At 39.8% G+C, this 144179-nt stretch overlaps 3 protein-coding genes and 1 long non-coding RNA gene across 14 annotated transcripts in view; 2 read left to right on the top strand and 2 right to left on the bottom strand.

The window, feature by feature from the left end:
* The window catches only part of LOC100697845 (protocadherin-15), a 217328-nt gene extending 208366 nt beyond the window's left edge, over positions 1 to 8962 (top strand). For 7 of the 8 annotated variants that reach the window (XM_025897607.1, XM_025897603.1, XM_025897604.1 and 4 more), the window contains 6 exons: positions 1889 to 1910; positions 2570 to 2608; positions 2759 to 2832; positions 4690 to 4804; positions 4991 to 6981; positions 7514 to 7602. In XM_025897607.1, the coding sequence (XP_025753392.1) occupies positions 1889 to 1910; positions 2570 to 2608; positions 2759 to 2832; positions 4690 to 4804; positions 4991 to 6958 (2218 nt within the window). In that variant the 3' untranslated portion in view covers positions 6959 to 6981; positions 7514 to 7602. Of the gene's footprint in view, positions 1 to 1888; positions 1911 to 2569; positions 2609 to 2758; positions 2833 to 4689; positions 4805 to 4990; positions 6982 to 7513 lie in introns of all 8 variants that reach the window. The other variant, XM_005474209.4, reaches the window with a different exon arrangement.
* Positions 8963 to 44381: 35419 nt separating this feature from the next.
* On the bottom strand, positions 44382 to 46540 carry LOC100698110 (dickkopf-related protein 1). Its single transcript, XM_003438365.5, has 4 exons — positions 45952 to 46540; positions 45679 to 45823; positions 45367 to 45501; positions 44382 to 45239 (listed from the first exon to the last, which is right to left on the bottom strand). The coding sequence occupies exons 1-4, from the start codon at positions 46165 to 46167 to the stop codon at positions 44974 to 44976; spliced, it is 762 nt and encodes a 253-aa protein (XP_003438413.1). The 5' UTR covers positions 46168 to 46540; the 3' UTR covers positions 44382 to 44973.
* A 1898-nt stretch (positions 46541 to 48438) lies between these two features.
* On the bottom strand, positions 48439 to 141389 carry LOC100694992 (cGMP-dependent protein kinase 1). Of its 4 annotated transcripts, none has more exons than XM_003438265.5 (18): positions 140743 to 141389; positions 130158 to 130324; positions 104566 to 104679; positions 80414 to 80519; positions 75213 to 75276; positions 71671 to 71748; positions 69883 to 69977; positions 61473 to 61538; positions 58683 to 58757; positions 54107 to 54203; positions 53866 to 54005; positions 52702 to 52791; positions 52350 to 52491; positions 51718 to 51881; positions 51368 to 51490; positions 51217 to 51279; positions 51065 to 51131; positions 48439 to 50972 (listed from the first exon to the last, which is right to left on the bottom strand). In XM_003438265.5, the coding sequence occupies exons 1-18, from the start codon at positions 140997 to 140999 to the stop codon at positions 50874 to 50876; spliced, it is 2007 nt and encodes a 668-aa protein (XP_003438313.1). In that variant the 5' UTR covers positions 141000 to 141389; the 3' UTR covers positions 48439 to 50873. The 4 variants fall into 4 exon arrangements, with proteins under 4 accessions (XP_003438313.1, XP_019222514.1, XP_013127289.1 ...); XM_003438266.5 differs by lacking the exon at positions 140743 to 141389 and adding an exon at positions 136793 to 137336 and having other exon boundaries at positions 48991 to 50972; XM_019366969.2 differs by lacking the exons at positions 104566 to 104679; positions 130158 to 130324; positions 140743 to 141389 and adding an exon at positions 96261 to 96462.
* On the top strand, positions 54213 to 58753 carry LOC112841979 (uncharacterized). The gene is made up of 2 exons (XR_003213494.1): positions 54213 to 57545; positions 57950 to 58753. It is a non-coding gene; the product is annotated as an uncharacterized LOC112841979 (long non-coding RNA).
* Positions 141390 to 144179: the final 2790 nt, after the last annotated feature.

The following is a 144179-nucleotide window of genomic DNA, read 5'->3' as shown; positions in this document are numbered from 1 at the left end:
TATACCTAGTAGACTTTCTATTATGTTTAGAAATTTACCAGCTAAGAGGAGATTGACTCTTTTATCTTATTGTCTCCATGATTTTCCTCATAACTTCTTCGATCCTTCACTAATACCGAGGCTCTTACCGAGGCCGCTGGCTTGTGGCTGGCTTTGAGCCCTGAATAGCTTTAGCTGTAGCCACTTTGTCTTTGTTAGCTTCTTTAAAATGTTCATGCTCAGCTGTGTGAGGCTATTTAGGTGTCTGATTAGGTTTGTTGTTACAAATGTTTTAGTGGTCATCCTTCGACGGTTTACTTTGGCAAACCTGGTGTCTTCACTCTGAAGAAGTTTGTGCACACTCACAGCACAAATAGTTGCATTTGTCTGCATGTTATGATGCATGAAAGAGAGTGGCTTATAACTGGACATATGTGAGGCTGACCAGCCAGTCACCAGTTGTGCCTGTGAATGATGAAAATCAGCCATTTCCTGTCCTGGCTAGTCAGTTAGTGGATTTCTAGTAATATAGCATCCTACTAATTTGTGAGCTTTGATAGGTAGCTTTGTTACCTCTGCACAAAGATGGTGGTAATGTGATTATATTTCTCCGTTTCTTTTTGTTTTTCTGCTTGTTTGCCAAGATAACAGGGTGCTCACTCCAGCTACATATCTAATTTTAAAAAATGTGGTAAAACAACCTCCTCATCTTTATATTTTTCGACCTTTTCATGTTTATCTTTGCTTTACTAAATGTTGTTGTACCAGCAGGGTGATAAAGATCCTATTTTTAGTCTCCATGTAAATATCTGCACCGCCAGATAGTAAAGCTACTTATTAACAGAGCCAACATCACCCTCCTGTTATAGATATGATACAGGGCTGTTCAGTATTCCAGTCTTGCTGTAATTCTGAGTTCACCACTCTTACCTCTTTTTCTACGACATTTCTTCATCACACATCTTCTGCCAACTCCTCTCTTGTGCAAACTTCCTATGGCTATTGTCCACTGGGCCATTTTTCTTCATGTTGCATGAAACAGCAGTAGCCGGCAGCCAAGCCAACAGGTCATCCATCAGATCCCAGTCCCATCGTCCACTCTGCCTGGGAGGTGTGGCATATGGCTCTGCCCTGTCCCCTGGTCCTTGCCCATAATAACAGATTACAACTCTCCAGAGGAATCTCACATCATTGCTTGGCCATATATCTGAGTGTGTGAGAGTCATCATCATTTATGGGCCCAGACAGGTTACAGTTGTACGCCTGTGAAGCTGGAGCTTTCAGCCGAGCTGCTCCATTACTTGCCGTTTCCTTCACTCGTACTGAAGGCAATGCAGACGCACTTTTATCCTCAGGAGGAGTTCTGAGTTGTTTTTCATGTGGTTAATATAGTGACATTTCTAAGATTTCCCCAATTCATTAGAAAATAAATTCATTACTTTCTGTAGGCATATTATGACGTGATAACCAAAGACATTTTTATTAAAATTCTTTGAGTCAGAAATTCTGCCCTTTATCACAATGTCCTTTTCATATCTGCTGGTAGATTCATTAGATATGACTTTATAAACACTGACTTTCCCATTTTCCCAGCCTGTTCCATATTTGCATTTATTGTATTTTTTTATTGTTCCTGTTTGGATGCGATAACAGAGGGAGAAAAAAAACAGCCCACACCAGCGTGATAACATTGCAGCCTTAAGGCACCCTTTTTTAAAAACAGAACAATATCTGCAATGCTGTAATTTAACACTTGAAAATGCAGAGTAAGTAAAGCTGTTATTTCCTCTCTGGTCAGCAGAATGTAGGCACACTAGACTTAACATTTAATTTATCTATAAGCACTTGAAATGTTGTTGTCAGTCTATATTCATTATCTGTCTTATTTTCTCCTTTCTGTGACACGCAGGAGGCGAGGGTACGGCCGACAGGTAAGGATTCCCGTCGTGATGTGTTTACACCTTATTGTTGTGCTCAGACATTTTGACACTAGAGGAAGCATGAGGAAGCTTATATCCCATTATTCTTATCTGCGATTCACTTGATGGAAAACAGTGAATGAGATTAAGATGAGATCCCGGCGATAGAAGTTCTAACACTGACATTACAGTTTAGGTTTGATTTTTGAGAGTCTTTTGTATTCTCCAATGTTCCTGTCAAATAGCAGATAAGCAGTTGGATGAGTTTTTCTCCTCTGGTGGAAAAATAACTAATCAGGAACCAAACAGTGTGACTCTTTTTGTCAGTTTGACATTAAAGTCTTTTTTTTCTTTCAAATAATCTTTTAAATCATCTGAACTGTCAGTGTCAGATAAGCACAGGATGTTTTCTTTCTTTCTTCCTTCCTTTTTTTGGATGCTGTTTCTTTCATCTCCATTGCTTGGCTGGGATCTTCACTCTCCTTCCTTGCTTTGTTTCCATCAATAATTTATCAGTCTTTTCACCTTCCTTCTCCATAGATGTTTCAGCGAGACTAGCTTTGACTGGCTTTAAATCTGAAGTAGATTGAGCTCTGTCTCATATTTGTTTCTCTGCTACCTGTCCCTTCCTTCCTTCACCCTTATCCTTCTTCTCTACTAACTTCTGGCAGCAACAGCAACTGCTGAGGCCATCTCTTCTGAGACCTGAGGTAGAAACACACCTGCTTTTCTAAATTTAAAGCAATTGTGGTCATTCTGCTGTGCACGCCCCCCACCCTTTGTGCTGCTGCTGCTCATCTTCTGATGTCTTATTCTGAGGAGTGCTGAGTAATTTCTCTCTCTGCCCCTCTGAAATGCAGGAACTCTCCATGGAGTCCGGTATCGACCCAGGCCAGGACTACTACACACAGGACTACTATAATTATGACCAGGGGTGAGCATGCAGCCGACTGACTGTTTTATCTCTAATCAGTCGTACTCTAATCCATGGACCTGATCTCCATTGGTTCGTTTAAAGTTTTTTTTTTCTTAAGTTACATCATTAGGACCTCTTCATCCTGACCTTGCCTTCTAGCTCTCTTTGAGAGCCGAGATCCTTGGAGAATTATGAGATTTTTCAAAGAAGCTCAGAATAAAATGATGCACATAACTTAAGCTGCCCCTTCAGTATTACATACGATCCAAGCATTTGCCCTCTTTACTCCTGCCAAAATGCGATCAGTTATGCTCCCTTAAGTCAGGCACCTGAGAGTCTGAATGTTCTTCCCATAGCTTAATGGATAAAGGCTGTTTTGGCTGCCCGGTTACTGTGCCCATATGGTCTAAAAAGGAAAAACATGGAACTCAAAGTTGTAACAGCTGCTGAGAAATTGTTATTCATTAAACGCTCCTGCTCTGTTGCAGGTGACTTGCGCTGCTGTGGGGAATTATGCTGCAACTTTTATCAAAACGGGAAGAAGCTTTTATACCTTCCAGCCTTAAATCGCTGAACGAAAATCTAACAAACTAGGAAAAAAAACTGTGCGTAGTGAAATCAAGTGTTGTAATTGCCTCTGTAGTTTCTCACCAGCCAGCTTAATTACTGTGTCTGAATCACACCTTCATTTCTAACAAGCTGAACTTATATTTTAATGACATGTCACTTTTTTTTTTGTAAAAGCTGCCATTGCCAGTGAGTGTACCATCACTATGTAAAGACTTTGATCTGCTTCTGTTTGAGATGAGGGGCAAACTTTACTAGCAGTTAAGCTTTTAATCCTGCAGTCACTAGACTGCGCGGGCCTTACAGCAGACATGAAGGGTAGCCACCTCTCTAATTTAGTATTGTAAAGTAAATATTAACTCACATCCTAGGTGAGGCATTAATCAACCGCATTAATGCCTACAGCCTCATATTATATAGTAAATCAAAATTTGATTTATATATTTAATAGTTTGCGGCTGCCAAACGATGTTATGTAATTTGACCATTAACACTTTTTTTCTTCTCTCTTGTGTTTCTTTGTTGGCATTCTGCATACATAGCGTGTGGTCTTTAATTGAATTCACGTGCTTTTAATGGGCTTTGAGTTATTGCTTGTTACAGTTTCCATTTCTACATGTGGTTGCATTCTTGTAATTCAGTAGAGGATTTTGACAAACACAGGCAAATATACTGAAATATTTGTTTTGACTTCTTTTTCTTTTGGAGGAACACTCTTTTAGCCTTTTAGCCTGCATGCTTTCCCTGTCTTGTTTGCTTTCTCACTAAATTGAAAAGTAATTTCAAAAAGTGCTGTAAATCACCACAGCAATTACTGTCTGTCTGACCAAAGACGTTCTCAGTTATATTAACAACAACCAAAAGCAGTAATTAATGGGATCAGCCTGATATAATTGAGGGCAATTTAGAGAAAGGACTTGAAAAATAATAATGGAAAGAATTCCAAACAGCAAAACTAAGCCCCTTTATTAGCTACTGAGAAAATCACACTGTACTGTAAATACGATGCAGGTTTTAAAACACTGATATGGGGTAAATAACCTTCTAGCTTGCTTGATTCTTTGTGAGTATATTGATATTGCTATAATTCCTGTTCCCATAGGAGATTGATAATCTTCCTTTTCAATGCAGAATATTTACTATCACTAATAATAACAGGTCCCTTACATGATACAGTGGGTCTTTGATATTAAAGTAATAAATCTGGTAGAGATTTATTTTTTTAATATTGCAGTGTGTCAACTTCGGTGTTTTCAACTAATCATCAGCCTAAACTAATTCTAATCCCTTTTCTGTGAACAACTATAGGTACGACTTTCCTCAGTACGGCAGTCGGCGGAGGCTGATATCACCCATGTATGATGAATATGGAGAGGTTATTGTGGAGGATGATGGGTATTACTACAGTCCACATGGCCCTGAGGTATTACCCTTGCTTGAATGTGAATTTCAGACTTTCACTGATTATCTTGAGTATTATCTCAAATATTTGTTTTAATAGGTTGTGTGTTCAAGGTATTACTGAACAGTAATGTGTGTGAAACCTATGCAGCACGATGGCTTTATATTCACAAATTCATGGTTGCTAAATGAAATGTGATTATCTTAGGGCCGGGGCAGAGGCAGGGGCCGTGGTGGCATGCGAGGTAGAGGTCCGCAGAAGAGAGTTGCATTTAGGGATTTGCCACCAGAGGATGAAATTGAACAAGCTGAGCCAGCAGAGGAGGGTGAGCCTTCTAAGGCTGCCAAGAAACTGAAGTCTGTCATGAAACTCAGCAAACTTCTGGCTGCCAGCAAGGGAGGAGAACAGCCATCTGATGCCAGTGCTTCTGGCACGTCTCCATGGAAAAAAGCCAGGATGTTCAAGATGTTTGGCGCCGGGAAGACGGACAAGGATTATGCCAAACTGATGTCTGCTCGCCGTATTGACAGCCAGGAAAGTCTAGCTGATGGACCAGCAGTTATGGGACCAATAGACAGCAAGTCTGATGCCCGTAGCAAGCTTGGGAAAGTCTTGAGGAAAATCAACTTGGGCACAAAGTTGCAGGTCCGAAGAAAGTCACAGAGTAGTGTGAGTCGTGGCTCAGCCACTGGCAGTGAACTAGATGAGGAAGCCTCACAAGCAGCTAGTGAGGATGAAAGAAAGTCTAAAGTGTCCATTAGTGTGACAGAAAGTGAGCCAGAAGCAGGTGCTAGTGGAAGCAGTAAAGAGAAGGGCTCTGACGATGAAACCTCAGAGAAAAGCAGTGTTGACAGAGATTATCTCAAAGTTGATTTAGACCGGGATGATGCCAATGAAAGCACCGTGGACTCAGAGGAAGAGCCTGATGAAGAGCCAGGAGATTCTGATGAGGAAAGCAAGTCCAAGTCTGAAGGAGAAGAGACGGATAAGGAATCTGCCAGTGAGAAAGAATCAGAGTCAGAGAAGGAGTCAGAATCAGAGAAGTCATCAGCTACAGAGAAAGAGTCAGAAACCGAGAAAGAGTCAGAAACCGAGAAAGAGTCCGAAACCGAGAAAGAGTCCGAAACCGAGAAAGAGTCCGAAACCGAGAAAGAGTCCGAAACCGAGAAAGAGTCAGAAACCGAGAAAGAGTCAGAAACCGAGAAAGAGTCAGAAACCGAGAAAGAGTCAGAGTCTGAGGAAGAAACAGAATCACGAACAGGCTCAGCAACAGAGGGGGGAACAAGCACAGAAAAGGATTCAGAAACAGAGAAAGACTCTGAAGACGAGTCTGAGGAAGCTTCAGGCAGCACTAGAGAAAGTGGCTCTTCTGTTCGTTCTTCCACAAGATCCTCTGCGACTGAAGCCAGCAAGGGGAGTAGTGCTTCTGGAAAGAGTGTCAGTGGGAGTGCCAGTGTCAGTGGTAGCAGAAGTGAAAGTACAAGTGAGAGTGGCAGTGGTAGCAGTAGTAGTGCTGCATCTTTATCTGGCTCAAGTGTTAGATCATCACAGAGAACCAAATCATCAGCAGTAACCTCAGAGAAGTCCAGCGGGGACCTCAGTGAAGCCGAGTCAGGGACAGGGACAGCCAGTGAGCCAGAGTCAGGTTCAGGAAGTGAAGGGTCATTATCTCGATCCAGCCAGAGAAAAATGTCTGGTTCAGACGTGAGTTCTTTGGGCAGCGTGAGCTCAGCTGGTTCCAAGTCAACTAGTGGCAGCCGAAGTTCCCGAAAGTCTATAGTGAGCCGTGGATCTGAGGACACAATCACAGAGGAAAGTGAAGAGGAGAATGAGGAAGACTCTGAGGCTGATGACGAGAGCAAAGAGTCCACCAGCGAACTCAGTGATGCAGGATCATCTAGGAGATCCAGTGTGGCATCCGGAGACCCTGGGCCCTCTACGCCTTACACTGGTCCTCCTGCCCGCTCTGAGATCAGAAGCATTGGTGACACCTCAGAAGAGACATATGGAGGACTATCCCCTATCACAGAGGTGGACGAGGATGCCATTTCCTCTGACAGATCTTCAGTCAGGGACTCTGGATCAGGGACCCGCAGTGCATCAAAGAGCTCAGAAGAAACTGAAGAAACATCCAATGCTGATTCAGATTCTGAGGGAAAGTCAACTGCCTTCTAGAGAGATATATTGTCCACTGTGAAGTAAGAGTGAATAAAATCAATTACCCTTGCATGGGAGTGAAGAAATATTGCTTGCCTCTAGAGAGTGTTTCAAACATTCACTTTTTCCTCATTTCCCCTTAGCAAGAAAGGACCTGATTTTCCTGCTGCAATATTGGAATCTCTCTTTCTCACATCTTTGGCTTTCTGTTCTCTTTGATGTTTTCATGCCGTGTTTCTAGAGTGGAAATTTGCATGTCAAAACACTAACTTATTGTTTTTTGGGAGGTTGTGTTTTTTGTGATGTTCAAATTATTACTGTGTGGTTGTGCTTTTCTATGGAAACACAAGATTTCTCACTAAAGTCTAGCACAGAACAGGGACTTAAAAAAATGATAAAACAGGTTCGGATTTAAACAGTTACTGCAAATTCTATTCAAAACAGCTTTTTTCAGTTTTTTATTAAACAGTATTTGTTTCCGTGTGTAGTGTTTTTTTAACAATTATTTTTCACTTACTGCACCCTCTTAAAAAAGTAAATATAATGACATTTACCTCTCCACTTTCTCCTCAGCCTGGGAGAAAGAAGCGGATTAAGTTGATTGTAGATCGGGAAAATGAGACCAGCTCCACTGCAGAGGACAGCAGCACAGAGACGCAACGGAACAGACTCCCAAACAGCCACAGCAACATAAACGGGAATATCTACCTCGCACAGAATGGCACTATTGTGCGAACTAGGCGACCGCCTCATCTAAACAACCTAAAGATGGGTTCTCCATGTCGGCTGGGTAAGCATTTTAAAAAACTAGACAAGCTGGGCGTAACTCATGAAGAACCGCCTCCGGTTATTAGTGTTGAGGACATGGGAAACGAAGCAGAAAATGAAAGCGGTACGGGTGTTCCCTCCAACATGGACATCAACCTCAACACTCGGTCCTCTTGTAGTTCCCTGGGGTCCACCATTAAAGAGCTTAAAAGTTTTGGGTCCAAAACCAATATTGCCAAGGCCACAATTGACAGCAGTGGCCCGTGTGTCAGTGAGCAGCAAGAGACTTCAGTTGACAACCACAAGAACAGTAGGGAGACACTGGAGTCCCACAGTGACCACACATTATCAGATGAGGAGGAATTGTGGATGGGACCCTGGAACAACCTGCACATACCAATGACAAAACTCTGACTGGCCATGCTGAAAAATTGATCCCCCTTTTTTGGTTATTTTCCAATGTTTATCAAGTGTTTTTTTTTTTCTTGGTCATAAAATGTGTGCCTAAGCTGGATAAGCTCCAATCACAGATGGGTGATTACCCTTATAGTCACATTTTATTTAGTCCTAATATGTTAAAGCTTATTGTAACAAGCTTTTATCACCAACAGGGCCGTTACAGGTGGGGACATTGAGCTGAAAGGCAATGAGTGCCTCAAAGAAATATGAAATTATATGTGAAGAGTGCTTGAGTGTACTTTTAATTTTATTCAGCACAGAAGATGGACTTATTTTATTGAGTGAATCCTTTTTTTGCATCCGTTTATCTTTTTTTCTGAAACAGATCAGAGATTGTCCATTACACCATGCTGTTAAAGGTACTTAAAAGAAATATGAAGAAATTGTGGTATGTAGTCTGAGATGTGGGAAAAGAAAGTTATTTTGCTAATGGGGTTGTACTTGCGAATAATTCAAATTGTTACTGATTATTTTATGTTGTGATCACTCGGTAAAGTTTTTGAGAATTTATGAAAAATATACGAAATTATTTTTGTCTATTTTGTATCTAACAGATATGAAGAGTCTAACATATGACATTAAAGACATAATATCCACATGACTGTCATTGCTGTATTTCAACAGTGAAATATGACGGCGTGATGATCATAGTGTTTTTATATGGACATTTGTACCTACAGAATGTGATATTTTTAGTCCCTTTACATGATGCAGGTTCAGTCTGATCATGTCATGACAGTGGAAGGAAAACCAAAAACATGTATCACATTCAACAATAAAGCTCTGCCTATTTTATTGTGTTGTGAAGCATAATTTCAGGCATTCACCGTTTCTGCCACTTTGCCCTTTGCTCAACATGGTTTTTGTAGCAACAGGGATTATGTTAATAGCAGCTCAGTCTTATTCAAACATGAAACTACATCACTGCATGCCTTTATGATACTGTTTGAGGTTATAAAGACAGTCCTTCAATTGTATAATGAGGAAGAAAGTAGCAGAACTCTGCAGTAATCTCAAAACAATATAGCATCTGCAGAAAGAGGGCTTTCAGAATGATGCTTTCTCTGTCAAGTGGGCTTTCACTTTAAAGTAGAGCAATGACAGGTCACCAAACATGGGGTTGTGGATAGCTACTGTATTTCTGAAAGGCTGTGGGAAGTATGCCAGGAACTGCAAGATACTGACAGCACTGAGCCTACTTTCTCAACTATCAGCACAACCTGCTTAGAGAAAAAAAAAAAGGGCAAAATAAAAATTGTAAATGGAAATCTTAATAACATCCTTGGTTTGATTCTTGGTTTATCATAGTGTTGCACATCTACCACATCCAGAATAGCATTAACAATAAGTGTTTTGCACTCATTCACACCACGAGAATGTCAGTCAAATTCTTTACATCAGCTCATGTTCAGAAAGAGCAGCAGCTGAATGCAAGTGAAACTGCTTGAAAAGATTCTCCATAAATAGGTCAGGAGGGAACCTTGTTCCTACAACAACAAGCCTGGTGTATTTAAGGATCCAACATGATCTCTGCACTGGAAAAAGAGAAAAAAAAATATACATAGAAGCAAGACCAACCCAAAAGCATAAAGATGAGGTTGTTTAATTTTCACGTGTATGTTGTGTTCGCTGTGTCTCAACAGCCACCTGGTTTCTTTGCTAGTCCACTCTGCATGCACATTCACAGGAACCTTCACAGCTGACAGGGGAACAGCACTCCTGTCAGCTCAGTGCACAGTGCTGCTCTTGGGTACAATATTATGCACAGTTTTTTGCCAATTCTTGTATAAAAGTTTATTCTATGTGTATACCGTACTAATATGAAGCAGGAGCATTCCTAACAAGAATGCAAATTAATTTTCTTTGGATATGAAATGCATCTGTGGCCTCCTCATCTTAACAAGAAAAGGAAAAAAAACAAGGACATAAGAGGACTTCACCGATCTCCTTTTCTAAAATTCTTCTAATGAATTGAATTAAAGCTGGCCCAATGAATAATGGAAGCATTTCTACTAAGCGTTTCCGTTTGTCACAGGATTATGTCCAAAGCCTTTTTTTCTTCACTCCTCACCCTGATCATTTCACTTAGTAGATTAAATTACAGTATTAAGAATAGACAATTCTCTTTAAAAGAATGTTAAGCTTGAGCAAACCCGCAATTCAGTGTCTCCTCGAATGGGGTTTACTTGCCATTTAAATTTATTATTTAGAGTACAAAAATGTGTAAAGGTTTGAAAAAATGGCAGACAGTGGTAGCATTTGCACACACAAAAAAAGAAGCAATGATTCATGCTAGTCTGCCACCATAATTATTACTGAAGTTTCTCATCAGTGAGCTGATAGATTAATCAATTGGAAGGTTTTGTAAATTAACAGCAAAAAGAGGATGAATCCTTGTGACTCTGGTAATCATGCCGCCACAGCAGACAAATACTGAAAGGTTTGCCATGAAATTTAGTTTATTTCTTTTGACCTCATACTAAAAACCTGCAAAAATAATAACATGAGCATGCTGCAATGGTGAACTAGATATACAGTTACTGGCTACTTTGTTAGGTACACTTAGTCAGCTGCTCTTTAACACAAATACCTCATCAGCCAGCCACTTGGCAGTAACTTATTGCATTCAGGCATATTGACATTGTCAAGACAACCTCCAGAGGTTCAAAGCAAGCATCAGAACGGCGATGAAAGGTAATTTAAGTGACTTTGAACATGGCATGATTGTTGGTGCCAGATGGGCTGGTCTGAGTATTTCAGAAACTGCTGCTGATTTCTTGCACAACCGTATCTAGGGACTGTTTAAAAGAATGGTCTGAAAATGAAAAATATTCAGTAAGTAGCAGTTTAGTGTCTCTTGAGCAGCTCAAAAAAGCCACTTGTTACAACCAAGGTATGCAAAAGATTGTCTCTGAATGCAAAACACATCAAATCTCGGAGGACTACACTGGGTGCCACTTCTGTCAGCCAAGAACAGGAAACTGAGGCTACAATTCACACCAGCTCACAACAGAATATTGGAAAAATGTTGCCTGATCATGGATCCACCTTTCCTTGTATCAAAAGATCAGGACACACCATATAACAAACCATATACCCAAACTTTGAGTTGCTGGGAGAGTCACATCACAGATGTGCATCTAGTGTTTTTATGTGTAATGTCTTTGTTGATATTGGTAAATAGACTGTAGTCAGCAGGATTTACAAAGGGGTTATATATAAAACTACAAATAAATTACATGTTTTGCTAGTATCTTCATGATACTGTGATACTGTACCAACATTATAACCAGCCAGACTTTAAAAACCTCTATAGAACTAATTTGTTATATTTATTCCAATTTCTCCTACTCTCTTGGCAAAATCCCTCTTAAAGAAGACATGTTTAATGTCACTGATACTCTTTAACTGGATAAATATTGGAGATATAAAACAGCTTCTAGCTTGTGACAGGAATATCGTTTGTTGCTATAGATGGCTTGATATCATCCATGATGGATACATTTGACATATGTTTCACATATTACAGGCCAATAAATCATTAATCTTAATGTTATTTAATCACTTTTTGGCAGACAATTAGTTTCTGGCACAACAGGTGTTAATAAACCATCTGGTGAGTGTACCTGCACAAGGTTTAACTTAAAGCATCATGCCTGTAGGCTTTCAGTCTTGTTTTAATTCATGTTCTCGTGACCTTTCGTGAACACTTAAGGTTGCAATACAACAATGAACAATTTTACTATAATTTACAATTTCCTAAATGTTTATATCTGTAAATGTTACCGCCTTCACAGTAAGCCAGATATGTAGAAATTCAGTTATAGAACTGATCACAGAAGTTGCAAGCAGTATTTCTATAGCCCTGCGTCGTAAAATCTTAACCTCGGGGTTCATTTAAATGTATTTATATATCCTCCAAAACAGGTTCTGCCAAAGTCTGTGTTTATGTGAAGTCATTTTCTGCAGCAGTAATTCTGTAATAGACCTGCGGATGTGAATCATGATACAGAAATACTGCTGTGCTTCACAGAGATTCATAAATCTTTAAAGGTTTTATGCATGGTAATTATTCATACACCAGGGAGTCTGCAAAGCTAGTAGTGCTATGTATGCGCCAAACAAATGTACAGGGTCATGCTCTGTCTGAATGCTAGCTTGTGGCAGCATGCTTATTCTAATTGCCCTTTTGAGGCCTTGTTTCTGGCCTTTAGTTTAATCAGTGCAAAGAGCTTCAGACACTCCTGACGCCTCTTAAGCAAGTGTAGTAAATTCATTGGCTTGCTGAGAATGTAGTGTCACTGCAGAGTAGGTAGTACCACATAGCTGCAGATTTGTTAGCATTCAGTCTTACTGAAAGAGGCTGAGGAAACTTCATAGAAAAGATTCTATTTGAAATTACCCTGTAATCAAATATTCATAGTAAACGGAAAAATAGGAGTAGAAACTCTATATTTATAATTAATAAATTGGATTCTGATTTTTTTCCCCCAGTGCATGTTTCAGTAGTCAATCTTGTTTACAAATGATTCAGATATATAAGCGTAATAAAAAAACAAACCCTTACACAATCACGACAAGGACTATAGCATATATTATTATGACTAATGTGTAATAACCTAATCCACATGAGGAACTAAGACGCTCTCGGGGTTGTGGATCATTTTATCTGCTGCACAGACTATCTGCTCTGGAAAAATAGAATCAGCACACCAGTTATAACGAGGCTTCAATTTCAAAAACACCGATGATCAAAAAGGCTTCCAAACATAGCTAACGCTATCTATATATAGTGAAACACGCACTGATAATTGTACAATATGAAACAATGGTGCCCATAAAGAATTCATGGTCTGTGCACAGAGAAGACATGGTATTCAAATTTCTGTTTAAATCTCTGTGGGTATTTTTGCTGATCTTTGCTCCCGAGTGTGTGTGAAAAAGATCATCCTGGAGCCACACTTATATCACAGTAAATACTGCTTGTCATAAATGCATAAAGAGATTTTCTTTCCTTTTTTTTTAACTGCAGCCATATCATAAGCATGCAGGTATGACTTTCTGTGTGCACAGCAGGAGTGTCTAATACATTAATAGTGCAGAGGAAAGTGCTTCCCAGGCACAGGTTAGCACTGTAGCTATTCCAAGTCCACCAGTGAACCTCCTGTTTCACCTATTAGCATAGCCTATATAGGATATCCTGGCCTACAGCAGGCAATATGGTAATCTACCAGTGACTCATTCTAAAGGAGATTATTGCAAATCCCTAACGGAGGCAGGAGGAAACTCCCCATAATACCTATCCGTCACCATTGCTTATTGCATGCTCAGACCTGGAGGGTGGGACTCTGCATTTCCTCCAGATCCTGACGCCAAAATATAATGATTTATTTCATGACTAATGTTACAACAAAAGGATCACGTTACCACATATTCTGTAATCCCGAAACAAAATGCAGAGGCGGTGACCACATATCAGAGGTACTGGTGCAATTATATCTTATGCCAAGAATCCGGTGTCATTATTTTTGTTATTCTGTGAACTCTGGCTTTTTTACTCATTAAACTAGATCATGTCTGCCCTGCAGCACTAAACTATTCCCATCTGTCCCTGTTGCCTGCTGCAGGGCAGATTGGGGCTGGTTGAATGTTGGTTCAGTGAAGTCACATTAGATGGTGCTGTGCAGTGGTGTTTATACCAAGCATACACCATCTGGTGTAAGGGTCATTTCTTTGATAAACACTGAAACTGTGAGAGGAAGCTCTCTTTTTTGTCATTGCTGCTGTTTTTGTTTGTTTTGGTTTATAGCGTGAATTTTTTTTTACTTGGGTAAACAAGTTTGATGGTGTGATGTTCCTGGAGATTCTAGCTCACCCAGTGCTGCCATCAATTATAATTTGCAAATGCTTGGCTATTCATAGTGCCCTAAATTATTTTTATATAGTACAATAATGACTGAATTGATTACATTTAAAATATCGATAGCCCAACAACCATCATTGGATTATATAAAAACTACCCAGGCTCTTTGCACAAGAGCTTAAAAAGTCATTTTAAAGTGTTATCTAAGGGTTTGAGAGGATAAGGCATGAAAATATCACACAAAATAATATTTTAGACTTTTTTCCAGTCTTCACATTTTATATATGGTATTGTACAAAAGTCTTGAACTAACACTCATTTCTGTATATTTTGCTGGTAAAAATGGAAATTAGCAATTAATGTACAAACATACATAAAAATACGATATATATGGCAAAATCTGAGTTTATAAGCTTAAAATGTAATATTCTGTATGACCACCTTTATTTTTCAACACAGACTTAACTCTCTTAGGCAAGCTTTTAGTAATTTAGTCAGTAATAATTCTTCAGGCATTTTGAACGACCTTCAGAGCTCTTTCTTTCAATGGCAGTTGCCTTTTGTTTTAAGATGATCCTACACTGCTTTAATAACACTGAGGTCTGGGCTCTGTGGAGGAAAGTATGTGTGTGTTTTTGGCATCACTGCCATGCTGGAAAATTAAATCCATTTCCAATCAGATGCTGTCCAGATGGTGTTACATCTGGAAAACATAATTCCGTCAATTTTGACCAGATCCCAACACCAGTGGCTGAAATTCAGCACCAAAACATGACAGAGCTTCCACCGTGTTTTATAGGTGGCTCTGAACACTCACTGTCATGCCTCTCTGCTGACCTCGTCCTTAAGTATAGTGTGCGTGAATGATTTGAACCAGATTTTTTCAAATCTAGACTCATCACTCACATCACACCACACTCTTGCTACTGATTTTCAGTCCAGTTCCAGTACTTTGGCGTACCTCAGCCTTTTCTCTCTGTTTTCCTTCTTTAGGAATGGCTTTTTGACAGCCATCTCTCCCCTAAGATCATTTTTGATGAGGCTTTAGTTAACAGTAGATTCATCATCTGAAGGTCCAGATGCGTCTCTCAGATCCTGTGTTGGGTCTTGCTGGATTTTTTTCTATTTTTTAAGGAAATTACTTTCAGATACTCTTAATCTGCTGTAGATAGTTTTCTAGGTCTATCACTTCTTCTTTTGTCAATAGCTCTGTATAAAGCCTTGGTACATAACCTTGGTACCAAACTACCAAACGTCTGTCACACTGTGTTATTGTTGGCATTTTTCAAACATTCAACTAAAGAAATTGGTGCTTTGCTAAGTTATCAGTTATGTCTATAAATAACACTGGTTTATCCCTTGAGTTTGGTGTTTTTCTATGCTTGGATGAGTCATAGGTTAGAATTACGCAGCCTAAAAAACAGCAAACATCCCTCTAAAAATGGTCAGGTCCTGAAAATGAGTGAAAAAGTAGCCAATGTCCAAAGCGAAACATTGAAACACCTTGAAAATCCTTGGAGCACTGTTGCTCAAAACCACTTTAAAATATTACAAGTCTGGTTCCTTGGAAGCAAAATATGAAGAAATAAAGAATGGCTCAAGACTTTTGCAAAGTAATGTACATCACTCTTGGTGCTAGCGATGAATACATATACAGCATGCAGCAGGTGTTGAGTGCTAACAAGTTTACTTTGGTGTATTCAAAATGGCTTATTAATAACCTAAAATCCAGATTTCCTATGTCAACAAGAATTCTGAGGCAGCTGCTCCTGTTGGTGTACCTTTTTATTTGAAAAGAAACATTAAACTAGTTGCACACAGCAGGAATGAAAATGTATCTCACTATATTTCCACTTGCTTCTTTTGTAGCAGTTGAAGTTATTCCGCTGTATTTTTCTCGTGCCCTTTTCTATATTGCTTACACAGCCGAGACACTTATCGAGTTCTGATGTTGGTGCAGCTCTCATTGCTTTCATTACTCCAGCTGACAAATGATGGTATTGTAGAAGCTCTGGCCTTTCCTGATCAATGCTAAATTCATCAAAGCTTCCCCACTGGCTATAACTTGATTAACAGCACTTAAGCGCAATTCATAAACATCCTGTGAAGTCCCTGCAGGGCAACACAGAAGCCGGTCATTTTCCTGCTGATCAAATTGGCTCTCACCTTTTCAGTTTTGCCCTGCAGCTCATCTGCCTGTTAAGATTACACTGACCTCTTCACATTTCAGCACATTACTGCTTACTGTTTATATTTCCTGTGGAGTGGAGTAAAGTCAAAACTGATTGGAGAGATTTTAAAAAACTCAGCTGATAATAACTTTTTGAATCCGTCTGTGACCCATCAAAGTTTACAAAACTACTGAACATTAATAATTAACTACTAGACCTTTCAAGTTTTCTATGTCTGAGACTTGGGAACTACCAGTGAGGCAGTTTTGAGTAGTTTGGCAGGTGTTTATTTGTCTCTCTGCCTACCTATGAATAGATTTTGCCAGTCATAGTGGTACAACTGCACAAAATATATCATGTTTGTAAACTCACGGAATACCGAGGCGGGTTATACAAGCAGACAAGTAGCAGTCATAGAAGTAGTTAGAGCTGCAAGTGTCTCTGAAAAGGGATCAAAATAAATAAATAATTTTATTAGCAGTCTGACGGATAAAAAGTATGGAAAGCTTGTAAGTGTCTGATAATTTTTCTGAATGTACTCGATGTTTTTAATCTGCCAGAGTTCAGCGCTGCAAAATTTCCAAGGATTCACTAGTATGTTTTTTCTTTCATGCTTTTTCTTCTTTTGGATTGTGCAAGTTATTAAATTTTAATACATGCCAACATTATTAAATCTTAATTCCCGTTGACACTCATACACTCACATAATATTTGATTTTCCCAATAAATCAAATATTGTGATAAATTATATTAAAAATGGAACCAAGACAAAGACATGATATTGTAATGACTTATAAATATGATGCCTTTTACTTCCTCACACCTTAGTCATTATCACATGAACTAGAATTCATTTTGGATAAAAGCTATGCATTTAGAAGTCATGTGAAGATTCATACATGCATATAAATATTAAGCCTTTGTTGAACCTCATATTATATAAAACCATTACATTGTTGTAACGTTAAATAACTCTAAGTGTTCTGAAAATGTTTAATTCATTGTGCATTTTTGGCCTCAAGTGATCACAGATGTTGCACACAAATAGCCACAAGATGGCGCCTGAAACTCACAGCTGGGGCTTGACATCTGCCTTTGAAATGACAAGGCAAATGAAGTGATAAAAAATGTTTTCAATGTGGCTGTACTGATGGGGTGGAAATTATACATAATACAGTTCACTGTTATGGTCTCTGGACATTAGAGGCCCTGCAGCATGACTGGTTATTTATCTTGTGTGGGGTAGTATTTCACTAAGTGAACAAGTGCTGCAAATTTGACCAAAATAGAAATGAAAGTTGTTGTTTAACTTGACAAAGTCACATCTTTTCTCATCTTTGATGGTTTTTTAATGTCTTTGCATTTTGGTGTCCCATTAAATATATTAAATTAAGTTTTTTTTTTTTGCTTTGCTCTGTATAAATATGGTATATTATTATTGTGTGGATCAGTGACTTTTTGCTTCCAGCGCCTACCTAATTGGTAAACATTTCTTTTATACTGATCATTTTCGGCTCCCTTCTTTCTGACATGTAGAAAACAACACATCACTCCTATTTTCAGCGAGCAGCGCTTAGGCAGAGAGTAGAAGTCCATCATCATCTCCTCATTTCCTGCAGCTATTTAAGACTGTGCCTCTCCAAAATAGGTGCCCAATGACCGCAGTCAGAGCTATCTGGGGACGTGCTTTCAAAATAATTCAAGGATATTAGGATGTCTCCGTTTTGTTTTGACATTTCTATACCTTGGTCGACCGTTGTGTGCGCAAAGCGTGTGCCATCTGACTTAATGCCATTTCAGAAGTCATCTCGAATGCTTTTCGGTTTCCGTAACTATATATTGTACATCTTGAGTACTTTATAATTTCTGTGTTGCACATTGTTATTTTGGAAATGTACTCAAAACCCAAAGTAAGGTTTAACTGACAGACAGGTCACACACTCATACACACAGTGCAGCTCAGTGAGTCCGGTCCTATGACATCCCGCCCAAAGGTTATATTCTCTCTGAAATGTTGGGTGTGTAGTAAAATACATGCTCCACACTGTCTGGCTCTACTAATGAAGGGGTTTATGAGTGGCAGTCCTGTGTTTGTACCATGTATCATGCTCTGCTCTATCACTGGGTACAAGGTCAGATCACATCCTATCTTATATACGCCAGCTACCTCTGATCAATGTCTATGCCACACTTGGACATCATTCGTAGACACAAAGTAACGATTTGAGTGTGTTTTTGATAGATCTTGAGACACAGGAGTGGATTTTAATGCAGTTTGGAGGCTTTTTCTGCTTTTATTGTTGGTATTTCTGGAAAAAGATACATAATGGAGTTTTCACAAAAAAGTCTCCCTTTTGTTATTGTGAATCAGACGTATTTGAACGTGGCTAAACTTGTCAGACTGCGAGCTTTCAGCACCCACAGTGTTAATGTATAATGTCAACGCAGGAGGGAGCCTTGTTAAAAAGCAATTAAGCCAAAATGATTTAAACATTGTGTGGTTTGGCCACTGGCGAGCCTCGAGGTACACACTGTGTTGTTGTCTTAAAATGAGAATTTCACTGTCTGCTCACACAGAAAACCGCTATTTGTGTGAGTGTAGCTCTAACCACACTTTCCCACACCCGCCAAACCATACCAAACCACAGACTTCAGATCAGCACACACACAGACACACACACACACACACACACACACCGAGTATTCACATGAAGAGTAATTGAGGGGTTTGAATAGTTTTTGGTGCATTAAAACAGTAGCTGTCTTAAATGACAGGGGCTGAGACATACTTGCATTGATGTCTGCAAGGCTGGTAAAGATGGCTGATTACTCAAAGAGGACGTGGCATTCAGTAACTCTTGTTATATTCCTTTTTATTCAGTGGAGTTTGACTGAATCGCATCATTTAAGCTGTTCCTGACAGTAATACATTCTTAATCCATGGCTTTCTTGCTCAGTACACTCATTTCTTGAGTGATTTCAGCCACAAGCCTTTCTGCAAACATTGTTATACTTGGTCTTATTTCTGATGATCAAAACATTACTGCTGAGAGTCTTCAGCAGGCATCCATGAGGTATTAAGTTGTTCTCCCTGTTTCCAAAGCAACAGCTCATCCCGTATTCCATGTGATAATTTGCCATTATATGTGTGTGTGTCTCCCAGTAAGTCTACCAGAGTTACGTAAGCAGCTTCAATTTTAGTTCCAGTGGCCGTTGTCTTAGACAAAGATTAGTGCTAGGACATATTCAGACACATTTTAGCTGTTGGCAGATTGTTAGCTTACACTATGTGTGCAAATGTGCTCATCACAGCCAGACTGCTTGGATGTGGTTTGGAACATCTGTGTGGTCCTCACTCCAGAAGAAGACAGACAGGGGAGAGACAGAGGGAGAGGAAGAGGAGATGGGGAGGGGTTGTGGGACCCCAGGGCTGTTCAGAAAGAAGCCCTCAGTTTTTCCATCACTGCTGTCGCCACCACCATGGTGGTGGTGTTGTCTCTGAGCAGAGCCCGGGGACAGTGTGAGGCAGATGCAAAATGTGTGCGTGGGAGAAGAGGAGAAAGAAAGATGGAGAGGAGAAAGCAAGATGGGGACAAAGCGACTGTGTGGGGAGCTGTCAGTCTAGTCGATGACTTATGAAGTTGAAGGTTACGTCTGGCAATCATGGAGCTGCTGGCGGGGGTGGGGGAGAGGGGCGTTGAAAAGAGTTCTGGTCCAAACCTGCGGTCAACTCCCCCACTACTAGCAGCAGCAGCACCACAGCTCAGCTCCCTGCCTGTATGCCTGTGGTGTTTATTTACGAGCCCGTTTAACCACGGCGCGGTCCCTGTGGTGGACTGACACAAGATGACAGCAGCCTAAATGTCTTGCCCTTTAAATCCAGCCTAATGGTCGCTTAGTGCTGTGGAGACAGGCACTGGGATAGGCGCCTGGGGTCTTTTCATAGGGGCCCTCTGAGTAACACATCAGCTAACACATCTATGGGCCACCATCCAGAGCCTTATTACTACCTGCTTCTGTGGCTGTGGCGCCACTGATTTAGCTATGGTTGTGTGTGGAGGGACAATGCGAATATGGCACTATCCCCCTATTTCATGCTGCTCTAACAATGATTTTGGATGTTGATGTCTTTTTAATATCTGCATATGTCGCCACTGCGCGGCTGGTTATATATAGAGTTAACGAAAACAACTATTTAATATGATGTTTTGGATGTCTGCGTTCCACGGGAGCTGAATTTTATAATTCTAAACCTACAATTGAAATTTTCGGGCACAAAAACTGCAGCGTTGTGTTGCTGTTGTTGTTGTTGTTTTTGCTGTCCAGACTAGAACACAAAGCATCAAGCCCTTGTGTTTTTGCCTGAAGTAACTCTGTGGTAAGTTAATAGCAGATGTGAGTGTTATTGGGCAAATTATATGCAATATGAGAGCAAACATACACTTCACATAAAAACGACCTGCGTAAACACACCATTCATAACTGCATACCATTCTGTGTGGGCTTACCAGCCAATGCAATTAGATGCTTTCTGAGAGGAAGAAAAGATTATCATCCAAAACCTTGTGCCTTGCTCAATTCATGTGAAAAAGGGAGAGATGTTTATTGTGAGTCAGATTTTGCCTGTCAATAATCCACAACAGATCTTAGCTAAAGTCATTCTGATCACACCTCTGGGATCTGGGAGAGGAAACAGGCAGAGTGGAAAAAAGTTGGCCACAAATCCCATGGGAATCCACTCCTGCAGAAGTGTCTACTGAATCACCTGTTGCCCTGGCTCTCTGTTAGTACACCAACCTCAGCATGTTGCTCAATACATAAACACACATAGGGAAAGAGAAAGAGAGGGGGGAGAGAGGGGCTTTGAGCTTCAATCTGCATGTTTCGGTCCTGTGCAAACATAGACCAGACCATACTCATTGGGCCGTGTCTCTGGCACTCATCAGGCTGTTTGTACTGCAATTTCCTCCCTGCTCTTATCCGTGTTTTGTCCACTGCCATTCCAGCGGGATTATGGGATGCTTTCATCATGCAGGAACATCAACTGAGGCAGTGAGAGAAATGCAAAGAAGGCATGTTGTTTTGCGCCTCTCATCAAGCATAGTGTTATCATCACATGCTGCAGTCTGGAGTTATCCTCGGAGCTAATTATTATTTTGTAGGTGCTCTCCTGTCCATCTAAACAAGTGCAGTATTTAAAGGAAAGCGGTTTTCATTCCACTTCTTCAATATTGCAAATATTGCACACAAAATATGACTCAAGGGCCAGTATGTGTACATCTAATAGATGGTATTATAGCAGCAGAATGTGAAAAAATGGAATAATATTATGATCCCAATAATCGGGCCTCACTGAAGTTTGTACATAACTTCTAATATTTTGTGGGATTCCAGCGTGCAGGGGTGGAGAAATGCTGAGTAGTTTTTTTGTTTGTTTTTTTATTACAGTTTTTATCACCCTTATCATATAGTCTATAAACAATTTACTTTTGCCTAGATTAATTATTTAAGTGACAAATTGAAGACAATGGGTTAATAATAATATCTTATATTATTAATAATATATTTTAATAACAATAATTAATTATATCTTCTATAATTTTTGTGACTTATTAAATTTAACAACTTTGATGCAGGCCCTTGCTGATTTTGAGGTACTATTTTTTTAATAAAAGAAGAAAAAAAGAATTAATTATCCAGCATGACCTAGAAATTTGTAATTGTTTGAAAGCAGCTGTCATTTATGGAAAATCACTGCACGGTCGGCTCAGTTGAGAATTTGAGAATCAGCTTTGAGGTTTGTGTAGTTCTGACACATGCCATATCAAAAAGCTTGAGGGTCCTGAGGCACACCTTTAATAGCCGCTAGATTTAAAACAACACATAATCTCTGCTGCACGTCTTTTAAATTAACTGCTTGCAGAGCTCAAAGCTGAACAAGTGTAAAAAAAACCTGTTTTCTTCCGAAAACTGTTCATTTTTATTGTCAACATTTGTTTTTATTGTCAGATAGTGTTTTTTTCCATACTTGTCTAATATTTTTAACTTTGTGATCCAAGTAAACAGTTTTTTTCCCCCATTCAAACATATGTGTGCCTCTCGGCGTAATATACTTATGAAACTACACCCAGTGATGTCAATACACTCGTTTGCAAGTCCTTAGAATAAGTCATCAGAGTTGATTAAGGCTCTGTCTAGACACAATCTGTGGTTAGTTTAGTGTTTTCTCTTCTTATTAGTTGAGGTTCAGATTATCCTATTGCTTTGAGGCTTCAGCCGCTCGTGGTTCTAATCTGTGGGGGGACACTTTAGTTGATTTAGTCTTTGATGAGGTGGCCTCCGTCTCCAATACTGATGAGCTGTTAGTCGTCACCACTGCCCAGCCTTGCTGATGTGGTCTAGGGCTGCCGCCTCCCTTCCATCCAAGAGCTTCGTTCATCCCAAGACAAACACAGTCATTACAATTAAGCAGTGCTATTAATGGGACAGGCTACTGGCAGATTAAGACAGGAGAAATGAAGTGGCTTTTTGTGTTATTATAAGCAGCTGACTCATTAATGACTGGGAGTTAGGGAAGTTTTGTTTGTTGTCTGTGCGTCTTAACATACTTAATAGCTTGCATGTGTAAATGTATGCACAAAGCCACACTACTGAAAAAAATAGTTTTTTTTCGAAGTTAAAATTTTGACACTTTTGCAGCTTAGTGTCTGAAGAGCAAATGAAAACAAACCAGACACCGAGGGCTCAGACTCAGTCCCTAAGGGGCCTTGAGACTTGAAGGATTAAGATTATGGGGGAGGTACTTTAAATGACTGATAGCACAGAGAGAGCGAGCAAGGCAGGGCAGGACAGGAGTCTGTGTGGCGGACCAGCAGCAGCTTTACTCTTCAATCAGTGAGATGAAAATTGCCACTCGTCTCAAAGTAGAGGTGTTTACTGAAAGGAGGACAGGGGAGAAAAAGAAATGGAGAGAGACCTCTCAAGAGGGAGAGTTATGCAACCTGTATGGTCCATTTTCCCATGGAGCACAGCAGCTAAATTTGACCAATCACCCTCTCCAAGTGTGCAGGCAGGAACAGCAGAGGCGTGGAGGAGTAGGATTTATATTATAAATATTATCTTGAAATTATGGTTAATGATAGGAAACCAAACTGTACATCTCTGAGCTGTAGTTTTCCTGGAAATAAAAGTGAGATTTCTAAGTGTTGGGCAGGTAAAAATTTATTCTGGGCGTCTTTGAGAAAGTAATTTTACAAGAAATCAGTGACAGTGGGGTAGAAACAAGTATAATGTCACTCATGACCTCAGCTCTTTATCAGTTAAAGGAGTTTGAACATAAGTTTGATCCCTTTAGGAGTTGCTTATGGTTTGGTAGCATGGTGGTCTCACAAGTAATTTATGATACAGTAGGACCTTGCAGAGATGTTGCCCACAGTGCATTTTGTACAGTGTCTGTTCAGAATTCATTGATTGCTCCTGAGACGGAGACGCTGTAGTCAGGCCTGTTTGTCAGAGCTGGGATGTCATTGTTAGGGAACTCCAGCGGCGATGACGGTTCGCAAAGTTTTACGACCTCAGTGGCCTTTGTGATTTGTTGTTTGTAAAATGTATATTTAAATATGAGTTCCTCTCAAATTTAAGCTTTCCTACTTATTAAAGAATGTTGTGGCGGCCATAATTCAGAGCAATTTGCAATTTGATGTCACCAAGAAAGGCCGCTACATTAAATGCTCATCCATTCTGCTTTTTAGGGAAAGTGGATCAAATTTTTGCGGAGTGCATTTTGACATCTTCATAAATCAGCTTAATCATAGGGCTGTGGTACACCCCTGCCTTGTTTATGTCTTTGTTAATGCCATGCACATGTGACCAATGACATGCTTGCATAGATAAGTAAGGACAAGCGCACTGTCTGAGCCAGTAATGTGCGAGGCTCGTGCCAGACATTGTTTGGATGTGTGGGCTTGGGAATAAAGCATGACATATGGAAGCTTGGAGGAGCAATTTTTCTATAAAATATGAAATGTGTTTACAAAATGTTTTAGTTTATCTTGCATTTGACTCTCTGACAAAATTCTTTCTTTTCTTTAAATGTTACATATCATGCAGTAGCTATATTCATCTTAAGCATCTGTTGTGTAGATTTTGCTAAATTTATACAGCAGAATGTGAGTTCATCCTGATAGAAGAGCTCGAGGAAAACCTTTATTGCAATAATATATATTTCTAGGAAAGTTTGGACTTGCTTCAGGCTAAACACAGCTGTGCACCACATGCCTCATATCCGCGTTCTCTGAGCCATTCAGAGACAAGATATTGCTTCCCACTTAATTTCACTTCACTGAGCAGTCCAGTCCAGACTGCAAGTTTTTGGATATTTGCACTTTTTTATTTATTTATTTACTTAACTTTTTGTTGTTTTGGGCATGTGCTTCAGTAAATTCAGTTTGAAATGCTTTAATAGGAGTAAGTTAATATCAGTACTGATAGAATTGCTTGAAACATATTAGCATTTTTACACACAGTGGTCAAATTGCAAATTATAATATGCCAGGTTAGTGATTTTGTTCAAAAAGAGCTCACATGTGGCTCGCTGTGCAGTGAGAGTTTCTGTTTAGATTTAACTGTGCCTGGCTGTCATTATGATGAGGTAAAAGGTGACCATGTAAGAGAACAAGATGATAATGAGATGATAACTTGGAAAGGGCAAACCACTTTATAGATTGAAGAAAATGAGTCATATAGATGACCGAATCAAAATGAATTAACTGGAACTGTTAAGAAGAAGATGAAGAGAAACAGCCTTACCAGAACCTGAGATTATTCAGAACAAGCTGCAAACCAGTGATAAGCCCAAAAACCAGAAAGGCCACACAGCAGTTTGCAAAAACTCCCCCCCCCAAAACAAACATAAAAGAAACAGGTGGGGTTCTGCAACCAACTTGTGTGAACTTATGAAAATAGAAATGATGGAAAGAACAAAATGTGTGGAAAGGACTGCAGCTCGAGACCCTGAGCGCCACCTCATCTGTCAAATATAGTGGTGATGCTTTTATGTGTGTGGAACGCTGGCATTTAATGAATTGCGGACAGAAGCAACAAAATGAATGGAGAAATGTGAGCGTGTGCTGAGATTCAGTCAATTTTGTCAAAAAGACACAGGACACTTCAATGACCAGCGGGGCAATGATTGTGAAAAAACAGGAAAGTAACTAGATGAAATATCTTTGACAGGTTAAGTCAGTCACCATACCCTAGGACTCGCTGAAAACCAGATGAAGAGAGAGCGACTCCACGTGTGGCTGCGGTCAAAGCTTGGTGCTGCATGCCGTATCTTTCTGTCATGAAAGACACAAAGCTTCTGCTGGTGAAAATACGATGACACTTTAATGTGCCATTCTTTTTTTTTTATTGGAATGTGCTTTTTCATAAAATGTCGAACAAGTGAAGTGCTTTTATCTAGACAGTATTAGTGCTGCTAACTCTTATCCAGAGACTGACATTAGTATCTGTATCTCCAGGCTGCACCCATCATCAGAAGCTGCATTTAAGTTCTACGTCTCTTTAAAGAGATGCATGCTGTCTAAAGTAGAGACAGGCCTTGTTCAGATAGCAGCTGATGAACGCTGGAATGCTTTTGGTCTTATCATGTTGTCATCAAGATCCAACCACAGCAGACCAAGTTCAGGATGTAGGAGCGAGACACAATGTCTTCTTCAATAGTTTACTGTATGTGAAGTCATGCTGCATATATAAACACTTTATCACATGCAAGAAGCCCTTGTGAGAACAACTAAGTCTTTTTTCTTTCATAATTGGATGTAGACTCCTGTTGGTTTCCTGGTTCCTGATCCAGTTTGTGAGTTATGTATGCATTTAAAATATTGTGCATTTTATGGATATAAACAAGGCATTTTTCCTATGACATGCATTCAACATTCAGTCGAATGTTCTAGAATACTGCTTGTATATCTCCGTTTTTTTCTTCAGCAGAATTTATTTTTGTATCTGCATTTTATAGGGGATAGTATTATAATTGCTAACCACATAGTATACTAAATAAAACAACAACAAAAGAAAATCCAGTGGGTGGATGCACTCGAACACTGCAGTCCACCATCAGCCCAGTCACTGAAGTATGTCTAGTGTTCCTTGCATGCTCAGAGCACTGGCGGCTCAGGCGACAACAGTATGACTGGCTGGCTGTCAACGTTTCCAGCAGTTTGCAGAAGTCTACGGTGAGCGCAGATCTGGTTGTGATTACTATAACGGAGACAGTAAATCATGACGCAGCATGAAACTAATTTGTGGTGGGAAAAAAAAAAAGAGAGAACTGGCCGTCCTTTATGGAGTCGCAGTCAACTACAAAAGACACATTAACATGTGCAAAAGAAGGGTTTAGTAGGCACCAAGGCAAGGCATGAAAATGAAAATAAAAATTTACTATTGTTTGTGTTTATGAAATATGGGCAACAGATTGAGACAAGCAGCTCCATGCGGCGACTCTGTAGTGCGGTAGTTTGAGATGCAAAATTAGCTTCAGCTTCTATTATTCCTAAAAAACAAATTAGTCTTCTAAAGGCATTGTCTCACTTGATTTAAATCTGGATCAGTAATTGCTTTAAGATTTTATCCCGTGTCTGGTGCTGGTGACCACTGTGGTTTAGTCCAGTTTAGGACTTTTGCTACATATACCCTCCTTTATCTTTGATTGTGTCCTGTCTTTTCATTTTTAAGTGGAGGCACAAAAAACCCCAATTGCCTGCACAAATAGTGCAGCTATGTGTTAGAGCTTTAAAAGATGCAGAAATATAACATAAATCCTGTTTGGACTTTCTTGTGCATTTGCATTCCTACTAGAAAAGACTGATGGAAGTGAAGACAACATGAGACTCTGAAAGGTGTAGTGAAGTGATTCTTTTTTTTTCAGACATCTAACAAGCACCATTTGTTATGTTCCACCACTCATTTATAGTGGAACATAAGCTGTCCTTTAATTTGCTGCAAAAAACCACAATCCATTACTAGACTAAGTCCACTTAATTGCACTACAAGCAACAAGAAAAATTGGAAAAATGCTGGATGAGTCATTTTTGTTTCTTACCTCACCTGTGTGGCTGTTGTGTCTTTAAACAGCAGTCCTCCTGTTTCCAAAGCATGCCTAATAGCATTCAAGTCAGAATTTTCCATTCTGGTTGGAGACCATGTGAGTCAGCATCAATAACATTTTTAGGGTAATCATGCCCTGTGTGAACCGAACCCCAGGGCTACAAGCAGAAGCCAGATAAAGTGCCACAGCTTTGAATATCATCTTTCTAGGAGAGCCTAGAATGGGTAACTTATATTTGATTTGTTTGTTTAGGAGCAAAATGCATTTTCTTTTTTTTTTAAACCACAAAATGTTTGACATGGCCCAGATGAGCATCCTTCCAGAGAGGCTACAAAGATACCTTTGTAGGTATGAGGGAAACTAATAGTTGTTGTAAAGACTCTTTATTTTTAAAGTCTCTCATGCAAGACAAACAATGTTTAAAGAAGTGCTTGGTCTGTCCCTTAATCTTTGCTGTTGAGATGTTTTTGTTTCCACTGGCCTGCTTTTCAGTTTAACTCCTTTGAATCTACCTCTCTGGGTCAAATGATTCCCTGGCTTCACAGCAGTTCTGTGGTGGCTCCACTAATGGCGCTGTAATTTTGCATCTCTTTGAAGTCCTCCCCGACCGTTGTGTTACCTGAAGTCTGCACTTCTCTGAGGTTTTGGGATGGGGCAGGCTAGCTACCCTCTGCAGCCTAATTAAATGTAATTGCTCCATTTTGTAGTGGTGCCCGTGTGGAGAGGGGAAGCCTTGTAATAAGGGAGATTGCGTGAAGGGTCCGAGGATCACAGACGCCAAAGAGGAGCCACGAGGAGACGATCGGAGACGCTTCCCCCTCTGCCGCCTCCTCTGTCCTGAGCAGACCTAGTCATTACCCCTCCACTCATCTCACTCTGGCTCTGTCTCTCCTTTTCTCTGTTGCTCTCTTTGCCTCTGTTTCTCCTTTATCCTCTCTGTCATCATCACTCTTCCTTCCATTCATTGTCATGCAATGTGCACAGAAAGAATGTTTTGTGCAATAATCCACTCAGCTTCAAGTGCAATTACTTTCTTTTCACCCCTGATCTTAAATTCTGACATCTGAAGATGAAACTGCGGGAAGATAAGCCATGAGTATGCACAGGAAGTGTCTGGTATGATCTGTATGGCATTCCCTCAGGTAGCGTCACAGTTGTGGGTGCGAAAGCTGGAATTCTTGGAATCCTTCAGGCACCTCTGAGAGTCTGTAACTGAGTCAGACACTGAAATGGGTTGTTTTGCCCCCCGACACTAACTGGTAGAGGAACAGGAGGCACATTCTTTCCGGGAAAGAGGAGAGGAAAAAAAAAGAAAAGGAAATTACAGAGCAGGAGAGAGACAACATGACACACAGAGATGGAGCGCCAGCTTGACCGTGACCCTGCGGGATGACAGGCTGACAGGAGATGTGTGATGATGTGTGTGCTGTGGGTACAAAGGTGACTTAGATCCAGGGATAAGCATCATGCTCCCTCTCTCTTGTGTCTTTGTTTGGGGAGGTGCCAGAAAATCCAGTGGGGATGATGACATTCCTTCCTGCTGCATAAGCTCCATATAGTCCTCCTGCGTCAGACCGTCGGCCGGTTGGCCTCCCTCATCTTCCTCTGAGTCCTCCTCCTCCACCCGTCTTCTCCACTCCGTGGTGCCAGTGCGTCTGCCACACGGCCCGTTAAGGCTAATGCGACACAGGCTCCATATCACATTTCAGCCTCACATGAACAGCCCCCCTTCTTCATTTCCCTTATCCTCGTCCTACACCCCCCATTTCCTCTCCCCAAAGCTGACTAGACTTGGCCCAGGTTATATACATTTGATCGGAGATCACAGATCAATAAAAGCTAAGGATCCCAAAGCCATCATTTAGTGTTTTATGATCCAGGAAAGTGTCCGCTAAATGATTTCTGTGCTTGTTAAAATAGTTGTGTGAAGCTGGAAATGGGCGGCAGTAGCCAAGCTTCTGCTTAGATGGAGAAGGAGCAGAGGGTGTGTGTGTGTGTGTGTGTGTGTGTGTGTGTGTGCGTGTGTGTCTGCTCTCACTGACAGTGAGAGTAAGGGTCTCTCATGGAGCAATGATAAAAGTTGAGGAGAGAAACATCAAAAGTGTGGTGGAGAACGAGTGTGGTGGGATCACACACAGCGCCGGGCCTGCTGTCTTTCTCATGACCTCCCTGTCATGTGGCTTCCATGAGAACCAAACATCCAGCCACAGTTGTTTCCATACAAAACCAAGCTGCTTTGGTGATCCAAATGCTTTCTCTCTCTTTTTTTACTACCACAAAGCTAATCGTTTGGATGCTTCTGCAAGCCTGCTTTTTTTTTCTTTTCATCTTTATCACGTGTGAAAGTCTCAGTATCACACAAACAGTGGCAGATGTCACATCCCCATTTGTTTTAAAGGCAAGATCACATGTCCTCAGTGCAAACAAATCTATCTGTTCAGCCCCTGTAATACACACTACTCACACATATTCTGGTAAATGCAGTTGAAAGATGGCCCAAAAAAATGCTTCAAAACATCAGTGTTGTGTCGTGCCGCTCCATAAATCTGCCAACCTGATCACACTCCCATTCTAAACAGGGGGCATAACCAATTAACGAGGCCTACACAGTAATTAGCTGTCTGCATGTTGAATAACTCCACACTCCCAGTTCCCATTAGTGGCTTATAGCTGCAGAGGTTCATAATTATACCATGAATTGTATATGCGCTTGATTCATAATTATACCATCTATATAATTATAGATTCATGCTTCCTCTGCAACCTGTTTTGACACATATTTTGTGAACTCTTGTGATCAGAGCTATTGGTGTGTAAATGTTATTGAGTCAGGGATTGTGGCAGATCTTTTGGCAAATGTTTGTGTTGTTTCCAAACATTCTTAAAAACTGTTTTGGTATTAAAAAGTGGAAACCCTTCAATCCCTTGTCTCAGAGGAGACTATCCATGCATGCGATACAATCTAATAGTTCTCACTCATCAAGAGGCCAATTTGTTTCATGTATTTTGCTATTCTTAACAAGTACATTGTGTTTTTTTCCCTCCTCTGGGCTGATGCAACGTGAAGTATTCATAACATGAAACTGCATATTTTCTAACCAAGTGTCTGCTCTATGATTAGCGCCTTAAAGTATAGTAGGTGCCCTGGAATTAATGTAATTGTTTGAAGTGTAAAGCATCAGATGGTGTTCATCTATGGACTTATCAAATCCAGATGGAGCCATATTTTATTCAGCATGATTCAAATATCCATCTCTTTGAGTCTGCTTGCAATTAAACCATTCAGTGAATGTTCAACAGCCTGGGAAAAATCTGGTCTTTTGGAATCAGTGGGACAAAAAGCAGGGTGAGCTGTTAACATCAGGAAAGACCACCCCTGATTTTGACTGTTAATGATATTAAACGTCCGTCAGGGCTCAAATCCTACATCAAAGGAAAGGAAACAATGCAATTGTGACTGGTTTTTGCCCTGTGTGAGAAAATCAGGAGTGTTTTGAGAGCTGAAGTCTTAATCTCATCTTTGGATACACAACAGTGATGGCATTCCTCGGGAGATACACTTAAGAAACACGTCCAATCAGGTGAAAAATAGAGATAGAGCTAGAGGACCAATAAAAAGTGCATTATGGGAAACTCCAGATGTTTGGTTAGATCCAGAATAACAAGTCCCTGTCAGAAATTGCCCTCTGGCAACAAGGGGTTGTAATTTCAACCCCATTAAGATGCATTACTGTTAATTTGTTTAAAGACAAGGAGCTGTTGTATTGTGAGAAGAAGGCCTATTGTGTTAAGAATGGGGTGTGGACAGGGCAAGTTAGATTTATCTGCAAATGTTGGCAGATGAAAACATCAGTTCATAATGAATGGAAAATATCCGTGCGCAGTTGATTAAAAAAGAGCAAACACACAGACAGAACTGATTAAAAATGCTGTGGCTAAAGAGAAGGAAAGCAAAGAAATATGTACAATTTCAATATTAAAGAGTAACTAGATGACAGAATGGGGACAGCCTGTGATACAAATGCACGGTTTAACCACATAATGAGATGGTTTAAATGTTTCTTTGAGGAAGACATGGCTAATCCTAATGACAGCAAATCTATTGTGTATCTTTCTCATGAAGTTCAAAAGGTAATGCTCCCGATCAGGTGATAGTTCCCTCGGAAGCCTGCGCTGAAATCTCTCTTTTATTTTCTTTCTGTTACTTTATTTACTCTCCCAAAAGTAGAAAAAAAGAGAGATTTACTACAGCATGCATGAATGCATGACAAACTGCCAGTGTAATTTTCCTGTTTTTATCCACTGGTATGATTAGAGAGAAAATAATCAAAAATTATGATAACAGAACCATCAGAGATTTGAACACAGAGGACCGGATAGCTTCGCTTCGGTCAAAAGGGCAACGTCTAAATGAAATAAATAAATATAATGCGTTCTGACCTCTTTCATTAGAGTGCAGGCACCGTGCGGACTTCCTGGGTTAATAACTGGGATGAGGTTTGCAGTACTTTGTGTCTCAACAGCAGGAGAGGAACACAACCCTTTAATACAGCAGCTTCAATTACACCACATCAGGAGAATGATGTCCCCTTAGATCCCATTAACAAAAATAATATTCAAGCAGTTGTGCATGTGTGTGCAAGTGCCTGATGCTCTGTGTGCATTCGTGCATGTACGAACTTTAAGTATCTTTTGGAGAGTTGATCTTCTGCTCCTGGATTTATAAATTTATTAGAAGTACCCTTTAGTCTGTACTGGAAAGACTGATGTGTTTAAAAGTTCTAAATGTGCACTAACATCTGTTAAATTGCTGCCATTGATAATCATCACAACTACTGGCAAATTGCTGCATCTTATCTGGGGCAATTAACAAAATACGGAACTTCTAAAACACCCTCCGGCTGTCTTTTCTCTTCCTGAAACTCTCCTGTTCTTTCTTTGTCCCTCCGTCAGCTGCTCAGACTTATGTGGCCTCATGTCAAGGGATGCTTCTTCTACTGAATGCCCATTGAAGGAAGCTATTTTGTCAAATGCCAAAGCCATTGGGTTGCTTCATATCCTGTCAGATAAGCGACCACAAAGAGCTCCCTTTTTTTCCCCGACTTCTAACTGCTCCCAACATCTTGACATCCTTCTCTCTTCCTCCCCGCTCTCTTCCTACTCCTCTTGTTAGTTGATAAAGAGTGTTGTAATGTCAGGAAGGACACACATTCCTGACAAAGTCCTCGAGGATCTCTGAGGAGCTGGGGTCCACTTCCTTGCAATTTCTGTGACAGATCAGAGGGAAAGTGAAGCGGAAGAAGAAAAGGAAAAGGCATGGGATGATGAGAGGAACAACTCAACTTTTTCTTCTTTTTTTTTTAAAGGACTGAACCGCAAAATACAAGTGGTAAAATGAGGGACAGAAACTTGAAATATAGGTTTCTGAGGACAGACTTGTATAAATATAAGAGACTGTCCTCCCTTAATAAGAAAGTAAGTTTGACTGAAGCAAACTAGGAAGATTACATGCTTGTATGGGGGAGGTCAGTGTGGATTGATGGGCTGGCAAAACACTGACTTTAACACAAGAGACTATTTTCACAAAAATACACTCCGCTCCATTTGCAACTCATCTCAACATGCAGTTAGGGCATAAGTATTTGAATATTGAAACATTTTTGGAATTTGGCCTCTGTGCACCCTTTAATTTTAAATCAATCAATCAATCAATCAATCAATCAAGATATGACAGAAGTGGAGACTTAGCTTTAATTCAACAGTTTAACAAAAGTATTGCAGTATTTGTTTAAGAATTACAGTCATTTTTGTGAACTGGTTTGTAGCTGTTTGCTGAAGCTCAGTATGGGATCCAAAGAGCTGCTGATGCAAGTGAAGTTCATCATTAGGCTAAAAGACCAAAATAATCCTATTAGAGAGATAGCTAAAGCTCTCTAATCAAATCAACAATCTGAAACATTCTTAAAAAGAAGGAATGCACTGCCCAACTTAGCAACACCGGAAGTCCCAGAGGAACGTGTAAGACAATTAAAGTGGATAACGACAGAATTCTTTCCTTGGCCAAAAAAACCCCCAACAACAACAACAAAAAAACCCTTTACAACACCAAACTAAGTCAAGAATACTGTTGAGGAGGTAGGTATGTTATTGTCAAAGTCTGCAATCAACACCTTCATGAATTTAAATACCAAGGGTTTACAACAAGGCACAGAACCACTGGTTAGTTTCAAGAGTAGGAAGGTCAGATTAGAATGAAAGAATCTAAAAGAGCCTGCACACTTCAGGCTTGGATTCATCGTTGGATGGACAGATTGAACAAAGTTTAAGTTATACCTGAATGAATGAAGCGAAAAGGAAAACATGACTTTAAGCACACCACATTGTCTGTCAAACATGACCATGACCATATATGGCTGCAAGCGGAACCAGGTTACCAGCGTTTATTGATAACGTGACTGCAAATAGAAGCAGCAGGATGAATTCTGAAGTGCACAAAGCTATACTCTGTGCTCAGATTCAGACAAATGCTGCAAAACATGAAGATCAGTCTTCACAGTGCAATAATCCAAAGCATACTAGAAAAGCAACTCAAGAGTCTCTAAAGGCACAGAAATAGGGTACTCTTCAACGGCCAAGTCAATCACGTGATCTCAGTCAAAGACAGTATGCTTTTCAGTTACTGGAGACTAAACTGAAGGCAAGCAGAGCCGCATACAAGCAACAACTGAAGGCAGCTGCAGTAACAGCCTTGCAGAGCATCTCAAGAAAGGAACCTCAGCTTTTGGTGATGTTTATATATAAAATGGATATAAAATGTATGCAATTCTTAAAGAGTTAAGATAATACTTTGGTTAAATCCCTTATAATTAAAGCTGAAACTTTTCACTTCAATTACACCTTCATTGTTTGATTAAAATCAGTGATGTAAAGAAGCCAAACTAGAAAAACTGTTTCTTTGTAAAATTATGTGATGTGAACTCGTAGGTCACCTCATTCAGATCAGAGGACGTGATGCAAAGTAAAATGCGAGAAAAGAAATGAAATGAGAATGAAACTTTATGTGATTGCACTGCAGGAGTCAACAGTAGCAAGTTTTCTTCGTATATCAGCTTGATTGTAAATTACACATACAGCACAACAAAAATGCCTCTCGTCTCCAGCAAGCCAAAGTTTCCACACCTCCCTTGAGGCAAAATTTGGACGCTTCACAAGCAGAAGGCTCAATAAAAAAACAGGCTTGGTACTTGGCCCCAAACCATTAGCAGTGAGCTCAGGCGCTCAACGCAGTACACAGGCGTTAATTGCCTCGTCGCTTGTAACTCTGAATCCTTTTTTTAATGCTGGTGTTTTTGTAAACAAGGCCGTTTGAAAACGATTGTTAACACCTGTGTGCTGAGAAATATTGTATAGGATCAGGACACTTGATGCTGAAGAGTCTGTCCTTGGCTGATAAGAGTAATGCTGCCCATGTGTTTGCTCACAGACTGGTGATCTGTGTTATCTCACACAGGCTTGTGGTTCTTAATGTCCATTTGAAGATCTCTCATCACTTAATACGCTTTCATCTTTTTTGCAAGGCTTTGGTTTCTTACTCATCCTCTCATCCAAACTTGAAACTGGTCTGGAAACTCTCTCCAGATGCCCTCAGCTATTGTCAGTGAAAACCGGAAAACTACAGGAAACTGTCCGATAACGATGACAAATATGAAAACAACAAATCTATTATAGTCTCTTCAAGCAGATTAAAAAAAATGAGCTTTTTTTTCCTATTCTTGGACAAGAAAAATAAAACTTGTTTAGTATAATTACTTTTTCTAATACTTTAAAGTCCACAACTGAATTGTGTTTATTTTCATTTTATTTGCACATTTTCAGCTTGTCAACATGAAATATGTCAATTTAGCTGCCCTGCTGATGCTGCAGAAAATGCTGCTATATGTAGAACGAACAAAAACAGTGTTGCATATGAAGCCATTCCCAGTTTGGCTCCTATCAAAATGGCTGAGATGCTTGTGGCTTTGTGATTAAGCTGCTGCAAACCACACAGCCCAGGGAGAGTAAACCCAACATTTAAACCAAAACCCAGATACAGGCAGCCTGGGCAACAACAGTGGCATATTAGTAATTACCCCAAGACAAAATGTCCGTCATTTGTGTGTAACCCACATTCAGGCAATTCAGCTTCTCAGCACATGGAATTAAGTCTGGGAGGCTTGGAGGGGAGGGTTGAGGTAGTATTATGCAGCCATTTGACAGCCCTGGATTGTCTGGAGGAATTAAGATGACTTGTTGTAAAACATGCTTCTGTGATTAATGTTAGAAGTTCCAGCTGGGTTACTGCAATGACTTTTTCATGTTTTTCTGTGTGTGTGTGTGTGTGTGTGTGTGTGTGTGTGTGTGTGTGTGTGTGTGTGTGTGTGTGTGTGTTTCACTGCTCTCTCTTCCTCTCTACCCATCTGTCACTCTATCTCTCATCAATGGTCAAATACAGATCACCTGGTAGTTGGACTTCAAAGAGAGCAACAATTGGATATCAACAACACCATTACTTACCATGTCCCTGTGAATCCCTTTCTGACCAGTGGGACCTTGTCTAGAGGGGAAAAATACCCCATCTGTCCAGCAAATGCTTCCATATGGACACAAAGAGCGGGGCACATTCTTGTGGAAATGAAAGCAGGTCCTTTAATCTAAGAGACATAATCAATAATTGATAAGGCCTGTAGCTGCAGGGCCAAGTGGTAGTTTGAAGATAACCTAAGACAAGATTAGTGATGGGACAAAATGGGGTGATGGGGTTTATGCTGAATTAAAACATTATGCATGGAGGATTGGCTTCGTAATCATGGGTTCCTATCAGCTCTTTAGATCACTTCCTGCAACCTTAGCTTACTCGTACTCAAGTGATCATTGTTTAATGTGGAAGGAATGCTAATTAGAGTGGTGGAGAACCAACCCTTGCCAACATCACCAAAATACACTATGTGGTCAGCTTAAATGAGACACAATGAGATGCCTTCACAACAACTATTATGCAAAGGGGTACCAATTCAGAATGCAATATCTGTCCACCAAATATTTACCAACACCCAAAGACAAGCAGAAAAACAAGCCAAAGAGACAGCTAGAATGGGAAATGAGCATAGAGAAGGGCTGAAATGTACATTTCAGAAACAGGAGGTTAGACTGAGGCTTCTGAGCACAATTCAAGCCCCTTGGGAATGTGCTGAGTTGGACCTTTGATGCGCAAGATAACCAAAATAGTGGGCATTTTCAATCAACATGTCAACCCGAATTTTAGTAGAGTTTCAAAAATAACACCAAGGATGGAGGGAGGTTTTACGCTTGGTTTTGATTTCACAGTACTACAGACTTGAGAAATGGGATCACATCTGAGTGCCAGGAGAATTTGTTAATCTCTGGAGCTCTTTCTAATGATATGGAATGACCCAAAAGGGTGCCACTGGTCTTAAAGTCCCTAAAAGTAGAGATGCTTATTTGCAAAACCGCATGTGGGCCATGTGTACAGAGAGAGTGGCAAACTGTGCTTGGTGTCACAGTTTGCCACAGTTTTTTTTACATATAAAAACAGAATGCAATGAGATGTAAATCTCAAACCCATATTTTATTCACAGTAGGCCACAGAAAACATATGAAGTGTTTAAACAAATTTTTAACTAACATTTTGAGTTGATGGCAGCAACACGTCTGAAAAAAGTTAGGACACAAGCATGTTTACCCTCTGTAACATCCCTTGTTCTTTCAACAACAGGCCATAAACATCTGGAAACTGAGGAGAGGAATGTTGTCCCATTCTTGTCTGATATAGGATTCTAGCTGCTCAGAAGTCCCGGGTCTTCTTTGTTGTATTTTTTGCTTCATGATGTGCCAAATGTTGGTGAAGGGTCTGGACTGCAGGCGGGTCAGTTCAACACCCAGACTCTTGTACTCTGATGTGCAAGCTGCCATTTGCATAAGCACTAATACATCCTCATACTATCAGAGAGCCAGGTCTTGTCCTTTGTGCACATCTTACAATGACATTATGAGATATTCACATTTTATGTTAGATATTCACATTTTATGTTAGGATACATTATTCTGAATTTATTCACAGTTTGTAGAACTGTTTTTTTTTTTTCTTTTGCTGAATAGTAAACCTCTGCCGACCCTTACTTCTCTGCCTTTCCAAAATTCTCTTTTTATACCCAATCATGTTACTGACCTGTTACCAATTAACCTAATTAGTTGCTAAATGTTCCTCCAGCTGTTTCTTTTTAGTACCACTTACACTTCCAGCTCCATTTATTTCTTAAATGGTGCGTTTTCTCAGTTTAAGCATTTTATATGTTTTCTGTATTATACTGTGAGTAAAATACCGGGTTATTAAATCTGTATTTTTTTTAAAAAATATTCCCGTTCATCAAATTAGGGAAAAAGATGTCACACAGGCTAAATTTAACTCTTCGTCTTTAGCTGTGGCTGTGAGTGGGCGCTAGGGTGTTTGTATGTCTATGATTTATACCTTTCTCTTAAAGTCAGCTGTGAGAGTGACAGTAATATGATGTTTCCCACCCACAACGGAGGAACACACACAGTCAGCAACCTCAACATGGTTGTTTGCTATATCTATAGGGTGTTCCCAATCATTTCCTTGCCCACAACATAGACAATGAGCATGCTGTACTCTTAAGATTTGGTTCTATGAATGGAGGAACCAGGCAGTAAATAACAAAATAAAGCATATTTGAGGCAGGGTGTAAATTATGGAAATTTTAATGTTTCAAATTAACACTGGGTCTTTTTAACTTCTCCACTCTGGACAGTTTTAATAGTAAAACCTTGCAATATGGAAGGGAAGAGTTGTCACATCTACAGAGTAAAGTGTACTTAAGTAGTTTTCTCATTTACATTTGTTTGGTGTTTCCTTTTGTCAGACCATTTAGGTGTCCTTAGATGTTGGTGTAAACAAATCAACATTTAGATAGCGTACTAATGTGCTGCTGAGTAGAGTGTCTGAAGATAACTACCTTTGATATGGCCCCCTGCCATTCACTCTGTCACCAGCTTAGCCCCACCAGCAGAGAGGCAAGACAATCCAATCCATTTGCCCCCTAGAGAGATCAAAGTCTGTACCTCCTCCACATCTTTATCTATTACCAGGGACCCCACCTTTGAGAAGTCTCTACACAAATTAAATTGTGCATCAGCCTTTGTCTTTGGTGGGGTTGAAAGCAGAGTTTTTTGAAAGGATGGAGAACAAGCAGGGACATTAAAGACTTTGGGTGTTGAAGCAAATGAGATTGACTGGGGGAGCCAGGGTGGTATGAAAGGAGGTGGCGAGTGGCAAAAATCTCTGATTAAGGCCTGGTGACTGTTAAAGGGACAATGGTCGAACCACTGGGGTCATTATTGTGCCTTTGTCTGATAAGATGCTTCCCTGTTGAGCAAAAGCATGCCATTACACAACAACCGAGGCTTTTGATGCTCCTGCTTGGGTACAGAGATATTTGTTCAGGACTCATAAAGACATACTGTTCCCTAGTTGAAGATTCTTTATGGAATGAACTGAGGGATGAGAGACATCTATTTCCTGCCCCTCATAAATGTCTGTCTGCTGTGCGCATACTGGATTAGACACGGTCACCAGCAGTACCTACAGTTACACTAGTACTTCGGTATGCCAGTCACTGGTTAAACTGTCTCTCCTCAGTACTGTAATTCATTTTTCAAAGTATAGGGTTTCTGTGGTTACCTTTATTCAATCAGCTGTGCTAATTGACTGTGACTCCATAAGCCTGCCATATTTCAGCGTTATATAACTAGATGTAATTTTATTCTTTACTGAATAGCAACTCGGTCTGCATTAATTTTCCACCAACTCACTCAACTGCAATACTTTCTTTCTGAATTCTTTAAAAACTTTGTAAATAATGAGTAAATTATATGTGTGAAGCAGCTTTGCACAGTGTGGTTGTGACTGAGGCAGACTGTACACAGCAGCCAGGAGCTGAGCCAGCTCTGGCCCTGGCCCTTGTCCTAGTCCCAGCCCTAGGCCGCCAGCAGCAAGCCTCTGGACCAACCATAATGAAGAGTAGGCATTTTTATCCCCAGCTGCAATTCTACCCCCCTCCTGGTGCATCTGTTCACCGCCTGCTTGTCTGGCAAAGTGGGTAGATATTACATATTGGGATATAATTTGTAAAAACAATGGGCAGATTATTTGTTTACACTGAAGTGGTCACAGCTGTGCAAGCAGTGGATATGCTGCACATAGGGAGAACAGAGAGTGAGAGAATACATCTGAAAGAGACAGGTGGTCGAGGAACCACTGTTTTTTATTAAACAGCCAGTAGCAAGGGGAAAATAAACATGTGCGTAGGTCCAGAAGGCAGCAGAGCCTAGCAAAAACACTGGGTATTGTGGTCAGGTATGTCTCTTCTTGCTTTGATTCTTTCATGTACTGTTACAGTTACAGACAGCAATGTAACACAGCCACTTGTTTCTGGTTCAGCCCAACACGCTTACAGATTTTAGGTCTTTATAGCTGAAGTCAAAGCAGAGAGGTTACCTTCATGTGGTAAATGACGGACTCAAAAGTAGTATGACTTCATCACAGAAGGACCTGAGACCACAGCAGCAGTAGCAGATGGAAGGAACACCAAGATGGATCAAACTAGTCATCCATTAGCCTCCCTGGTGAGTACGCTGTGTGTCACAGCAGCAAGAAACAGGCGCCTTGGTGTCACCACATACACTTGCCTACGCAGATCTCTGAATAAGTAAAAATAAGCATGACAAGGGTATTACAAATGAATAATTCAGCTAAAAATATGTCCCTACCCTAAGAGAACCTTTTTTCAAACCAATCTTTCTTTCTGAAAGGCTGCAAGTATCTGGTTAGCTTATGTAAGACCAGCATAGGGAAGCAGCTAGTAGGCAGGTATCTAAAAAGTAGGCTACATCATGACAGTGAAGTTTATCTTCTCATCTGCATCACTGGAAGATAGCTAATGAACATACTTCAAAAAATGTGAAATTATGACTTTTAGTGTAGAGCTAGGATTTAGCCTATCTTAGCATAACGACTGAAGGCCTGAAAGGCTAGGGTGAGTTTAAAAAATGCCTCAAAAACCTTGATACTTGAGTACTTAACTCCTTTTTATATTTAACAAAACAGCTATTTGAAATCCTGTGTTCTGCTTTGTTTTTCTCACTGCTATATGCCAACTGTGCAGAACTTTATGAAGTCACCACAATACCAAATTTAGGCCCACGGTGCTTGTTCAAAGACTAGAAAAAAAATCTGTGTTCTATCTGGAAAATTACACTATAGTCTTTAACACTGCCAAGAATAGCTGAATGAATAAGCAATTAAAATTTGGATGAACACTTAACTGTTCCTAAATTTAAATATATGTATAAAAAAAAGCTTTCTGCTCTGTAGACAGACACAGGCTAACTGGTTCCCTTGCATTCACGCATGCTACAGTCACACTAGGGAAAAGAGTAGTTGGAAACGGCAGCACGACCAAAAGTCTTGTGACCGTGTGCAAAGAACCTATGATCTTGGTGCCTTTGAAAGGGATGCTTTGAAGACATGGATAAGGTCTGCAGTACAGCCAGCCACAACAATTTTAGTGGATCAAAACACCAATAAAATGGGAATAAGATGGTTTAAATTTGTGATGAATCTGCTTTGAGGTTGCGATTGAATGGGGAATTGAACTGAATTAAAATAACAAAAAAAAGTAAATCTGCTTGTGTAATAATGTTAATATTTGTAATAAATCAGCAAAAATTGCAAATCCCAACTCCATACACAGAAAACTTCAGTTCAAGTAATACTGAATTGAAATGAATTGAATTGAAAAATAGGGACGTACATGCTGCAGGACGTCAATTTAACCTAAAAGACATAGGCACACTGCAACCTTACTTTATTAAGTAATATAAATAATTAGGAGCCAGTTGAGTTGTTGTCTCCTGCTGCAAAGAAAGACTCATAGATTAAGATTAGGATTGATTGCAATGTCCTGGGAATCTGCATTTGGTCTTCAACAGAAAAACAAAAAGTACAGCAACCACCGATTTTTCCTAGTCGTAAGATAGTTGGTGTCTTACTTTTACTCTAGCTGGACTGAGCCATTATACAGACTGAGCAAATCAGATCCTGACTCAATATTAACATAGCAACATGAGTAATGTTGACCTTTTCATCTCACTCTCGGAAACAATGCTTATGCTTTTAAATTAGGTTCAAATCCATGCCACGGGGAAGATAGGCTAAGAGAAGTGAAACGCAATATATAAATAAGTGAGCGAGAACAATTGTCTCCGGTAAATTACCTGGAACGTAACATGAAACCCAATCAAACAACAGCATGTCATCAACTCACTCTGTGAAAACCCTTGTTTCCCCTGCTGTGTTGACATCAACTAGGAGTTAAATAAGTGGAACAAACCTGTTCTCCACCTGCATTCACACACTCACCACATTGTGCTGAATGAGTTGTCTTTTGTTTAATTATTATTTCCCAAGGACAGGGAGATTTCCACTTATTGCTCAACTAGGCTGATTGTCATCCCACAAAGATGAATAGTGAGCATTGTGCTTCTCTCCTATGAAGTGATCAGTGCCAGCACCCAGAAGTTTGACACCTCCCTGTGAAATGTTGTTTACATAAGAGCTTGGGTTTGATCCGAATGCTCATTCCAGAAGTATGCCATCTCTTTCATCTGACAAAATAACATGCATTGCGTCTGTGTACTCTGCTTCATTTCTTTACCCTTTCATCTCTTGACGGTTCACTCATGAGTTTGTTAACTCGGGGATGTCTGTCGATGGTGTTTGGCAGCAGAGCTAGAATAACAATGGTTGATATACCAAATACTCAGGCAGATAAAAGCTTTTCATACTTTTTAGATTGTGAAGGTAGATAAGCAAATCATTTCTGTTTTTATTGCCCATGGAGTTTTATTAAAATACTTGAAGAATGTCTATCCACCTAGATCAGGCTCGAGTTCGCTTTATGTTTGGGTTGTGCCAACACACAGGAACGCGTAAACAGAAATGAAAAGTGTTAACCAGTATTTTCATGAATTGCAGCCTGGATTTGTTCTGTTAAGATAAATGTTTACTGTAGTTACTTGTTTCCAGTTTTTGGAAGCATACAGCAGCATGAAAACGCATGCCAGTGGACGTGCTGATTCATTCTTGTGGTATGACAACAGCAAATGTTGTTGGTTAGGATGCCGCGGCGTGGGCGAGCGTGCTGCTACGCCAAACGTCTCACACCCGAAATTTCACCCCTACAAGGGTTTGCGAGTCTGTGTGTACATGTGCACTGCTGTAAATGTGTACAAACTGTTCAGCTGCGTGTGGGGACATGACTGTGTGTGCGTGTGTGTTTGTGTGTGACAGTGTCTCAGCGCTGCTGACGTTGAGTTTGTTTCTCCGGACTCCACTAAATGTTCCTTAGCTGCCTGTGTAAAGTGAACGCACACACAAACAAACACACACAACCTGGCCTTCCTTGAGTTAGGGCACATGCCTGTGGCCTGTGTAAGTCTGTGGTTGGTGTAATGATGACAGGCTCACACACATACTCACAGATTCCAGGACCCCCACAAACATGACTTGGCTGAGCCTGCATGGTATATTGTGCTGCTGACAATGCTACCATTATTCTTAATTACTCTCAAGAATGGACGCTAAATTATTTAAATGGAGTGTGTCTCTCTGAATGTCTGGCTGCCTCTTGGTCAATGTGCCTATCCTCAGCAGTGGTGGAACAAATACCCAGATCCTTTACTTCAGCAAAATGGCAGCACCACAAAGTTACTATACCCTAATCATAGAAAATGTGAGTAGTGTAGTTAGTAGGTAGGATTATAAACACTGTACTCATTATGCTGGGAAAGTGGCTTCTGGCTCTGTTATACTATCTTACTATTATTAATTTCCATCAAAATGAGAGCTGTCTTGTCTTTTCTGATGGTTTTTTTTTAAATACATAAAAAACCGTTTTCCAAAAGGTTGAGGTAAATCTAAAATAAAATTAAAGTAAATAACTAGAGTGAGCCACACAAATACCTTAGCGCAAGATTTGAGCCGATGGTTTTGTTTTTCCACCACTAATCTTCAATGACAGCCAGAGTAAACCTCACCTTGTCTTCTTTGGACAAACTTCAAGCTAATGTCTGTGGATGTAAACAGATGAAGAGGTTATCTGGCTCGGTCAGATATCAAGAGTGTCTTGTGCGTCTTTTGATCTGACAAGAGAATCAAACAAAAAGTATAGTAATTTCCTCACCATCTTCTAATCTAAACATCTCTAATTACAGGTACCAAGGTGTATTTGAGTGGATTCATAGCCTACATATTAGAGCACATCTATTGCGCAACAGCCAGGAAATGGGGTGTGCTGTGCAATTGGAGAGACTGAGAACTTTTTTTGTTGTTGTTGCATCACAGAAAAAGTGCTGTGGTGCACCTCATTTCATGAAGCCTTGTGTAGATTGAGTAAGATGAAATAATTAGAGGCTTTAGCTTGGATAGCCAGCTATCTGCTCTGCTGCACATGAAGGCAGGAACATCATAATTAGAAACTAGCCAACACCAAAGGTGTAGGTGGCAAACACATTCGTCAGGACACAGATACTTAGTTATTACCTCTTTGTAGGCATCATTTGATATGGTGGGTTGCCTTCATCTGATAATATATCCTTGATTGACCATTCTCTGCTTTCACAGCAGGACCTGACGTGTTGAGGCTCCAGTAGTAACTCATTACAGTTGTATGTTTGTTGTAAGTCTTTTTGGGTCTGTGTAACAACTGTGTTTAGTGATTCTGGGCCAGGTTAAGCACCACAGACATCCTTCAAACAACTTTTGCTTTTCAGAAGGGGACAGTTGTTATTTTTCTGTGTACCAGCTACTATATGAAGACTAAATCATTTAGTTTTTAACTTTTGCAAGAAACCTCTACAAATCCTACGTAAAGCCCCCCCCCCTTTTTTTGTTGCAGTAGATTCAAATTTTAAAAAATGATGAATAGAAAGACTGCATTAAGATTATCACGTGACATTTAATAAAACAAATATATTCAAATTTTCAATAGATAACATTTCTTATAAAACATTATATATAACACATTTACAATGCATGCAGCACCATGTCTTTATAATACTGGTGTTGACAGAATGTAATAGCTCATTTAAGTGCCACATCCAGGGAAATATGTACAATACAGTAATTTACTGCAATAACCGTGGCATGAAGTTCCATAAAAAGAGAAACAAAACAGCTCTGCCATTACCAACGACATGCATTGATCTTCCTAATACTTCTGAAATGTCACTTCCTAACTTCCGACTCCTCATCTGCTGAAAGGGAATTGAATCAGTCCGTCTTGCACTCTTGTATCCCTCTGGGTGTATCACTTTTCCAGGAATCATGTCTATCCTTCCGGCTGATGTGTTTGTGTCAGCAACTTTGGCAGGAAAGAATGTCTTAGGTGTCTGTGTGCATGTGTGTGCGCGTGTGTGTCAGCATCTCTTGTGTATGCAAGTGTTTGTCAGTGTCTGTGACTGATTTGTGGGTTTTGCTGGGCGTGTGAGTGTGCAGGTTTCTGTTTCTGTGTGCGTCCACTCGTTCATGTCAGCGTCTCTGACAGGTGTGTAGGTTCCGGGCTGCAGTCCTGCTGACAGTGTGATCTCGCTCTCCTTTCTCTGGTCGGCAGGCCAGCCCTTCGCCGCAGTCACAACGCTGGAACAGCTCCAAGCCATGGTTGCCTTTCCTGCGGTGGCGCGTACACACCTGGCCCTCTGTCAGAACAGGCTTACAAATGCGAGACCAGAAGTGTCTGGCACAGCAAAGACCCTTGGAGCAGTCTGCAGATCTCAGGCAGGCATCCCCCTCTTGGCCTGGAGATGAGGGGGGGAAGAGAACAAAGTGAAAATATGTTACATGGAACAGACCTCCCTGAAAACTTCCTACTGCTGTTACTTGAACCCAAGAGATAAGACTGATGATTTTTAACAGCACACTTACCTTTGACAGCATGAGGCTGGTTGCTATGGGCAGTGGGAGGCTTCTTGGCTCGATGCTCCGTGGTACTGTTGTGTGTGTGCCAGCCAGTGGTGAGAGCTACATCTGCACCATCTAAGTCATTTGCCTGGCAAACACCTGAAAAGGTAAAAGACGAAAATAAATAACTGCATTTAGGGTTTGCAATTAACACTACAGAAAAAGCCCTTAGTTAATTAAGATATAAATAATAAGTAGAAAGTTGAATAAAAAAATATAGTTTACAAGATGACAAAAAGAAAACCAAAAGTCATTACTGATTTGAAATGAGCTCACCGTTGCTGCAGCGGTTTCCTGTACAACACATCGAGTCCCTTGCGCAACGCTTTCGGTTCTTACGGCAGGGTAGACAGACGCCTCGAGCATCGTTGCAGAATTCCTCACCTCCACACTCTTCATCATCCGTGCAAACACCTGAGCTCTATATATGATTAAAAACAAAAATATTATGTCAGGAAGTATATTGCTATGATTTCTGTGACAACGTATATAAGCGAATCACTATTGTGGTGCACAGACTTGACTTTTACGCACGGCTGAGTTAATTACCTGCAAGGTGTCTGCGGGTAATTTGTGTCCCATGCCACCAGAAGGTGATGTTCGAGGACTCGGACTGACACTATCGGTATCTTTAACAACCGGAGCGCCGGGCAGGTTTTTGATCGCGTTGGAGTTCGTCAGGACTGTGCCCGCGTAAACGTCCCCAAGGTATCCAAACAGCGTGAGATACACAGCCAAGAAGCGGCGGACTGAAGGCATCTTCATGATTCCTTTCTTAAATTCTCCGGCAAACACACGATAAGAATGTCCCTTTTGTTTTGAGAAGAAGAGTGACAAAGTCCAAAACGGCCTTGAATCCAGAATCCTAAAGTTTCCAGAGAGTTTCAGGACGATGTTTGGAAGTCTCCTGACTCGCAGTCCTGGGATGATCTCTCTTTATACATGTGGACCTGTTTGTCTTCCCGCCCCTCGCTGTGCACTACAAAGGCGGAGGGGTGGAATTTCAAACAGAGACCCACTGTACGGAAATGGCCATCTCTGCTCCCTGCACAGGACAACGTTTCAGTGTTTGTGATGATAATGACCTGCAAAGTCTGTCTGAATACCCATCACACAGTGGCGTACACGGGAAACAACCCCCCAACCACCAGTCAGTACTTACTCTATCCAATCAGTATACAATAAATAAATAAATAAAAACATAAAAAATACAGATGACAAATAATGTTTTCTTTAATATTTTTTCGATGTGTTTTAAAAATATTACTCACAAATTCATCACTCGAGTCCCTCCCCCTTAGATAGATCTCTTATGAACGACAATTTTATATTTTAAACACACAAATCACACATCGGGAATAGTTTTTTTTTTCTCCATGTTATTTATCACTTATTTTAATTTTCGCAATTACTGTGAAGTTATCAAAATAGGCAAGTAGTATATTTTTCAAACTATTATAGGTATAACTTTATAAAATAAAAACAATGACGTTTTTCTAAATGTGGTAGCACATTTGATTTGTTGACTGATTTTGATTTATATCTCTGATAGGACTATTTCTGGTGACAACTTACCTGCGCATCTTTGTAGAAGCCGTTTGCTTATTCCAGTTTCTTTGACATCCTTTGGCTGCCCTTTGGCTGTGTGAAGACAGCGATTGAAGTTACTTAAGTCGATTAACTACTTCATTTGATCCCTCTGATTGCAAAGGGGGCAATTATCCCCCAACGTGTGCTTGATTACACCAGTTGCGGACATCAATGTGTAGGATATGCAGACCATTAAGGGGTGTGAAAACTTTGCCGAATTAATGGACTTCCGTGGAGAGGCCTTTCAGGGTTGACTGGCACTTTGAGATTAAAGGCGACTCTGATCTACCCTGCTCTTTGACCCTTTAGGCTCCACCACTTCAAGAAGGAGAAATGTATTTGAGAATATTGAAATTAAGTCTCAATGTTGTTTTTCCACGTGAATCTGCTGATAACCCCACATCGCACTAGACTTGTCTCCGTGTTTGTCCTTAAGTTGTTATCTCTCGTCCCTTTCCTGAGAGATGTGAGCTCTTCTGATTTATTTATTCACCTTAAACCTTTAGTGACACTGATTTCAAAACTTTTTGCACTGTGTGTGTGAACAGTCAGTTTTCGCTGTGCAAGAAGAGCTCCCTTCAGATGCTGAAGTGCGTGATAAAAAACAAGAACTTAAGTTTCTCCTTGTAGATATCTTAGCACTTGGACGTCATCTGCTGGTCACGGAGCCTTTATCCGAAGTTTGAGTGTGAGAACGTGTCTGCGTGTGTAGAAGAATAAGCGATGCGCCATAGACACCTGACAAACACATTAGCACTTTGCGCATTTGAATTGCTGCATATCTTTTGAAGTAGAGCTTTTATCTCCACTTTACTGAATGTCAGTACTGGTAAGGTGAGCTCCTTTGATGCACTTTGATCCCCTTTGATCTCACAGAAGTGTCACCCTGTTGTTATGGCTGAAGCCATTTCCCTGTGCCCCAAACAGATTTGTTGTGCGAACAACACGGAGGCCAAAAAAGCTGAATCATCCGCACTTACCACTAAGTGGATGACATTAAACTCTTGGAGTGATTATTAGATATCTGGGAACTTTAAGCGGTTCACATGAGGCTGAGGCGCCTGCGTGAAGGGACGTTTTAGTCTTACCATTAGCTCCCCCTTGTGGCAAATACAGCGAACTCTGCACAGCACAAGTTTGAAAGAACACAGCACACACGACTCAAAAGTATTGTTTTTACTCTATAATTTTAAAAATCGTACACGTGGCACTCTGCAAAATAACTTACAGCAGAAAAATAACAACACAAGGCAAATATCAGGTAACTTTGCAGAAGGCAGTCAATAAAAACTGAAAACCAGTGGTTTGGTAAGTTATGACATACATAAGGCTTTGTGAAAACATACCCCCCTCCCTCCCCCGACACAGTAAAACACTTATGGTTTAGAATTAAGATTTCTTCTTTTTTTTTTTTAGTTCTCCATCAATAGATTCATATAATATGTATGTTTGGCTTCCTGGGGTGAATGCACATAGGAGAATTTTGCCTTCAGAACTTTCTGCCTAGAAAGGCTTTGCAATACATGGTTAATATCGTCAAAAGGATGAATTTTAACTGTTTCTTCAAGCTTTACCACGTGGATTTGCTGCCTAGACACAAGCAAACAATGACTGTAAACTACAACGGATAAGAAAGCTTTTGAAAGGCAAACTTCTCCTGCTAGTGGGGTGAAATGTGACTTGAGCTTTTGAGCCAAACAGTGAAAAGAGAATTTGAATCGTGATGAGATATGATTAATGCTGACATTCTGTCAAAGACTGTCAACAGTGATAAAAATATTTCCATATTTGTACTGGCAAAATATTCATAACTGCAAATCATTCTTGCCGTCTCTAAAAGCTCAAATTTACTGACTGAAACAAGTGATGGATGGTCTTTCTGAGCCATGATTAATGCTCACTGGTGTTTTGTATCAGGCCAGTAGTGATTGACTTCAAAAGATCACATTAGATATGTGGAGAAAAGCATGTCATTGCAGCCATATCAGGTAGGATAGCTTTTAATCATTTTAAATGTTCTCGTGGCATAAATCAAAGGCGTAAGCAGGAAATTTTTCTCATATATTTTGTCAGCCATCAAATGACTAGAAATTCTCTGTGGTGATTAATGTATTTATTAGATATAAGAAAGGATGAAAAGCAGCCATCTAAGAGGACACATAAGTTTTTGAGGTGTATATGTGTTCATGCAGCATCGAAAAGGTCTTGTGATGTAAATTTTGTATGCCATTGACTTAAGGCACTTACATTCCTTTTGACTTCATGTTCTGATTTTTGGACGCAAGAGGTGACGAGCTGGGCGAGAGATCATGGTGATCAAAGTTGAGATTTCACAAAATATAACCTTATTTATTTAGCTTCTTTTTGCCTCTAGGAGACACTTCAAGATTCCCACGCGATTATGTTAAGTCAAGATAGTCTTATGATAATGCAAATGTGGTAAATCTGAGTTCCAAATAAACAGAAGGATGATTTTTTTTTTCACGGCTGAACTCAACATGGTGAAACCTGTTTAAAAACCTCGACAATACCACAAGTGATAAATCATCGATCAAGTTCACAAATTTATACAAGTCTCCAATTTTTCTAAAGAATGCTGTCAAGTACGTTACAAAGTAATCAAGCACAAAAGAAATCACAATACAAAAACAAAGAACCAGTACTGTCATCTCAACATCGCTTATTATAATTTATCAACAGCACCAAAGACATCAAAACCATGTTCACAGTTATGTCAGTACTATACAGGAGAGGACGTCCGGTTTGGGTGGATTCAAGAAGTGACTGAAAAACAAACTCAAGACGGATGTAGGCAGAGAAGCATTCGTATGCATGATTTTTTTTTAAAGCCTATTATAGAACAGAAAAGTGTGACCTCTACTTAAGCTTAAAATGAGCTATAACTGTGGATTTTCTCAGTTAATGGTCTTAAGTGCATAAGGACACATTGCTTCATGGAAATACTAGCTGACATTTCATGTGTGCCGGTGTGTGATTCATTAAAATTTTAAGGAGGGCACTTTAAGAGTCACATCTCTTTCCACTGAATGCACTGTGTTTGTGCTTTTCAAGGTAGATTAATCTCACATAAATTGTACTAAGTATTTGATTTCAGCCCAGTAACGTTCATGTGTGATGATAGATCTCGTAAATTCAAATACTACGTACCATTCATATTGTATTTTCAATAAGAAGAAAAATCTGTGACATTCAGATTAGTCGTGAGCACTTGGTACCAGTTGCACTTGCCATCTGTAGTGTGTAGATGTCTACAAAGCATTACAGATTGCAGAAAGCAGCTGCATGTTGATAACCAGGGACCAACTGCAGTATCATCATATCCCCTCCCAGAGTCCACCAAATATTTCACTAAAGATTGCGGAAAAACGAATCTATAAAAAAAGAAAAACCAATAACCATCCCCTTCCTCTTTTGAGCGGTTGTCAACATATAGTTCCTTTTTCTAGTCGTAGAAGCAAAACTTCGACAAACTTTAAAACATTCATCCATCCACTAAGCATTGCTTCATGTTACATGGGAAAACCTGGCTCTGTTATCAGCCTCTGTTGTATTTGTGTGTGTATGTGTGTGTTTGTATCCCTGCACTTTCTTTGCCTTTAAGACCCAAGTGTAAAACAACACCGGAGAAGTGCTACAGCAGTCCCATTATAAATGCTTGATCCAGAGCCACAGTGAAATAAAGGCATATCGGTGACCCAGAGGGTTTGCCATCCAACTATTTATCTTCTTTTCCATATCTTCTCTTTCATTTTTAATGCAGTTTTGTTTTTTACAACACAGCCATGTCCTCCATTAATGACCTCCAAACCATTAAAAGCCAACAAAAGAAGAGTTTCTTCTGGTTTCAAGAGAAGAGGACTTCAAAAATCAACGTCCCAGCCGGAGTTGTCATCAGGAGGTGGGTCTTCATTGTCCTCTGGGAAACTGTCAAAATTACTCGTGTCAACTGCTGATGTGACCTGGTAGAAACACAAAATAATCTTTCACATAAAGAATAAGCAACAACTGAGTGGCTATAAAACAAAACAAAATGAGCACAGTGTGCACTTACATTAGGGATAATAGGTGGTGTCAGTGTCCCCTTCTTCAAACCTTCCCAGTTAAAGCCCTCAAACCATCTAAAAGAAAAAAATAGCATTACTTCATCATTGTACAGCGAACAAATTAATACAAATGTCTGGACTGAGTAATGCGTTTTCTCACTTGTGCTTTTGGATGTCTTTGACACCGTTTTTCAAGTTTCCCAGTCTTTCAGAAGGATTATCCCTGAAGTAGAAAAAATAATATATGATTCAGCACGCAGACCACTTAAATGAATTACTATGTATAAATGTCTACAGGCATAAACACTTACCTGCATAGCTTTTTGATTAGGTTGGCAGCATTTTTGGTAATTTTCTTTGGAAACTCAATCATGTCGATTCCTCTCAAGATGATGTTGTAGGTTTTCATAGGATCAGGGCCAGAGAATGGAGGACTACACAACAGAGGCCAACATATTACTTTGAAGTAAAAAGTGCTTAAGTGTGGACAATTATGTAATCAGCTACCATCAAACTGTTCTGTGTAAATTGTGCAATGAGCTGACACATTTTAATTTTCACCAGGTGACTCAACATTTCCAAAAAGTTTTGCATGTATATAGCATTACCGCAAAAACTTCATAAACAAGTTTGTTAAGGACAAGCCCGGGCCTGTGGGTACCTGCCAGTTAGGAGCTCAAACATAAGGATTCCTAGAGACCAGTAGTCAGCTGAGATGTCGTGGCCCTTGTTCAGAATGATCTCTGGTGCTACATACTCTGGTGTCCCACAGAAGGTCCACGTTTTCTTCCCAAACCCAATCTTCTTGGCAAAGCCAAAGTCCACCTAAAGAAAACAAAGATTTTGTTGTCAGCTTGTAGTCATCAGGCAAAGAAAAATTTGACTTAAAATCCTCCTCGTGGTATTTTGGTTCCTATCAGATCATGTTCACTCTTATGCATACTAATGGTGGAATGAAAATGGTGGAAATAGTGGCGTTGGTGGGTTTGGAGCTGAGCTGAGTAGCTGCTGGCTGCTCTGCCAAAAGAGACAAGCTGGTTTCTCCATGATGAGAAAAGGGAATGGTGGTGTACCTCAAAAAACAAAACCTAGCGTAGCGTAGTTATACTTCTCTTCACACTGTGATTACTCTTGTATTTAAAGCCATTATGTGGCAGTATTCAAAATGATTTTTGACATTTCACATACATCAGAGAAAGATAGCATTTGTCTTCTTTTGCATCATCGTAAATCTCTCAAAAACACACAAACACTCCAGTTAGAGGTTTCTGTGTTTCCATGTTCCTCTCTTACCAGTTTGGCATAACCCCTGTGGTCCAATATAAGGTTCTCTGGTTTAAGGTCTCTGTAGATAATGCCTTTGGAATGCAGGTAAGCAAAAGCCTCAACTACACAGGCTGTGTAAAACCTGGTGGTCGAGTCCTCAAATGAACCCCTGTAAACACAGCAGGACAAAAGAAGATAAAAATTGTAACTTACATTAAATAGTAAAATGTGACACACTGCCTATAATGTAGCTATAAAATCACTAGATATGTTGGTCAAAGCAGGACTCAAATATCATTTTACCAGAATTAACTTAACTGCCACACCTTTCTTTGCCATATAATTGTGTGTGTGTGACACTAATCATTAATGAGTTTACCGGTCTCTAAGAATGGTCCACAGTTCTCCGCCTAAACATGCTTCCATCAACATGTAGAGGTATTTGCTGTCCTTGAAGGTTCTGTACAGTCTGAAAACACACAGAAGTGTTTGTTATCACAAACTGCTGTAAAATTCATAACCGCGCAACTATTATTTGGCAGAAGAAAAGCAATGAATTCATCTTATAATCTACTTCGAACACATGATAATACTGAAATAAAGCAGTGTGTTGTTGGCCAGGGATTTCCTTTGATATAATTCAGTATTTAAAACATTTTTTAAAATATACATAAATAATTTTAGTAAACCTCAATAAACGTTGTGCAGCAAAACACTCCTAAAGTGTTTTATTGGACTCAAGTGAGGGGACATACCTCTCCAAACCAAGTGTTTTTTAAATTGTCATGTTGCTAATTGTCAGGCCACGCATTTCAAGCCTGTGAGTTATCTTGTCATCCAGTATTCCAGCACACAAACTAGCATTCATCTCTATTAAAACTTTCCTGAACTGTTTGCATCACCTTATCAGCACTCTCCCACCTTCATGTTTTCTAGTCAGTAGCAGGGTGCTCCTGGCCACAAGCACACCAATGAAGCTGGACCGAAATTGGCATAAATAAATTTATTTCATCCAACTAAAGATTGTCCTGCCGGTGTTTGTCATGCTCCTTTTCATGTTACTTGCTGCATTTTAACTGTGCAGTCTCGCGCTGCTTCATCAGAAAAAGGACTTCTGAAACACTATTTTCCACAGATAATCTCTGTGCCAAGTCAGAAGTACTTAATAGAAAGCAAATTGTGCGTGCCCTCATTATTCAAGGGTGACTATTGAACCATCTGTTATTGGTAGCACAGTTTCCCTAAACCTCCTAACTACTGCTGCAGCTGTGTTTTGTTAGCCTGCTGATGCTTGTATCACCCATCTTTATTCTTGTTCAGGCAGTTCTTTATTATTGTTAAGCCACGCCATATTACATACAAACCAAGCCAAAATGAGAAAGCTGTGATGATGGCTGGCTCTTTTTGTGGCCACGTTCATTATATAAGCCTTTATAGGGAATGTCATTTTTAATAACTCTTACTTTGATCACCAGAATTAAACATTTAATAGGATGAGCAAACTTTATTGAGCATTTTAAGGAAGCTGATGTTAAGAAGCTACCTAACAATGAAGTCAGAGTGGGCCTCTTGCATGATGAGCTTTTCTGAGCGAATGTGCTCTTGCTGTCTCGTGTCGACAATGTGCCGCTTCTTGAGGATTTTCATGGCAAACGTTTTGTTCTCATCACTCTTGAGCTGAACCTGCAGTGATAGGGAAAGAGAGAGATTCAAATAGCAACGTGTGCAGCTTGTCAGACAAGTCCAGAAAATTCATGTTAATGTCACACCGCTGTGCTTCGTACCAGCTCAACGCGTCCAAAGCCACCAACCCCCAGAGTGTCAATGATGTTAAAGTCAGCTAGGTTCAGATTGAAGAAAAACGCATTCTCTGCTTCATACCTGTGGGGCCAGGAAAAAGGGGAGGAAAGAACGAAGGGGAACAGGATTAGAGATGAGATGAAGGATGAAAGAAAACATAATCCACTTTCAACAACCTGAGACAAAATATCCGTCTCTCCTTGAGCTCATTTGTTTGCAAATCTTAGAGGATTTAACTCATAGTAATCTATCAAGGATGTTGTTGAGGATGTGGAGAGTATAAATATGAGCACATGAACAGGATGTTTTTGAGTTTAGTCTTCTGGCAAATTACTTTGACCTCTCTTTGATCACAGACTAACTGTCCCCAGCTTGTCCCCATTCTTTATAGGAAAGAACAAAGATGGGACATCCGTCACAGAGGCTACTCACTACTCAGTTGGCTCAGAAGACATGCCTTGGCTCTGCCACTGAACTCCACAACATGCCGGCATGCTGGCAGTGGAGATTGTTTCCACGTGTCCACCCCTTATCCCCAGATGCCCCGTGTCTTCTTTGGTTATTGTTTGATCCAGACAGAGTTTCATCAGCTCAGTTTCTGGATCAGTGGGCTTAGGACAGATCCAAGCCTGGATAGGCCTTTCTGGGTCACTCATAACAGACTATCGCCTCGACGTCAGGCCTCTTCTCTCTCAAAAATATTTCAGCTGTATGTTTATGTAGACAGCAACTTATCAAAAAACACCTCCACAGAAGATTTGTTTAGATGTTTAGATAAGTCAGCAGCCTTCTTTCGCAGAGCTGTAGGGATTAAGATTATTTACAAAAATGTAGGTTAAGCACTTTCAGAAAAAACTGTTCCAGGTTTGAATGCAATCAGTAAAATGCCAAATTATGTTTGCTTTACGCCATTCTAGCTTATCTGGCTATTCCAAGTGTTAAAAAACCAACCTAACTGTACTTGTTTCAGATCAGTTACACTGGAAACCTTTTCCCTAAGCTACGCGGCAGTGGACACTTTGGTGGCACGTGTTGGCAGGTTACTGAGCACGATGTTTCTCAGAAACACATCAGGTTACCAGGACACTCATGGTTTATTTGTGTATATGTATACACTATTACTATCATGGGAGATTTGCAGGTTATCCTTTCATCTTTTCTCCCGACCCTGACCTGGATGTAGGCCCAGAAAACACTCCAAATCCTAAAATAAGAGCTGCTTGAGAAAAGGAGACAAGTAACCAAGATTATATGTTTAGCGTGTGTGGTACAGTATTGTTAACCCCTTAAAGCCTGAAATAGAAAATAAAGCAGGAAAATTCAATTTTTTTATTTTTAAATGAAGAGTTTATTGAACCATCTGACAAATTTGTTAAAAAAATTAATACATTTTAATTTCAGTATACGATTTTTTTTTTAAATTTGTATTGTAGTTGCTTTTTTATCTGGCCTTTTGAAAAATTGCATAAAAATTTATTGTGCAGCTCATTTAGGTTTTTCATGTTGGGGGGGGGGGGGAGGGGAGGGAGTGTCACTCTGATGATGTATTAGTCTCAAAAACCCACAAAAAACTGCACGTATCAAATATGATACACTAGGATGTGTCTGGGTTCTGTTAATGAAGGAGCGTTTTACACATTCTGTCAAGATATCGAAGGAATGGAGAGTAAGGATACAATTTTACACTGTAAAGTTGCTAAAACGGTTGACTAGTAATAGCAACATGCAACCAGCAGATGGCAGCGTTGCTTCGTTATAGGGAGTCAGTATCAAAGAGCTGACGAACAAAAACTCTGTGCTAGTCACAGACCAAGCACAAAACGAGACCATTTTCTATTAGATAAGCAATGAAAGAATAAATCTGTCTTCTATTCTCTACAGATGATGAACACTTCTTCAAGCGAGTAACAATAGAAAACCATTAAGCTACTTTGCAATGTAATGAATAATTTTGTCACAGGCAAAACACAATGTCTCAATCAAGGACACACAGTCTCTGTAGGAATCAATGAATGGTGGAGATATTCACTAAGGCAGCGACACACAATACAGTTTTTTCAGATAAGCAGGAAACTACACTCGTCTATCTCTATAACTGAGCCATGATATGCCGGAAACTGGAATATGATACCAGAGAGAAGATCCAGTGGGACTGAAACCATACATCCACCTTAAATAGATGTCTAAACCATGACCTTGAATAAAAGTGAACACAGAGAGCTCAGCAGCATCTGACACAGTTTCCTGGACAGCATATGCATTATGAGGTTGCAATAAGATGTTACTTATAACTGCTAACATGAAAATCCATTACAAGCTCAGCATTACAAAGTGTTCCTATGCAGGTCAAGTAGCACCCCAGTGGGTGATAATCTGTATCACTGAACGAATGAGGTCATAAAAATGATGCAATCCCCGTGTGTCTAAAGTGTGTGTCCGTATTTGTGTGGGAGTGTGTGTACGATTATCCTCATTTACTTTGCTCCAGTTCTTCTTCATCAGACTGACTCAGGGGACCAGAAAGAGGAGAAGAAAGCACTTCTGACCTTAAACCAGACTTAAATGCCACTTTTATTTATGGGTGATTCCTGTTTATTGAACTTCTACACTCTCAAAAGACACAGGCCCCGCTGAGTCATAGTCGGTCATATTTTCTCATTAATTTTCAGTTATTAAGGGTTTTTTCACCGGAAGGGCCCAAATTGCTGATTAAAGGTAAGTGGAAATGGCTGCTTGAAAGGGCAATTAGAACATTTTAATCACAAAGAGTGGGAAATAAAACTGGGGCCATCTAAATGACGTTTATAATTTGAACAACAAGAAGGAGAAGATTATTTTTCAGAGGATTTTATTCCTTTAAAAATAAAGGGTAAACATAAAGCTTCAGGATATATAGGTAACATAATTTCAGATTTCTCTATAAAACATTTTCTGATAAGTTTGCATCACTGGAGAAAATCAGCTTTTTAACTTTTTTTTTTAACTTTTACTTTTACTTTGTCTTATCTTTAAATTCTCCCCTCACCTCAGAATATATAAAAGTTGTTATGAATGCAGTAGCAGTGTGCAGAATGTAGCATCTCCTTCCCAGAGAAGCAAGGCCTTGATCAAAAACAGTGTGTGCATATACAGTAGCATGTGGCAGGGAGCTAGTCTTTGAAGAAAAGACCTGCCAACCCCACAGAGAGCAGCTATAATTTCCTGTACAGCAACAGCACTACTGAAATATGCTTATCCACTGTGACCAATTAGAGACAGTTTCCATCACAGAGGGATCCTGACTCAGGCTTTCCTCACCAAGAAGCAAACGTGCTCTGCTGAGTGGGGAGTGCCAGCAAGAGACAACACAGCACGCAGCAGGGAAAGCTGCCTTAATCAGGGTGAAAATGACGTTGATGAGACAGATTTGAGAGAGCAGAGAAGGTGAGTGGGTCTAATTTGAGTTAAAGTTTTGGCTTGATGATGAAGTTATAAACATTTGTCATGCAAAAGTACAACTTGTTACTCATTTGCATAAAATCTAACTTGCTTAAGGAATCTTTTAAGCTGTCTGCAAGTCGCACTGTGTGACACAGACCTAATTAACTCGGCTACCTTATCTAGGATGGATGGATGGGTGTAGAATGATAATGTAGGCTTTGATAGAACAATGTAATTCTCTCCTATCTTTTTATTTTGCCACACAACATGCTGTACCCTTCATGGCGGGTCATTGTAAAGGCTTGGATCGTAAAACCAAGGCTTCTGCTAATACAGCACAACAATATTTTGTTGATCATCATTTCATGCTGACAGCCACTGGATATTATGTTATCATATTATCATAGATCTACTGGCAGGCCAAACAATCATCAGTGGAGCCATAAAGTGGATCTGGCCAGGGCCAAAAGCCAGAGGTAAGGGACTATACGCCCCCTATTACACCCATCGGTTTCTTGTTGCCTCTTCCCAACCCTGGTGGTATGTTTTGCTCTTGACTGCTCTGCTGACGAAATGCCACTGACTTGCAAAAGATCACTGGCACTCTCGGCTAGAAATCCACAGCACCAGGCAGACGTCTAGTCTGTTTTGTCACCCTCTTGTTCTCTCTGTCTCTCTAAATCTATCTACATATGGGATAAGCTGTTCCTGCTCTCTGGCTCCCTGTAAACTGTCATTACTGGGTTCTTGTTTCTACTCACCTTGAGTCTCAACATAGCGCTGAATCAGTGGGGTATCAGATTATGCCAAGAGATGGCTAAAAGAACCTCTAGATTCCCACCTCAATGCCAAAGTGCCTTCTATAGAGCCATTCTCTTATTCCCATAGTGAAGATAAAGTACATATTAATTCCTCCAGAAATAGAGGTGAAGGTTATAGCGTATGCTTTCTGTTTCCCACAGAGTGTTGCATTGTTACATAACAGAAGTAACGGCACGAGCATTAACAGCTGGCCTGCATGTCTCTTCGCGAAACACTGCAGGTGCTAGGCAGTCACATTGTGCATTTTTTTAAACTAAGAGTTAAATTATTAAAACAACCAACTTCTCCAAATATAAATGATTTTTTTCTTTGTCTTACTTGGCTTTGGCATCAGCATCCTCATGGCCTTTGCTGGATACATCCTCCAAACCCCCAATCAGGTGCTTGAATGAACTGAAACACAGACAGTAACTGTTAAAACAGCACCTGGTGAAGCATTTTAGACACTGTTTTGCTTGAAAATCTACAGACGATGCAGGTCTAAGTAACAGAGCACAAGTGTAAGTAACAAAGATACATATATTCTGATTCATTCTATGAGAATATATGAATCTGTTACTGTTAGCTTATGTTACAGGGAACAAAGCACATTATATCTCTATAAGAAGCTGGCACACAGCATGACCAGTCTGCCATACACACTCCCAGTTAGTATTAAATATTCATCAGTCTGCTTTTAGAGACAAGCCTCTAAAAATCGCAGACGAGGAGACAGATGAGAAGACAGAGCTACCCCAAAGAGGTGTAAAACAGTGTGATAGCAGATGGTGGGTGAGAGGGATTTTTGAGACAAAAGTAGACGCGTTGCATGAATATTTAGCCAATAAATTAAAAATTTAAAACGCACTGTGTTGAGTGATAAAGAAATCATGGGATATTATGCAAGGTAAAACTCCCCCCATGACAATATTTTATATCTTTTTCAGTACTAAATAAAGTCCGTTAAGTGATTTAGCTGATAGAAGCAGAGCAACAACATATTTTTATTCCTCTGTATTTCTAATTATGATAAGAAGAAAAGTGCAAATTCTGAAAGTTAAAGAATAAATTAGAGCATATTAGATGGATCTACAGAACAATAAGCTTCACAGCATAATAACTTGCTGAAATAAAATCCTCCAAATTTCTTGAGAGATTTGGTACATGAAAAATAACTCCCGTGTTTCGGCTCATTTCTCCCTGAAGTATGGGTTTCTATGCAAAATAAAGATTCCAAACATCCTGGAAGAACAACTAGCTGACACTTTTCAAGCAGGGCTCATCAAGCTGTCAGCTAGAAGATGCACTGCATCTGGTGTTTTCTCCTGTTGAGACCATAATGCCTGCTAGCTAGGGCTGTTTCTGAGCTGAGCTTTTCTCTAAATGTTTGGCTGCTTACAGTGTCTATTGGACTGAGCCTGTAAATCCCTGCTGCTTCTTTTTTTATTCTCTCTCGCTTTCCCACGGCTCCTGTAATTATCCTTATTTTACCTCTTAGCATGCACACTGTTTGATTTTTAAGCATCACATGTGCACGTCTATTAAGAAAACAAACAGAAGGGCACAGAATACCAAAAGATTCAAAAACAAATATTGTGCACCAAAACCAGCCTGATTGAGGGACACAAACGCACACACTGAACCACTTTTGTGGGCCGTGGCAGCATTAGCTGCTTGCATGAAAGGCAGCAGTAATCACCTGCACTGGATGACTCACTCACTATCCCCTCTGCTTGCTTTGAGGATGGCCCATTTGTGCCTGCTGTGTTCCCTAAGGCAACAGGGAGCCCCTTGGAAAGCTGATACCATTTCCTCTCCCCACCCAGCCTGTCTCTTTTTAATGCAAGAGACAGCGATGCTACTAGACAGGCTGTTTCCTTACATAGTAAGCGGTTATGAACTTTTTCAGATATACAATAGCTTAATCTTACCATTAAACATTATAAACACTGTAATTAAATGTCAAATTACATTATTGCAACTGGGGGAAAATAGCAAATGTTTGAGCTCAGACAAACATAGTTGTGCTGTGGGATGATGTGCTAAAAATCAGTGGAGAAAATAGCAGCTGTTAGTCATTCCTGCACACATCTAGCATATATTTAAATTCTTTACTGAAAGTGGATTCTGGACACGTTACACCTGATTTTCTGGCATAACTGAACAAAGCAAATGCAAATAAGTTAATTTCTTTGTTCTCTGTGTGGAAAATATTTACATGACAATCAAGCTGAGCCCTGAACATAGAAACTGAACAGGCTTAGACGATGGCGTGAATACATTTTTGTAAGTTTTATCATCTCTAAAATTTAATGTGGAGCAGAACTATTTAACGTTGGCTGACATGCAGTGCCTGTAGTGACTAAAATCATACATTTTGAATTGTAGTGTAACACTAAAACAAGAAAGGAAGACTCATGAAGTTGGCGATCTTCAGCAATAACATTTGTATTACAGAATACAAATGCTTACATTATGTAACACCAGCTAACATAAACTGGTCATACCAGACCAAATATGGCTGCAACAGCACAACCTCTGAATATATTAAAGTTAGTAAATGTATAGTTCAGTGTTTGTTGTTTAAATCCACCTTTTAAGCTCTAAAATATAAAAGAGATACCAATTAGGTTGAATCATGACCTAGTATAGGACCTTTTTACACATTTATTGAATTTTGGAAAGCCTTGATGTTTTGAGCCAAACGCCAGCTAAATGAGCTGTGGCCACTCGTAAAGGTGGATACGCCAATTAACTTGAGTCATGACCCAATACAGAACCTCTTTCTCAAATTTATCGAATTTGTGCATAATGCACCAGAAACACAAACATAAATGCTGATGACGACGTCGGCCACTTACATCGGTTACATCGTTGGCTCTACAAAGATTCATTGCAATCTAAAGTCTAAATCAAGCGTACGTCTGCCGTGGTCACTCACAAATGAGGAGAAGTGGCCTCAGATTGATGTTTCAGCAAAATCAAAATTTGTAGGTTTCTTTCATTGCTGCTCGTGACAGACATGTGTTCATTGTAAAACTTGAAACATCCTTTTTTTTTATGTAAATGAGTACAGACGGTGTAGAAAAGTCACTAGGTTCCTTGAGGATTAATTTTATTGATACTCACTCTCGATCGATGACTAGACAGGTGACTGCGCCTGCAGCCATGACACTGGCCGTCCTGATGTCCTCCCTGGAGAAAGTGAACACAAAACACAATCAGCCACAACTGCAAAACTAAAACTTTGATCAAATGATAAAAAAAAGTGTGTTGCCATTATAAAATAACATTTTCATTCATTTTAAAGACCACATCATAGAGGTGATTGAAATCTGTCATATCACTTCATATACGAATATAACACATCACTGCAGAATTTGCATTACTCTTTATCATATTTGACATCAAGCTCATCTTCCTCTGATGACAGTCCTTCTTCGGAGGAGTCACCCCAGTCGCATGAATCCTCTGAGTCCGTATCCCAAGACTTCATCCTTTACAGTGAAATTTTTTTCCACACAGAGCCCCACAGGGATTAGCTCTAAATCTGAACCAGTGCACTGCCCAGGGCACCCCCCTAACAAAGGACACCTGTGTAGTAATTCTGTATAAGTTTCCAATCTGAGGATAGTGTTATCCACTTCAGTACAAACTAAAAAATGTAAAACAGATGAAAAACTCTTCGGGTGGTTTCCCATAAGCAGATTATTTCGAACTGTATCCTTTAAAAAAAGTAATAAAATAAAATAGAAAGAAGATTTGTTTATAAGATTGTTATAATATCCCAAAAGGGAGCAAATCAAAAGCTAAAACTGTCTACTTTCTAGATTTAAAAAGAGTTGATTCATTTTAGCTGGGGCACTAACAGAAGCTAGCCTTGGACAAACACTGTCTGTGCCTGGTCTGAACTCAAAGACATATGGCAACCTATTTCAATGAAGTGAGGTGACAATTCCTCCTCATGCCATGTGAACTCCCTCTGCTGCCTTCCCTCGTCCAAACACACACATCCACAACCCCCCTCGCCCAACACACATGCTCACGCACATGTTCACACACACTCTGCCTCGCTCTTGCTGCTGACCCGTCTGAATAAAGGTCACAGCTGGTGGAAGAACAAAAAAACACTGAAAGGTGAGGACTACAGAGGAGAAGGGAGGCTAGGGATATATTAACAGATGAGAACTGAGGCTCTCAAGCTAGCTATGTTACAGAATTTCATTCACCTCTGATAAGCTCCAAGGACCTCCATCCATGCTCTTAATGCAATACTCGGGCCAACACCTCTCCACCTGTTCTCCTGCTTGCCCCCAACAGTTTTCAAAACAATTGACATAGACATACTTGTAGTATTAGCAAGCAGTTTAATGGGTAAAAGAAGAGTGGTCTGTAACTCAAAACGCCAATGATTTAAAAACCTTGAAAGTATAATTATTTTCTTCTTCTTCTGTCTTCTCCCTTTAGGGGTCACCACAGTGGATCATCTGCCACCTCACCCTATCCCTAGCATCCTCTTCTGTCACACCAACCCTCTGCATGTCCTCCTTCATCACATGCATGAATTTTCTATTTTCCTCCTGCCCGGCACCTCCATATTCAACAAACTTTGTCCAGTATATCCAACTTTGTCTTCAAAACATTCAATGTTTCTGTCATAGTGCTACAAAGATTGATGCTAATATTAAACATGACCAACATTTCAAATAATGAGGTCAGCGTCTGTGCAAGTAGTCCCTATGAGCAAGCTCCAGCTTCAAGCTTCAAACACAGTTTCTGAACATGTATCCTTAGTATGGCTTTCTCAGTGCTCACTGCTCTACCTTAGAACACAAAGGCCCCACCCACCTAGTGTTCAAACCTTCTGTTTGAGAGGGCGAGCCAATCAGAAGCAGTTTAACAAAAAATGAGCAAAAATGAAGAGAAACCTGAGTGGATGAAGTTAAGGTAAGACAAATGAAATCAACTCATTAGAATTACACACAATTCAGCAGTTATAACGAGCAACAGTACACAATGTATTACAAAGGCTTGTCTCATAAAAGAAGTGTACAATGTATGCGTCATTCACTAACCATGGTGATACAACGAAACAACATAACGCCACGGGCTATATTTAAAAAAAAAAGTGTTTATGTAAGCATGAATCATCCTTAAGAGACCTCAAGGGTTTCATATTAGACGAAGCGTTTTACACCTGTCCCCTGCTGCTCGACTGTAGCTGAGGAAAACAACTTTGTGCGCCATGGCAGTGATACTGGCAATGTTCTATTTGAAACACAATCCCTAAACAATATCTGTCAGTGTGATTCATTTGCACACTGCTGAGCCTAAGCTGAGCCTAAGCCAAAGATGGCTCAGTACTTGTTAATTGTGGCACAAGAAGAAATGCAATGGAAAGCAGCCACACACACATTTCCACAAGCAGTGTCACACTAAAAGCAGCTGCATGCTGTGTCTGGAATGTCCTTTAGACTTACACGGGAGCCTGTGGTGTTGATTTCCAGTAGACAGTTGAAAAGAACATGGTAATTGGACAGTGATCTGGTGTCCTGGGAAAGGGGTTATGAAAATAATATATGGTTGGAGGCAGAGAGTGGGGCAGTAGCTATGGGCAGGGTGAGGGAGAATAAAAGCCAGGTTAAGACTGGGTCAAGAATTAGAGGTGACTGTGGAGGATGCAGGAGGATGTGCTTAACCCTGCAACGCCAAATGTTCCATATTTGATGCATGAGGTTTTGTAAGTAAGACCTCTACAACATCAGTGTGTGTGTTTCTTTTAGTGAAAAACCTGAATAAATTGCAAATTTTAAAACAATAAATTGCACAAAAATGCATGTAGTAAAAATGATTCAAATTAAAATTCATACATGCAGAATAAAATTGAATGTCTTCTCTAAAAGAAAGAAACACTGTCAGAATGTTCAATAAACACTCCAGACTGATAAAATTAGAATTTTCTGACAATTATTCAGTGGTTCAGGCTTTGCAGGGTTCATTTCTGTGGCTGAGATATTTTCTGAGATATATTTATATTTATCTATTTTAAACTATATATATGCATATATAGTTTAAAATAGATTTTATTCAAATAATAAAAAGTCTCAGTGAGATTAAAGTAGCAACTTCTTTTGGAGAAGAGTCAGGCAGAATAAGTGGCAGGCCATTTTAACTAAATATAGCATCTATTTATCCACATACCTCTAATCTGGGGACAGCAATCTAAGCAGAGATGCCTAGACCTCCCTTTCCTCTGCCACCACCCCCAGTTTTTCAGGGTTGGTCCCTGGCGGGTGTGGTCCTGGGGCTTCCTCCCAGTTTGACATGCATGAAACACATCACCTTGGAGGCATCCAGGAGGCATCCCAGTCAGGTGCCTAAACCACTTGATTTGAAAAGTGTCTCTACCCGAAAGATCAAGCTTGTCACCCTGGAGCATGCTCCAAAGGGTGTCTGCCAATTATATTGTTAAATCTTATTCTTTTGGTCACTTCCCGCAGTCCATGGCCATAAGTGAGGGGAGGAACGTGGATTGACAAATAAATTGTCAGCCTTTCCTTTGCACTCAGCTCTTTCTTTACCACAACAGCTGTCTGTACTGAGTTCAATGAAAAAGAGACACAAAATCACACAAATACCTGTATCAAACAGACCATTGTGAATAAATCGAAACATATAGATATGAATGTGTCTGCTTCCAAATCAACAACAAATACTGGGCAGAACAAATACCTGGTTGTATGCCTGGTGTCTCTTTTGATGAATTAAAAGTGCTAAATTTAACCTGGATTAAGAAAATGTTGTAAAGCATGTTGATTTCTTGAAACATAGCGTGTATAAAACTCCAAAAGCGATTTTTATTTTTCGACACTAAATGAGTCCCACAGTATTTGTGCAGCTACTTCCCATTAAGTACAAATTGCATAACAAAGAGTATACCCACTTTCAATGCATGCTATAACTTTTCTTTTACATTCATGAATATATTTTTCTAGTATTCCAGGAAGCTGCTCCTCAGTTATTGAAAATATTTCTCTTAAACACTTCCTTATTGGTGCATTAATTGTCTCCTTTGAAGTTATATTTCAGTCATGGGCTACAGTATTCTGTTATTTAAAAAAAAAACATGGACCACACACCCCATGTTTGATTATTTTAACAAAGATAATGTGGGAAATCTCAGATGTCTGAGCTTGCCATAAACACACTCACTCAGAGCTTGTGTTTCTCATACAGAGCATTTATTTTTGTGGCCTGTGCAAAAATAAACCTTTTGTGGTTGGCCTGCAATTTATTATTTCACACTGTCAAATCTCTGCTTGGACACACAGTTGGCACATCAGTCTGCCAGACTGGCACATTCTTAAATATTTAGTCATTTCGTTGTCAGTGCAGTGCAGTGCAGAGCTCCAGCAGCAACTGAGTGCTTCCTCACCTGCACCCAGAACAAAATCTTTGGCCCGTGGGGAAAAACAAAAGGAGCAGTACTCTTTTTTTTTTCTTCATAACTGCACTGCTACACAACAAAGGGCTTTTTCCCCCTAAAATAATGATTTAAAAATAAAAGCAACATGGGATTTGCTTTGACGAAGTGCTTCTGAAGCAGCACGATTTCTTCTTTTATATTATAGTTACAAAAATGTAAAAAATTTTAGAGAATGTAGACACAGCAATGTAAAATATTCAGAATTGTAGATAATACTAAATGAATGACAGAAGCTAAAGCTGTGACTCAGGGGAAATCTATTAATAGACTGAGAGTATGGCTTGGAGTGAAGGGAAAGTGATGATTTTGTGCAATAGTGGCAACATATCCACACTATTACAAACTCTCACAGTGAATTCTCAGAGCGCTATTGTTGGTCTGAAGGTGTTCTGACACCGATACCAATCAAACTTCTCTCAGTTACATCAGACGTCTTTTTTAAAATAGCACCTTCAGCTGGAACATTCCCACAAACATACCCACACAAAATACACTCAGGAGTTGGAGGTCAGGTCACACATTGTCTATGCAGGTGATGGTCCAACTCCTCCACTGAAAGTTAACACATCACAGTGACATGAGGAATGTGATATCAGATATGTTCTCCTTTACGTACACACAACATATCACCCTCGAAGTGCGTCTCTTCCCGGAACATCCATTCACTGGGATGAGGTACATACATACTGCATTCATTCAGGGCCTATACTTATGCAAGCCCCTTAGAGAAAACTTGTAATCTGATATTTCTTCCACTGCTTTAACGTATACACATCTCACGCCAGCACTCACACAAGCTCTCGTAAACCATTATAGCTGGCAGGGGAACTGACTGTGATTTGTAAATATGTTGTTCTCACAGATCAAAGGCAACGTCTTCAGATGGACAGAGTAGCCTTTGAGTATAGGCTATTGAGTTTCATGAGCAAGGACATGCACAGTTAACTCCTAATTAGAAAGATGGCCCAGCAGAAGAGCCCTCTGATCAAAAGCCTAGTTCCAAGATGGCCAGCATCTCCATCATTTCAATTTGCGAGACACCCTTGACCATCAAAGGTATAGTCAAATAAGCTTCTCCAGCTCAAGACACTCTAAGACAAAAGGTGTTTATAACAAGAGACAGTGAGCCGGAGATAGCAGTTTGTTGAACAAAAGTGTTTTTCTTGATTAAACAAAGCACAAGATGCTCTTAAGCATGCTTTGAAGAGCTTTCAAAACTGCACAACATTTCAAAGTATATTGTGATAACCACTGACTATTTATCCTGCTGTGTAGTCCATGTGCAAAAACCTTACTCACAACAAATGAGTGATAAATCATGGATAATATTAATGCTAAGCACATGCTGCACTTCAATTAAATTTAATTAATTTAAAGTTCCAACAACAGTCACCTCAAGGTGCTTTATATTGTAAAGTAAAGACCCTATTATAATAGAGAGAAAACCCCAACAATCAGACAGCTCCCAATGAGCAAGCACTTGGTGACAGTGGGAAGGGAAAACTCCCTTTTAAAAGGAAGAAATCTCCAACAGAACCAGGATAAGGCAAGCGCAGCCATTGGCTGTGACTGTTTGGGGGTGAGGTGAAAAGACAGGACAAAAGACACACTGTGCCAGAGACCCAGAGATTAATAATAACTAATTATTAAATGATGTGTGTAAAGTGGTGTGTAAGCACACCAAGAGTGAAAATCATCAGGGTGATTAAACATTTTTTTTCCTTCACATAATTTTAGCAGCACTTAAAAGAGATCACAGAATTCCTCAAAATCAGAATAGCTGCTACATTCATGATGAGTTAGAACTTTGTGTTTGATTCTTATTCATCAAACAGCACTTTTAGTTTTAATACATGTGCGTAAAACATTAGAAAATGTCTACTTAAAAACAACAACAGACGTGTCCCTCCCCTAAGAAATCAAGCTTTCCATGCCTAACGTGGCCCACATTCATTTTAATGCTCTGTCATCTTTTATCTTTTAGTCATTAGCTTTTACATTTAGGGAAAGCCCAACCATCTGTGCAATTCAAGCTGCTGTCTGAACATCATCCAGCAGACAGTGTTCTCAAAGTGCAGCCTGGAGGCCAATGACAACCCTTGTTAACCTGTTATATGTCAAAAAGAAAAGACTGCACAGCTTTACATTTTCATTTAAATATAACTCCTCTGTTCCAGCCATGATAGAAACAAATGACAAATGTGTGCAGTCAGGAAAACACAACAGTCACTTTATGGTTTTGAGGCCCCACCCCTCCAAATAAGTAAATGCATACATAGTGATTACATACCACAAAAATTATAACCAAAACAAACTGCCATGTACCATAAAGAAACACATTACATTAGCTCTTTAAATGTTGGCACAACATCAAAACCCATCAAAACCTGATTGAAATTATTTCTTTCAATAATAAACATTATCATTTATTGTTTTGACATAAACGGAAATCTCTTTTCCACAGCACGCTGCTTTGATTCGGTCTGTGTTTTCAAGCGCCGATGAGTCTGAGCGCTGATTTTTATGTGGCTTTCACATTCAGCAGCCACAAGATGGCGACATCTTCATTATTTTTCTAACACTGCTGGCAAAGTATGGACACACTCAAATGTGCATGCATGAGTGCATATCTGACCCTCATAGACATAATACACTTCAGACTATTTTCCATCTCTTCACTCCCTGATGTTAAATAATACATTGTCCATGGAGAGGTGCAATCCTAACAAGGAAGAAGAAACAACAGGGTAAAAATATCACTTCAGCACAATGGTCTTGACGCCAGGTTTATAAAATACTGTTATAACACCTAAGTGTCCACAGTGAAAGTATTTGAGCACTTTGAGCAAACCAAATGTTAGAAAAAGACATGAATCATTTTTAACTGGCCTGTGGGACATCTCCACAGCTAGAATCCACACTGCTGGTTCAGACTTATAACGTACAAAGTAGTGTAATGTTGGAAGTGTGTAATCTCATTTTATATCTGTTTGTTCCAAGTCGACATACACTGTGTGAATTATAGGAACGTAATTACACCTGCTAATAGCAAATGTTCACGAAAGAGTGCAGAAATCCATTAATACAGCCAAGGACATCATGGAGATGTCCTTGATAACAGAACGGAGAGGAAAAGAATCTAGATAATATTGTTTAAATGAAATGAGACTTGAGCTGGTAGCGTGCACTTTTGTGACAAACACCACTCTACTCACAATAAATGATTTTTCCCTGTAGTTTTTCTGAGTGACATCAGTGTGTGCAAAATAGCACAGACGGGCTGTCACTCGGTGTTGTTGTGAGGGATCTCCGCTGTCACTTAAACACACCCCCCTCTCGATTTAGGCAAAAATAGAACTTGAGAAACATGAAATGTGCCACAGTCACTGCATGTGTGCTTATTTATACTGTCTTCAAAAAAGGGGCTGGAGGTGAAATAGCTGCATCTGCAGATAGTTGTTGCTGTTTACGCAGATGGGAAAATTATTACATAACCAAACAAATTAGAATGCTCACAGTAGCAACTGTGGATCAAAACGCGCCTTAATATAGACTGAAATGCATAAAAAAAGACATGTGGATTCAATGACAATTTAAACTCTTTCTCATATCATATTTAACAAGCTTTCTTCGGTCCAGAGAAATAATTATTATTTCACACGTGGAAAATTTGCCTTGAACAGCTACAGTAAATCAGTTATCATAAAATGGCCTAGCTTTAAGCAATTCCAAACATTTGCCAAGTTATCATGGCTGTCCAGAAGAGTGAGTTGCGGAAAGAAAGGAGATTGATAGGAGTTGGAGGCTAAGTGCCAAGTTAACACTAAGACAAAGGAAATGGTAAATGGTAAATGGCCTGTATTTATATAGCGCCTTTATGGTCCCTAAGGACGCTAAAGCGCTTTACATACCCAGTCATTCACCCATTCACGCACACATTCACACAAGGATATAAAAGACAGGTTGGGAGTGAAAATTAGAAGGAAAGCAGTGAAAGAATAGAAGACGGGAGATATAAATTGGAAGCGGCAGAGTTATTAGGAATACTCTTACCCTTGCAGTGCTTTCTCTCCAAACCAGTCTCCTTTTCCGAGGCTGCGGAGGTAGACAGGCTCTCCGTTGGGCAAGTCTTCTCTGGTTACATTAACCTAGCAAAACAAAAAGGAAAGTTAAGGAGAAGAATAGTGATAATGTATGTCATGTAGATGTGCAGCGAGTACAAAAGATGGATAACATTTAATTTAAAGATATCATTCCAAGACAGGGAATCATTTCTTAAAATGTCAGGTTCATCACACTGCTACAAACAAGAAGGAAGCACTGCTGTAACGCAAGTCTGTTTCAAACAGGTAACTGTCATCGCCATGAAGAATCTGGGAAGCGCCACGAGCCAGAAGAAACATGAGTGATGGGGCTCTGCTGGGCCGGAAGACTTTACAAATCAAAGTGATGGCAGCTGAGTAGATCTTAGAGGAAGGGAACGAAGGCGATTGTTTCGTCAATTGAAGGATCTTGTCTTCATCCATTAGTCAGCACAGATGTAGCAGCGTATCCTGCACCGGCGCACTGTCTACACCTGAGTGACAGCGTAATTATTCACGTGGGAGCAGGCGCAAAACAAAGAAAGGAAGTACAGGAGGTACAAAGTGTGACTGTGTGTGTGCGCGCTGGGTGACGTCCAATCTGGTGGAAAGTCCTATAGGTAAAGTAGACTACACACAGGCAAAGTGAGAGATGTGCAAATAACTAAGCAGAAAGCATTGACAAGGTCGGGTGTGCATGTATGTGAGTTCATTCCTGCACCCACACATCCATGACCGTACTGTTGTGCAACGTGACTTTACTGACCTTGTGAAATTTACAGCTTTTGTTTACTGCCAAAGTAAGGTAAAAAAAAAAAAAAGGACACAAAACAGGACGTAACAAAAGCACTCACATCTCACATATGTGAACTATTGGAAAATACTAGGATTATAAATCACTAAAAGATTACTAACACATTCTTATTACAGCATTACCCACTTTATAAATGATAAAAATGATGTATAGGTGATGTGCCATCTACATTTTGTGGATGTAAGGGACCAGTTATGGTGACAGAACAGGGATATGTGGAATGTGGAGATCAAACATGGGAAGGTGAAGGTAAAGGAAGGTGCCAAATACACCATGTTATGACATGACTGATAGAATAAGACAAAGGAAACAGAATTAGATAAACCAAATTCTACCAAATTATTAATCGAACCAAAAAAACAAGGTGATAGGAGGGGTTAGAGGACATGAACTGTTGGACGGGCATTATAAAACCCTGTCAGGTGTCACTGATTGATCAATTTGCGGTCATACCTGCTGAAAACAAACAGCATGTGAGCTTGTGTATGTAACAGACAGGAAACAAGCTGTGAAGGCAGCACAGGAAATGAATGGAGAAGATGAAGATAACAAGCAGAGAGAAAATGAGGAGGGAGACTTGCAGCCATCCTGGCATCAAAACATGTTCACAAAAAGTATGTGAAAGCCCTCCAACAGTGTTGAAGCCAGACAGGACTGTGCTCAGTGTGAAAGTCAGTGCTGATTACTGAAAAGTGGAGTCAAAATGACTCCATTCTCCTTCCAAGATACCCCCGTCGCTGCTGAAAGAGATGATGAAAGAGGCAGAGCTTCTTTCTGACTTGTCCTTTAACCTATGGTGATTGATGACAGCCAACTTCCACCCAAAAATACCACCCCATTCTATCAAAACATGGGGGTCTTTTATTCTCCATGTACCACGATGCCCTGCATTGTGATGTCAGCTAATGACTGTTTTGGTGGTAGACTGGACCGCACTGTCCTTACCTTTCCTTTACTGATGATGAAGAAGGTGTCTCCTCTGGCCCCCTGTCTGATGATGTATTCTCCGTCTTCATAATGTGTCTGTCAGAAGAGAAGAGAAGAGAAGAGAAGAGAAGAGAAGAGAAGAGAAGAGAAGAGAAGAGAAGAGAAGAGAAGAGAAGAGAAGAGAAGAGAAGTTCAGGTTGACTGTAATTAATTTGTCTCCTTTCTTATACTGGAAGTGAAACACTCTCACCAGAGACAAAAAGTACTCTTCAGAGGAGGAAAACCTGAATTGGGTGCAGTGATATAAATCACAATTAGATATCTTTTTTCTTGTTAAAAATCACAGATTGGCAAACTATCCAGGGTATTTTGCTTTGTTCCACCCACTACTTGCTTGGATATGCTCTGTGACCTTGAATATGAATAAGCAGGTAAAGAAAATGAATGAATAAATGAATGTTGCTGCAGCGAATATGAAGGGAAATCACAGTTCCTTCCTGAGAAAAAAATTAATACAGAATATTCATCCATTAATCACATTTTTCTACACCTGGTAATCCTATTCAGGGTTGTGGGTGCTGGAATGGGTGCAGCATGAACTGAGTAGGCTCCATCTCACACATGTAGATAAGGACTTTCACACTCACATTCATGGCTTGTGTTGAAAATAACCTCTAGAGGAAGATAATGCTTCTTCTCCAAGGCCAGTTTCTTAGGTTATACTGAATACTTTATATAACAGTTGGCATCATGGAAATAATTGAATATCAAATTATGTTGTATGATCCAGAACAATAACACAAGGACAATAAACTGTTTCTCCAGCAAAATACACACAATGCTGCACATCTGGCCACAAGTCTAGACAAAAGACAGAGCTCAATATTTCCTGTTAGATCATAAATAGACTCCACAGAGGGACTGACATTTGCCAGATTTTCATTCTCACACAATTTTACCCAGGAAAAGTGCCTAACGCCTTACACTAAGCAGTGACATTCCTGTCTGCTGTGTATTATTTAAGGAAGAGACATTCCTGTCTGCTGTGTGTCATTTGAAAACAGTTTGTAGTCCACAGCATGTTGAAGTTATGCGTTGGTTAGCTCAGGTTTATTTATTATTGTTGAGATGAAAAAAATAAAGATCCAAATAACCAAAGCTCAGTCATGAACCAAAACAATCTTTCATAACTAGTATAGTCTAAGCGGTAGGGAAGGATAATTGATTTAATCAATATGTGACCCAGTGAAATATGATATTTGCTTTGGCCTGAATGGCCCAAATGAAATATGACACATAATTTAAAATGGTAGCAAGACAGTTTGTGCCTGTTACATAGTTGTGATTTGATCAAAGAGATGGAAAGGTTGTTTGATAAGGCTGTGTGGATCACCACAGATGTGCCACCTGTCACCACATAGGCTTGGTTTTCAATTTAAATATGTTGTAAATAACTACATTTCAAAATAGTTATTCTTGATCAAATCATCAAGAATAATCTTAGCGGCATTTTGTTCTGTTTAAAACTGTACACTGTAAAAATAAATAAATAAAACACAAAATATTAAGTCAACATGATTCAATAGATTTTCGAGCTTTCTTAACTTGTTGCTGGCTTTACCTTACAACCTGAATTTTCTTTGTTCACCTAATTAGAACATTCCTGCGAGGTTAGCAATAATATTCTGTATCAACAAGCAGAAACGTCTTTCCAGGTGCTCTTTTTTATTTCCAGCAGCAGGCTGATCTGCATATTTGGTTTGGCACATATTTTTACACCAGATGAAACCCTCCCATTTATCTGGGCTTGGGACAGCCTGGGTTGTACACTAGCTTGTTACCCCCTGCACAAAGTTGGCTTTGTGCTTCCTCCCAGCTGTGAATCATACCTTTTACTTATGAAGTGAACATGCTAACCTTCTACACTATGGAAGCAATGTTTTTGCCAACTTTCACAGGTGTCCTCACCTAAACTATAAATTGATGCAATATTTTTGATTGACTTTGCTGTCGTGGACAAACTGTCTCCTTACTCTTTATTAGAGTTTAATTTATCCCTGCCTTTCATCTTGTGATATAGTTTCTGAGAATCTTTTCCCGTTACTCTCCACAGATTTCTGAACCTCCAGAAATGTTTTGTTAGGACTACAATCCATTCAGAGTCATATATCCCACCTGTTTCTTTATTTTGGAAACTGAAGGCTCTTATTATTTAATTCATGAATATCTATTTTATGCTTTTTTTTATTCATGAGATATATTAAAGTGAAGGAAATATCGCTGATGTTAAAGTTAACTCACAGGTGCATTCTCAACTCATCAGTGTCCATATCTTTATTTTCCTACATTTCTCACTTGTAGAGGTCAGTTTTAGGTTTAGAGGTTATAAATTCTGGAATGATTTTATCCCATCTGTTAAAATTACATTCCTCTATAAATGTCACAACTGTTAACTGTTAATATTTGCTTTGTAACTGCTTTGTAAGGCAATGTTGTTCATGTTTCATGTTTCAGCCATAGCAACAAATATCATTTCTATTGACCAGCTATGAGTTGAGATGTATGAACTAATATTTCTGTTATCAACACAAATTTAAATACCTACAACCATTCATATACTGTATTTTATTATTGTTATTGTTGCTATATATTTATAATTTTTTTTATTATTCTTAGCTTGCTGTTGCATATATTAAGGCATATTATCTACTGTATGATAATTTTGCATTTCTGCATAATATTTGCAAACATTTACATTTTTAATAAAAACAACAATGACTATAACTACAAATGAAGTGAAAGCTTCAAAATAAATACAATCCACTGTTTATTTGTTATGTTTGTTATTTTTAGTGAATTTTAAATGGTACGAAACAATAAATTGACACTGAAATTAAAAGTAGTTCAGTGTTTGACAGCAAATAAACACGGGTTTAAAATTTGTCTGTGTGCAGCTCTACACGGATGATTGCTTGTCAGCTGATTTATGTTGATTGGAACTAATTTCTAGACTTCATAAACAAATGTATAATTGTCAGCTTTTGGATGCTACCCAACTAAAAACTCCATGTCCAATTGATTTTATACATATATATTTTTAAAAAATGTACATATACATATATATATATTTAAATATATATATATATATCCCTGCCTATATATATATATATATATATATAATGCTATTAATGTTACGTGTTTCATTGTGAGAAGAGGATGGTTAAGCCTATAACAGTAAAGATTTTGTGTAGTTTGTTTGACCCATTTGAAAACTGAAATGGTTTCTACTGGACTGATTTCCAGAAATTCCTCCCCTAGTAAGTGAGAAATGTAGATAGTCATCTCACACCGAGCAGGTACCAAAGAGCAGCATTTACTCTGAAGTCCCAGCTGTGTACAGGTTGTCCCACCTAGCACCCAAAATAATCTCTACTGTGCACATCATCTAGAATCATTTTCACCCTCCTCCCTTCTCTCACCACAATAAGAGTGTGAATGTATGAAAATCATTTGAGATGTCAGAAGTAGGCTGCAGATGTCAGACACAACAAGGTACTTACCTCCTCAAGGACATCAGCGAGCTTGCTCAGAATATCTTCCTGTAGGCCGTGGAATGAGGGGACGCTGCAGGAGAAAAAAGAAGGGCTTTTATACGAGAGAATACACAGCTTCATGCATAGTGAATATTACTAATTACCCCCCTGTTTTTTTCTATATAAAAAAAAAAGATGTAGGAAGCAGTGTAGCTGGAGGCTTAGTATGAAGCTGAGGAAAAAAAGCATATCCTTTTGGAAGCTCTGAGCAAAAATAAATAAATAAATTTCAAAAATCTTGATCTCTTTGAAAAAAACTGAAACATAAAGTTGTCATTTTCATATTTTACGTCTTAAAAAAAAAGCCAAGAACTTGGTTGTTGGTTGCATGTGCCTACAATCACAATGAGTCCGCATAAATTTGCATTAAAATAAATAACATTTGAGGAAAAAGTCACTTTAACTTAATGTTCCTCAAAGGTTTATTCAGGCTCACTCAGACATACCTACACAGTCAGGAAGAGCACCTGGGATCGCCTATAAAGGCATTATTTGCTAAATGTACAAAAGACAACTTGCACTTGTGGCCTTGAAAATCTCTTACTTTTGTTGCAAGCTACAAAGAATTTGAACAATGACGTTTTTAGTGAGCTGTGCAACTCACATTCATCATTTAAGGTAATTATGTGCTGTTCAGACATGCTGAAAGGGACACAAAGTGTGAAAAAGTTGAACTGCTCTCCTGACTTTTACAGAAAAGTGGCAAGGGTGCTCATTCAGACATGAAGGTGACACATTCATATGCTGTAAGATGATTGAAAAAGAGTGCAGGTGTTTGGCTACAGTGGATACGTGCGATGCAGCCCCAGAATGTTCACAGAGAAAAGCTGTCTATCATCTTTAAAGCACAGTGTTGAAATTGTTAGGATTTGCTTTGCTGCTCCAGGAATTGATTCACTGATTCAGTTTTGCATCAAATGAAAGAGTGCTTTAAGATAATGTGCTAGGCCATCTGTCCAAAAGTTAAAGCTGAAACTGTCCTTTTCAAGAGGATGATTATCCTAAGCACTCTAGAATATCCACCAAAGAAAGACTCAAAAAGAAGAAAAGGTGAGTTATGGAGAGCCTCGGTGAAAGATCAGTTGTGGGTGTCTCGATTCTGGTGCATCCACACACAAAAAACGCCTACTTAAATGAGTTATTTCTGTTTAAGAAGAAAATATTGTAATAATTCTTAGGCCAAGGGTGTACTTCCTTGGCCACAGTATTACAAACTATAAATATGACTTGTTGCCAAAGCTAAATGTTCTATTAGTGTTGTTTAAGTATTTCATTTTATCTGTAGGCTCCGTGTCAAATGTTTGTTCACCAAATATGTCATATTGTTTTAATAGTGGATATCAACAAAAGTTCACCAGAAATAGAGGATTTGAGTAGGAGTGCTTCCAGGATTCAGACTGTTTTTGTTTGAGGAGCCCTTTGGATAGGATACGCATAAGCAATCAAAGAGCTCAGAGACACTCTCTTTCAACTAAGCGTCAAAATGTCTTCATTCTCATGGCATGATTCGGTTTAACCTAGAAAAACAAAAACAAAAATTCATTTTTTTATACAAGCCCTCATCTAGACGTTAGTTTTCCTGGAAAGAATTGCTTTTATTTCTGGTAGTTTTTCCACCGCTTTAAGCGGAACATAAAACAGCTGCATTGGTCCACAACACAAAACATGCACTCAAATAAAGGCTCTAAAATTGTTAGTTGTCAGCATATTTTTTAAATGTTTCATTCTATTGGCTAAATGCTATCATGTGACTGTCAAGTTTTTGTTTTTTATTGCTTCCTGTGTGGTATGATTATTTTTTTCATCCTTTTAGACATACTTTGTTCAATCACAGCATGACTTTGATCTGAGAACCAACAAACAAATTCAGATATAGGCAGCGGGAACACTCAAAATCTGTATTTTTCTATTGTATGGCCTGTATTTTAGTACTATACATATAAATTTTCCAGCATAAATGGGCAGCATGAGTAGTTACACAGCTGGGCATCACATCCTACGGTTGAATACGCCAGTATGAGCCCGTAGTGTTTGTTCCATTACTTCCTGGCAGCCTGAATGAATGCTGCCTGCTATCAACCCTGCTAAATAAAACTAGCCTAATGTTTATCAAGGAGGAGAGAAAATAACCCCGCGTTGGTGAACAAAGGGCTTATCTGCCCGTATCGTCTCACTCTCTCGCTCTGCCTCTCTGTTTCTCCATCTCCCCTCCCCCTTAATTTTCCATGCTTTATTACAGTAATCTGAACCATCTTGTCACGGCCACTGTGCTGATCCTTGTGTTACTGCTTCCCCGACAAAGGCACTAGTTAACCAGCTAAGCAATGAACACATGACACTTACTGTACATGCAACAGAGAGAGTTTCAATCCCCTGAGCTGAGAAGCTGTTGACACAAACAAAAGGCGTCTGTCGCAGTAAATTTCTGATTCAACTGCTTAATTATGTTACAGCTGAGTAATTACACAAGGCCTGTGGGGAAGCGTGGATCTGCCATGCTTTAGGCACTGTGCAGTTATAAAGCATACAATTTTAAATAATTTTCTATTAGAATCCTGTAAACACCTACAAAAAGGTGCTATTTTCCTGATAGCTAGACTTTTATCTGAAGTGAAAGGGGACAGAGGTCTCAATAAAAGTCCACCACCATATATCAGTTCATAGAAATGTGCATTTTCTAAAGCTGGGCGAGTTTGTCAAAAAAGCTAAGCTTTGAAATTACTTTTCCTGGAGCGACTCAATGAGAAACTTAAAACACAGGCAGGTAACAAATTAAAAGACAAACTCACTTAGGTTGAGAAATACAAAAATACTAAATGGTTTGATGGGAATAAAAGTAATATAATTAATGTACTATGCCCTTCATAGACACCAGACTATCCAGTGGAACACAGAGACTAATATGTTAGACAATGCTCTCTATAGCATTATTATTAAAACATCAAAAGGAATTATCTTCTGAAAAAATGCAGCTCATCCCTTCAGTAAAGTACCAGAGATTAAGAGTTGTTGAATCATTATCAATGCAGATTTAAGCTGTTCCAGCAGAATATTTTGGCTCATCATCTTACTTAAACATATCATTTTGTTTTTCCTTTCATTTGTCACCTGTCTGTACATGCAAAGAAAAAATAATAAAAAAAGTCTTCACAAGCACGCTCAATTCCCCCCCATGCACAACGTGGGGTTTTCTTTGCCCGTTTTTCTTCTTCACTATTTGTCCGAATAAATCTATAATTTCACAGCAGTTAAACGGGTGGGCAGAAGACTCATGAGGACCAATATGTGTTTATTACTTTCATTAGATCTGTTTCTAGGAAATTAAACAGGAACATAATTATCTGTGTGCTGTGAGTTTACAAACACTGTTATAAATCTCAGATTTCTCCCCCCAGGTATCCCTTTACAAACCAAACACACCAAGGGATCCCAAAACAACCAGTACGTACACCTATTAAATATTTACTTAGTCTATCAGTCGGGCTGTTACGTAAGACCTCCTGACAGGCAAGAGCTGTTATACTGAACAGTGTGTGCTAATATACTCAGCAGAGAGACTGCAAATGTTTGCGGTCTTTATTAGTAAATGATATCACTAAAATAGATTACATCTTAGATGAAATATTAATAGGGCTCCATATGTGGTTAAAATAGATTCTTGGTTGTGTTTGTCTTAAAGTCTGGCTTTATCGTGAAACTACACTCCAGATACAGAAATGAATTTATTCTGGGTGACCGGCGGGAGACTGTCCTTAAAAAAAGAAGAAAAAAAGTCATGCTGTTCAAAAGCTTTGCTGACTTGCAATATCTTTGTGACTGTGGGCATACTGACTGTCCTATTTTAAGCAGAAAAAAGCAGTCGTTACAGTCAAGCTGCAAAATGTTTTTGGTTTAATTGAAGCTATCAAAGCGACTCCCTGTTCAAAAATTACATCTTAAACTAAAATTTAAAAAAAGATTTTCAAATTTTGAGTAAAATGCAACAGAAATATAGAAAATCAAACATTTATTTCTTCGAATAATTAATCACTGAGGAAAATATGCTTTATATAACTTGAATGTATACCAATCAAGTCAATTTCTATTAAATATAACATTTTGCATTGTGCCTATGTTGCAAAATTTGCATCTAATTAAATTTGTTAAAGACAACATTTTCTACCTGTTTTTGGAGTGTGTCTTTTTTAAAATGTCGTTTGGTTTTATTCAAAACATTGAGCCTTAGCTAAAAATTACATTTAAAGTAACTATACTTGCATTACTGTACACTGTGAAGTTACACAGCCATAGTTGAGTAAATTCTACAACAGCAGAATTGATTGTTTTGGAACATACTGACATACAACTTGCTTTGCACTTGTTAGAAATACCTTGTAAAAAGCTTCCTTCCTGTGCACTGTGCCCAATACTTAAAAATAGCTCATACTGCATCTCTCTCAGGACTGACAGAACCTGATCATGATCACAGTGATTCACGAGGTTTCCTCGGGAGAAATGTCTTTTAGACAGAACATGTGCCTTCATGATTTGGAAGATTTATACAAAATTGTGGCAGAGTGAATGGATGAGAGGACACAGATCAAATACCGACTCTGCCAAAAAAGTCATGATAAAAAAACAAAAAATAGCGTGGGGTGCACGCAGCAGAGTGAAGGTATGACATAATTTTAATAACTGGGTTGATGAAGCTCAAAGTGGATGACAGTAAAAAAGAAGTTGAATGCAGAGAGAGAGTGAGAGATATTTATAAAGCAATTGCATCTCATGCATTTTGATCATTGGCTGTCTTTTGATGCCTCTTCCTTTTATCCTATACCTCATGCAGGACCCCGAAAAAGGATGTGCAGGTCTTTTAAGTGTTAATAGGTTTGGCAATAGACAAGTGATTATTGGTCAGGGCCCTCTGATACAGATAAGGTACTGAAAACGATGACGGTGATACAGTTACATGATATTTTTCTAGTATGTTGAATGACATTTCCTATGATGCACTAGAAATAATTGCTGAGTTATATAATTATTGGCAAAATGGAGGAGTAAGGGATCATCTGAGAAACAGCTCACACACATTTTCCTGAATTCATTTTGGTAATTCATTCATTGCTTTTCAGATCAAAGACCTATTCCACTCTTCTGCCACTGCTGGAAAATTTGCCTTGCTTCCTTACCTTTTCAGAAACTCCATATACTCTGTGTGCTTGATTAAACCCGTCCTCATCATGATCGTCTGAAAACATTGTCGGTCAATGGCCCACAATTTCACATTTGTTAGAGCTGGAAAGAAGAACACACATGATTAAAAGGAACATTAGCAATGTTGTGGCAGACAGTTTTCATTCTCTAGCAATTAGAATAATAAAAGAGCACACATAATGCAAGACCTGCAACAGCTTCATGCTCTGTGCGTGCAACATGATTATCACGAATGTTGTATTCACTTGAAATGAGGAAGGAAATGTAGGTGTGTCGAGGTATGTGTCGGTGAATTTTAACTAGCTATAGTCCTTCCTGAAAATGAGAAATTTGTCGGTTGTTAAGCTTAGTTACCTTAGTGGAAATAATCTTCATCCAAATGTTTTATCTAGCCTCTAATCTAGAAACAGCAAATAGCAGCTATTCTGGACAATTACTCTTTACTCAGCAATTTGGAGTTAATTGGTATTTTTGGAATACCTCACATGCATGGCTTGCTTGAAGTCATGCTGCACGATTTTAATTGGTTTAAGGTCAGGAATGTGAATGCCCTCTTTTTTTTTTTTTACTTTAAGAGTTACTGATTGCTCTTTGTGTTACGGGCAATTATCAAACTGTACAACAAAAGTTACAACTTTGAAATTACAAGCAGCTACCACGATACTCTTCTTATTGAAACAGTTTAGACTTAAATAATTGTTTCCGCAGTGATTGCAATATGCACAAGCCCTGAGGCTTCAATGCATGGAGTAAAGGTGAAGTGTTAGCATGCAGTTTTTTTTCTTAAAAAACTTTAGAAATATGCCTCATTTGACCACCGAGCGCTGTTCTGCTGAGCGTCCAGCTCTTCTGAGACTAGCATAAGGTGAGCTAAAATGATTTGTCTTTGGATGGCAGTGGTTTCAGCTGTTTTATCTTTCCATGGGCACTTTGATGTTTGCTGGATAGGTTAACTGCAGAATTTAGCAAGTGTAAGAGATGGCACAAATGCAGTGCAATGCAATGCTTTTTGACACTTTTTTGAATAATACATGCAACCTGACAGCACTTTTGCAGAATATCTAGACCTTCAAAAAGCAAAAGTAGTGTCAAATTGAATTTTTCTCCACTTTTTCCATGTTTATTCCTGGCCGTTGATCGATTGAGGCCTGGGTCTTTCACCATTCCTGTCATTGACATTTTCAGTGCTTTGAGCTTCAACACTTCTTTCTCTGAAGTCCTTTGTAGACACTTTTGATCTGAATATGTTTTACTTCAACAGATCCCTGTCATGAAGAGGAGTCTCTGTTGAAAACCAGGCCATGAGGGATTTCATCAGAGCAATGAACCTCTAACCCAATGAATGTCATTATATTTCACCATTCAGACCCGTTTCACAGAAGAAATGAATTGTTGGGCCAGAAAATTAATAACAAAAACTTAAAAAAAAAACAAAAAAAACCCCCAGATTTCATCTAGCTTGGCCACATTGTGCAGTGACTCTCAGGATTCAATACTTCATTTTGTAAATAGCAGTTCCTGATAATTATTTCACAACTGGTTTCTCATGATTGCAAGTATCATTATCTTCTGCAAGAAAAGACTTCAGTGCTTCAATTGTGCAGCTGTACAATTGATTATGAGGAGTACAGAGAAAGAAATCTACAATCTGGCCCATCCAGAAATAGTGTAAATCTCCAGGGAGCCCTCCGGCCACAGGGACATGTGGTAACATTAGAAAAGAATACTTATGATAACAGTCGGCTCAGTATTTTGTCAGTGTGTATGTGTGTGCCTGAAAATGCAGTGTGACCCTTCTGTGCAGAGATTTAAAGATATAAGATCAAGTTTTGTTAATAACGGTGTGGTGTTTATTGATTAGAGACGAAATACTTTTCACTTACTGGCACTAACAGGGAAGTCAGCGCGCAGGCTTAGCTGCAGAACAGCACGTCTGCAGCTAATAAGGAATCAACGTGTCACTGCAGGAGGAGTAGTTTAACACGTTCAGTGTATGTGTGACACTTAATAAATGTGATACGCATTCACTCACACACACAGTCACACACAGACACACACACAGGAAACTAACTTTTTGCGGTGTCAACAAAACAGTGTGTTTCTTTAGGGGAATATTTTATAGATTTTAGTGTTTTTATGCTAAGAAAATTGCTAGGGTACACATCACAAGTTAGGCAAGAACTGCTGAGAATGGCTGAGATTATTAGGATGATGAAAAAAGTGACTTCAATACAAATGCACTTGCAGCAATACAACACCAATCATTGCACTGCTGTTGAACTGTAAGTGATAAAAACGTGTAAGTTACTGAATTTATTGACCCAAATTCAGATTTTTATACCCAAACTGGAGCTGGCACACTGGACTTCTCTAACAAGTTAGAAATTAATAAACATAACCTTTAACCACTAAAATTAATTTTTCTGTTCAGGAATGCAAGCAAATCACTGTAATTTTACATATTAATCAAAAAATAATAATGTATTACTGTTTTTTCTGCTTTTTTTAATGAATAACAACAATGATGACATTTTTGCATCCAAAATATAATTTCAATTAAAGAGCTCTCTGGTGGATTAACCATTAGGGAAAAATGAAAAATAATTTTGGTTATAATTACTTTAGTTAGGGCATCTCTTTGTGTGTGCATGTGTGTGTGTGTACCATGTTTACATATCTTTGTGGGGACCAGAAATTGGAATGTTACTATACTTGTGGGGACCAACGGCCTTATGGGGACAAATTGCCTCTACCCATGAGTTTGAAGGCATTTTTGGGACTCAAAATGGGGTTTTAGTGTCAGGGTTACAATTAGGTTTTGGTTAGGTTTAGGCCAAGGGTCCACATTACGCATTCATTTTTTATTTTTTAGGGGAAGCAGCTAGGGAAAGCATTATGTCAATTAGATGTCCCTACTAAGATATTAAAACGCGACTGTGTGTGTGTGTGTGTGTGTGTGTGTGTGTGTGTGTGTGTGTGCATGAGAGAGAGAGAGAGAGTTGCCTGCTCCTCACACCTTAATTTCTCCCATTAACATTAGACACCAATTGAGAGGTCAGTGGTTTGATCCCTAGCCCATCCAGTCTGCATATCAAAATGTCCTTCGGCAAGATGCTGAACCCCAGGTTGTCCCCGATCCATCCATCAGATCAGAGTGTGACTGTTACAAAAGCTCTCAAAGGCATAGAATAAAAAGCCTGGCTTCATTTGTGTGCCAACGGGCGACTGAGTCGTGTAATGGAAAGTGATTTGACTGCTCTGCTAGAGAGGCAAGTCAATATGTTAGTATCAGTCCATTTATTATTTACCATATATACACAAATGTATAAACTCTAACATTCACCACCAATCTGCAAACCCGGAGTTTAGCAGCCATTTAAAATCGGGCCAAACCACAGGAGATGTGCCCTCATTACAGAGCCTGACACTGTTTTACTTCGAGACTTAGAAACTGTTTCTACAAGTAGAACCCTCTTAAACACACAGCGTGAAATAAAAATATATATAGAAACACATGTCTGGATATAAATATGTAGCCATCCTGTGCAAGAACAGAGTAAACCTAAGATGTATATACTCAAACACACAGGTATGTCTATTTATTAATAAATATACACAAATGCAGTACTGTTCACATAGATGCAAACACACTCATATAAACATGTACACTTCGATACATTTTTGGCATCATGGATTTAATCCTTGATGGCAAAATATAAACAGAATTTTTTCACACTATTGCAATTGTCTTTCTTCTTGTAAGAAAAAAGGTGTCATTATACAACATTTTAACCATATTTGGAAGAACCTGTGTCTTATCCAGATGGTAATGTGCTCATGAGGTGGGGACAAATGACTCCAAAGCAGACTGCGAACGGGTCAAATCTAGCATATGGAAATAGGTCAAAAGAGAAATTATTAGAATAGCCTTCTAATCTGACCCATAAGCAGCAGCAAGAGTGGGAAGTCTGAAATCATTGCCCACTGTGCAATAGAGTGGTTTTGCAGTAAGTGGGAGTATAGGGCACTGGGAAATAAGATATGTAAGAGGCCCACAGCAGACTGCAGTAGGTAAACTTATTATTCGAAGGCTTGGCTAAATTGCGGTGAGACTGAGGGAGCTAGTTATCCTGTACTCAGGGTGAAGATGAATGTCTTAATGCTCATGGGTTGTCGACCATTAGCTTCACCGCTTTCTGGATGCACAAAGCTCCCCAGGCTGTACTGGAGAAACGCAAGGATGATATCTGGGAAATGTTTAGAGGAGTTTAGCCGCAGCTCACCACAGCTTCAGCAGTGTTTATTCAAGAGGTGGACAACTGAATTCAATTCAGTTCTCTGACCTGACAAAAATGACTGCCTATAGGTAAATTTATACTGCACATAGTAAAAGCCTGTTGCTACAAACTGTCAATACACTGCTGTTATGTTATCTTGCACACTTACTGTAATCACAGTCTTGGATTACATCAACATCTGTCAAATCCCCGTCTGTTCTCTTCTAGTTTGCAGTGGATATAGTTCTGAGAAGTTTAAAATATGATGTATAAGCATCCAAAAAAAAAGCACTGAAAAGATGGTCTTCAGTACACCACAAAGACAGTGTTTGTGAACTATTTGACGTGTGTCAATTGACACCCAGAGCACACATGCCATCATGCAAACAGTGGAGGTAGTGAAGACACAGTTTCCAGGATATGCGGATGTGGGGATCAAGTGTGGTAAAATTGCTGCTTTTGTGAAAAACGGAGTCCTGTCAACACTGTGAAAGTGGCCTCTCAACATGCACAAACCTGCAATCTGCCAGTGTGTGGGTTTACACAGGGGGAAAAAAGACATGTTTGCTGGTGCAGGTCACATATATGTAATATGCAGCTGATTTGTGTTGCACTGTTTTATTTAAATTATACAGTAGCTGATTTTGTATCTGTTGATAATTATTTCAATTAAAACATTTTAGATTCTATATTTTTTATATTATTAAACTAAACCGCTAACCTCAGTATAACATACTGTTGAATATTGCTGAACACATATCTCCCTTTGCCCTTCAAAGCTCTTCTAAACTGAATGCATTCCAACCTCAGAATAAAGGATGGCCATTTACGCCCCTGCTGGCCCACAGCTAAGGACGTTATCATTCGGTCATGCTCCTCCTTTCCTTCCTGTTCTTTGATGGAGTGATTGTAATCCCACACCCTTCAATTATTTGTAATAACAGATGAACAGTTTTGATTGTGAAGATTTGCAAAACTGGCCAACTACCTCCTCTGGCATGCATAATCCCAAAAAAGGAGGATCTGTACTTGAAATGGAAAACTGTGAGAAACAACAGACGTATGGATACCGCCAGTAAGATAGAAGAGAAAGCACGTAAGCAGCGGAGGGACTTATTCACTTGGCATAGCCATAATTCAATGTAACTGAATTTCAGCCTGGGGCATTATGCAAATGCTCCATGTGTGTTTGTTTGGGTAATCTTTTTTTTTCTTTTGCCTCATTAAATTATACATAAACATATGATGAGAAATCTGGTCATGAATCTGACCAATCCATAGCTAGACAGTCTAGGGTTTGGAAAAATCAGAACTCTCCATTTCTGTGAATGTAGTCTTGAATTGTTTTAGTATAAAGTATAAAGCATTAGCTGTTGGTGATGCAGAAAATCCACATGCCTGTCCAAAAGCACCTCAGGGCTATATGAAATTGGTACTTAAAGATTAGACCAGAGTCTCAAGCAGTGAAGTGTGACAAGAAATATATTTGCAGAAAGCACTGCTCAATGTACATGACCATGTAAACAGTATTTGCAGCCAGAAAAGGAGCTAAAATTAGCTTTCTTTATTTCATTCTGGCTGCAAATTCTTTTTTGAAAATCTGCATTTATAATCTACCAACTCTTGTGTCAGCAGATACACTTTCTAGCCATATTAGGATCAGGACAGATGATGATGATGTGTATTTTGACACAACACTCATGTATACACAGACACAGATTTGTTTGCTTGTCCTTCTCACAGTTTCACAACGCTGCCATACCTGTAATCAAATTATTGTCACGCGGTGAAGAAACAGTGTCGGAATACCTGGGAGATAATAATCATAATATGGTTTTGCTTCCATGTGGGATATTAGGGCGTGCTCGCCTCCGATTTATCATTTTAGCACTTGTAGATAATCAACCTGGGGTTATACCGCTCTGAGAGAATAAGCGGTGTCTCCAAACTAATTAGCGAGAGCACCCACCATAAGAATTTCCACGCAGGAATGCTGTGGTAATGTTTGGGTTTGAGGGCAATTGAATTGGTTTTCGCCATGACTCTAAAAATGCTTCCCACCTTTGAATCTGTGACTTGCCTGCTACTCACACCTCAGTTTCTGTCACTGACATTTTCTCCTTAACTCCCTGTCTTTGCATACCCAAAGATGAGATTATTAACGATTTTCTTTTCACTGACTCACACGCAGTCACAGGCACAGTTAAAATCCCAACATGACGTAAGGTCTACTGCTTATGTCTTCCTACAAGTCTTACGAGAGTAATGCTGTTAAGGCTTCAGGGTGGAAGAGTGTAATCTCTTTCCCCCCCCAAGTCATTAATAACATCAGCCGAGTCTGATTACATCTAGATGAGCTCTTTAGAGCGTGAGAAAACAGGACAGGTCATTTATGCCAGACAATGTCACTGAGCCTAGGGAATAAGAAAATATTACAGGAATTCTACTCATAATTATGGTTAAAATCCTAGTTATTACTATAGTGGATTAAAGGAACACAGCAGTGCAGGAGAAGCAGGAGTACTGCGTGTCTGTACTGCAGGTTGACACTGTGTTTTCAATGAATCTCAACACAGAAAACTGGCTGGCTTAATCAGAGGCGACCTCCAGCTGCCAATTCTGCCAATAGTCGCGTCATGTGGGAGTCTATAGACTTGGAGCAGCAGCTGCTTGAGAAATATTGAGCTCATTCCACCTGCCATCCACCCACAATGTTCACTCACCCCATGATGTATAGAAACCAGAGGAGAGCAAATCTTTTTTTTTTCTTTTTTTTTTTTTTGTTTTGTTCTTTTTAAAAGAACCATACATTTATTTTCTGTTATCTCTGTCTGCTATTAAGATAAAAAGTATGTCTGGCACCTAAACATGTGGGAGCCATGATATTGAAGAGGAGTATTCTTAAAAGCGTGACTTTATCTTTCTCTGTTATCTTTCTCTGTTTTACCACTTCATCTTCATAACAAACCTCACCTCCAAGCTTTAATCCTCAGGCACAGCTGATCATGTTTGTTTATCATTTAAATTAAAATGACTGGAGTTTCTTCACTTTAAGTATTCTGTTATATCATTTTAAAGTTGTCTCTCTTTTTGCAGGCTTCTTGGTATTCGTGCCTGAAGCAAAGCAGTAAACTTTCTGGTACATACATTAAATACTTTGACAACTTGAGCTGGAAGCCTGTGAGTTACTAAACATATTAAATACAGCTTGTAGATGAGCTGTGCTGTATATGTGGACAGTCAGTCATGATGGATGACACTGTCACTCCTTACTATTTTCAAACCATGTTTAGATTAATCAGAGGAAAAGAAGTCTATATCTGTTCCAAGAGCTCTGTGAGCACTTGGCATTTTGTTCTGCCCATCTAGCAGATATAATGTTTCACTGATTTCGAGGGCATTTGGCAATAGAGCATAGTATTGGCCAATATAAACCTTAACCACGTGACAGCTCTGGATAAAATGTTGAGAGAAAAGGTTACTACTTCCTTGTCAGAAACAAAGGCAGAACAACTTCTAAATCTGTCAATGTAATATTTCCATTAAAGCATAAATGTTTGTAATAAGGAAAAGGTCAGGGATCACTGAAGGCTTTGGAACACATCAGCTAGTAGCTGTACCTGAATTTGTGTCTTTCCTTATGGTTGACTCTTGAATTTTCTAAATATTTAACAAGTTAATGAAGAAACTCCACTTATTCTGTGACTACAGAACCACAGTCCAAAGACATGCAAGTGAGTTTAACTGGTTACCGTAAATTGGTGAAAGTGAATGTGAATGGTTGTCTGTCTCTCTGTATTAGCCTTGCAATGGACTGGCAAAGTGAATCTGTCAGTGAGTTCCTACCTATGAATTTATGCTGAATTTTCTATTGCAATCCACATAAGAACCATCAAGCTACTTAACTTTCAAGGTCAAAAGATCAGCAATTATTTTTGCAAATAATAAAAACAATTCAATCTATACCAAACTGGGAAAGACTCAAGAATCCAGACAACCAAGAAACAGATCGACAGAAAACCCAACAGAGAGATGCTGGAACTACTTAAACTGCTACCTGCATATACTACACAAAGTGAGATCATTTTAGAGTAGCCTACTATGGGATGAAAGTGATGATATGAGTCATATGCTTGAGTTGTGCTGACAGGCATCACTGATGGCAGGTGTGCATGGCGGAGGCCGAACAAACATGCAGTAACCTTAAGCCTCCAGCAAACGAAAATGCAAAAATGAAGTATCTCACAAAGAGACGAAAAACCCCATCAAATTTAAGATTGTTCTGTCTGCTGTCTCATACGCATTCTTTAAAATAACTTCATCGCCTCTTTTCTACACAGATTTCTCATGATGACATAAGTGCTGTTACATAAGTTGCAGATGTCACTGCATACATATTTATTTTCATTCCCTCACTCTGAACTCCGATAAAAGGAAACAACCTTTTCTGTGTAAATTGCTTTGTCGTTGGTTTGCGAGATAAATTTTAATTGTTTGTTGCCTTCGTCATTACAGACAATCAACCATAAATTATTCGCCGCAGAGGAAATCAGTTTGAATAACCTGATAAATTTCAGTCGGCCCCGCTGCAGAAAATCAAATGGAGGAAATGAAGTGTGTTTGCTATTCATCAGCAAGTTATTTTTAGGCAGTCGTCCAGGTTGTATCAGACACTTTTCTCTATATAGCTAGTTCTCTGAACTGCACAATGGAATATCAATTTTTTTTTTCCAGGCAGCAAAATATCCTGAGAGAAACACATAACAATAACTATTTTAGTCATTTTACAATACAGTATAATTTCCCACTGAATGAGTTACAATTTTAGAATGTACACAAAAATTATTACAAACACGAGTTTTTCTTTCTTCAGCTCTGACAACAACAAGGAATTACTTGTTGTTTCATTGCTTCAATTCATAAGGCTTTCTGTCAGTCGAGCCTGATGTTTTGCACCCCACTGAGGCAGGAACATCGACTCTCTGTACCCAAAATTATCAAGTGAAAAAATACCAAGTGATAATCCCCCCACCCCTCCCAAAACCAACCCCTCCTTCTTTGACTGAATGTTGTGATGAGTACTTGTATGTGTTTGTGTGTGAGAGACTGCCTGAATGGCAGAAAGCGTGTGCGCAGTCTGCCTTGTGTATTTGTGAAACCATTCGTCCTCCTTTTTTTTTTTTTTTTTTTATGAAACTGCAATTATTTTGACAAGCAGAGTCTTTACTCTGCAGGAGTCCCGCTCACGTCCTGTAAAATCTCTACAGAAGTTGTTCACTATAGGGGGAAAAGTATAATCATGCAAACATTAGCCAAACTAATGAGCTGCCTTAAGATTATAAATGTCTTTCTCTGTTTGGGCAGCCTATCTGAAAAAACAAAAACAATTATCGTCTTTATAACTGTTATAACATCCAAACATTTAAATGACAGCTTTACTCTCTACAACTCTGTGTATGTAAGTATCTTGCCCTCAGTCCTTTGCACACTCCATTTGCGCTGCTATTTCAAACATACTGGTAAACTCATAAGATGTATTATGCCTCTGGTTAGGTTTATTGCGATGCTAGTAGCAGCCAGGGCAGCTTTAGTTCTTAAACTGTTTTGTTGTATTTCTGATTAATCGCCCTCTTTAAATGCACTTGTTTACCTGCCATTGAAAAACCAGCAAGCTCTGTTATAGAAAGATAGATATCTGTGATACGTGTCTACAGTGTTTAACCTCCTCTTACCCGTTTACAGCTGAGAAGAACTGGAGAAGTAGTTAAGAATGGATGGATGTACGTATGGATGGATTATTAGCAGCACTTTCAACGTGACATATATTTGGGCCAAATAAGCCAAATTTCTAACTAAATGTTGATTACTTATGAAAGATTATCTCGCTTGAGGATACATAATCATTTGCCTAATTAGAAAAAATATAAAATTCCTTAAAATATAAATTGATTGGAGCTTGCTGGAGAAAAACATGTTGGCTATGCCTGTTTACATGGAATAAAATCTAATGAGCAAATTAAACTTATGAGTGGAGAAATGTATAGTCTGCATGTCCTTTTTTATTATTACTATTATTATTTTGTTTGGCTCTATGATTTCCAAGTACATTTGCTACAAACCTCCGCTCCCCCTCCATTTGTCATTATAACCTATGAATTGTTCTCAAAAATGTAAACAGTACATACTTTTCAGTTAAAAATGAAATTCTCTCATCTTCTACAAATTTTTGAATATCTTCCAACCAGAGACTAATTTTTATGCATACATAAAGAACTTCAATTTTGGTTCAATAATTCAAAAGTGCTTAATAATGTTTTTACTGTCCATCCATTTTTTTACTGCTATCATGGGGGGGGAACAGCCTGTCCAAGCCCAGAACGCGATTGGTGGGGAACATCCCAGAGAACTGGCAGTCCATCACAGGGTTAACACAGAGAGAGACACACACCTACACCCAATTAAGAATCAACAGTTAGTCTTTGAACTGTGGGAGGATAATGCATCACCCAGGGGAAACCCATATAGCTTAACTCCAGGTTGGCAGCACACGGGGGCAACAGATGCTTCCTCTCTTTTTGATGGTTGTGTTTAATCTGGGCAGATACATATATTCAAATTTAGGTCATTCACTTTGTCATTTCCAAAGTGTTGTTCCCTCTCTGTATAACACCCCCCCCCCCCAAAAAAAAGTTCATATCAACAACAACCTAAGCATGTGGAAGCTGTGGAATTATAGAGCTTACATTATTAGCTGGAAAATGTTCTATGATGACCCCAGCTGTCCTCCTGATTTTTCTAAAGCCACATACAAAACAACAACTCCTTTTGTAGACTGCTTTTTTTTTTTTTTTTTTTTTTTTTTTTTTATCTGCAGCGTTTCTTTTAAAATTTATTTTCCATAGACAACAAGTTCATAGAACTACTTAGTCCATAACATAAGCAAGGGCATGAGTCATATGCTTTGGTTTGCTCTGAGAACGATTAGCTTTTAGGGTTCCCTAAGTTTTGCGCAGGTAAATAAAAGCAGCAGCTTATAAATCTGATCTGTTTTCTGTGCTGATAATCCATCTGAAGAAGCTTTTCAAAATGCCATTTTTAGCACTTACGCTGTCATATAACTTCAGCAGCAAATAAATTCTTTGGTAAAGCAAATTAGTCATTTGTATAATAAAGGGAAGTAATGCAAATGTGACCCGGATAATGCAAAACAAGTAGAAGCTGTCTTCAATCAGCCAAAATTCCCTGGAAGCAACACTGACGCTGCCTGGCTATACTGTCACAGGAGACTATTAGGATAAAAATGTTCAAGGAAAGCAGCTGTCTGAAGTCACACCTGCAGAGCTGTTTTCTTTCTGACTAAATGCTGCTGTCTGAGGTTTCCTCTCTGGGCGTTTTAACCTTTTAAGCCATCTAGAACCCAAGAAGAGCATCTAGCTCCGGGCTCACACCTGCGCTCCAACAGAGAGTCAGGAAAACAACACCAGCAGGGGCCCATAATCAAAACACACATAAACACAACCACAAACTCCGGGCATCCATTAACACACCGTACGTCAAAATTCAGAGGCGAGGCCTTCATTCAACTGAAAGAAGTCACGCTGTCAAGTTTTGGATACAGACGTCAGGCAAAACTGCACACGGTGCCCACCGCAGCAACTGTGATTTCAAACAGGTAGGTGGGGACTTCCCAGCTGGCCTCACCATTTCACCATCACATTTCTTGCTGCACTCTGGCAACAGTGTTACCATGGCAGCCATGGAAACAGAGAAGATTTTTCCCCACACAGTCCCACAGGAATTTTATCTGCCAAAGCCATTCTTTCCGTCTTCTTCTCAGTGTCCCCGTTTCTTTCTTTTCTTTCATTTAACCAATGAAATCCTTTATCCCAGCACAGTGTGGCCTGCATACATTGCCATGAGATGATAGTGCCTTAACTTTTACAGAAAAAGTAATTTTCTTGATGTTATTATGAACATGTCAGTCTTCTCCCCCCTTCATTTCATTATTAATTGCCAGTCACAATTATTTGTGTTACGTTTTTCTGCCTGTCTAATTGCTTTCAACCTGCCTGTATAAATTATACCGGTCATTTACCATTTCTTCTTACATTTCACATGTTTTTATTTTGATTTATATGCCTTTGTCAGTGGATGCACCTTTAATCAGTACTCTGAAGCCCGGAAGACAGGAAAAACAGCAGTACAATAGCTGGCACTTCTGTGTTCCTTGTTAAGAACGTGCTCACTTGCTTTCCTGATTCAAAGGACTCTTGTTATCCATCCTTCTCTTTCCAACCATGCCTAATGATGGTGCTCAGGCTCAACACCCTCCCCGTTTGTTGTTCCTCTTAAGAGGTGTAACAATTCTTCACGTTATAGATTGAATGCATAAAAAACATACTTCTATTGCTCTCTGAGGTCACCTCTGTATTCAGTGCAGCGTGTAGCATCTTCGGCAAATGTGTGTCTCTCCTCACTTTCCAATTTCAAATACTAAAGTGTGAAATAACTTGGCAGTGGACCAGGTCCATATTTTACCCCATATTTCGGTGCACTATAGGGTGCACAACCTCAAAGCGACTCTGCCTCAGAAGACAATGTGGAGCAACATATTTTTAACAAACTTTACATCCACAATCTATTTAAAAACAACCTAAGACCCTCTTCAAAACAAGATAACAGGTCGCATTTAACTAATTGATCAGTTTCATTATATTTTCATCCTCATGCTCCTTCAAATACACTATATTGCCAAAAGTATTCATTCGTCTGTTGAACTTGAGTGACACCAAGTTCTTAATTCATAGGGTTTAATATGATGCTGGCCGACCCTTTGTCATCATAACAGCTTCAAGTCTTCTGCAAAGGCTTTCCACAGGGTTTAGGAGTATGTCTATGGGATTTTTGACCATTCTTCTACAAGTGCATTTCTGAGGTCAGACACTGATGTTGGCTTGCAGTCTCCACTCTAACTCATCCCAAAGGTGTTTTCTCAGGTTGAGGTCAGGACTGTGCAGGCCAGTCAATTTTTTCCACACCAAACTCATTCATCCATGTCTTTATGGAGATTGTTTGTGCAGCAGTGCACAGTCATGCTGGAACAGGAAGGGGCCATCCCCAAAGGGTTCCCACAAAGTAAGGAGCATGAAATTGTCCAAAATATCTTGGTATGCTGAAGCATTGAGATTTCCTTTTACTGAAACTAAGGGGCCAAGCCCAAATCCTAAAAGACGACCCTACACCATAATCCCACCTCCAACAAACTTTACACTTAGCACAGTGTCGACTTGTCCATCAGATTGCCATCACGTCTACTCTAGTGTCCAGTGGAAGCATGCTTTACACCACTGTATTCGACACTTTGCATTGCATTTGATGATGTAAAACTTGTATACAGCTGCTCAGCCATGGAAACTATAAAGCTCTGTACGAACTGTTCTTGAGCAAATCTGAAGGCGACATGAAGTTTGGAGGTCTGTAGCAATTGACTCTGGAGAAAGTCAGGAACCTCTGCACAATATGCATCTCCGTATCACCTAACCTTGCTTAGGTGTAGTGTATATACACAGCTATGATGGTGTGCTTATATTTAACATAACCAAAGCCTGAAATACTGAGGTCAGCGTATATATGCTCAATCCCTATGAGCCAAAAGCTGAAACTTCATTCTAAACACTCTAAACACTCTCTTCCAAGCATTTTTTTTCTACTCTCGGATCTGTTTGATGCATGTATGAACCAGCTGTGGCTATGAGCAATGCAACACATGCTGTTCAAACCTTCAATTTCAGAAAGCTGCCTCAAAGGGAAATGTGGATAAATGACAGTGGATAAATGGAGGGGTTGCACCAAGGCCCAGCATAAGAGAAAGGATTATTTAAAACTTTTATCATGAAAAGTTGTTGAAGCAGAGGCCACGAATAAAAGTGTGGAGTTGGAAATGATTAAAACTTTATTTTTTGTTTCCTAATGCGTGCCACCACATAAACACGCAGAGGATGCATGTCCTCCTGCAATACATCCACAAACCCCATTAACGTCTTCATCATTTCCTCCTGCCTGGCAGCTCCATCTTCAACTTCCTTTGAGAAATATATCCACCATCCCTCCTTCAACATCCAAACCATCTCAGTCTTGTGTCTTTTTAATTCTGGCTCCAAACTCCTCAACCAGAGTGGTCCCTCTGATGTCACACTCATGTGTAATTTTGTCCATCCCAATGAAAATCAAAGAAACTTCAGCTCTGCCTCCTGTCTTTTTGTTATTGCCAACCTCCCCAAACCACACATCATGGGCAGGTCTCACCACCATCTTTTAAACCTTCCTTTTCGCTCACGCTGTGATCCTTCTGTCACAAATCACCCCCGACACTCGTCTCCACCCTGCCCGCACTCTTCTTCACTTCTCTTGCACACTGTTGCTTTGGATGTTTTGACCGAGGTATTTAAACTCATCCACGTTCACTTCCTCTGCTTCTTGCATCTTCTGAGCTTTATTGCAACTAATCTATTATCATATTTGGAAATTACATTTAAATCATCATGATATGTCAAATTTCAAATCATGGCTACATAAGACAACATTTTAAGTAAAAAAAAACACTTAGCCCTCTCAGTTAACTGTGTTTCTTTATCTCACACAACAGAATTATAACCTCACTGGTTACTAGATACAAGCAACTACTAAAAATAGGCAGCCTCAAGATAGCAAAGACTATAACAGCCAGCTGTGTCCAAACATCCGCACAGATGAATGTGGTTATAGTTTGTCCTGCATCGAAACCTGTCTAGCTCACTACGGAAAACAAAGTAGCACTTACATCTGCCTTATAAACATTTGGGAAAGGGAACAAGAGAGGAGCTATGTGCTACTAAGTGTTTCTAAAAAACTAATGACTATGCTTGTAATATATCCCCAGAAAGACAAAGCTATTCACTTAGATGCCAAATATGGCTAATGCCGTTAACATTCGTAAGAATTATTGAAAAGCCAACGCTAAAACTTGGTCCAACATAATCTCTATATTAGCATGCAAACATACTTGCCGAGTCGACTGATCACAGCTGTGTCAGTGTTTTAGAATTAAACAGGACTTATAGAAAAATTACCATATGTGAAAGCACTCTCACTCTTGCTCTCAAAATGCACACCAGTAACGACTTCTGTTGCAGGTGTGCTTTTAAATCCTGATTTTAATCACAACGAAAACACACTGAATGAAGATGAAATGAAAACAAGTGATGCCATGCTTAATATTCCGTGCCATGTGGAAGGCTGTTTTGTGAGAAATGTTTAAATGCAGCAAGAGCATTGTTGGCATTTCTCTGTGGTGCACAAATAAAGAAATGGTGTGGAAATACGAGACGAAAAACGCAGGAAACAATTACAGAAGAAGTCAAAATACTCACACACTGTAAGTTATCTCATTCTGCCAAAACAAGAATCACTCACTGTGGACAGGGTGATTCCTGAGACTGTGCAGGCACAGTCTAATAAACACACACACTCACACGCAGACTGATTACAAGGACAACTGTTTGCTCACCCGAGGCGGAAGGAAGGGCTGTTATACAGCTAAGCTATCACTCTTTCACAAGATTCTCAGAAGTCTCTAGAAAAATGCTCCCTAATATTTTATATGTAATTCCATTATCATGTTCCGTTTTCAGCACTACACATAAAACTGGTACACATAAATTGCTAATTATTAGTCCCCTGCTGACTGTCTTGTTTCATCTGTATTGTGTGCAGACAGTTTGACCTCTAACACAGCACCTGTCAAAATGCAGACTAGAATTTGAACACCACTGAGTACACTGTTATGCAACTCTGTGCTTTTTTATGTGTTTAAAGTGGCTTTCAGAAGGTCTGCACACAGAGATGAACCCCACGGAGTATAATTCAGCCACTTGTTGCTGAAAAATAAAACGATCAAGGACATGTAAACAGGCTTAAACACCTAGCAGTAAGATAACTGGAGTTCTACATTCAGAAGTTATTGGTGAGAAAAAAAATCAAAGACCCACAAACCCAATACACATACATGTGAAAACGGAGCCTTTAATCTTAGAGGACAGATTCAGGTTTGGCTGTCATTCATGAGGAATGGAAATCTTTTATCATATTATGACTTGTGCTTTTATTTTTGTTTTTTTCAAACCCACATTAGCCGGGAAGAGGGAAAAAATCAGCTAATGAAGATTAAGTGTAAAGAAATGTCACTTTGAGATGAATATCTAAAGCCCGGCATATAATCTACACATATGCATGTAATACATTTATACATTAGAAAGGCAGAGTGCATCAGTGGTTCTTAATCCTTTTAGTCTAATGCCACAGCTGCTTCAGATGAGCCTTTCAGTATAAGTCTTCATTATGTGTTCTTTTGAAATGATAATAAGCAGTCGTTTTTTAAAACGGCTGGATTTTCTTGTAATGGTGTTTGTAAATGATAGATGAGCAAAGGAATAACATGGGAATACTTAAAGTATGAATAAATTAAACCAGAATAAAATATTCAGGTTTTAAGTTTAAAGGTACTCTACCGATGTTTTTGGTGGGCGGGAGGGACAATTGGGGTTGATACCACCCTGTGCCCCCCTTTTGGATCTGCCCCTGCATGGGCACATCTTCACAGCACTTGAAGAGTATTTGAAGAGTATTTAAATAACTATAGCCAACATCAGTACCTTAAATGTCAGTCACACCTACATAAGCAGGTAATAACTAAGGTCTCTCCCTCTTCAAAGACAGTTTAGCTAAGTGCTTGCTCATAAAGGACTGTCTGATCGTTGGGGTTTTCACTCTAATATTGTAGCTCTTTACCTTACAATATAAAGCGTCTTGCTGTTTAATTAAATTGAAACGACAGGATCGAGTCACCAAAAGACGGCAATTTTACCTACAGGGGTTTGTCACACAGAAAGAAAAAAAAAAATAACAACACATCCGTTTCATGTGTCATCCCCGAAGGTAGTGATGTCTCAGCCTGGTCACCTCTATAAAAATTGTCAGGCTACAACTCTGCCCGGACTTACTGATGTCCACGCTCTGTTTCAAATTAGAGCTTAAACTACAAGCACTTGAAGCGGTAGCAGTTGAGTGTTTCAAAAGTGTATCCTCTTTCTTATGGATGTTTATTTTTAACTTCTTTCCACACCTATTTTAATATGTTGTTCATCATGTAGATGTATCAGGCCAAAACTCTGGCACTATCATGGCTGCTAGTTACTCTGCTATTGTGGATATATTCACTCACATTACTCTGTTTATTTCAACATTTTCTAAGCATTAGTTTAAACATTAAAGTACTGTCTTGTAACTGTAAAAGTATCCACTGGGGTACAGTTACCCGCTTGATGGCAAACATGGTATATTTAGTCTTTAAATTTATTTAGTTCAGCCTCCCTGGGAAAGTCTATGCCAAGGTGTTGGAAAGGAGAGTTCGTCCGTTAGTCGAACCTCGGATACAGGAAAAACAATGCAGTTTTCGTCCTGGTCGTGGAACACTGGACCAGCTCTTTACCCTCTCAAGGATACTTGAGGGTGCATGGGAGTTTGCCCAACAGTCCACATGTGTTTTGTGGTAGAGCCCAGGCAGAGCCCAGGGCACTCCTGGGCTCTGCCAGGAGTGCCCTTTGTCACTGATTCTGGTTATAATTTTTATGTACAGAATTGCTAGGCACAGCCAAGTGGCGGAAGGCTTTCACTTTAGTGGTCTCAGAATCACATCTCTGCTTTTCATCAGGTGATGGCCTCCAGCTCGCACTGGAATGGTTTGCAGCTGAGTGTGAAGTGGTGGGAATGAGAATCAGCACCTCCAAATCTGAGGCCATGGTCCTCAGCTGGAATAGGGTGGTGTGCCCACTCCAGGTCGGGGACGAGATTTTGCCCCAAGTTGAGGAGTTTAAGTATCTCGGGGTCTTGTTCACGAGTGACAGAAGAAGCGAGCGGGAGATTGACAGACGGATTGGTGCTGCCTCCTGGGCGCCTCCTGGGTGAGGTGTTCCGGGCATGTCCCACCGGGAGGAGGCCCCGGGGCAGACCCAGGACACGCTGAAGAGATTATATCTCTCGGCTGGCCTGGGAATGCCTTGGTGTTCCCCCAGGACAAGCTGGAGGAGGTGGCTGGGGAGAGGGAGGTCTAGGCTTCTCTGCTTAGGCTGCCGCCCCCGCGTCCCGGCCCCAGATAAGTGTAAGAAGATGGATGGATGGAATTTATTTAGTTGTATCTTTAAATTATTATTCCTCAAACATTAAGAAGAAGAAGCCAAAAGGAAGGCAGAGCCAGTGTAAAAATGGCAGTGCCATGTTTGAGATGGATGAAATTATATTTGCATGAGGTATTTTAGAAAGACATATACTATGGCGGCAAATACGCACTACTGTACGTATCGTTCCTTGCACACATGCATTGTTCTGCACTCTTTAAATGATTTATGCACCCTGATACTTCTCAAAATTAATTATTATATAACCATTATTTGAAAAGAATGATATTATCCAGTGTTATGCAAAAGCATTCATGTGCGTTATAACTGTAAGTGGAGAGCACAGCTGAGTCTTTGAGATGACGTCTGATACGGCCTTTTCCACCAGTGTCATTAAGATGGAGCATACAGATAATCAGTCACACTGATTATGTTAGTAGTGACTGCCAGTGACCTCACTCTTTCAGATGACTGGTCTGAATCAATCTCAAGACTCCCAATAGTCTTTTAGACCCTGAATAAAAAGCACTTTTGGTTTTTTTCTACTGAAAATCAGCAACACAACAAATAAGCTTTAACTAAGCTATTCCTGAAATCATGCTAAACAGAATGTATAAACTCCTGTGAAAATCTGAAGCTTTTTTTGGTTTTATATCATCGTAAACAGAATTTTTGGGGTTGTAAACAGCAAAACATTCGATGTCACCTTGAACTCTGCAATCAGTTGAGAAAGATTGAGACATATTAATCAATACTAAGCATAACTTTTAGTTGCAGTCTTATTATCAAAATATTTTGACATCGTTTTCAGACATCCAGTTTTGAATATCAGAGATTAATTATGCATTTTCATTTATCTGAGAATCATAACAATTTTCCTCCTGAGTTTGCCTCCTCTTCTTTTTAATGGTGTATCGTTGAGCTCTGCAAATTGCTCTCAATTGCTTTATGCCAAACCATGGTGAATGGTGTCCTGTTATGCTGTCCAAATCTTCAAGAAACACTTACATTGTTATGCTATAAACATTTTTTTTCAATTCCTCTCTCCTGTCTGCAGACACAAGATGAGAATTTGTCTCGCCTCCTTGAAGTGGTTCTCTCATTTTACTGTCACTGCTGCCCTGCGTTCATCACCTGTCTATTCTCTCACTCCTAACCCTTTCTCTATTTCTTTGTCAGCCAGCCTCGGCCCAGCTGCTGTTATATATTTAAAAAATGTGATATAGATTTGATTGCAAAAAGACTATTTCATAAAAAAAAAATTCTCAGGCAACATTTTTTCTCTCAGGCTGCATGTGAAATCCCACCTCATTTGTTCTGACTGGCAGAGCCAAACCCCAAATGTGGCCATAGCTCCACATTTAAGTGTCTGTATCCTAAAAGTATACATAACATATTGATTAAAGCAGTTCGTTGGGGCACTACACAGCCTGGGAGTAAGTGCTACTTGAAATGCTTAGTTTACAGGATCCATTTTTTATTTTTTTGTAGGGGTGGGTGAGAGTGCCACTGAGTGATCAGAAATGAAATCACCTAAAGATGCGGGAGGACTGATGGAAATGTCCTCACTGGCCCTTCTGGGAATATGTAATCATGATCATACAGCAATAAAAACAAAATAAACAATGCTATTACTTGGATAAGCTTACAATATTGTCCAGATTTAGCAATAAATCCACATTATTATCCATAACTGCACAAATGGCTGCCAATTAACGTCACTTCCCCTCATATTTTTATATATTTTTTTCTTTAAATAAAAGCCCACGAATAAAACCTGTCCCATTGATTTGACTGAGTATTACTGATTTGCTCCTATGAGTGTGTGTAAATAGGCTTGAAAAAAAGCCCCAAAAGGTATTTTGGAGTTTTATTCTCAATTCTGATTTGAAATTCAAGTGAAATTTAAACACGTGTCAGTTTTATTGGAAACTAATGCAAAACTAAATGCAGCCAAATTCCTGAATGAAACATGTGCAGTCATTTATTATGTCAGTTATCTGAAACAATCCTTGGGTTTATCTTGACAAGTCTGACTGTGATGAAAGAACTGTCATAATTGCACACATTTTCTGTAAACGAATCATTGCACTTAATGGCTCTTAATTGTTTCTGAGATTCTTAATAGGTGCCAGACTCTGGGAATCTCTTCATTATCACAGCTGGCAATGGTGTCATTATTTTGTGAGTTAGCAGTAACAGTAAAAGGAAAGAGGCGGGAAAGTGTAGACAGTTCATGGATGAGCTCCCATGAGTCAACATTAACAGGTTCCTCAGATAAATTCTGTTAAGAAGTAATCAATCATGCATATGACTTAGGAGACCAAGCAACGTAAACTGAAATTACTTCAAGGATTTATCCTCCTACTGGGCTCCATGGAATGATGAAATTAAATCTGCTGATTGGAAGCTGGATCTCTATGCGCACTACCAGGTGTATGATTTCCAGTCGAGTCTGTTGGCTCTCATAGCCTGTGTGGCAGCTGAATTCCTCAGTACATTCATGCGTAGCGACATATGTTAAAACAAAGACAGCAACTCTCAGAGACAGTACCAATGACCCTGTTAGACTGTAAACACACTTCTGTCTATGTAGACAATTACATCATTTGTTCCATGTGTGAGTTTTTATTGAGCAGCGCTGACGTACATCTCTTAAGATCGTGGCAGGAAGTACAGGCCGGTGGGCAAGAGAATATATACAAAAGAAAAAAAAGCAGACACTCTGTCGCCAGCGGGAAGGGGAATATTTTAACCCGTAAGAGTTGGCTCATCTTGCTGTGGGCACTTGTTCCCATAGCAACAGGAGCTGGGAGTTTCATCAGGTTGGCTGGTCAGAAATAGGGGATCACGGGACATAAGAGGGGTCAGCACAGGGCGTGCAACCTAGTAGCCACCATCGTCAACCTTCTTTCCTTCCCACTTGAACTCGCAAGTACAAGCCTGAGTAAACCCTTGTATTCATGCATTCATTCATAAATAACATCGATTTTCATCCCAAACAGGGAAACATCAGCTAGCCTACAATTACTGCAATTACTGCATTTTCAAGGTAAATAAAATGATTTACCATATCTGAGCAATAATACACTATATTCCTTTATGCTAGATAAAGCAACTATACACTGTCTTACATTTATTTACTTAAATTTAAACCGTCTTTATGAGGACGTTAACTTTAACTACCAGGCCCATAAACTGTACATACAGTTAGGTTCATTTGGAAAATTGTAATTTTGCTTCCACCACTATGGCTTTTAAATCAAACTTTCAGGATCTGATTGAAGTGAAGACCTTCAGCTTTAATTCAAGGGGTTTTATAAAATTGTCATGTTAACCGCTTAAGAATTACAGACATTTTTATGCATAGTCACAGATTTTCAGAGGCTCAAAGGTAATTACAAAATTGACTGACAAGCAGTTTCATGGCTAAGTGAGGTCTGTTCCCTTATTATTCCATGACAAATTAAGCTCTTTATCAGCCTGTTTCCTTTGCCTTGAGAAACTCTTGGGTTGCTTTTAGAGTGTGCCTTGGGTCATTAACCATATGTGCTGTGAAGCAAAGTCTGATCAGTTTTGCAGCTAAATCTGAAAAGAGACTTCAAAATTCAAAATTACCCTGCTACTTCAGTCATATCATCAATAAATGCTAGTCATCAGCTTCCACTAGCAGCCATACATACCATAACATGGTCTTCGCCAGTTTTGACAGAAAACGTGATATGCTTTGAATCAGGAGTTTTTTTTCTCTTTCTCCTTTTTTCTTCCCATCAGTATGATGCAAGTTAAAAATGGTTTCAACTATCCAAAGTTTTTCCATACTGTGCTGGCTCTTTAAGATGTTTTCTGGAAAAGTCTTCTTCTAAACCTTGTGTATTTCCATTCATGAGCATGTTTTAGTTGTAGTCTTTAACACTAACAGACCACAATATTCTTCACTTGGCTCGATGTTTTGAGTGAATTTCCTTAACCATAGAAAGAATTCTGTGATCCTCCACTTTAATTGTCTTCTGGGTCTTCCAGACTTTAGTGTAGCTGTGCTGCCAGGTGCATTTTTTCTTTTTAAGACTACAGTATATTGATTTGGCAACTCCTAACATTTTACTCTCTCACTGTGATAGGCTTATAATGGGTTTTTCAGTCTTCTTCACTTGGATTGACATCTTATTGGACCTCATATCATATAAATTAAGAATTCCAGGGGACAGATACGAAACACAAGTTCAACACTTGGAATAAACTCCAGATCTTTTATCTGCTTGATTTGTCTCACCGGGCCATTAAACTGCTTGCCAGTCCATTTAGTTTTGAGCCTCTGAAATTGGAGGACTGTGCATAGGAAAAGCTAAATGTAAATGGTTGTTTTTTAGACCAGACGTCATGAGTAAGAAGTGAGGAAGTGACTCAGAAACTGAGAATACTGCATGCTCATGTAGTAGCACCTTGTCAAAGTTTAGAAAACATGCCTGACAGCATGTTATTGCCTGTTTAAGTTTAGTCTTTATAAACTGTTTCTGAGAAACTCATTAGGAAACTGTTTACTGAGGTCATAGACTAAGTGAGCAGAAGGGTTGTTTTTTCGTATGTACTTTTTCACTTCAGCTCTGCACACTGTCGGGAGAATCAAGTTTGGGCACTATCCAAAGTTACCCTTTTCACGTGTAGCACAAAAAAGGATCTTTTATTAAACATGGGCTGAAAGTGCTGTGATTCACTGGACAGTTATCTGAGCTATTCTCCCATGCATGCAATCTGACATCAAAAGGACTTTGTACTAGGGAGCATGCACGTTAAAGACCTTTTAATATTTGAGTCAACTGTGTCGGACATTTGCATTTGCATTTACATTTAGTACATTCACCCATGCTGGGAAATACCTAGAAAAGTACAGGGCTGTAGAATTTGTTTTGTACCAAGAAGATACACCCCCTACTGGCCATGAAAAAGAATCAAGGTTTAAGGCATTCCTGAAATGGGTTCATTTTTCAGCCTCGGAGGCTACGTCCATCATTCAAATACAACTTAAAACAAGATCTCAAATCAAATTTTAATAATCTATAATAATCCGTTTCCTACCCTACTTAAACACACAATTCATCCTGACACACTTTTATAACACACTAATTCTCAAATGTGATTAAACCATCTATCCTGTCTTCTCTCAGACTCCAGTCTTTACTCTTTTGAACTGAAATTTCAATCACCAGTCTGATAGACCACCTACTCACCCCCTGTGCATCCTTCATACCTGGAGCTTTGACACATGAAAGAGCAGGCTCGGTAAACCCTGACATTTCACTTCACCTGCTTCACAAGAAACTTCACTGGAGTATTGTGAGAAAAAACCCCACTGCTGATATTTCACTGTAAACAAGGCACAATGCCGTTGCTGTGTTCCAAACATTCATTCATATCTCGACAGTGTGATACCTGTCTATATTTCAACAGAGGCATGACAGCTGGAAGCAGAAAGACCCCTAATCCTCTAGAACAAGCAAACAGATTTCAGTGGATGTGTGTAGATGCGTGTATTTGTGTGAGAACACGGGATATTATCTGTCACCTGGGTAACAGGTGTACACTGAACACAGACACGTTCAAGCACTTTGGCTGTTTTTACGGGTGTCTGTGGAGACTCACTCTTGACAGTAGCAGTCCTGGTGCAGTTGTACAGAATAGCCAGCTCTCCAAACACCTTTCCTGGCCCCATGGTGCAGAGCTTCAGGCTCTCCTTCGTCACCTCCACCTTCCCATCTGAAACATGCACAGAAATGGAAATAAACCATTAGTAACAATGCTATTCAAATTTGACACTTATTTTCTTGCCTGACTACCCAAATCTGTAAGTCCAATACTACATTAAATATGTGCTGCAAATAGCGATTCAGTGATGAAATGGAGTGGCTGATAGATGTCTAAGGGTTTTGTCACATTTTTTAGGGGCAACCAGCCTGAATGCTCACTCGGCTAGAAAAAAATATGATTATTTTGCAGTGCATGCATCTCAAACTACTCCCGGACTCATGCCAGAGCCTGTAGATGAACAAAAACAAAAAACTCTACAAACCTGTCAGCTTATGTTACCACCACTAACAGAATCACAAAGAATCCTGTATGTAAGGATTCGTATGATCATTGTCCAAATCTGACCTTTCATCTAGTTTTAATGTGATTAATGGTTAATTAAACAATGGTTGCATGGTTGGCTACAAAGTTTTCTCTTTTTCGGGGCGATCGTGGCTCAAGAGTTGGGAGTTCGCCTTGTAATCGGAAGGTTGCCGGTTCGAGCCCCAGCTTGGACAGTCTCGGTCGTTGTGTCCTTGGGCAAGACACTTCACCCGTTGCCTACTGGTGGTGGTCAGAGGGCCCGGTGGCGCCAGTGTTCGGCAGCCTCGCCTCTGTCAGTGCGCCCCAGGGTGGCTGTGGCTACTATGTAGCTTGCCATCGCCAGTGTGTGAATGTGTGTGTGAATGGGTGGATGTCTGGATATGTAAAGCGCTTTGGGGTCCTTAGGGACTAGTAAAGCGCTATATAAATACAGGCCATTTACCATTAAATTTTAGGTGTATACTGTATCTCATCCTGTAGTTTTGCTTAGTACTGTGTTCTGTGAACTAGTGTTCTGCCACAGCAAAGGAAATTAATCAACAAACATGATGTTACTGCTCATCTCGCTATTGTCTCATTCTTCAACATGTTAAAGATTGACCATAAACATAACTGAGATTCTATCAAGTTCATTTCAGATGCACGGGTTTGGTGAAATTGTTGCAATAAAAATTGATTTCAGTTTCCTGAATTCCTTTTGATCTGTTTACACTGAGGTTTGCTAAATGTAACTCTGCTTCCTACTATTTGCATTGATTTGTTTTAGTAATAATGATTAAAGAAAAATGCTTGCTGGCTGCATGCAAAAACAGTTTTAAAAATTGGATTTGGTAGTTTTTTTGTGAACACATATACTTTCCTACATGAGTGGCACAGGCTTCATGGAAAGACCCACAAAGTCACTTCACTATCACAGTTCACAGGACAAAAAGACCAAAACACAAGGACTCAAAAACAGGCGAGATAATGGTGGTTAATTGTAGTACAAAAGAGTTCAAAGAGTACAAAGATCGTAAGGCAAAATAACAGAGAAATTGCAGGTTCGCACAAGAATGACAAAGAGTCATTCAGAAAAAGGGCAAAGGAAAACTGGGCTATTGAATACACACATGAGGCAATCAAAGGAAGTGGAATCACCAGGGTAACAAGACACCGCTGAAAAAAATCAAGAACAAGACAGGAGGAGAAAAACTAAATACTAGAAACAAGAGAGTGGTAAAATAACACAGGAAGTAACATAACAGGGAAACCACCTATACCTAAGACTTACACAAATAGTGGGTGACAAGATACAAGGAGGCTAGATTAACTCTGAGTAAAAAGAAACATATAAATAACAACAAAACTCAGGATACAAAAGTAACAAGGCTAAGCATAGAGGCATATTATGTATACAAAAGAAAAGACACCCCTAAAAACCACGAATTGCAAACATTAACTCATAGAGTATAACCAATTTATATAATGGTAATAATAAACCAAAATTCAGAGTCACGAAAACACCCCACAAAACATTGGGTCCAAAGCCCAGGAACACTACATTTCCAATGCCCAAGACATTTTTCATAGTGTATAAACACCACTGTTTAAGTGTCCACACTCTGATCTACACCATTACTGCATGACCCACCCCTTCACTTAGTAGCTCCTTAGTTGACAGGTCCTGTTTAAGAGACCAGTTCGAGTGACACCAGTGAGCTTCAGATTTTTCTAGCCGCTTAAGTAAAAAAAGGGTTGTTGGGGAAGTGCAAAACCTTATGTCCACATTTGAAGAAAGTCTGAAAATATAAAAAGAACTATATATATTAATCCACAAAGAACACTCATAAACTTGTAGCTAGCTGGAACATTCAACTGCACATGGAAAAAAGAGAAGCAGGGGAGTATATATGCACAGAGCAATGACTGAATTGTCATGCATTTTAAAATAAAACAGGAAGTACCTTACACAAAATGCCAAAACCTGTATATTACAAAACAAATGCATGTTTTAAACTAACATTAAAATGAAAATTGATAGCACCTTATTGCTTTAACTGTATCAAATAAAGATTTCTAGACAACAGGAGACATAACTACCAGCTTCAGATAAGTGAACACATTTTTCTTTTGCACTGTAAGAGCCTCTTTGCCTCTGTGACTGGAGGGGTTTGCTCCTGCTTCTGTGTTTAGACAAGCCTCATCAAGGATGTATGTTTTCCTGAAAAAACTCAGCATTCCAGCTGGACCATAACTCTGATTCACAGAGCAAAAGCCCAGAGAAAATATCTAAAGTCTGCTCTAGGCAACTGATGAAATACAGAATGATGATGAGAGCAAGCACAAAGAAAACAGTTTGACACGTTATCTTGTTAGCGGGCCATGACCGCATTTGACAAAAGGCCTCCAAAAAAAAAAACCCTCTCATTATTTCAGGGCTCATTCTTTTTTTCATTTTGTACTTATTTCTGTCTTATTGGTACTATAGCACACATTTTCACTATGGCTAACAATACATTATCCATTAACACCCAGCATGAAACTACATGGAGAGAAAATCTTTAGCTCTTAAAATGTGTCACCGTCTTAATGCCTGCTCCCCTGCTATTTCCAGTGTCCCTGTTTAACAGCCCTGTTTTTTCAGTCAGAGCCTTGCAGTAGCACCCTCCTTGTTTTCCATTCAAAAGAAGAAACAGCTCGAGATGGGGAAAAAAATGACATCTTGCTTTTAAAGCCACATTTATATTTTTTAACAGTGCAATGCTTCATTATCAGCAGCTTAAGAATTCATAAGAGGATTCTTAGACTGACTGAAAAACAAATGTGCAGTTTCTTTTTCAGAGTGAATTCATGATCTACTTCCTGTACTCCTCATTTTCCTAAATGTGTAAACTGTGAATTTCACAGAGAGTAGCAGGCACAATGTTTGATATTAAGCCAACTGCCTGATCAAAAATAGCTTGGATTTGCTTAAAAATGTGTTGTACAAATGGTGTCAAAGTAATGCTGCTCACTGTCAGACTTTTGAAATCTGATTCTCAGCACACATCTATTCATTTCCTTAGCTACCTATCTAAATTCAGGGTCACGGAGCGGCTGGCGCCTATTCCAGCTGACACGGGGCAAGAGGTGAGATACAGAAACAGACAATCAACCTAGCATGCATGTATTTGGACTGGAGCACCCAGAGAGAGAATGAAAAAAAAAGTGTTTTGACCCCAGAATCTCCTTTTTGTGAGATTGTTGTGAAGTGACAGTGATAACTGTGCTCCCCTGTTAGCGCACATGAAAAAAAAACGACTGCTTCTAAAGTAATGTGCAAAACTCTAGAGCCACCACTCATTTTGTTATATTTTGCTAGGAAAACAGGAAATAGCTGTAGCAATTTACTCAAAAACTGGCAAAATCTGAGTTTGTGCGATTCTGACGAGTTCGAAAGTAAAGTATTTGGTATTACAACCTTTATTCTTCAACACAGTCTGAATTCCCCTAGGCAAGTGTTCTTGAAATTTCTTACAAAGTCTTCATGAATAGTACTCAAGGCTTCTTGAAGGACATTCAGAGCTCTTCTTTGGATGTTTGCTGCCATATTTTTTTCTGTTATGCGACACAATTTAAGTGTCTTTCTAATGCCTGAATGAGTCATAGGTCGGTGTTAAGTGGCTTGATAAACATAAAACATTCCTCTGAAAATGGTCACTAATAGGGACTGGGCTAAAAATGAGTGCAAAAGCAGCCAATGGCCAAAGAAAAACTTTGAAAGACCTTCAAAAAATGCCTGGAGAATTGCACTAGTTTTAAGAAAGTCAGGCTTCTTGGAAGCAAAACTCAAGAAATGAGGGATAGGCTTTACATAGTAGTTCATATTTCTTTCTTTGCATGTCTCCTTTTGCTGCTTCTTCCTAAAAAGCACATGTTTATTGCTTTTATAAATGTAAAGATGATCAGATGATCCCTTCCTGTGCAACTGAGGATTTATCCCAGGAACTTAGAAACTCTGGACGCAGTAAACATTTATTAACTTAATTTGGCTGAAATAAGTGTTTGTAGTGTCAATCTAGCCTTACAAAGTCTATAAAGACCACAATTAATGTGCTTGTTTCTGTATAAGAGTTACGTCTGGAATAAAGCCACTGAGGATCAACCGAGCTTAACAAAACTGTGCCAGACTAATCAGTGAACTGTGCTGAGATAACGATGACTTGTCACCTCTCAAAACTCCTAAGCCCTTATTATACCTGGGTGTCACAGATAAGAAAATGGAAGAGGAATGCTTTAGAAGAAAACTGCTAATAGTTTCACAGCAGCTGCCATGTCTTTCGAATTTGAGAAATGTAAAGGAACAGCAAAGGCAACACTGTGTTTGTTACCTCTATCTTATCATATGTAAAAACAGCTTATCTTGGTCTCTGAGCAAAGGAGGGATCTGTCTGTTATTAACTGCACACACCTTTTGAAGTATCTATTGAGCCTTGCCACACCACAATACGTGAAGCAAAATCCGCTGGTTTTTGATCCATCAGCAGTAGAGGAGGCTAATGGAGTTCAGTGGGAAGACACTCTGTGCTGGAGTGCAAACAAAGAAAGTGTCTGCAGACGTGTATAGAGAGAAAATTATGTAATAGGTGCACCTGTACAGATAACTAGTGCTCTGAATAAAAGGATGTAAGACACAGAACTTTATTAAGTGCAAATATGGGCAGTCTGTGTGCACATCTTTCATTGAGGAGTGCATGTAAGGACAAAGACAAGCATACGTCAGGTAGCAGAACCTCCACTAAGGATAAATCTAATAATTTCCTGTGAAGAACCATGTAATTAATTCCTGAGAAGGATGAGCAGTGAAACACAGTGCTTATTTTGGACAGCTCAGTAAGTGCAGGCTGTGAGGGAATTGCTACAAAATTAAGTAATTCAATTATTCATTTATTGGAAATACACCAATGATTTATTCTAAGAAACCTTTTCTTTTGTTCCAAGGGGCCCCTTGCATCCCAGTGTGCACAGACAAGCACACTGGCCAGCTAACTCCCTGCATTCGTGCGTAATAAAAACGTGTCTTATCACACTGCTCTTTCACAGCAGCTCCAAATTCACTTGAAATTCACCTCTCTAATGCAAGTGCTACTCAAACCTCATTCAAATAACACCACATGCAAATACACTCTCCCACCAGACAGGCAATATGATATCAATGTGGAGTATGTTGACATTCATTGATCCAGTGTGCTGTGTAGAAACGCAATCAAAATATGGCATGAGTGGACAATGAGTTAACTATCATTAGGTTTCTCCCGACTGTCGCCTGTGCTTTCTTATCTGCATCTCCATTTATTTGTGTTTATGTTGTCTCTCTCTCTCTGTTACAGTAACTTCCTGTTTGAGTTTGTTAATCAGTTTCCGTGTGTGTGTGTTTTTATTTATATCCTCTTTTTCCTTGTTAGACGTCAGCAAATCTGCTTTTCAGCCTCCTCCCATGCATGTCTCTTTGTGTCCCTTTGCATATCCCAGAAGTTTTTTTTTATCATTAATTTTGCTGTTTTTACATCTGTTGGACATCTGCTTGACTTTTCTTACTTGAACTATGCGACTGAAACCATTCAGCTGAAGACTTTGAGTCAGCTGTTTACATGGGAGCTGATTTAATACGGTCTGGCATTTACGCGTGCTAACGAAATTAATCGGAGCAGCACGGCACGTAAAAGTGGCAAATATGTGCTTCGCCCGTCTTCTTCAACAGTTCTCTGTTTCTGTTTGGCACAAGTTTAATCAGTTTCCTGCAAATTGATATCTTGTTGTCTTTTTGTCTTGCTCTTAATTATGTTTATTACAAACAAACTCTCAGCAGCAGAGGACTTGTTTGGCTTGGAAGCTGCCAATTTTGGAAAGACCAGTGCAATTAGGGAAGGCTGAATCCAGGGTGCAATTTTTCTTTTGATCGGTTTACGAAATGTTTGCTTTCCAAACTCTAAACCAGTTCAGCTTGGACATGTTTATTCAGTCTGGGGTGTTTATGTGGATATTTTTCTTTTTTTTGGCAAATCTGGACATTTTTCAGTTCAGCCCTTTTTTTCTTACCTTCTTGTCTCAGATCAGCATTTGGATCATCGTTTTAAACTTACTTTAAGCACAACAATCGATTTATCACAGCATGTCTTCTTCCCTTAAGGCTCTGTAGCTGTGGTAATGGTTGTTCATTTGAATGCACACAGCAGTGCGCTCCACATAGCAGGGCATGAGGACAGACATAGGAGCACACCCCCCTCTGGCTCAAGATCAGATGGGATTCTGGCTGCTTTTCAAATTAAAAAGGTGCCCCATCTTTTAGACTGACTTTATCTCACTCTGGTGATGAAGACTTCACAGATAAAAAAAAAAAAACAGCATGAATGTGCTCCTACTAACCCTCTAACAGGAGTGATTTAAATTGTCCCCTGTGGTCTGCAAAAATATCTGACTAAATTATAGACCATTTATATTGAGAAATCTGTCTTTTGGCAAAAGATAAATGCATTTCTGTAATAAGTTGACTTGACTGTGCACCTGTAGAAAACACATCGCACACGCTTCTTTATTACAGCATTTACAGGAAACTGAAAAAAATGAACATGTGATTATTTTCACATGGAGTTTTTCACACCGAGGACAAAAATAACGTTGAGTTTCAGGGGTCAGGCGCAGGATACCGCTTGACTTTTTATTTTTTCAAGCCACACAGAGTGGACATTAAGAAACAGGATGTGAGGGAGTTCAAATCCCAGCGAAAATACTATACAACCACCATCCTGTCATGATGGGCCTTGTTCTTCCGGCATTGCTTATGGGTCAAATTACGCAGTGCTTGCCTGTCCATTAGAGCAATGCAGGAGCACTAAGACTAGTTTCAGGTGGTACAACACTCAAGTTGTCACTTCGGTCTTCAGCTGGGCAATAATGAAAAACAGCCACCATGTGCCTGACGGTTTTAATGGTCTGGTAAAGAAACAGCCGCGGGAGAAACAGGACTAAAGCGAAAAGCTCTTTTTTTGGGGTCGAGCGTGGGATGTATTCAACAGAGAATGAAAGAGGTTTAGAAAATTCCAGGTTTTTAAAAGACATCACCATCTGCTTTTTATTTGGAAAAAGTTCATAAATTGCAGTTCACTGAAACGGCCTGAAATGGTAGCTTTTAGTAGTGCGTCAGCTCTGAGTTATTTATTTTCACCTTGGGTTTTTTTTATTTATTTATTTTACTTTAAGCCCGTATCCTGAAATCTAAAAAAAAACCCACCAAATGCCTGCTTGTGAAAAATAAGACAAAAAAATCAATCAGAAAATAGAGAAATGCAAGAAATGGACTTCATTACGAAAGCTCTGTTCCAAGAGAAAAGGCTACAAGTTAAAGTTATTGTGTTTTCTTTTAAAGCTAATTAATAGCAGGCCTAATTAAAAGTAAATTCCTCCTGATTACCGAGCTGAATAATACAGTCAGGTTCAGTAATTTTTGACTAGCTGTTCTGCAGCAGTCGTGTCAAGTCATGCATTATTTTTGTCCCCCAGTTAAAAAATAAAATAGAAAGAAATATGGATGTAAGCCAAGAGCGAAAACAAACAAAGTGAGGCAGAGAGAAAAAGATGAGCAAGAGCTGTGTTATTAATTTGGGAGGAAGGCTCAGAAAGAAAAAAAAATAGTTTTACGCTCAAAAGAAATAACAAGCGTAAGCTTTGTTTCGGAAAATCGCTGCATGTATAACTGCCGCTGAAAGAATACAAGCAACGGGATGATACCGAGTGAGTGCCAAAAACAACAATGCAGGAGGTAGAAAGAAAGATGCTGTTTTTGAATTGTGGACTGTAAATGTTAAGATGTTTTTCAAAAAATGAGTGGTTAGCTATGCCTTCCACCTGGTGATGTTGTAGTGCTGTATTCTGATTAATGAGCAAGCAGCAACCACAGGTTCCACAATGCTGGAAAATGTTTGGATGCCACTTTGACAGGTACATCCACCTGTCAGCCTTGTTGCATACCAGAACAGCCTCATGCCAAACGCATTTCCCGATGGCAGCAGCCTCACCCGGCAGGACAATGTGACTAGAGAAACACGATAAAAGGCTCCAGCTGTTCATCCATCAAATTCATCCGATCCCAATCCAGCTGATAATCTGCAGAATGGACCAGCTCGAGCCTGATTCAGCCCACAGCCCATCGAACCCAAAAGAACCAGCGCCATCACCTTGTTGCCAGACACCACAGGACATACTCAGATATCCTGTCAGTGCCAGCTGTTTTGGCAGCAGGAGGTAGGCAGGTGGGTTTAACACTGTGGCTTATCTGTAGATACAGAGTATACAAGAGGTCTGCGCACACCCCTCTACAATATATCCTAAAAACGAAATTCCAATACTGTTTGTCAGTTAAAACAGCTTAGACTTATATTAAACCCATGATTCACAGTAAAACATCAGCACTCCAGTGGTATTTTTTAATAATTTAATACTATGCATGATCAGCTTTTTTTTCTTCTGATGACAGACTCATACATCCTCGGCACAGAGGACACCACAGACTTCTGGAAGGATGTTCTGCCATTTTTTCAGCTGCTTTCCTTTGGATGGGGTTTGTTACTCTACTATTTCTTTTTAAAATACCAAAGAGTGCTCTATTAGATTCAGCCAGCCGGCACACTTGCCAGGTCCTATTTTTCACTTTTTTTTCTCCTTGTTTGATTTTGGCAGTCTTCTGTTTTTGGATCGCTATCATGCTCCAATATTACTCTCCTGCCAGGCTTCTGGAGACTGCGACTCAGTTTGTTTGCCAGTATTTTGGAACATCCGCAAGCATTCATGCTGCCCTCTATCAATTTCATCTCCCCAGCACCTTTCCCTCTGATGCAGTCCCGTATCATCACACACCAACCTCCCTGCTTCACTTTAAAGACGATGCATTTAGTGTGGTAGTCTCAGCCAGGTTATGCCAAACATGTTTGACTGTATGTGAAAGCAATATTCCACTCATGTTCTTTTGCAGCTTTGTGCCGAAGAGCAAGGTTTTTTTGGTTTTTTTTCTTGGATGCCATCAATAGAAGCTGACGTTCTGCATGTCCTTGGCACTGTTTGAGTTATCCAAGAAACTCCATTTCCATTGATAACTAGTCTAAAGCCCTTGCTTGTCAGTTCTTCAAAGCTATTTTGTGAAAGTAGCACACTGTGTTGACTTATTCTAAGAGGACACCACTGTGACTTTGATTTACTGGAATATGGCTCGTTCTATAACTCCCAACCCAAGCCTGTTTTCACTTATTTTTAGCTAGTAACCACAATCTTAGTGGACTCCTCATTGTCTTTGTTATTTTTCCCAGTAATTTACTTCCATCTGTGGCTGTGATACAGATATGCATCTGCTGTTTTATAATTATGTTCATGCACTTAGCCTAACTGCAAATAACAGTATTCAAATTTGTTTCATTTCATACCGTTTCTATATGTGTCGCGGGTGTATTTCCTTTTCTTACATTGAGTTTCTACTATAGGGCTTGAAGCCCTATAGAAACCATTTCTGGTTGGAGTCAGGACCTATTCAGTTTGAGTAGTGGAGAGAAGTGGAGAGAAGGGGATTGACACTTTAAATTGGTCATGTAGCCTGGTTCTATCTTTTACCCTGGTAAAAAATAAATAAATAAATAAAAATTAAATCTCTCCATCATTGCCAACTAGGCCTTCTAGCTCATTTGATGACATGTGGATTATTTCTCTAGCCACTTGTCAAGTGATGACACGTCAACCCTGTTTCTGAATCCAAACATGTACTGCATTGATTGAGACTGTTTTAATCTTTTTTTAATGCTCTGTGTCTTGTTTTATTTAATAGAATAAATAATAATAGAATTTATCTGCACTGTTCATGACACATCCTTAAGTGAAGTTTTTAAAAGCCTATGTTGTTGACTATAGCCCATGTACTCACAGTGTCCTGGACACTAAATATTTATTTGATGTCTTCAGAAAAGAACATTTCCTTGGACATTAAGCTTGGGATCGAAACTTACATGCTAATGTATTTATATTAGCCTAACCACAGGACAGAAGTTTACTCACTACACTAACCCTCCAAACATTGCTGTTATTTAGCTTTTCATCTTTGTTTATGTCAGTCGTAGTAGAGCTGTACATTTTAGTTTTGCTTTTGTTTTGTTTTTTTACAAATTCTTCAGTCAGAACATGGTTTATCATTCTTAAGTCAAAACTAGCTTAGCTAAATTAGCTAAACTAGTTAATTTCCTGCTGACTTGTAACTTTGCTAAATGAGAATAAACAAACATTTATTTACTAAAAAAAAAAAGGAATGTTAGAATGGCCGGAAGAGCTGATAGTCCAGCTTTAACATTTTGGTAAACAGAGAATTCATTAAACATGCTAACAAGCATCAAAATTCTCTGTAGAAAAGTTCCTGCCTATTCCACTCACAAAAGATAACAACCGTCATTATATCACAACTGATCTAATGAAAGCATGCCAATCATTCTAAAAAAGGCATATCAATCAGACCAGTCCCATCTCCGCATATGCCCCTCTTTAGTGCCTAGTATTTACCTAATTATGAAAATTTACTCAATATTACTGCCATCACATAGACAGGGAGTGGATGTATCTAATGATATCACAACCACCTCTGGAAACATATTAAAATAAGTATGTAATGAGAGAAGATTGCAAAGCACTTAGCGATCCTCAGTGGTATTTATAAATAGTACGTCAGTGGCCCAGACTCTACGCCTTGTTTGTTGCAGCTTGGCTGAAGCTTTATGCCTGATCTTACCAACATGTGGCCTGAGGAGCAGGCTGCTGCTGGGATCCTGAAGCTAAATAAAAGAGGTTGTAGCTGAAGAAACTGTGAATGGCTGGCAGTATAAGGCTATCAGGACAGCTAATATATCTCATAAGCTGAAGAAATGCTCAGCACTTTGGAAGTATTTCAAACCTGCTACACCATCAGCTTTTGGTTGTATGTTGGCAAAGGTTTTTTTTTTTTTCTTAACCACAAACTGCGGGCAATTTAGAGATAAGGTTTTCCCTTTCTTTTTCTTGCTTGCTCACTTGTCTACTTTCATTCCTCATGCTGGTCAGAGAGGCATTATATAAGATAGTTGTTCAGGGTCAAGGTGGGGATCGAACCTATCCCAGCTGTCATAGTGCGAGAGGTGGGGTATACCCTGAAGAGGTCACCAGTATTTCATAGAGCTAACATAGAGAGGCGGTCACACTGGCGACACATTTAGAATCACCAAGAATCTAAAATCCATGTGTTTGAACTGTGAAAGAAACTCTGAGTATCTGCGGGGAACCCACACATGAGACCCAACGTGCCATCACACCACACCACTGTGCCACCATTTCAATACATTTTGACTCTTGGATGTATATTTTTCTCCGATTTTATTCTACAGATTTCAAAAAGCAATATTAAAGTCAAGCGTGACGCCTTACATGAGGAATACAGCTTATTAAATATTGCTAGAATTCCTTTCTACCATGCTGTAAGCTAGAAATGTCCAGTAAATCTTTAATACAGTTCAACTCTGACAACACCTTTAAACAGCCTGTCAACAGCCCTCTCTCTGTCGTTGCCTCCAGCTGTCACGTCTAAAAAGCTTGCCCTGAATCCTACAGCCTTCTTTGGAAACTACATCATCTACACAAACGGCGCGTGTTGATTATTATCAGCCTTCTCTCAGCAAACTCGTGCTGCGGTTTCCTTCTGCAGCTTTGGAAGCTTTAGCTTTGGAAGCGGGTGGAGATTGCAGATAGCAATCCACTAATGCTGTTGTTGTAGGAGGTGATGCCAAAATCAGGCCTGATTCGAGACGCTTTGAAAATCACAAATCTAGATGCGTAAGGTGTTTTACTTCAAGACTTCCTTGTTCTCCGTTCTCTTGAAATTAGCTAAATAGGTTAAATTTTCCAAGTAAAGTTAAATCAAAGCTCTGCTGACTAACTCACAGCTGTTGAGGCTGAAGTACACTCAGTTCACCTTCATTTTTATTCATCACCTTCATGCTGCATTAGTTAACAGTTTTGCACAGCTATTTGGATCGTATTTGGGTACAACCTACACGATTTTTGCAACAGGAAGAACAAAAGGAAACGACAAATGGAGAGGGGGGAGCAGAGAGAGTTGGTTGAGAATGTAAGAAGGCAAACACAAAGAAAGCAGGAGAAAACAGAGGCACAGCAGGGGAGAAAGATTGGCACTAGTGGGGGATTTCTCTCAAAATATGAAAACATAAGGTATGTTTTTGAACATACAGAAATCTTTGAACATGAGCAGGAACCTAAAAGTTTTTAAAACATTTCAGACCTTCTACCCCAAGTGAAAGATCCCCTGGTCACCAGTGCTGAATCCTGTAGGATCCTGCTTATTCTGTGTTACCTACATTTAAGGACCAGTTGGATGCTTTGGAGTGTATTATAGTTACTGAATCACATGAGGATATTGCACCTCAAGCATTCGGAGAAATTACATTGTAAATGTCAGGACATAACAATATAATTTGGAGTGCATTTAGTATTTTTTGCTGAAAATTACACTGCAATTTTATATTAGACTGAGATGCCTAAAGCCACTAAAAAGTGTGTTGCCAGCAGGACACGGAGGACAGTTGGTTTCACCGTTTTTACATCATTTTACCTTGGAGACGGAGATTCTGCAAGAACATACTGTAATACCACATGTCTACTTTCTTAATCTTGCAGTCTCACACTGAAAGTTACTTTTATTCAGCGGTAATAATGGGAAATGTGAGCTTAGATATGACAGTTAAATCCACTTGTCTGGAGCCCCCTTCTGTGTTTTCATTAAAACATAATAGCCCTGGTTCCATCCCTGCTACTCTTCTACTCATCAAACTGAGATTATTGCAACTATGTTGACAAGCTGATTGAAAGCAGGGGTTAGTGAAAATGATCATTCTATATTCACACACCAAATCACCGCCTTGTAATTAGCAGTTAGCATCCTTGCCGTGTGAATATACTGTAGCATTTCTTTTATGCAGACTGGACTTAATTAGACAGCTCTGACAGTGGAATACAGATTAATATGGCATGCAAACTGCTACAATAATGGGCCCTTTTCATTTCCACGGTATGCTCTCATTTCAGTAGCTTGCCGTTTCACCAGACAGAAGACACAAGCTATTTTATGTGGATTCATTGTAAGTCTCATTTGGGTGTTAGACACACAAATGCTTAACCAAATTACACATGCTGTATCACCACATGTGCACATGCATATAAACCTGAGATCTGACATGGGTGATGGTACAAAGATAAATATATTTTTATTTTACAAAGACCACATGTCTTTTGCCACAGATAAAATGGCAACAATGAACATTTCTGTTCATTGTTGTAGGTTCCCCTTGTGTCTCTCTCCTCTATGTTCCTCTCCCTCTCTCACTCCCTCTCTCTGTCTCTTGTGTCAAGCTTGTGTTGTCATGTGTACATCCCATTATGTTTCCTGTTTTATTTTGAAAAGTCTTGTGTTCTTTGTTCAGTGTGTTTAGTTGTGGCATTAAGGTTTATTTGTGTCAGCTGTGTTTCCTCAGGTGTTTCCACTTCCCCCATTACCCTTCTGTGTATTTAAGTCCTCTGTCTCCCTCTGTTCAGTGTCAGGCTGTCCGTTCTCCTCATGTTCCATGGATGTCATGTTTCTCTAGGCTCTGTTTTTTCTTTTTCTGGTCATGTTTATGTTTAGATTTATGGTTATCAATAGAGCTTTTCCATGTCCTGTGTTAGTTCTTTCCCAGTTTAGGTTATCATTTAGTTTTTCACCTTTGTTCGCCTGTGCTTTTGTTTTTGTGGTAGTTATCAGCCAAATTAAACGGCTTGTCCCTCGTGTATCTGCTTTTGGTCCACGCTCCTCAAACACACCGGCCATTCCGGCCGTGACATAAACTTTGCTGTTTTGCAAAATATACCCCTGAAGTTTCAAAAAAGTTGGAACATGGGCCTCGTCGCTTCCTTAACCACATTTCTGCCAGCATTTAGAATCTGAGGAGACCAATCAGTGTAGCCTTGAAAGCAAAATGTTTTCTCATTGCTGCTTTATGTGATCCTATTTTTCTGGTGCCAAGATGCGCCAAAGGTTTTCAGTGGATAACAGATGGAGGTCTTTACGTGTTGTAAAATTTATGTCCTAATCCAAAAACCACCATTACTGAGAGAGAAAGAAAATAACTGACTCAACGGCATCAATTTCATGGCTCACTGCTATTCAGAATTTAATGTTAATTAACAAGTTGTCAAATCAAAACTCGGCCTGTGTAACATAAGTAGTTTTCTCCACTCTGCCTGGCTGTGACGTAGGCTTTCCTTACTTCTGTTGTTTAACTCTTTTGTCACCCTATTCATAGCATCCTCCTCTGTCACACCAACCTCCACATGTCCTTCTTCACTACATCCATGAATCGTCTTTGGGGTATTCCTCTTTTTCTCCTGCCTGGCAGCACACTTCTGAAATCTACCTAAATGTCTGGTTCTTAAACTGTGACTGGTTAAAAACATGAATCCACTTTTTTTTTCCTGACCTGGAACCTGTAGGGAATGCAGTCTTGGTCTTTATCGGTCATGCAAACCTAGTCTTTCTTGGTTTTGCATGACTGATGAAGACCTCTTTTATCTGTCTGAAAAAAAGTATTTTATTACAGAAAAAAATGCAGTTAAAATTTGTGCAAACAGGAGATGGCATCTAGAGACAACTAGATAGGAGCACATGTGACTCCATTGTTCAGCATTAATGGTGACTTTGCAGATGTGCGGATAACTCATTCTTGTGTTTGCATGTGCTCCTCTTGTTAGCCAAGTAGGAGGCGGTCTCTGTGATTTTTCAAACAGAATATAACAGTTTAAATATGCAGAACAAAGGGCAGTTTATCACTGCTACAGCTCAAAGCAGGTCAGGGCCAGTGAAGGTGGCTTGAATTCTGGATGTTGATCAGGTGGATTCAATGATTGTGTTCAATAGTTTTCAGAAGTGTTCCAGAGCCCGTGCACTGATTTTCACTTCAAAATCATTTCTGTTTTTATTGCAGTGCTGCCTGAAGGTCATGGCTGCTCAGTACTGTATTTCAGCTTTGGACCTTGTGTGCAGAGATTTCTCCATATGCTGTCCCTAGTAAAGACTCAGCCTCTCCAGGAGACTATTTTTACTCTTAATATCCAGTCATGTTACGAATTAAAGTGCTTTTTTTGTATTCTATGTTTTTATTACATAATTTTAACACCCCTGTCCCAGTTACTTCAAACAAATTACTGATGTCACAGCCACATATTCGCCAGCATTTGATATAATCGGTTGATTGTAGGGTTTAAAATATTTTGCAAATCATTGGATTCTGTTTGTATTTACATTTTTAGACGGTGCCTGTTGTCTGTTGGGTGGCACTTACTAAGATTTTTCTGGACCAAAGTGGTGGATGAACAGATTTTTATCTGGTTATTAAAAGATTAAATGGCATTTGATGAGCTGTGAATTGTCTAATCTCCTTGGCTGATAAAATACTTTAAAAATCTCTTAGATAATCTACAAAACTGCTTTGTATTCACGTTTAAAACTAGGCTTCTTTTTTTTTGAGAAACCGCCATTTGCTTCTATCGTATACAACATTAAAGCTCACAAACAAACAGAATACACACAAAGCTGGTTTGTAATACTGCTTTGTACCTTGCAGAAACCCACTGAGAATTCCCATGTCGAGGCAGACGGTAATTGGGAAAAGCAATCAAAGATCAAAAAGAGAACAAAGAGATAAATTTTAACTCAGGGGAATCAATAAAAAAAAAAGTTTGCAGTGAACCGAAATTTTAATAAACCCTTTACTCTAAGTCCTCTAAACCTTGACTCCACCAATACCGACTGATGAAACTGCCTTTCCTAAACTCACAGGCTTCTTCATGTAGGTGAGTTAACAATGACAGACTAGAGAGTGATACAATCCACAGGTGGCAATGTGGTTGAGAGTCGGTGAGTGCTTTTTCTATATACTGCTTCTGTGTGGATGTGTGTGTGACACCCGTGTGTGTCCATGTGTTAGTCTTGGGGTGAAGGAAGGATTACTCTGTCACAGTAGCAGAGCAGATTACTGGTGCCCCATCTTGTATTCTCATTCTGAACCTCGACAAACACAGCTTATCCTGTCACACTCAGCATTACTCCAAGATCACCAGCGGTGAAATGTAACTAAATACATTTACTTGAGTACTGTACATAAATATTCATATTTAAAGTTTTCCATGTTATGCCAATGTGTTCTTCTACTAAACCGTCTTACTAAATCATCAATATTATTGTTGAAGCTACCCATAACTGTATAAAGTAATTAAAACTAGCTCTATCTGTAACACTGAAATGATATCAAAGATCCAAAACAGGTGTGTAGATTGATTCCATCCATAAAATAAAAAAATGTCAGATCTGAATTGCTTTCTTCATGGTTTACCTCTGGACTTGCAATTCCTACAAACTGAATTCTGTGTTGGTGAAGATAGTCGGAGGGAGCCAACTCGAATAAGTGGGTGGAAATCGATGATTGCTTTGTCTGCCCAAAAAACTTCACTGTGAGTGAGAACATGCAATGGAATAAGAATCTGCACCACAAGTAAGACTAGCAGCAAATATTCTTTCTGAGAAGCCAAAGAACATTACAGTAGTGTTGTACACTGTCAATCTATAAATCCATTTTCTTAACCTTTTATCCAGGGCTGCAACAAGACTGGAGCATGTCTCAGCTTTTGCAGTGGAAGAGGTCATATACACCTGGACAGCTCACTAAGCAAATTCATAATGTGCAATACCAAAGTTTAAAAAAAAAAACAACTACAAGTAATCTTCAGATTTCACTCCTGTTGCACTATCTTTATGCTGGGACGAAACAGGCTTTCATATTGAAGAATGCTGTTTGATCTACTGTTTGCTGTGTGGGAGTCCTGGTTCTTATCACCAGTGATAAACCCTCCACATCAAGTCTGGGAAAGTTTGACACATAAGTTAATATTTTTCTCTGTTAGTGCTTTTATATCTGTAGTAAAAAGTCAAATCAACTACTGCAATTAGTCAGAAAAGGGCTTCCAGGAAATAATCCAGACATAGCAGGAGCACCAGAAGCAGTCCAGAGGTGCAGAGGGACACAGCCCTGAAGGGGATAGAAGTTATTCAATCAATCCATTAATCTGTCAATCAATCTATCATCCATCCATCTATTTGAATGGCTGGAATTCAGATGCCTTGGGAGGCATTCCCAAGCCACCTGAAATAAAATCTCTCCAGCATGTCCTGGTCTGCCACAGTAGAACATGCCCTGAAGACCTCATTTAGGAAGCACCCAGGAAATATCCTAGTCAGATGTCTCCTATCAATGTGGAAGAGAGCCACAGCTATTAAATAAAGTAAGGTTTTTGCTTTTTATGGCAACGTTTTGGAACTTTTAGTTTGAGATGGTAAAATTATAAGAAAACCATGATTATGCATGCAAACGTTCAAACTTTATAAATGTTAATAACCATCTCAATAAAGTTTAAATAACTATTAAAGTCTTACTTGAAGTACTTGATGGTAATACTTTTGCTCTCACTTTCATTTAAAGCTCCACATGCTTCTTCCATCATTGATGACCACCACCTCCCCATGCACTCTCAAACATGAACATCCTTTTACAGCAACAAGTTTACAGTACACTGCCTTCCTTTTCCCAACATGAATGTAATTTCAAGCACTTGCATAATATTCATCTCATCGGATGCTTTCAAGCCCCTTTTCCTCCCTCTCTCTGTCAGTACCACCTGGTTCCTTCTCTTATGTCACACACAGACTCTGCTTTCAACATCTTTCCAGATGAGGAACACTCGAAGCGGGGTTGGCCACAAAGGGGATAAAGGCTCAGAGATCATTCACAAATTACTCACTAATTCTTTCTCTGAGCTGGATTCATCGGCCTCAGAGGAGTTAAAATGGGGATCAATTCCTATTCTAAGTAGGGGGAAAAAAACAAAGGCTTACAAACACAGAGAATATAGAGGGAATGGCTGAATGAAAATAGGTAAGATGGACAGAAGGGGTGAAGAGTAGCAGGGAGAAAAAACAGTACAGGAAAAAGAAGCAGTGGACAAGTGGAGAGGCGTAGTGACAAGTGGACAGATTGGGGTCAAAGTTGGTAAAATGTGAGAAGGAGTGATAGAGGGAAACGTGCATGTGTCTGGTCTCATGTAGGAGCATTTTGAATAGATAACTTGCAGCAGTGTGTCTGTGTCTCTGTGAGAACACGTGAGAATGAAAGAAAGTGACAAAGGGAACCACTTAGATGCAGGGAGGGCAAATGAGAAAAGACACTTGCCAGAGAAAGAGTATTTTCATTTGGTGTTCAGGGCAGATGGTGCTCAGCTCAGCGTAGGTGAGATTATTAGTCTGTAACACGCTCATTCGCACTATTTGCACATAAATTACACATTAGCCCGAGTTATATTCTTCTTGATAGATGTATTTCAGATCATTAAGCTATTGTATGTTAGTAGATAGATGTTTGTACACCGTCCTGAAAAATCAGCAAGCCATCTGAATTTTGTGCAGTTTCTTTTAACCCACGTTTGTGCCTCTTTGCCCTCTCCTTTCACTGCTTTTCATTTACAGAGTTGCGCTGCTGTATAGCAAGTTTTGAATCTGCTTTATTCACCATTAAAATCTCAGCTTTTAAATTATGAATAAAATGATGTTTGGAAGGGAATACTTTTCTGAAGGCTCTTTCACAGGACTTGATTTTTCATGCCTCGCTATTGCATCAGCAATGCCATCCGTGAAGTGAAGAAACAGAATAATACATAATAACACAGCACATAACAACACAGCAGTTGCAAAGAATATTGTTATTACACATGTATCGTGCAACATACTTGACTACACTTACTTCTATGCCTGTATTGATAGGCGGGGGGATTTGGGGGATGGTTTAAATGTGCAGGTACAGAGCTACAGGACTGACAGTTCTTTTGGACATCATTGCAAGTACAAATCTCTAACCTTTTCCCCAGATGACGCCTTATTAAACCTCCGCTGAGAGCCTCATTAACGTTATCATGAGAGCTGATAGCTCATATGTGCAACTCAGTCTACTGTCAGTGATTGCATTGCACGTCATGCTACAAAAGGAGGGTGCACATACAAATAGTTGAATATTGAGTTTTGAAAGATGCCTTTTCAGGCTGTGCACGAGCCTCAGCAGTGTGTTATGTTTGATTATTAACCTACTACTGGCTGCTTTTCAGTGTAGCAGTTGTTGCATCAAATATTGGCTTCATGCTGTATTCTCAGGGGGCAATCAAACCAAAATTTGTGCGCCTCCACATTTTACTTGGCTGAGCAGCCCCCCCTCAAGATGCACCGACAGCAACAGCGGCAACAATTTGAAGTCTGCATTATTTAAGTTGCCAGGCAACAATGCAGTGCGATGGCTTTGTGCACTCGTGTTTCTGTAACCAAATGCATTTGGTATTTTCACATTATGTCATTAATATGCAAATAATTAAAAAGACCAGAAGTAGCCTATTTAGTCATTACTGAAGGTATTGGCAGTTGTATGGAAAACAGTGGTAATATTGAAAGTATTTGCCCTACATCTTGTGTCCTCTCACACCTGTGACACTGAGTCACACTCAGGTGCCCCTGGTGATTACGTCTCTAAGCCCTGCTCAAACTGAAAGAGGAGTCCATCTCCCTTTACTCTGCCTCATTGGACAGTTAGAACAGAGAGCATCTCTTTGAGGACCGCTGGCTATCGCGCAACATAAAGTCACCTAAACCGTAACATCTGTCTAACTTTCAGACAGCAATAATAATTAATTGAGAGAAATTGTCGAGCATGTTACTTGGTTAGCTGGTCCACAGGTTGTTTCTTGGGTCCATTCATTTTACCTTGACTTGCTTGAGGAGACTTGCTTACATTGCTTCTCACAACAGATGTCCTTTTTTTCTTGTTTCTTTTTTCATTATTATTACTCTTGTTTAAGTTTAACTTACCTTTAGCCCAATTTTGCTTCAGTTTGGTCATGCTGTTTCTTCTGTGTGCCTGCCAAAGCACTTTGATTAATTATTATCATGTTGACCTGTGGTTAATTAGTCAGCTAAATAGTCAAATAAAGATGACTATTAGGTTAACAAGCGCACGTGATGCTATGATTTTATGACAAGTTACAAAACAGATTTCAGAGTGATATGTTTTCATGTCATGTTTCAAAAACACAGCATGTGAGCTAGAGTGCAGGGTGCCAGAGAGGCGATAAGGTGCTAGTAGAAGCTGAAGGGAGGGTAAAATATGCCATAAAATTAAAATGCAGACAGCAACCTGTCCCTCTCATTTTCCTATGCTGTTAATGTTTCATTAACGCTACATGCAAACAGGTAGATTTCCAGTGTCACCTCATAAGGAGTGATAAAGCATCAGATGCTTCTACTGTAGAAAGAAACTAGTGTCTCGCCATAGCAGTAAACATTTCTGTTCATTGTTATTCTGAGGTATAGCTCAGTAAAAGCAGAAGGAAAAGAAGTGACTGTCAGAAGTGGTTCGGTATAAGCTTCAAAACAGCACATTGTTCATTTCTGTCTTATTCAGGCTTTCAAGTATGCCACTTAAACTTTAAACACATTCTTTTCTCTTGATCTGTCAGGATATTCTACTTGCCTCGCCTAACAGCAGGTCAAATAAAGTAATTGGGAGCCTAACCTATTTGTGTAGAGAAAACGTCAAATCCTGGGTGCGCTGTGAAATCCCCTGAACACATCCACCTGAATAAAATGGCACACGGTGCATCAAGTGCTGCCTTGACTATGTTAGCTTGTCAAAGTAGCTGTCAGTTTACCACGAGCACTCCAGGTTTGGAGCTGAGTCTACTGTAACGTTACCTCTCCCCTCACTTTCCTCACTTTTCTGTCTGCGATCCCTGAACACTCAGTAAAACTAATAAAATATACAGCAAGGGCAGTCATCTAGTTGTACCTAAAAGAAGACACATAGAGAAAAAAATACATAATTTAGATTCTTTGCCACGTATGTTTCAATGTTTCTTCGTTCTCTTTTTTCATTTGTTTCCCTTGGATGCGCTTGTTTCTCAGACAGGGTGAAAGATGCAAGACCAAGAAGGAATGTTAAGTAATATTCAAATATAAATGCAAAGTTGGCAAGATGAAACGTAGTAAGGAGAGGTTGAATATATTTTGTTGTCTCAATAAAAGCTGCCAAGTGGAGGAAACTTGTTCTGGTTTGTAATTCAATTCAATTCAAATAGCAATTATGTGCAATCACAGAAGAAAAACACAATTCTTTACCATTCCATTAAGCACCAAACCATTAAATGTAACCATGTTAAGACTTATATCTAAACTAGCGCACCTGTTCAACAGAGATCTGCAACAAATTTGCTAATTAATGCCTTGTTTTAGCAATTCTTCAGATTTTGGACCAGTGGTGAGATGGGAGTTTATGTCACTATTTCGTTACCTTTTGTGGCCCAAATGACAGATTGAGACCACATCTGACACGTTAGTCAATAAATGAAAAAAAAAAAATCATTACTTGCAGCCCTGAAAACATCTTTAATGTTAGAAACCACAGGTAACCTTCAGATTTGGCAGGTTTGCGACTTCTCGTGATTCATGTGTGACCTTTGGTGAACAACACAAAACCATTTACTGCGTCACTTTGAAGAATCCCTCACCTGCCAGCCGAAGTAATCAATATTCACGTTGTAAGCCAGTTATGTGATCTTAATAGTCTTTGCTTTAGTTTTGCTGTGGCCCACTATTCAACTGTTTAATTTAACAATAGTATTCTCGAAGTTGTCCAAAATGTCACTTTTTAAAGTTTTTGGTGCTGTAGATTTCATCTTGTCTTTTAGCAATCCTTGTAAAGGACCCATTGGAGTCATATTTAGACGCCCCATAAAAGCATCATTTGTCAGTATGCCAGAACCACATTTTAACCCCCAAAATTACACAACAAAGCAAAAACAACCCAAGACTTTTTTGTGCCCAGTCTCAATCAAAGTTACACTACGAAACATGCACTGCAGTGTTCTTAGTCCCTTAAAAGAGGGCCGTCACCTCGCCCACCATCTGACAGTATCTGATAATGTGGGAATAAAATGCTTTTAATGATTCAATCTCTATTCTGGAAACTAGAGACTAGACTCTGTTACATTTTGCATTAGGCGATACTTGAAGTCCTTGATCTGCACCTGTTTAAAAGGTTCCACGTCTCCACCTAATAAAAAGACAGACAAAACGGCAATGCAAGAACCTACTTAACACTGCTTCCTACTGCAGCAAACACATAGTCATTAGATTAAGATGAATGAAATCTATGAAAGAACTCAAATGGCTTTTTTTCCCCCTCTCAAGTAAATACTTCATAGTAATTGGACGTGATTGTGCGAGTTATTATCATTACGATCCACCTGTGTGGGTCTTTGCGGGTGACACAGCCAATCAAAAATCTATCCCATCTCCATGGAAACACGAGCTTTTGTTTCTGTTGCAATCACTGTTTTTAAAAGAGAACTGATGTCAATTAGAGCCCGGTGGATGTGAGCTGAGCGCAACAAACATTCATGAAGGCAGCCATTGCTAAGCAGGCAGACTCATCATAGCAGCAAGCCAATGCCAGGATTCATTCTGTGTCTGCAGCTCTTATTATTTTCGTCTCATCTCCAATTATCAGGTGCATCTGCAACAACAGATAACTGTCCTCCTGTTGTTATTTCAACGGGGAAGCTGTGAAACTGTCTGCAATTTCATTCTATAACAAAGAGGGGAAACAAGTTATTCGCCCTCATAGTTAAAGCAACTTTAAACTAGGAGTGACGTTTAAATGCATCACTCATATTACCACTGTTATTATTGTTATTATTGGTGTAAGAGTTGTTTACTTGTGCCTCATATCCCTGCATGATGCATAATGGATATGTCAGCCCCATGGCAAAACATTAACGACTACCCCACCAACTTTCAATAATAAATGACGCAACTGCCTGAGCGGCGAACACTTCATTTGCCAGGAAAATGACGTACAGCGCTGAGTGGATGCAGCTATGTGTTTGACATAAGACACCGACATCCCGTCAGCGTGGATTAAAATGTCACCAACCGTTACAGGCTTCTACAGACCTTGGTACAAAGTCGTCCGCCTTGGGCTAATGGTTTCAACATTTGGTTTTATGCAAAATAGATCAAGGACAGGGACAGTCGGGGTGAAAACTGCAGGCAAAGGACTCGCTGGGACACGAGAGAGGGGAACAGAAAGGAGACGATCATAGAGCAGAACGGAAGTCAGTGACAGCCAGAGAGAGGCAGTAATGTTCACTAAAGATAAATATGTTGAGCCTACCCTTAGGATTCAAAAATGCAAAATAATTTCATTCATTAATTAAATAATATGCAATATTAGTGTGACCACCGTTGAACTGAAGCCCTACTACCAATTACATCGCAGCTTTTGCCTCTATCGCTGTCAAAGAGGAACCCACAAAGCCCCTCAACAATTACTTCCCTTACAGATTTGTATCTTTCATTTTTTTTTCAGTTGTGCTCGAGAGGAACCTATTCATCAAGTCAGTGTGGCACTTGCTCATTTGTGACCTCACACCTTTGGCACGCAGCATTCGTCAGGGACAGAGTGAAATCTACTGACTGTGACCACAGGCTTTTGTAGCCACAGTGGTTTAGCACACATATAGTTTCTTATATTAAAGGTAAAAGCGAAAAAGTATTTCCTAATGTCGTTACAGCAACCCAGCCCTTTCCCAGCACCACTGTTATCTCTGGTTACCAGTGTACAGTCCACTGCTGGGTTTTGCATATGATTTGTATGACTCTTTACATATCAGAGATACAGATAAGGGCAACAAGTGGTGTGTTTTTTTCTCATGACGGGGGTGTGAACTAGGATAGAGGAAGTACTCCAATCATTTATGTAAGCTCGGCATCAGTGAAAAAATAGTCTGTTTTATGCTAAAGTCACCATATAAAACTTCCCACAGTACACAGCTATTATCAGAATCATATACAAAGACAATTAGTTTAGTTTAGGTTGAATGAAGTAAGCAGGATTTTATTTGTGGGAAACAGAAGGAAAGTTAAAGCACTGTAAAAGCTGAGGTATTTCTTCCTGATATGACAAATCCCACCTGCCTGAGTTTTGAGACAAACGAGCAGAATTATAGATTTGTGGCATAATTTAATTCCTTTCCATAATTCCTTCTTTGAAATACCGCCTTCTTATTTTAGTCCTCCTTTCCCACAAATCTATTTTTAACAATGTTTGGCCGAATGGGGATCCGGGAAATGTTTCTCCAACACAATTATAAAAGTCGGTGGCCCACAATAGAGCAAACAATCAATTTTCTAGATTCATTCTTCGTAGTTAAATATTATCCTTTAAATGCCACAGTCTCCACACAAGCCCATAAGACTCAAGCTCACTGCCTCTTGGTTACTGCCTCGCTTCGCTTGTCACTGCTCAGCCGAGTTTTAAAGTGAGGTTACAAGGACTCGAGAAGTTAAATACTAATATATTCATTCTATAGTTCAGCATTTGAATGTCCAGATTTACCTCTGCATTGGGATGAATTATATTGGGCAGGCACTAAGTGAGGCCGTTTTCCCTGAGGTCAGATCTATTGTAAAGGATGATGGCTCCCTGAACGTTTCACCGCTGAATCGCTTGCCCTTTCACAAATCCCATCAGCGCCACAGTTGATGCTGTGTTGCTGTTGCTGTCATCGCGGGTTTCGCACGCTTAGTTTTATGAAAGAAAGAAAGAAAGAAAGAAAGAAAGAACCACATGCTGGTCAGTACTACTAAAAAGAACCTAATTAAACGGACTCAGCAAGCACACCAGAGCACACAAAATGACATCGATGTGACATGAGTGAATCATGCAACACCACAAAGTGTTTTGAGCTTTAGTTTGAAACCCATCAATAACTCCCTTTCATTTATCCTCTGTGGATGCTATAATGAGGTTTATAAAGATGTACACTTCTTCATAGATTAGGCAAAGTTTTATAATAAGTCTTTTTAGAATCATTCTACCTGTGGTTTCACAGTCAGATCAATTTGCATCGTTTACCTTCCATGACGTACACCAGCGAGCCTACATCGCCCTCCTTAATGATGCAGCTGTCCTTCCCGTACTCGACAGGATACATGCAGTCCACGATCTCTTGGATCTGCGACAGCTCCAGGTTCTTCATGAAGTCATTGTCCAAGATGGCCTCCTTGATCAGTTCCTTGGACCTGGAGGCAAAGCGAAGCAATGTGAGACAGTCACTGTACAAGCACTGACTTGCGCATTCTTCATTGCAGAATGACAAAATGAGACACAATAAGAGGTTTCGCAGGCGCACATCTCAAATAAAAACTGTTCAGCATGTCTCTTATTTCCAAGGCTATTTCATTCTAGCTTTAACGGCTTGGCGCCTTTTCAAAAGCATATCCTCAATTCAAAGATGTCAAGGTGAAACCATCTCACCCGCCTCCCTCCCCTCAAAATTCTGAGGAAAGTCAATAAATAGCAAAATCAATGCCTAATGGATGCAGATTGTTTCCGTTCGGGGGTTTACTTCTGAAAGCCAACTCGGCTTTCAGTTTGCAGAGTCATTAGGGCATTCCGCAGGTAAACAGATTCTGCATTAACTATGCAACTGTAGGGAGAAAATGTAATAAAGTGCAAAGCTAACGCGTGGTTGTCAAGGTGCAAGAGTGCTTGTCAGGTGGGCTGAAAGGAAACACAGGGCAAACGGAGAGGCAGGCGACATTATGAAAGGAGGCCTGATAAATTATCTTCTAAATCTAGCAGCATGCAGTGGATGCAGCGCCAGAGGAGAGGAGAGATATTTGTTCAACAGGTGATAGCAAATCTGAAACCTGAAAGCAAGCATCAGTGTGACTGTCTGAGAAAGGAAGACACGTTGAAAGAAGTCTGACGCGGGCCAGATCGCGAACAATGAGTCAAGATCGCCACAGTTCCATTTGCTCGGCTGCATGCTGTGTATGTGCTTCTGTGGCAGCTAAATGAATGAGGTTATGTACCAGGGTTAAACCATTAAAGAGACCTCTCACACTGAGAAGGGAGGCCAACATCCTAATTCATAAAAAAAATCCCCAAAAGAGCCCACTATGCCCCGCAAGTAGGATTCAAAGGCACTGGGGAACTGCCTCTTGCCTTTTTGTGCTCAGTGCCCTTTTCAGAAACGGATTTCTTAGTGCATTGTTGATCACCTGGAGAGCTCATTGCTAAAAGGGCAAATAACCTAGAAGGCATTTATGAAGCAGTGCTCCCACAACATGCAGGCTTCTCTTCCCCACTGCCAGCCTGCAGCAAAGTCCTCGCCAAGGAACAAAAGTGCATAAACAAAACTTCAAATTACAACATCAACAGTGCCCTTTTTTTTTTTACTTCTTTCAGATTTATGTTTTTCAACCTGTCTGTTATTTTCAAACAGCAAACTCTACAAACCTCCTGTGCAGATTCATGTGTATATGAGGCAATGTTTCACTGCACAATGAGTGTTTTACTTCTCTTTATGCTGAACTTTTAAGGTCACTCAAACGCTTCTTCAATAAATCCTCAAACACATTATTGAGTCTGGGATGAGACAGTGGTGCTGTTTCAAATTTCTTTTCTTTTTTTAAATGCCAAAACACTTAAAAGAGCGATGCCAGTCTCTTCTCAGAAGCAGCTACCATTTGAGCTTTCACCAACATCTGCACATTTTATTGCACTGTTTTTACACCAGCTGAATTATTAGCGGGGCTCTAATAAATTGTGCTTTTCATTCATGGCCATGAATACCAAATTAGGGTCTGAAGCCTGTGGATCCCGACCAGCGGTGCTTTTCACACTCGCATATAAACGTGAGAAACTAAATTACCAAAGAACAACATTAGCTGCGTGTCGTATTCCACTGGAAAACCCGAATAACGTTTTGGGGTTTTTTTTGAAAGCACACAAAAGAACCTTAATTCTCACATGTGGCTTCTGGATTTCTATAATCTTAAGGACAAAGATCAGGTATGTGCATTCCTATAGATGTTCCATGATCCCTATACGTGTCATCTCTTCTCAAATTTTAGATCATTTACAGAATAACAAGAGCAACCAACCAACGCGAGAGGCTTCAGGCTAACAAGCATCCAAATCCACTGGATTTTTTAATAGACTTGAATCGTAAATGGAGCTGCTCTAACTGAGCAACCTGGATTATCCAGAAGTTGTTTCTGTCCTTGAGAGTCTAAACATGCTGCTGTGGGAATTTTAAACAGGGATTGAGGTGTTGCACTTATTTTTAATTCCCACTCCACAATCTATGTTCACATTTGACTCCTTGCTCCTTCAGTTGTAATTTTTTGGGGGGGAGTTGTCTGCAGGAAGAGAAGATCTCATTAGTTTGAAAGGATAAACCATAGTAATTGTGTGAAGTGCAGTTTTTTTGGACTGATGCTTCATAATAGATTTCATTTTATGAAAAGACAGCACGCTTTACGCATAATTAACTCGAGGCATTTTCACAGACTAACTTAAACAATTTTAGGAGAATCGAGCCAGGATATTGTCCAGCTCACGTGTAGCATGCAACAGAAGATGATCTGCTTCTCACAGCTGGCAGCACTCCTTTGTATTAGGCGAGGATGCTGCATGAGTAGGGTGCGCAGGTGGCAGGACATATGACAAATGACAGTGGTTTCACCGGACTATGACCTGAGCTATTCTCACCTGGGAGCAATTAGACGCTACATGGCCTTTGTGAGCTGGTAGAGACCACTTAAGGTCTGAATCTGACATTTTCACTCACACATGCAACTGCACTTACCAGTCAAGAGTTTGGACACACTTTCTCATTTACTACTTTCTACATTGTAGATAGATGCTGAAGACATAAATATATGAGGCAAGATACAGTGTATGGAATTATGTAGCATAGGAAAAAATGATAAATAATTGTAAATATGTCTTATATTTTAGATTCCTCAAAGTAGCCACTCTTTGCTTTGTTGACAGCGCTGCAAACCCTTGGCCTTCTCTCAATGAGCTTCATGATGTAGTCACCTGAAATGTTTTTTTCTTCAAAGGTGTGCCTTGTCAGGGTTCATTATTGGTATTTCCTTCCTTCTTAATGGGGTTGGGACCATCAGTTGTGTTGTGCAGAAGTCAGGTTAGTACACAGCTAACAACTGTTAGAATTCATATTATGGCAAGAACCAATCAGCTAAGTAAAGACAAACAACAGTTCATCATTATTTTAAGAACTGAAGGTCAGTCAATCTGAAAACTTTCAATGTGTCCCCAAGTCGCAAGAACCATCATGCACCACGATGAAACTCATGTGAGGACCGCCCCAGGAAAGGAAGCCCAAGAGTCACCTCTGCTGCTGAGGATAAATTCATCGAGTCAACAGCCTCAGAAATACCAAGTTAACAGCACCTCAGATTCGAGCTCAGATAGCACACAGAGTTCCAGTAGCAGACACATCTATACATCAACTGTTCAGAGGAGACTGCGTGAATCTTTATGGTCACATAGCAGCTAAGAAACCACGACTAAGAAAAAGCAACAGCAGAAGAGATTTGTTTGGACCAAGAAACACAAGGAATGGACATTAGACCAGTGGAAATCTGTGCTTTGGTTTGATGAGTCCACACTGAACCAGCATGGCTACCACAGCATCCTGCAGCGAGATGCCATCCCATTCGGTTTGCTTTTAGTTGGACCATCATTTATTTTTCAACAGTACAGTGACCCCAAACACACCTCCAGGCTGTGTAAGGGCTATTTGATGATGAAGGAAAGTGATGGAGTGCTGCGCCAGATGACCTGGCCTCCACAGTAACCTGACCTAAACCCAATGGAGATGGTTAGGGATGAGATGGACCTCAGAGTAAAGGCAAAAGGGCCAACAGGTTCTCAGCATCTCAAGGAACTCCTTCAAGACTGTTGGAAAACCATTTCAGGTGACTACCTCATGAAGCTCATCGAGAGAATGCCAAGAACGTGCAAAGTAGTAGTCAAAGTAAAGGGTGGCTATTTTGAAGAATCTAACATATAGAACATGTTTTGAGCTATTTCACTCTTTTTTGTTTGCTACATAATTGCATATGTGTTTGTTCATAGTTTTGATGCCTTCAGTGAGAATCTACACTATAAATCATCATTAAAATAAAGAAGCATTATATGAGAAGGTGTGTCCAAACGTTTAACTTGTAGTGTCTGTCAATTACATCTACCATCTACAAAAGTCCAGGCCTGCAGTACATGTGTGAAAAAGGCTCAACAGGAACAAGCTGGAAATCTTTTTTTTTTCCAAGGCTGACCTCCAGCCCACTGGAAATGTGCCTCATTGACCCTATTTCTGTTAGATTTACACCCAAGAGATTTAGAGCAGACATGATTGTGGCCATCCTTGAGCAACATCTTCCAAATCCAACCCTTATGAAAACATCTGCCTCCGTCTCCTTTGTGAGAGCGATATATTTTCTTTCATCCACTACAGAAGTTTAGACTGAGCAAGTTCAGTCTTCCTTAAAAGGAGAAACTATGCTCTTTAAGGAGGAAAAAAAGAAAAGGCATGGCAGAAAAGTGGGAGAGGCCAGGAGAAATAAAAGTCAGAAAGAGGGAAAAGAATGGATAGCATAAGTGTAAAGAGTGCTCTATGGGCCTTGTAAAGAAGATAAAGAGAGGGGAGAATGAAAGAAAAACACAAACACTTAGCCAGATCTAACAGGTATTATCAGTCAATTTCAGTAACAAAGGAAAATAAAGAGTTAGTGAACTTGTTTTAGCCCACAGTATAAATTAACATGCACAAAAAAACAACAACAAAAAACTCAATCTAAATGAGCTGCTTTTCTACAGAAAAATATAAACTTCTCCAAATTACTCAGGCAAAGATGTCCAACCAGTTTGGACATCTTTGCCTGACTAAGATAAGAACAGTGCTCAACTAATAAGAGAACAGGCGCACAAACACGTTCCAGTCATTTGCATTCAACACTGGCTGTTTTTCAATTAATTTTTTTTCATCTATATGCTTATTAGAAGAGCAATATTAGAGAAAATGCCATTCTCTAACAAATGAGGAGTGTGAAAAGGTGTGGCAGACGCTTAACGGAAAATTGAAGCTGTCGCTGAGAGAGGCTTGATGGAAGTTCAAACAGCCTCATGGTAATGAGTTAATTTTTAGCTTTCCTTTGAGGATCATCATCAGAAATTATTTAAGAAACCGCTGCCACTCATCTTTTCTTTCTTTTTAAATCTTAAAATAGTCTTTTCCCATCATAATTGATATTTTCTTAACTGGAGATTCTCTCTAATCTGTTCCAATATTAAATCATGGGGTAATCAACCACTTTTTGAATTAAAGTGCTAAAAGTCTTGACAAGTGGTTCAAGAAAATCACTTAATGGAAGTAGAAATATATAATAAAAGTCTCTGAATGATGCCGGTTATCAAAAGAATTGGTCACTCTGGTGTTTTCCTCAACTAACCTTCCAAACCAGTGTTCAGGATCTCAGACAAACAAAAAAAACACGCATAAGAAAAGAGCGTTTTGTGTGTTTTCACAAACCCAGGGAGCTGACAGGTATAACAAAGACTAATGGCTTTTTGCTGCTCAGATAAATAAATCCCTTCATTTTTTGAATCTTCTTTGATGAAATCTTTGTTGTTGAGTTTGTTTGCGTGTCAGTGGAATAATGACATTCGTATCTGATGTGACTGATCTCGCTGCAAAATCTGAAGGCTGTAATCTTTTTTCCTCTTAGGCTTAAAACATCATTATGAGAATAGAAAATGATAACTTAACGCTAGGACTCATAATATTCCAATCACTTCCATAGGAATGATCACTTTTATTTATTTTTGGGAACTCGAGTCTCCTTCTAAGCATTTTAGGGCAATATTTTCTTTTCATTAAATTCAATATGTGCAGTTTTTAATGTGTTTAAAGAAATGTTAGGTAAATATTCTCCCTGTCAACCAGGGGAGTGTTGATTCATAATAGCTCAACCTTTAAACCAACAGAGAGATGGATTACTTCACAACAGAAGGCAAATTTAGTGCCAGCCTACGTTTAAGATCCAGACCTCCTGTTTCAGACCAAGTCGAGCAGGAGAGCCGTATTTGCGTAAGAGTTTGGAAAGACAGAGGGAGTGAGAAAGACAGAAATCATAAGGTAAACATGCAGAGAGAGCCTGTTAAGACTGCCTGTCACAGGATCACAGCTTGTATAAAACAGGCACTGGTACATTACACAGAGCTCCCACCACCGGTTCTCCAAACCTAGATGGCATTCAAATTCTCCCTCATATTTGACTATGATCAAGTTTATATACAGTCAACTTTTGATCGTTATGCTGCTTATAATCCTGCTGATGAGCGTCACTAGCGACAGCTTCACGGATTCTTGAGGTTTTAATATTTGTCTCATTTTGATAGTTGAAGATATCGTGTCACATTGCAAGAACATCCGCTGTGTGTTTGTGTGTGGGGGGGCGCCCTTGGTGCGCGCGCATGAGTACGTGGAGAGCACTGCCTCATAATCCCAGTGTGCGCTACAGGTGAAGTACCTGCTGCGCCACACGCATCATTACGCACAGGAATCGGAAAGGTAACAAAGAGTGAATCAGTTCAGACGGAAGCACAACAGTGAATGCAAAAATATCAGTCATATTAAATATAAAGACTGTGGGTAGAATTTGAACACCTACTGCTGGCTTTTGGGGTAGAACGGTAGGGTGACATGGCTAAGATCCTGGATGTCGAAGGCAGTGGGTTCGGCCGAAATTGCCTGCCTCTTCGTTCGCTGCTGCTCTTGCAAGTCGTTCTGCTTGTGGACCTGCTGGGTCGCCGGTTTGATGACTGAGCGGTATTTGTCCAGCTCGTTCTGTAGTCTCTGTATAAGCTCGTCTTTCTGGTCGAGCTCCAGCTCCAGCTCGTCGATGAGGGCATCCCTTTGGCGCAGCTCCTCAATCTTCTCCTGGAGCGCGTACTGGAGGTCGCGCAAGGTGCCCATTTTAATCGGCGACAATGAGCGACTTCCCAGGAAGTTTATCGCAAGGTATGCAGCCGAGTCTTTATCCTTTCTGCTCTGCCACGCGGCTCACAAACTTTATTCGTCATGAAAAGCTTGAGAGGAAGGAACCCCTGTCTCTGCTGTGGCTGATTCTGTCCGTCAGAAGCAGATGTTTGGGGATTAAAAAGAACGTGGCACGCGATCGTCAAGGTGAGCACAGAAAGCGTCTCAGCCACAGTCATGCAAAGTTTACTCTCTCTCTCTCTCTCTCTCGCTCCCTCCCTCGGTGCTGTGACAGCGGAGGACCGTCCTCCCCGAGTGCGTCAGGCTGCGACCCGGTGAGAGCGCATGGCGAGAAGGGCGCCTACAGGAATCTGAAGCACAGTGCAGTCTGCCACTCCAGAGAGAGAGAGAGAGAGAGAGAGAGATGCGCTCGTCTCCCATGAATAATGGAGTCAGTGAGAAAGCCACTGCTCTAAGAACCATGTCATCATACCTCAGCAACTCACCCTGAGGCTGCGTGTAACAAATAGATGAGCACAGGAGCCTTAATAGAAGTTGAAGGTGATGGAAAACTTAATGAACCTCAGCGTAAAAATAAACACCGAGGTTTTCAATTAAGGATGGACGCGTGTATTCTGCTGGAGTACTTTTTTGTCTACGAGGACAAAAGTGCAAATATTAGACAATGTATGAAGATGTTTTCAATATTTCATTTGAATTTGAATGTTGCTTTTCATGTTGTGTTGGGTGTGAAGAATTAAACTTTCCCGAAACCCTTTTCTGAATTCAATTTTGTTGCAAAATGGAGTCAGTTTGCCAAATTTCATATTTAAAAAAAAAGTGTCAAACGGCAGCAGCAGAGACAAAAAAATGTCAGAGCTAATGAGGCTCACGACTCCTTCGCGGCAGCTCCACGTTTCTCATCTAATCTGGTGTTGTGTGCACTCCGAGCGCCGCTGGTGCCTGTCCACATTATCCCAATGACTCATCCGAAGCTCAGCGAACAGCATTTGGCCTCGTGCTCTCTGGACAAATTCAGAAGAGGATAAACTGCCAAGGACAATCTGATAGGATGAGGACTTACTGAGGCTGAAATCGCAATTACTGTGCTGAGAGGATGAAGCGTCACCGGCTGACAGTGAGGACAAAAGCGGGGAGATTTCTCGGACTGCAGAGATAGGTGTTTTTGGTGCGGTGGTTTAAGACATATTTTTCCCGACAAAAACCATGTAAACAAACCGAAATGGAGACAGATGGTCTAATAAAAAGATCTCAGCTGCCCTCTTGTGGCGGCTTAAAGGATCAACGCAGACAATCAAGAATGAGGCATGGCACTGCTCTCCAGGCTGAGGATGATTGTGGACATTAAATCAGCATGTAGTGAGTGATACTGGATCATGAGAACATTAAAATGTAGGATTTGGGGTATGCGGGTATGTATGCGATTAATCGGAGGAATTGATATTAGTAATATCACTCAAAGTAATAACATGTAGGTCTGTGATTTTTTTTAATGGGTAATGGGGGTTTACACAGATCAAATGAAAATGTATTGAAACTGCATAGCAGCATGGAAAATGTTCTTCAGACTGTGCTTTTGCTAAACAGAGGCTGTGAAGCTCGCCTGCCATGGAGAGCAACTTTGGGTCTCGTGCCTTGTCCAAGCATAGTCTGGATGCTCAATATGAAAAGCCATGGAGTGAACCGTGAACCCTGCTCTTCCTGCTCTACAACCTGAATCACAGCAAGGAACCAAGCAAGCTACAAAGCACAACAGAGGTAATCTGTGAAAGTTGAACATGAGAGGAAGACCTGCTCAACAACCAGCAAACCTAACTTTCTGTTTAAGTCATTCATTGAACCACAACAAAAGAAAACCATCCAAATAAGCCAATGTAGCGCAGTATTCTCTGAGCTAATAAAAAAAATAAAATAAAATCATGGTTTATATTATGTTTGTTAAGGGATGGGGGCAGACCACAGAGCTTAAGCAGCAGCAAAGTTTGCTTCATAACATCTGAAACTGCAGACGTCCGGAGATTTCAGGTTCAGTGTTGGAGCCCCGCATCTTCCCATCAACAAAAAGCCCTCCCACTGTCCTTCAAAGCACCTCTGCGCTTTAAATTTCACTTCTCTAGCCATTCAAGTGAGCCCCTTTCCTATGCGGATCAATAGAAATAGGATCCGGAGCTCCATGCTGCAGTAATCTGAGGAGCGGGGCGGGCCGCCGCCTGGTGCCACGTCCTGATTCAGTGGGGTGTGCGTGTGTGGTGGTGGATGAGGGGGGTCACACCGTCTCTGACCCCTCTGCGGCTCACAGTCGGCAGCTCATGTGGGCGCCTTCCTCCAGACCCCGGCGGCACAGAGACGTCATGTCACTGGCGTTTTTCACGTTTTCTAGGTTTACTTCCGGTTTATCCTCAGAGCGCATGGGCACATTCCCGTCTGTCAACTCCTGCAGCCTTACTGTGGCACTTACTGTTACTCAGCAGCTGAAAATAAACTCATAATTTGATCACTTTGAGAACGAGCCATGCTTCCACTGGAAGGCTGACAATTTGATGGAGATACTTTATTTTTAACTTTAATGTAGCTCGTTTGCCACTTTTTCATCCCTCTAAAGTTGGGCTGTCTTCAGTTTGTTTGTCTGGGGGCTCTCCCTGCGGTTGTTTGCCTTTGAAAGCACAGCGAGCATCCGTTGATGACTGCAAATGAGGACTTTCCTGCCTGCAGTTTATTAATGCAAATGAAGATTGGAAATAGTCTAGCCATGTTAATATTATTAACCCCATTGTCTCTTGCACTAAGCGAGTCAACAGGCTGATGTCTGCTTGTGCGTGTGTGTGATGTCAGTGTAATAAGTAATTTATTCTGATGGGGTTCTGATGATAGAAAATGAGGTGAGAATAAATTAAAAGAAAAAGTTCGTTACAAACTTTTTGGTTCTTCGAGTAAACACAGCAAAACCAAACTAAGCAGAGTAGGACTAAATAAAAAGGTAGTTTCTTTTATCTATACAGACATCATACCTCAGATGAAACCCTTAAAATAAGGATTGTGAACCTAAAACGAGCACCTAAAGGTGATGAAGGAAGCATATGGCCAAACAAAGCGTTTTCTAATGGAGTATTAAATATCCTCAGACATGCACTTCGGGTCCTCAGCGTCCAGCTACTAAAAGCCAATAATGCATCGCACTTCCTCCTGTCTGCGTCCCGTGGGGCTGCCATGATGGATCTGATCAATTAGGAGCTCTTTCTAAAGCTTGCCTTGGAGCTGCGTCATCGGCCCGCAAGAATGGAAGTGCTCGTCCATTCATGGCAAAACTCTGAGTCTCCCATTTAGAAAAAAAGAAGATCATAAAGAGACAGAAACACTATGTGGAGACAAAGCACAGAGGAGTCTCAGTGAGCCGTGTGTGTTTGAGCCTCTAGTTTTTGTTTTTTGTCACCACATGTATTCTCCTCTCGAAACAGAGTTGTACGTCCTCGTAACGAAATGCTGATGAATAGTTTTCTATGACCAGAAAAAATCAATTCCGAAGAAAAACACCCAGAAAATGTTTTAAGACGGGACACAAAGCAGACACATGGGCGCAATAACAGAGCTATAAAGTACCACCGCCTGCGTAAACTGTCTTACCAGTCGGACTTGGCATATTTCCGAAACGCCTGCCTTGACAGGTCCTGGTGCGTTTGAGGTTCCGCGGAGATGCCCTGCGCCCTGCGGGTCCTGGGTCCAATAAGTTGAGCGCTTGGCAGAACAGACTGACATTTGTGTAATTTTCTCTTCAGTTCTTGAATCTCGTCTTCCCGATCGGCAAGCCGCCTCTCCAAGTCCCGTATTCTCTCCTCTTTTAGCAGCAGGATCTTGGCAAAGTCGTCCTCCAAATCACTCATGGCGAAAATCTGCGTTAAACTTTGTCGATATTCTCCCCGAGGTGGACAGAACGATTAACCCCCAATACTCGTTCAGCAGGTTTGGGGGAGGAAAAAAAGAGATCACAAAAGATCCCCGTCTAAAGCGCGCAGGGTGATGATGCTCCGACAGTCCCCTTCACTGCGCACTTGTTTATTTCAGAAGAAAAGAGCAAAGCAGCGTTCAAATCCGGTAAACGGACGATTGATGGAGCAGCGCTGCGCTACAGTCCACCAAGCCTCCGGGGAGCTGCTGATGATCCTTCATTGAGAAACCAATTACAGCAGCTCTTCCTCTCAGAGGACGCAGAACTGGGCACTGAAGAGCCGAGACAACTCCTGTATAGTTCAGCCCGCTCACCCTGCAAACACACCACAGAGGAAGCCCAGTGCTGCTGCTGGCTGCTGTCAAATATTTGTTTACCATCTGTCTGCACAACCCCGACCCTCCCTTTGCGCGACAAAAGCGCACACATCACCTCCCTGACCTAACTTATTTCAAACATCAATTGTCCCACACTTGCTTCATGGGGCAGTGGACTCGGTATTATCCTGTTTACAATGGTCAGGAAACACATCTATCTATCTATCTATCTATCTATCTATCTATCTATCTATCTATCTATCTATCTATCTATCTATCTATCTATCTATCAGCAATTGATTCAATGTTAGATAGGAATAAAGGCTTTTTAATGTGCGCAGTATGTAAGGGACAATCAGTCAGACCTGTCTGTCTGAGCGCTGTAGGTACAGAAGTACTTTGATGATGCTCCTAAGGTAAGCTAAAGGCTAAATGCTGCACCTAAAATAAAGTTAATTACAACATACATTCCAAAGTGGGTTACTCTAATGATGAGAGTAATCTGTAATTACACACTGTGGCACCACTGCTTATCACTTTTATCCTCGTTGTGCTGTGAAGACTGGGAGTTCAATAATAGATCATCACTTCTCTCACTCTAATATTAATCACTGAAGCTGGACAGCCATTTCTAAGCACCATTTTTCATCTTACTGCCTGAGCATGTTTCAACTGAATGGATTCATTGAGTGGGAAAGAAGAGGGGAGCTCATGGGTGCTAGGGGGTTGTTTCATTAAGATTCTGAGTTAAAAATAGCGCGAACAGATCTTCACTTTGCCGGTGCAGTTCAACATGTCTCACCCTTGACTATTGCTTGCCTTCTTATTATTCCAAACGGCTCTTAGGGGCTATAGCAGAGTGCTTGTTGCTGGAAAGTGTGGCTCTGCAGAACCTTTTGAGGAGTTTTATTGCGCATTATTCAAAAATTACTTTCCCATCTAAGCTGCAGCTCTTCAAAAGAGTCTTGGAGCGGAATAACAACCACATTAACATGTTGCAAACCCTCATGTATCCACATGAGAGTTGTGATAAACCGCATAAGTCCTGCCTGGCTTGATAACTATCCTGAGAGTTATCGGGCCCGATTGCAGTGGTTCTAACCACGAAGCACATATGATGCGCTTCTGATTCTGAAGCTCTGTGAGTGTGTCACATGTTTCACAGTAATTGTGAGCAGCAAAGACGAGATGAGGACCAGGGTCATGCTGTTATCAATGTGGAAAACAGCGATCGATTAATTATGTATGCAGCAGATACTGTGTCCATTATAACAGTGGTAAATTAAGTGTTACCTTCCGTGCCCCTGAATGGAGAATATGACTGCACTGAAAGACTGCTACTGACCTCCTATTCACAAAAAAGGACATTCATGCATTTGAAAATAAAGAAATATGCAGAGCATCATCAATTAGTTTTTAATTAAAGTGTCTTTGATCTCATACTGCTACCCTAACCTAATGTGTTTAGACATCATCAGCCTGAACTGTGTAGGTTTTCTTGTTTGTCCCAACGCCACTTTTTCCATGTTTACACAGAGGGGAGCAATGCTGCATTACCAGTTTCAGCTTGTGTTGTCTGAGCACTACATGGGTCATCTCTCTTGGATGCTGTGGCTTAGGTAATGGAGGCCAAGTTGACCTTAAGGCGCTCGGAGATGGATGCTCTTACGGCACACAAGAACGGCCGCTCATGGGCGTCACTGAGTTCATGAGTGCTGAGTGCCTGCGCAGTAATAAAGGGTTCATGTGCTTCTGTCTTTGCAGCGTTTCTAAAGCGTCTCTTGGAAGAGAAAATCCGGTGCCCTCTTGTCCGCCTCAGGGACAGATCAGCTTACGGAAGAGAAGAGGGCAGACATTAGTCACTGTTTTCCTGTAATACACTCGTACACACACACACACACACATAGTTTGCACATTGAAGAATGGGAGAGAAGAGGCATCTTGGGTATATCCAGACATATGCTTGCACATCATTATCACCCACACACACACACACACACACACACGTTTGCACAAAAAGATTGATGTAACTATTCGCAAAGCTAAAATCCCTGCAGACACACAAAAGTGATCATGCCAGCAGCCTGTATGGAAACCTTAGAAGTGATTACTAAGTGCAATGGTAGGCGCAGTATGTTGTTACATGGAGTGTCTTCCCCCTTGAGCCCCTTATGCTGTTCGTGTCTTTGCTGGTGGTCCCAGTGAGCCTCCACCAGCTGGCCGCCTGCCTGGGTCTGCGGTCCCATGAGAGGTGGCACAAGCTCAGGGAGAGGATAAAAGACAGTGAGACATTATGGGATGAGGACTGGAGAGATGCTCTAGCCTGGAGCAAGCTTTCTCTGAGCCTCTCCAGTCCTGTAAAATACCCCGTCAAATCCTACACTTCAGCAGCAATATGGCAACTTCATGCTGTATTCAACGTAGTGTCACATTGTAACATGATATCATGTCCAGAGCTGCAGATTGATCGCACGGCTCACACTGGAAATGGACTGAACCAGAGCGCAGGAAATTGACTTAGCAAGCACAATAGTGATACTTCCTTCCTGCCTTCTTGCATTAGTACTGTCAAAATCAGATAGGTGACAAGAATTTGTGTTTCTTGTGTGTTTTTGTATCATTGCTAGGTCTGTAAATAAGGACTACTTTTAATATTGATCAGTGTGTCAGTGTATACTCAGTCAGGTGCAGTGATTTGTTTAAGAACTTCTTAAAGATGTTACAGTCAGTACTTGATATTTACAGTGGATCACATGACTACTTGTATGTGATCAACCCACAGAGAAAGAGCACAAGAC

Source organism: Oreochromis niloticus, linkage group LG13 (genome assembly GCF_001858045.2).
Source record: "Oreochromis niloticus isolate F11D_XX linkage group LG13, O_niloticus_UMD_NMBU, whole genome shotgun sequence".
Lineage (NCBI taxonomy): Eukaryota > Metazoa > Chordata > Actinopteri > Cichliformes > Cichlidae > Oreochromis > Oreochromis niloticus.
The sequence above is the reverse complement of the archived record's forward strand: the minus strand, read 5'-3'. Positions and strand labels throughout refer to the sequence as shown.

Bases quoted from the DNA above. Each gene is read 5' to 3' on its own strand.
- LOC100698110 (XM_003438365.5), bottom strand. From the start codon at position 46,167: ATGAAGATGCCTTCAGTCCGCCGCTTCTTGGCTGTGTATCTCACGCTG. The intron at 45,824-45,951 runs GTAATTAACTCA...AATCATATATAG, and splicing joins TACCCGCAGACACCTTGCAG to AGCTCAGGTGTTTGCACGGA. The intron at 45,502-45,678 runs GTGAGCTCATTT...TTACCTTTTCAG, and splicing joins AGGAAACCGCTGCAGCAACG to GTGTTTGCCAGGCAAATGAC.
- LOC100694992 (XM_003438266.5), bottom strand. From the start codon at position 137,097: ATGGGCACCTTGCGCGACCTCCAGTACGCGCTCCAGGAGAAGATTGAG. The intron at 58,758-61,472 runs GTGAGTATCAAT...TCTGTGTTTCAG, and splicing joins TGTCTAGTCATCGATCGAGA to TTCATTCAAGCACCTGATTG. The intron at 51,491-51,717 runs GTACCCACAGGC...TCTGTTGTGTAG, and splicing joins TTTGAGCTCCTAACTGGCAG to TCCTCCATTCTCTGGCCCTG.